The following is a 144179-nucleotide window of genomic DNA, read 5'->3' as shown; positions in this document are numbered from 1 at the left end:
CACAGAGACAGACAACCATTCACACTCACATTCACACCCAACTTACCAATTTAGAATCGTCAATTAGCCTAAGAGGCACATCTTTTGGGTTTTCTTCAGGTGCTCTAGCCACCTCCTACAGTCCAAAGACATACAGGTTAGTCTGATTGGTGATTCTAATTTGCCCATAGGTGTGAATGTGAGTGTGAGTGGTTATCTGTCTCTGTGTCAGCCCTGTGATAGAAGAAACTTAAACTGGATATGCTTTTACAGGGACTTCAAAGAAAAAGAAAAAACCTCTTCAACCTGAGATGTAGGCAGCTAATAATACTTACAAAAGTTTACAAAAGCTTAAAAATTACTTTTCCTGACTCCAAGGTACTACAAAATTAGTGCCACCTTCCTTCTCCTGTATCTTTTATAACTCATATTGCCCCTGTCCTTAGTCTTTTCTATTGCATGATTATCTTCAGGGCTTTTTCTAAGTCATCTATGCTCTAGTGCAAGCAGTTAAAGCTCTGATCTTTTCCACCATTTCTCCAGACGGCCTAAATCCTCCCACAATATATTTGATATTGCATAGAAGAACTGATTTTAAATATTTTCTGTCCAGTGATTATGCTTTGTCTGTAATTTAATGACTAGTACAGTATATGTTTATCTAAAAGGTACTGGATTTTTTATGCCCCCCACTGCAGCATGCAGTATATTGAGAACTCCATGACCAGTACACATCACCGTGGTGACACTTTGGTCTGAATGTTTTTTGCAATTACAAGAGAGTGAAAAAAATTCAACCACTGCAGTTTTTCTAAGCTCTGCAGAGTTTTATGGTCTTTTAGCTTTCTGTTTGGGCATTACCAAAGCTTCACTGCCTATTTTATTGTCAGTAATCAAGTAGGGTTATTAAACTACTGTATCATTAAACACTACCTGTCCAGCATTAACCAGCAGACATACATAGTAATTAGCTGATGAGCATTTAATGGTTAAATGGCCATGAAGAGTTACAAAAGGGATCAAAAGCAGAGCTAAAAGGGCAGAGAACAATGACTTCAGCTTTCCTCTATGAGGAATATTACTTTATGCTACTTTATAAATCCATGTTATCTTTTGTGATTTGGAAGCAATATCTGAATGCTCACAAGTGTAAATGTGCCAGCCATTACTTATCAGCTCTAACTTACACAAATCTTTATCAAATAAACAGTAACAATAACAGTATTTAATATTTTCAGCAATGCAAGTAGCATGCAGTATGGAAATTTATAGTTATATACTAAAAGGGTTAACCATGTTATACAACATGACATGTGAAAAGCATAAATACAGCAAGGATGGGAAAGCTAATTACCTTTAATAAAAAGGGAGCTCTAATAGATGCTTTCAAATTTCCTTTTCATGTTTCCTATGATGACACACACTTATACAGGCTCCTGCATAGCATACATAACTTCTGCAAATTTTGCGATATATGTCCTTGGTGAATGCTGTCACAGATGCAGCATTTGCAAGATTGAGATCTAACAAAAAGTATTTGCTGAACAGCTGGGTGCGGTATTTAAGCACAGCACCAGTGAGCTACAATTTGTAAAACACAGACATCTATTCCCAGAGTGAGAACAATTACAAATGTGTTTACAGGGGAAGTACTGTAGCCATTCCAATTAATCCAATGTACCAGAAAATAACTTCTATTAAATAACTGCTCTGTCTTACTTGCATGGGTGCCTCTGGGTCTAAATTTCCCCCCTTTTGTTCAGTGGAGGATTGTTCTTCCTCTTGGAAACATAGAAGTCACAGTGTGAATGAGGTACAAAAGACTAAAAGAATAATGTGTTCAGTCTAAAGGTATCATGTTTAAAAACAGAAACATACTGTAAACTCCACGGAATCTTAAACCTGAAAGCTTTTAATACTATTCATCCGTCCATTCATCCATCCATCCTCTTAAACCCTTTGGGCTTCAATCACACAGGCCTAAAAATCGCTCAGCCACCATGGCAAGCTCCCACCTGGCAACCTGCCTCCACCAGGGAAAAATATTTTTTCCCCCAACTGGTTGGCAAGTCATTTGAGATTGGAGGAAGGCGGGTGAAACCGAAGAGGGTGCTACAAAAAAACAATTGCTTACAATAAATAAGCAAAAATAATCATGATTAATGGTCACTAGCAGAATGATGTAGTTGCCCGAAAGATGCATGAAAGACTTGTCTGCAAAGTTACTCTCTGAGCTGCAGTGAAACTCGAAAAAGGTTGAAGCAAAACACAAAGTAAAAGTTGTGCCCTACTGCTATAACCAGCACCCTTCAACATTCTCCATTTCCAGTTTGCTTCAAACTACTTCCTGGTGAGGACTTTGAGTGTTTGCTGACGAGTCTGTGTCTTTCATGCAAATTACTTGTGACCATGGCAACCTGTTAGAAATTTCCCGTGTAGAACTATATACCTCTTTGCAATTAATTTCACTTTGGAAACTTCCAGCAACTAATCAGCACCAACTTGCCAGCTGGTCATGTAATACACATTCAATAACTGGTCTCTAAGTGATCAGGGTTTAGCAATTTTCACAGCATCTGCCAGTAACTTCCACCAAACAATTGATGGTTTCAAGATAGTCACTGACTAGATGTGACCAGAGCCTTATACAATTCAGGGTTGTGAAATTCTGGATAGGGCACCAACCTATCACAGAGCTAACACGGAGACAAAGATAACCATATTCGCTATGGGAGGTGTAATATTGTCACGCTTAAATGTTTCAGATCAATCAAATCAATAAAATTTAAATATTATACAGAGATGACACACGTGAATACAAAATTGAGCTTCTAAATGATGGTGTGAAAAAAATCCAAACTTACATGGCCCTGTGTGAAAAAGCGATAAGTGGCAATAAGTCTTTTACAGCACTGTGGAGGAATTTGTGCTTACTCATCTTTGCAGAATTGCAGCCACATTGGAGAGTGTTTGAGCATTAACCGCCTTTTTAAGTTCATGCCACAGCATCTCAATGGGAGTCAGGGCAGGACTTTGACTAGGCCACTCCAAACTCTTCATTTTGTTTCTCTTAAGCCAGTCAGAGGTGGACTTGCTGGTGTGTTTCAGATCATCGTCCTGCTGCAGAACCCAAGTGTCCTTCAGCTTGAGGTCACAAACAGATGGCCAGACATCTGGTTCCATGGTTCCATTTACCACAGGACATTTTTCAGGTCCTGAGGAAGCAAAACAGCCCCAGATCATCAAACTACCACCATTATGTTTTACTGTTGGTTTGATGTTACTTTCCGAAAATGCTGTGTTACTTTTACATCAGATGTAATGGGACACGCACATTCAGCTTTTGATTTCTCAGTCCACCAAGTGTTTTCTCAAAATTCTTGGGGATCATCAAGATGTTTTCTGGTAAAACTGAGACGAGCCTTTATGTTCCTTTTGCTCAGCAATGGTTTTCATCTTGAAACTTTGCCATGCAGGCCATTTTTGCCCAGTCTCGTTCTTATGGTGGAGACATGAACACTGACCTTAACTGAGGCGAGTGAGACCTGGAGGTCTTTGGACGTTGTTCTGGGGTTTTTGTGACATCTTGGATGAGCCATCACTGCGCTCTTGGGGTATATTTGGTCGACCGGACACTCCCCAGAAGGTTTGCCATGGTTCCATGTTTTCGCCATTTGTGGATAACAGTTCTCACTGCGGTTTGCTGGAGTCCCACAACTTTAGTAATTAATTTATAACCTTTTCAAGACTAAGAGATCTCAATTACTTTGTTTCTTATTGCTCCTAAACTTCCTTTGATCCCAGCATGATGCCTGACTTTGGAGGATCTTTTGGTTTACTCAGGTCCTGTTTAAGTGATTTCTTGATTGAGAAAAGGTATGGCAGTAATCAGACCTGGGTTTGGCTAGAGAAATTGAACTCAGGTTTCCAAAGATGTGATGGAGGAATCACTTTTTCACATAGGGCCATGTAGGTTTGGATTTTCTTTCCACTTAATTAATAAAAACTGTCATTTAGAAACTGCATTTTGCGTTTACTTGTGTTATCTTTGTCTAATATTTAAATTTGTTTGATGATCTGAAACATTTAAGTGTGACAAACATATAAAAAATACAAAATCAGAAAGGAGCAAACACTTTTTCACACGATTGTACTTGTAATACATTTGTATATTTACTTTAAATTAATAGGGTCAGTTTAACTCAGGGACATGAACATAATTTCTCAGTAATTGTGTTGTCTATCAGTTATCTTTGTCCTCTTAGGGATTGGGAGAAGCTGGACTTTGGACTTGTTGCCAGTACATTCTGAGGTAACGACACACACACAGGCAATTTAGAATTACTAATTAAACATGAATGTTGTTGCATTGTTGAGACACACCTGAAGTAGTTGGAGAAAACATAGCAGAAACTCCCCACCGAAAGGCTAGTAAATCTGAACATAGAGCCATCTTGTTGTAGTAAACTTATAGTACCAGCTTCTTTACAATATTAAAAGCAATATTATTAATCTTTTTACCGTTTTACCGTTTACATACATATTTTAACAAATATAATTTATTTTTGCATGTCACAATGAATGTTATTTTAAGATAAAAAAACCTAATTTTATTGTACAAACTGTTATGCTTCTGTGTAGCACACAGTAAAATCATACCACTATCATCTTCATAACCATCAGCTCACTCCCCAAGACTCTCCATTCTGTGTAAGGTTTATCTCTTAAAGCGCTCTGAGAAAAAATACTGTTTAATCAATGTCCCAAAAGAACTTTGGTCATATCAGCTCATCCACCTCAACCTCATCTCCCCTTGACAGTATCTAGGTGACTGTTTGTCCCATTATTTTATTTCTGATACCTCTTCCCGTGTCAGTTTGGTCCACAGCAACATACACAATTTCACCTTTGTTACGACCCTGCATTAGGTTGGGAATTCATGTGGGCTGAGAGAGATTGACAAGTGAAGGAGAAAAGAATCTAAGGTCATGAGATGAGATAACATGACAAAAGGTTAGCTAGAAGCAAGCATCCTGTAAACACACACTCGGGGATAACATCATTTCTTATATAAGAGCTTAAATTCAAATGGAAAGTAGCTGATGGAAATAGATATGACAGGTCACTGCACAGTTACATGAGATGGACAGAAGAATCGCTAGCTGGATATTTTTATAGCTTGTTCATTTCCATGGGCCAGCTGCTGTGCACTGTGCACACCTGCACATTCATAAATATATTCTCTCTTCCTTGCAAAACTATTATCATGCAGCTACCTATGATGCAACGTTAAGCTAGGATGGAAATTTACTTCCCATCTCCCTTTAACCCCTCCATGGCAGATGGTTTATAGTATTGTTTGTGTCACACTTCTTGTTTTTCCCTTGGTAACCTTTACAATTAGCATCTATAGATTACAATGGGTCTCATCAATAGCTACAGCATAAGCAAGGCAGCACAAGACTGAAACTGAGAGATGTGAAAAATGTGATTCTGGAAATACTCGTTTATAAATTGCGGAGACTTAAATTTTGGAAATGCCCTGCTTGTGCTTCTTCACCCTGCCAAGGCAATTTCCTGAGGAAAAGAGTGGTAGTAAATATAGTTAATGTGCTGAGGCGGCAGTGTTACACCAACATGCCATTAAACAAGACATGAGATATTGGTGTGATTCTTCACACAATTGGGACATGAAATCCTGAATTGTAAAACTAGGCTTGGATAGGATTACCCACAAGAGGACCACCCGGGGATATAAGTGCTGAATCCCTCCCCAGAAAAAATAAATAAGGGCATCAAACCTGAAATTAAGAAAAATAAGACATGTCCGTACATCATTTTAAAATGCCTTGTAATTCTATCAAACACTATAACACATTAAAAAATGTTCACAATATCTGAACATCACCAAATCTTGCTTTCTGAGGAAGGGGAGCGGCTACGCTTTGATGACTTTTTGAGTTTTCAATTGCTTTTTGACTAATTTAGGTCATTTAAGGCATCTTGATTTGCTGCACACTTCTTTGCTGCATTCACTTCTTCCCAATGAGAATTTGGCTTTATCATCAAGACTTGTTCTCTATGACTTGCTATTTGGTGAGAAGGGTGGTGTTTCAATATTAACGACTCAACATGTTGTGTTGAGAGTTGAGCACGAAGTAATGAGGAACATAACAGTCCCAGAATATGAAAAGCATGTCTATATGTACACACTAAAATTGTTTTGACACAGATATTCTGTGTAATCTGTTGCGGTGGCTGTAGAAGCTCAGAAGGTGGAGCAGGTTGTCTACAAGATCCAAGATGCTGTCCGACTAATCCATTAGAGTGTGAATGTCTGTAAGTTAGTTTTAGAAAGCACTGCTTGTATGGATCGATGTGAAAGGGTGAGTGAGATATGTTGTAAAAAGCTCTTTCAGTAGTCAGGTAGAGTAGAAAAGCACTATATAAGAACCAGTCCATTTACCATTTTTGCAGTTTGTTGGGTGTGGTTGTTCTGCATCAGTGTTTGCGTGGATAGTACATTTCCAAACGACATTCACATGAACACCCAAGATTTCCCAGCGGAACATTATACTGAGATAATCGTGATTTTATGATTTTAATGTAGCTGATCTGTATGTACTTTCATAGAGTGCTATGCAAATGGTAAATGGACTGATTCTTATACAGTATAGCGCTCTCTATTCTCCTGGAGTACCCAAAGCGCTCTAAACAACATGCCACATTCACTCATTTACACAAGCACTGTTTCTATCTTTTGAAGTGCTTTCTAGCTACCACTCACGCACATTCATACTCCAATGGATGTATCAGAGAACAACTTGGGGTTAGTATCTTGCCCAAGGATGCATGCAGACTACCCCTATGCAAGACGTTCCTAATTTAACATTTACCATGCTGAGCAAGAAGGACGCTATAGAGTTTGACATAATTTAGATGGATTTCTCTTTATCTGACATATTTGATTTACATGCACACTGCGCTGGCTGAATAGAGCAACTCACCCATGAACTCTATCAATATCTAATAATATAATACTGTTCTGCAGAATTTTCCATAACTGCCTTGAGACCGCCACAATTATTTTAGATGATCAAGGACCACAATAATAGTATTCTGAGCTGAGAACATCTCTCCTACAGCAGCTGTTTTTCCAACTGCTCTCTCTGGAGAGGAAAAAGGGTGAACTGCAGAAGACTGAGGATTCCAGTATTTTAGGGTTGAAAACTTGGTCCCCTTTATCCTAACTATCTATAGTCTGAAATACACCCCTACATGACAAAGACGGTCAATAATTCAGAAACTTCAACTTTTTTCTGCAAACCCAATTCTGACAAAGTTGGAACGCTGTCTGAAGTGTGAATTAAAAGTGAATACAATCATTTACAAACCTTGCAAACCAATACTTTATTTACAAAAGAACAAAGACTGAGAAAATGTACCAAATGCTTTCAGTTGATGAACAGTCTGGACTGCACCCTTCTACTGTGAAGTAATGCTGTTGTCATTGATGCAGTATGGACTTTTGACTGAGATCTTCCCTGAAAAGAAATCATCTGGATGAGCACATATGTTGTTCTAAAACCGGTGCATACCTTTGAGTGTTGATGGTGCCTTTCCAGATGTGCAGGCTGTCAAATTCTATGCCATCCAAGCTGCAGGCTTTTAAACTGAGCGCTGATGTTCCCTCTCCTCCTTAGTTCACAGGATACAGCATTCATAGTTATCAAAAAGAATTTCCACAGAACAGATTTCCACTGCACCTCAGTCCATTTTAATTGAGCTTCGGCCCAGACAATCTGGATGATGTTCACATATCACTTCTCCTAGAGCTTCAAAATGCATTTGTGGCACAGCAAACTGTGTTAATAGACAATGACTTCTTAAAGTATTCCTGACCTTATGGAATGATTTCCATGACAGAATCTTGAATCATAAATATTTCTAATGCATTGCCGAGGGCCCAAAGATTACAGGGCATCTAAGATTAATTTTGAGCCTTGTGTTTTACACACAGAGATTTCTTCATGTTTCTTGAAGCTTTTGATGGGATTATGCTCTCTCTTGACACCTGATGTTACTTGTTGCCAGTCCCAGTGCCAAAATGTAACCAAAACCACTGAGCTGAAACTGAACGGCCCTTTTTTCATGCATATTACAATATTTTGCATGAAAAATGATCTTAAACCTTATTTTTAGGTAAAACCATGAAACGTTTAAGCTTTTCATCACATTTGACTAATTTATTACAATCAGTCAAATATGATTCTATGACTGAGCCTGTGAATATGATTATGTATATACTGTTTTTACCAAACTAGAGCAGGCTTTAGTTTTATATTTATTAGTTCAGCTGCCGTTATACAATCTGCCTTAATATGGCAGTCATATTAAAGAAGTTTGCACACATCAAGGCTTCAACTTACAATAATCACAAGCCCAAGACATGCCTTTAATGTATTTCAGTGCCAGTATTAATGGTATCGTTAAGGCGCTTATGAGTAATGACCTTTTAAGTTTAATTTCAGACTTTATTTATTTACATTTTACACAGTGTCACAACGTTTTGTCAGAATTTGTGTGTTTGTAAAACCATCACATGAAAATAAAATGAACCTCACAGCTTTCCTGTTTGAGACACTGTGAGAATTTTTGAGACACGACCTAAATGATAAATGAAATAAATAAATGATACTTGATATGCCACAATATCAGAATACCTAACCAAGTCCGTGACATTCAATTGAAATCAAGTCGTAAAATGAATCTAAAGCAACTTTAAGACCAGACAGTACAAAAACTGATGTTTGACCACTGCTGGCTTGAAGAAGAATTTCATTAGGAAGAACTGCTGTCTCAGTGCTATTGCCTTTTCTATAACTGGACAGAAATCTATCAGATAGTGTTGCTGTTCGTCTAATTATATGAACTGCTCAGTGACTTTTTTTTTTTTTCCAAGACTGTAGCCAAGAAGAGAAGTTTGGAGTCATTTAAAACCAGTGGATGAAGTGGCTTTTAGAAAAGTCGTCCAACTCCAAATAATATTCATGTCCAGGTACTTGAACAGATGTGCTATGTGTGAAGAACTGATAATAGCTATAATAAATGGACAAATTGAATGAAATACATTTTTGAAGACGTGAGCTAAAACATTGACCAGTGAACAGGAAAAGGATTAACTAATTATAGCAATTATTGGTTCGATGGCTGATTTGAATTCTACCATGGAAAAGAATAATATTGAAGGGATGTCTGTAATTCTGTTTATAAGATCAAAGAAATACTAACAATGTGCAGTCCCCTCCATTATTTGCTACTTTGTACTTTTCCACTTTTCTTTGAGCAGATGTCCTCATTAAGCCAGGCCTTATAAGTCTATAAGGAGCAATATTTTCTAAAATATATTTCTACAACAACAATTTTCAGAAGTTCAAAGATTGCTGTTGTACAGTATTTTTGGTTTTTACTGAATATATAACTATGGGCTCATTCTACGTATATGGATTAAAGCTTCAGCTATCCTGGATATTTCAGTTCTTCAAAGCCGCATAGCCGTGAAGTTGAACCATGGAGCTGGTTTAATTAATGTAAATAAGATAACATCATTACTTAAGTGTTGTCCTGCCATGGCTGATGGTTTCTTGTTGGAGCAACCGGTTGCATTTGGTGAATTTATGAGATGTAATTACAGCATTTCAGGTGGAGAGGAAACTGTAGGAATATCATGGACCTGTAGTATATCGTAACCTTACTTTCATAGAGATATCAGGAGTAAATCATTTAGATATTAGATAGACAGTACTGTCTAAAAGTCTTAGCACTCATTTTTATATTTTTTCTGGAAAAGTGAGAAATAGATGCAGTGATTTATTGAAACATATGCAACATATACAAGGCCTTGTACAATTTTAGCTTTCTTCAGGAATATATTTTTTGAGGCTTCTTAAAAGCTCTGGGGAGGCCAATCCATGGCTGGTAGTTTTCCAGTGTGTGTTTTTCTATCAGTATGTTTTACTGCATTGATAGTGTGTTTGGAATCATTGCTGAAGGCAAAATGAAGGCATTGCCATTACGATTATTTTCAAGATGGCATTTTGTGGTGTATTAAAATTAGATCATGCTTTTCTACATTAAATATTTCCATCAGATATAACAAGCAACAACCAACATGCAGCACCATACCATGACAGTCTTCAATGTGTTTTACAGATAGCAGCAGACACTCACTGTTGTAGCTCTCTCCTGACCTTGTCCATGACAAATATGTCAAATTTGGATCACCCATAAGTCCTGTTGCCACAGAGTTTCAGTCCAGTTCATGTGTATCTTGGTCTACCACAGCCTTTTCTTGATGTTTCTTGCTGTTCCCCTTCCTTAAGAATGATTTCTTGACAGCCACCCTTCCACTGAGACCATTTCTAATGAGGCTTCAGTGAACAGTAGATGGATCAACCAAAGGGCCAGATGCATCTCTCAGGTGATTATAGTAACACATTAGGATGGAACACATTACATCCAACAGTGCTGATAAATCCGCTTAAATTTAGCTTAAAAAAAACAAAAACTATTCATCTAAAAGTGATCAGGTAGAAAAACTTGTGTACAAATTTTAAAAAATGCAAGAAAATCTGACTCCTTAGCACTTTACAACACCTTATAACAATTGCGCCAAAACTTAAAATAAAGAAATGACACCACAAGATCTGTGATATGACAGGTGGGAATGCTGCCTGAGTTAACTTTACCCGACAAGAAGTCACCTCTGCCACAAGAGCTCTCTTCTTTCACACCCTCTAAAAGCAGCTAATTAATATTTTCATTGCACATAAAGTAATAGGTTAGTAGTTTTTTCCCCAAAATTTGTCCTCTTTCTATTTGCTTTTAAATGGCAGACAACATTAATTGCTTTGGAGCCTATTAAATAGGTCTAATAGAAAAATCCTACCTAGCCATTTGACAACTATTTGTGTATTTTCCCTTTTTTGTTCTGATGTCCTTGGTGTGCTGCTACTCGGTTTGAATATTAAAGAATACATGATAAGACTGTATAAATAATAAGATCATTATTGCAGTGGACAAACAAAGGGTACTAGAGCTAACTTAAAAGGGACACACATTTATCTAGCTTTCTGCTTTTGAGATTTTATTCTCCTACGCTGTTTGTCTTGTCTTCTTCAGTGCGTATTGACCTTCACTTTGATTTTTTGACTAACTATAATAAAGTATTGGGCTATGTTATCTGAGAGTTGATAAAATAGAGTTTTTGATTCGCTTTTCCGTTTTAATTATAGTTAATTAATTAATAGTCCAAAGAAAAATTAGAAATTAGAAAATTGTTTTAGAAGTGTGTGCAGAGGATTGCATGTTTTTATTTTGTTACCACTTTTTGTTCTTACTGCCTTTGTGATTTGACCTTTAGTGCACAGCCCTCAAATAGAATCTCTTGTTCCAGTAAAACAAGAAATCTCCCATTCGTCATTCCTCTTATTAGAGTTGCTAATCATGGTATCCGGTAATTATGGGATTTGCCAAGTCAGTGATCACAAGAGCACACAATCATCTCGATTGATGAATGCAGCTTAGATAATCCAATTCTCTTGCGGCTTTAAAGAACTAAATAAACAGGATTAGATGATGTTTGATGACCCGGTAGATCTCATAAGTGGCATAGAGAGAAAGGGCCCCCGGTGTCACAAGTGTGAGAGTGTTAAAAGAAATGCCTCATCTTTATTTATTTTCCTGACATTCAAATTGTCATTATTTCTTTCATTTCTGTGTAAAGTAACTTGCCTTTTATAGAAGAATTTACTGTAATTCCATAAGCATAAACAAACTCATGTTAAGTAATACATAATAAAAACATCTGGCTGTCTCAGTCACTTCATTTAGCTTTTAAATGTTACGCAGTTGTTACTACAATTAACTATTTTATACTAAAAAGTAAAACTGTGCGCTTGAAAGAAATGTTGAAAAAAAGGACATAAATGCGAAAAACAAGAAATGGAAAATGATGCTGCTCATACCAACCTAACTGAAATTAAATCAAAACATGCAAGACATGTCTTTAGTTTTACTCTTTCAGTGTCAAAGTTTATTACAATCTTTATTAAGACTTGGGATGTCTACACAGCTGTTAGTCAGATGTCTTAAAAAGTGAAAAATAGCACTGGGTTTGTTTTTTAATATGTATTCTAATATCATGAAACTATAATAAGGAAAACTAGAAGTTAGATACTAAGAAACTAAGATAAACTGAACTGGAATTGAAGTTTTAGGTTTTGAAAACTAATCATCAATATGAATATGAATAACAATAAATTAGAAAAAAAAAACATTGATATTTCTGGTGTTTAGGGTAGAGGAGATTGGAAGATTGCAGTATTTCTGGAGTATTTGAAATCTCAGCAGCCTAGAAAAAGAGACGTGGGATGACTGGCATTGATCAGCAAAGCTGGAAAGCTCTTTTGGGGTTATTGAGGTTATTTTGTGCTGGTGTCTGGTGAAATATTACTGAAGAGACCATTAAATGAACACTGTGGTACAGTTAAAGGATAAATCCAGTTTATTTCAAGCTGGCATATTTCCCTTTAATGTGGCTATTATACCTCTGTGGATCATTCTCAATTTCCACTCACCCACTGTCATCTAAAGATTCAGTAAAAGAAGGACACTCGCAAAAAACGGTACACAACTATCCGACTTTCCATCTGTCATTTTTAATATTTCTGATTAAGTCTCACTAAAAGTAAACACTGAAAAACGCTACCTGAAAATAACCACTTTGCCAACTGCGTCAGGGATCTCCATCAGGGGCAACTAAGGCGATCTGATCAGCTGTTTGTTTATGAGCAGTCTTATTCTTGCTGGCAAATTCTCAAAGAAAAGCACAATGTGTTCTTTGGGATTGGTTTATGGAAACAACGAGATGGATCTAGATTTCCTAACTCATCACATTTGGACTTCTTCAGGACCCCCTTGGCGTTGTGAAGAGCCCAGGGTTGACTGGGGGTTTTGATCTTTTTACGTTGAATTTTTTGTTTGATGTTCATAGTTTTGTTTACTCATCTTTATGTTTTCTTGATTATTTTGGAGTCTTTAGTTACTGTTAGAATTATCAATTTCTTTAATTATCTTCACCTGTGTGTCATTTCCCAGCTGTGTCCTTCTAATGACCCTCGTGTGTGACATATTTATATATATAGTGCCGTCTTCCCTTCAGCCTTTGTTCCAGCATCTGTTACTTTCCCTGTATGTCTCTCTGAACATTTCTGTGGACTTTGTGATTTTGGATAGTTACCCAAATCATTATATTTTCCTAAAAATCCCAACACTGTTTAGTGCCTAAACCAGAGAAGTAGTTTTTGGTATCGAAAGTAAACCAGTGTGTGAAAGCAAAAAGCAGGTACAAATGAGCTAATCAGCCAGCAAAAGCAAAATGATAAAAAGCTCCTAAAACACAAAGCTAACAAATAAGACACAAACTGAATTTTCCTAGCTGAAAAATGTTTAATCACTCCACCACAAATGTTCTAACCTCCAAATGTTTACTATGTCGCTCATTAAAAGGGGAACGTTATCTCTCAGCATCCAATTTTGCGTAAAAGGATGGACACCAAAGTCCTGTCCTATCTCTGAAAAGCCTACAGTATCTGACAACAATGTGCTGGCGCCTGTTTTTTAACTTCTCTGTGTGTGTGTGTGTGTGTGTGTGTGTGTGTGTGTGTGTGTGTGTGTGTGTGTGTGTGTGTGTGTGTCAGTACCATTCTCAAAATGCAACAACTAATTACAACTGCTCAGCTGGAGAGTACAAAGTTAGTATTACAAAAAAACACATTTATGAAAAATACGTCAAGTTGAAATAAACTAGAATGATCTTTTCATGTTTGTTCTTGTGGTACTGTCATAATTTTTAATTTAATTTTTTAAGGTGCCAGTAAAATTATAAATCAGTCCTGGAGCTTGGACATGGCTTCAAATAAGACTGTGCAGGGAGAAGGCTAAGCTAACCCTAGCTGTGCTCACTATGGTGCGACTCCATCGACTTCTGGTCAAATGAGTTCTCTGTAACAAGGACCCATGCTGCTCTGTGACAAGAGACAGAGGGCATTTGACATAGGTCACCCATGCTGCACAAGTATGAATTCTCTCCGGCACTTGCAGCTCTCAACTTGTCCAGCTTTTCATTATTCATAAATAACTCATTGGAAAGAGTGCAATTGCACAAATTACAGCCTAGTGAAGCTTAAAGATGATGCAATTTAAGTTCTGAGACATTGTATTAATGGCTCATCAAACTAAGGAAATGCAAGCTGGCATATGCCTAATGTAGATTCAGTGAGTCCATTAAACTATTGTCATTTCACACTGTTTCATCATAAAAGCCACGGTCTGGTTTCAAACATTTTCTCCCAGATACAAGAAGCTAAATGCAATTTTAAATGTTTTCTGTGACAGAGCTATGCAAGATGTTGAAAGACATGAGGTGACATGAGTGAAATGAGGCATTTCAACCACACTTGAAAATATGGAAAGCTGGAGAAAGCTGTGCAGAAGAATTTTGAATAACTTCTAAAGACAATGACCCTGACTGCAAACTGAAAACTCATGTTCAAGGTTTTCTCGTGTATATTAGAGTAAGAAGAAAGTGCAGATAATCTATGGTGGACATCGTTTTAAACTAGCCTTTGTCTCTGAAAGATTGCTGCTTTGTGATGCCTGCATCCATTTTCTCATGAGCATTTCTTTACAAAGTACACTGCTTGGTTAACGTTAGCTGACCGAGGGCAAGTGCTTTTACTTGCCTGTCTGACAGGCAAGTAAAAGAACCTCTCAACAATAAATAAGCAATCTTCAGTTACTGGGCTTTTCAAATGGTTTGGAAACAATGAGTCAATTCTCATTTTCACAGTAACCTTACAGCACCTCCCAGCATTAGGAGACATTTGCAATTGTGCCTAGTAAGCGTTTCAACACTAACTTTGCTCATGTTTTTTCAATAAAGGGAAATGAAAACAGCTGAATCTGATAATAGCCCATGCAGCTGCTAAAGGGGGTAAATGAGTGAATGGAAGATAACAGCCTATAGCCACCAGAAGAGCTATTTAAGAGTTGTGGCAAGATACAAGGGGACCGTGACAATGGCAGGCCTTTTGTTCTCAACCTTCAGTGCAGTGAGGGCTCCATTCTCTCTGTCTGAGGTTCTTTCCCTCCATCAACAGCACAGATAAGTGCAGGTCCCACAGAGAATTGAGGGAAGAAACAGATTAGAGAGAAAATCTGATGCAGAGAAACACCAGCCTTTCCCCTAGGACAGAGAAGGACTGGTTTAATGTCAGCCCTGCACCTCATCACTTTGACAAAGACACAGTGTCCACCATCACAATGAAACAGGATTCACTCAGCCTAGTAAGACTTCAAATTCAGAGAGTTTGGGTGTAGAGCTGTATTTATTCTGAAGCTTTTGCAAGAAAAACAAAGCCCTCAATACATGTGGAAAATATGCATCAAGAGGAAAGAAACACTTTTTTAGCTAAATCATAGCACAATCTTTTTTAATCACACTTGTCTGTGAATTCAAACCAATAGAAAAAAAGAACAAGAAAAAGATTTAATCTGAAGTCCTCGGTTCTCTGAGCAGAGCCCTGTACGCTATTGTTACAGAAATAGATTTCAATGGCACCTGTAAATTTATACGTTCCAGGTGGGAAATGTTCAGGGCAAAATGATGAATTTACGGACAAATGAACTGATTATTCATGCAGTCTTTTTCAACATATTGCTTGCAGTATATGTGGCTCTTGATTTGTATGACTTTATATCCTGTCAGCCAAAATATTTCTTGTTCAGAAATAGACTGGCACAGATTCTGAGAGGTGATATTGGATTTAAATGTGTAAAGGTATTATATTTGATTCCTAGGAGAGAGAAAAAAAACAGAAAAACTATTTTAATGTGACTAATTGAAAATAAATAAATAAATAAAACCCCACAATAACAGTAGACATCATTCGAATTGCACTTTTTTTATTGGTGACATTTATGTATTTCTAAGCACAGATTTTTGAAAAAAGTAATGAATCTTTTTGAACAAAAGACAAGAAAAATAGTTTTCCTCATTACAGTCAGTACTGTTGTTTGCTGTTTACACTTCAGTTATTAGTGTCTGGTATACTGATATGTATCCCTGCACGCAGCTTCAAAACAGAAAATATTTCATTATAGGTTAAATGTGGGATTTGGCGGATGAATGAATCCTAAGATTGGGTGTAGCAAAACACTATGATGAAAGAAATCACTTACAAGTAAGTCATGTAAAAAAATTATTGTATGTTCCAGTATTGCTCTGAGATTCAGTTTTCTTAACCAGCTGAATACCATAAGATATAAGCAGATGTAAGTATATAAAGATAGAATTCCAGGAGTGAATCTATGTAACCCAACTGTGGTGGAGTACAAACCGATGGGAGTCAGACTCAAATGCCATTTTACTGCTATCTTAAAAATGGCAGCTGACTGCTGCTAGTCTCAGACCTGGTCCCCATCTTCGAAGTAACCATTTCAAATTCAACAAAACTGCACATTCATTGCACACAGTCGTGATAATTTTGGTCGTGCCATTCTGCTTTTCCTAGTGTGACAACAGCATTTCAGACTGCTGATGAATTACAGGTTTTACATGATTACCTATTAATCCAAAGCAGGTGACACATCTTAATATTTTAATTATTTACAATTTAACAACCGTTAACAATTTCTATTTAATAAACTGAATCAAAACAAAATAAATTGTGAGCTCTCTTTTTTAAACCACACTTAACAGAACATTATCATAAATACTGGAATGTATAGAAATGTGTGTAACAACATCCACAAGAAAAAGAGGAAGGACCTGCAGTGTCAAATATACTTAATGTTTAGCAGTCATTAGCAAATGTTAGTATACAACCAGATGTCCCTCCGATGGTATCGAAGGGACATCTAGTTGATATTAAACAGGATCTGATATTAAATACTGGTATATTACCAATATCAATATCAATACGCTATATTGCCAAAAGTATTCGCTATCCAAATCACTGGATCATCCCTGTGGCCCCAGGTGTGTAAAATCAAGAACCTTGGTATGTAGACTGGTTCTACAAATGTTCGCTTTCAGGAGCCCACTGAATTCCAGCATGGTACCGTGATAGGATTCTACCTGTGCAAAAAGTCGAGTTCAGAAATTTCCTTGCTACCAAATGTTCTACAGTCAACTTTTAGTGGCATTATAATAGGCCACGGATAATCCGCAGAGGTTACCAACTTTCTGCAGAGTCAGTTACTAAAGACCTCCAAACTTTATGTAGCCTTCAAATTAGAACACCTTTGGAATGAATTAGACAGGAAACTGTGAGCCAGGCCTTCTTGTCCAGCATCAGTGTCTGACCTCACAAATGCGCTTCTGGAAAAATTGTCAAAAATTCCCATAAATCCAGTCATAAACCTTGTGGAAAGCCTTCCCAGAAGAGTTGAAGCTGTTATAGCTGCAAATGATGTGCCGACCTCATTATCCCCCTGTATGAAGAAAGGGATATCACTGAAATTCATATGCATGTGAAGACAGATCAGCACACAGTGTGGGCGATATAGTGTATCTGAACATGGCAACAGTATCATTTATCTAATTGTAGTTCCTCGCTGAACTTTAAGTACCTGGTCTTTCCTTGAAATGTTGTTGTGCTACTGGCTATCAGGGAAAATTATGTGACCTTCATCGACAAAAGTACTATCGTAACTACTGTAACAGAAAATGATTAAAGGTGCATTCATAATGAATATTAGCAACCTACATTCAGTACCGCATTCACAACAGATGGCAAAGCGTACACTTCACTGCAGCCCTGATTTTCGGCCCTTTGAAGGAACAGCGAGTCATCACTTTGCACTCTTTTGCTCCCACCACTTCCCTACTGTCATCTCCCACAGCACGTTAAATGTATTAACCTGAAAAGAGGACTGCATCATAGAGAATGCATTTCCTGCATCAGCACACACCTGTTTCACTTGACATTCATCTAAGTAAGAGAGAAAAAGGGACGAAAATAACTTTGAAGTATAATAGAGCTCATTTCACCACTTAACCTCCATCCGTTTTTTTCCCTTTTCATGTGCAGATGTGAAACTTGAAACTAAATAGATCAATAGATATTGATCTATTTAGTGCAGCACTCATATGTAGAATTAACAGTTGTTACTGATTGCAAATGTTCAACTCTACAGTAAGTGAAGTGAAGGAAGTGATAAAGTGATAATTGAATAGTCTATTTAACACTGCAGAGTGTGAAGAGGATGTTTTAGCATTGCAATTAGAAATTTTGCATGATGTTGATTGTATTGTAAAGGTGTCCATTTTTTCATCAGCCTTTCATGGCAGAGTTGGAAAAAAATAAGGAAGGGAATTAATGCAGCTAACAAGCACAGTTCTTAGAGCAACAATGTTTTGTCCGCAGCTTGGCAGTACAAATGCCATTTCATTAGATGGAGAAGGTCAATTGTATCCATCACCCTTGTGGAGATAAATGAACAATTCTGTGGCAGCTAAAAGATCATCAATTGATGAAAGACTAACATTGATCTAAAGGAAAAAAGGCCAGCTTGTAACTGCCTCAAAACCAGTTGTTTCTTTAACAAAATTAGCCTCTAAGGCACAGCTGTAAATTCTAAGCCTTTAATTAGCATAATAAATGAATGCGATTCTAAACTATTACACGTAATTACCAGGTGTCTGTGATTATTAAATGCAGAATCTTCATTCATTTATCTATATTAATTAACTTAGGGGTGACCCACGTATTTATAATATTGTTGCAACTGTAGACAAGTGCTTGAAACTTTATGATAGTTTCTTTGAATACTGCAGACTACTTTTTTACTGAATATATGCAGCTTTTGTTCCCATTACTAGATTCTGATACATGGTTTATTCTGAGTGGTAACACCCAATAAATATGTAAAAGATAAATATAGTGTATTTTCCTTCCAGGTATGCTCTTTAACCTAAACAAAGATGACATAGACACAGGCTAGTGTGAAATCTCTGAGGGAAGTCTAGTTGGGGAAAGTCGTCCCCCCAGTCGATGTTTGAATAATGTATGAAGGATCTGGAGACATCACTTAGAGATGCTGCCAATATCAGCTGGGGCTCTGCCCACCCCTGTGGCTGCTGCCCTTTACCACAACCTTTAAAAGGTGGATTCCCTAATGCGAACGCAGTTGTTTTCTAAAATACCCAAATGATAAGGATACAAATAATCTATTCAGTTGTCACGTTGTGTGGTGCATTTTGTGTGAGGGACACAAGGACATTCCCTTATTGAGATAAAAAAGATGGAGCGATAAGCTAATCTTTTTATCCCCACCTGTGTTTACGTGGTATGACATTTTGAATATCGCTCTGTAGACCTGTAATCTTTTTCAACCCACTAATGCAATTATTGCTCCTCCTGCTTTCTGTTTACTGTTAATGCTTTTGTTAAAAGAGCAAACCCTTTTTTTGTTCTTTATGTTGCACCATGTTAACAGGTCTGGTCTGTGTCCCATATAAGGTAAAGGAGTTGCATGGCTGAAGAATATGAATCATAAATTGACAGTTTATTAGGATTATTAGGATTCAGTTGCCTAGATCTGGGTTCTCATGCCAGAAGGCAGGTCCCCAGGGTAACTATGTTGATCCCTAAAAGAGAAATTCATTTTGCTCATGTTTCTCAATACAAAGAACTGTGCAAGGCTTCAGCCAACCCTTCATTTCTTTATATTTGAGTCCTGATGACCCAGACTTTATTTTCTATTTTTTTCTAAGTGGACTGAGGCATAGATCACCAGGCTTTCTGAAGGTATTTCAAAAAATTTCTTTGACTGCTTTTCGACTCATTTACAGTCCACTGTTTGCACCTGACATATTTTTGTTGCTGTTAACACTGATCTATTTATGTCATAGAAAGGACCCAAATGTAGAACTCAAAACACGGGGATTAACTGAAGGAGGCTGCTTTATTGCAGTGGCAAAACCTGCATAAAAAACACTTACAAAACCAAACAAAAACCTAGAAACTGGTAATTAAAACAAAACAATGGGACACTAGATGTGGCAATCTCAGGGAGCACAACAGGAGAAACCCGGCATGAGGAGACAACATGACGCTGATAGAGAGAAACACAGGGCTAAAATTCACTGAGGGATAACGAGGGAATCGGACACAGGAGGAGAGCACAGCTGCAACTGATCACACTTGACGAGACTAAGGGGAGACAAGGCTAGAGACACACAGACATGAAACAAGAGACCGTCAAAGTAAAATAACATGAACACTAGGGGAGCACAGAGAACGCCTAAACACTGGAAAAATAAAAACAAAAAACAAGAAAAATTCAAAAAATTGATAAACACAAAACATTAACATGGAGTCACCAGACTCTGAAAAATGACAATTAATCATTCAAGAATAAAAAGGCATAAAATAGACATTTATTCAAGCATGAAAAAGTCCAGCAAAGAGTTGATACATGACCTGAGAGATGCATCTGGACCAGGGTCGACGCAAGTGCGTTAGGAATGGACACGCATTCATACTCCAATGGATGGATCGGAGAGTAAGTTGGGGTTAGTATCTTGAACAGGTGGATTAATGAACTCACCATCAGAAGAGATGGAGATTCTGGGTGCAGCTGCTAAATCTCCTCAACATAACATCCTTCTACTCATTTCACAGTTTTCATGTTAGATCTTGTTTAAACGCTAACTGCACAAGCTGAACTTAAAAAACGTCCACTAGCTGCTTAATCCCAGCAGCACTCGTGTAATCCTGGATGCTAATGCTACCTCCATTGCTACAGTTTAGCTGGGTTTCTGGGTCAGGTGTTGTAATTGCGGGGTTATAGTTAGGCGAACCATTAACCCAGGCTTGGCGGTCACTGCTGTGACATATTCCTGATGTGGATGCTCCAAACCGCTTTCTGATATCCTTTTTTATTTACCGAGTGATGCACTTTGTGCACATAGCTTCTGGCATATAGCATCTGAGCTAACCTTCCTTACCGCAAAGAAAATCTCCACATTAGTACCGCACACTTGACACTTCTACCTACAAGGTGATGATCAAACAACGTGAATATGGTAGTTGATTTTAATTGGCTAAAGAAGTGTTAGCTCTATAGCTGTAAATGTATTTCACTTTTCTTTTGTCAGAGGACATACTAATATATTGCACAGGCCTGCCCCCCTATGGCCCTCCATAGCACCAATGCGGATCTTGACCTCCATCAAAAATTTCTCAGTGGAAGTTTGATGTCAAGAAACCAGTCTAAAAAAAGGGAAGCAGGGAGAAAGGGCTAACGCATTCCAAGTTACTCAAACTCTGAATTGAAAACAGGTCTAATGGAGCGATGAATCTAAATTTGTCCTCACTCATGAGAGAGATACAAGAGTGTGTGTCTTCTGCCAACTGTAAAACACAGCCGCGGCTTTGTCATGGTTTGGGGCTGCATTACCAAAACTGATGGAATTACAAAAAAGTACCATCAGACTTTAATATACCATGTAATGCTATCAGCAGAGCATCTGATTGGCAATGGCTTAATTTTCACTGATCCCAAAGACACTGCCAGTAAAAGCACATCTGAATAGAAAAACATACATTTGAACACTGTTGGTCATAGTTAGTCTGGATTAGGCTGTGTTGATGAATAAAGGTGGTAATATCAAATATTAACTTTAATGCTTGTAAAACTGTAAAAACTCAGTTTTCAACTGAACTTCTAGGAGAAGTGGTTGGATTCTTTATTTGCTGAATTATTTCAAAGTAAAAAGTGTATTTAAAAACTGTTAAAGCTAATTGCAATCTATTGTTCCTTCAGTATTTCTCTTTATGTAAAATTTTAAATTTGCAAATGGATATCCATTCTTCATTTGTTCACTAACAACCTCAAACTCAAGGGAACTCCTAAATGTTAAGAGGGGAAAAAAAGGTAAGTTTCAAATAAATGATAACATTTTACACCTCAGTTGTATCTAATTCTGCTCCTTTGTGAAATGCTGAAAAATGTGGTTTTGACAAACCTTGTGTTGGCAAGCTGAAATAAATCGAAGATTTACTCAGACCAATCTCAGACCAACAGCAGGGATACCTAGTTTTGACAAAGTCTAATGATGAATACAGAGCCTATCTACACATAGAGCAATGTTAAGTAGATTCAGAACAATCCTGGCTGCTTTTCAAATATTCAGCTTGAAGTCAAATTATTTGCATAACTTTATTACTTTGCTTTCCTATTACGATTTTCACTCACATATGGCACACACAGCAGCATTTTGAAGAAGGAGCGTCAAAAGTCGTTGTGGAATAATAATTTTGCCAAACGGTGTGCAAATAAGTTCAAACAAAGCTTTGCACTCTGTATATAATATAATTGGTCAATGAAATCTGTGTGCAGCTTTCTCCATTGGTTAGCAATGGATCCCGTATCAGGAAGGTCACAGTATCCATCACCTCTTTAAAGTTGTTGTATCTGTCTCTCTGTGAGTGCCTGATGAAAACCCTAAACTGCATGAGGTCTATCAAAAAGTCCACCATGAACTCTGGCTTCTGCAGTAAAGTGTAGCGATATTGCATTTTTAGACTCACAGCAACACTAGTGAAGGCTCAAAATTCATGCTGTATTTGTGCACATTCTGAGTTTTGACTACCTCATTAAGCAGTCTTTCTTATAGTCATTAATGAGACTTTCAAATTTGGCAATAAGAACAGCTTCTGTTTAATAGCATATTAATAGTTATGACTCTAAATCTAAGCTATATAATTTCTAAGAGAAAAGACATCCTTTAAGCCACTGGCAGATGTGAACGTCTGGTGTTCGTTGCATAACAATCTGCTTGTTAATCAGTACTGTGAGGTGTGACTGCATTAATGAGGATTCAGATATACCCTTTGTCACTTGTCAACCACTGTTTCCTTGACAGCTTGTTAAAATAAATAGAATCTAAATACTCTTTAATGCGGTTTTAATCTGGATCCACTTTTGCAACACAACAAATACTGGAGTTCCCGTGTCTAGGAGGCGTCTCGTAGACAGACAAATGACAAAACTACAAATGTTAAGAATCAAATATTCACAGTGTGCTTAAATCATCCCCGGGCTGTACAAAGAAACAGGTGAATTTCATGCAGAATTTTTTTTAAAAACCCAGAATGCCTTTAAGCACCGCCCTTTACTTTCCTTGACAGGTGCATGTTTGTTTTATTTCAAAGGACTGTTTCTGTTTATGAAGCTCCTTTGAAAAATAAATATATCCCAAACGCCACTTCCTGCCATATGCTCCATTAATGGGGACCATCTTCTGATACCCTTTTATACCGATATCACCATATTGCTTGTCATCATCTCAGTGGAAAGTTTCCTTATGGTTATTCTGGAAGCTGAGCAGAGTTAGGGTTAAACACAAACTGTGTCTAAATTGGGCCGGCACTGTCTTTACTGAGCAGATGAATTCTGTGACAGCTGCTGTACTTGTTGTATGCCTTAAATATTTCCTTGAGCCTTCAAGCCTCACATTCAACCCACAGCTGTGCCTGCACCAAATTCTGAAACCAAACAGCAGAGTGCAACATGGCAGAAGCGATAAGAAGCACTGCTTTCAGTTGTTTCTTTCAAATCTCCCTAGATAATACAAAACTAATTAATCATTTATCATTAAAGGCAATAAGAAACAGCATAATATTTCATTTTTATGGTTGTTTGCTTAGATTTCATTGAGGTTTAATTTTGCAAGCGGTGAGCAAATAATAAAGCATTTTCTTCTTTAAGCAAATGCTGAGAAGAAGACATGTTGACAAGTTTGAAGTTGTAGCTGAGGGAAGCGGTGCGGAGGATCTATCGGAATCACATTTGACAGTTCAACAGAGGCAGATGATTCCAGAGCTGAGGGGGGTGGGGGTTCATTATCTCCTAATTACATGAGATAGAGCGGAGGCTTACTGAGCTGGTGCAGGAAAACACCTGCAGACTCGAGTGTGTCTCCCCAGATTCCAGCGCCAAGCCTGTTAAAATGCTGCATACAATCCGAACAGAGCAATTATGCCAGGCAGCTTTGGAGACAAGTAAATGAGACACTTAAACAGGAAGAGAATGGGAAGGTGGTGATGAATGTCATCAGCTGGGAACTGGAAAAATACATCCAGCGAGTCAGCTCTGTGTCTGAATAAACATCTGCTTTTTTCTCTTATTTTTTATTTTATTTTTTATATTTTGTCATTTTCATTGTTCCGCAGCCAAAATCTGATTGTCCACCAAATGGATCGAGGCACTGCAGTCATCAGTGCTACCATCTGCTCTACCGTCATTGTCTTTGAGAGAGTGTTAAACACATCTGGTACAGAAATAGCTACCAGAAATGTGCAGAAACAATACACAGCTTGACTAGAGGCCAAGTTGCATTTTAAAGTAGTGTAAAAACTTCCAACACCTGCATGCATCGGGATCAGTTTAATGCTTTTGTGAGTGTCTGACGCAGTGATAAGGGACAAGGATGATATCGTTTGTTAAAGCTTGAAAGTCAGGGGGGAAAGGCAATAAAGAGGCAGTCTCTTGCAGATGTTATTCTGTTAGTGCACCCAACCCTGAACAGAGGGTAGAGTGTATCAGAAATGGCTTTCTGTGTGAAATGCCTGACTTTACCTGCATTATTCCTGCAGGGTGCTCTATGGCTTCATAAGCAACAGCTGTGACACTCTCTTCCCCTTTCTGCTACATGCTCGAAGTCTTCAAGAAAAGGAGCACAAAAGCAGAGCATCGCAATCTGTGACTGACATGAAATAACTGACTCATCAGTTGTCCATTGCAATAGAGGCCACTAAGATTTATCTTTTTAAAAAGGAGATCTAGTTATGATAGAGTCCACACAGTGACAGAATGATTCATCATCCACAAGTAAGATTGGAAGAACTAAGTTACCTGTACACAAAAGGTTTAAAATTGGATTGCAGTGTCTCGTGTGGATATAAGCTCCTGTCACCAAATTGAGAGCAGCCTCTCTGCTATTGCAGCATAATGGAAACTATATGATAGTGGGCCATCTAGTGGGCGGCTGGGGCACAACACTATTTTTCTTCACGTTGCCATAATGAGGTAAACAAGTAGCTGTGCGCTCAACCAAGCTTTGCATTTTCTTATCAGGTACTTCTCTAAAGCAAGGATGTCTTTCCAAACATGAACAAATGATACAGCTGACTGATGCGAGGATGCAGAAGATAATTGCACAAGCAAAAAGTAGAACATGCAATTGTCCCGCTTAAATCAAATTAATTTAAGCATTCACTTGCACCTGTCTGTCTTTGCTAAGCTTAAAAGAAAAAAAGAAGAAAGAACTGGACTGGTCTCCAAGAAATAGCTTTATTCATCACAAAGAAATACTTGATTGGGTATCAACAGTCCATCACTTTGAGCCACTTCACAGCCAACTGACCCCCAACTGGTACTGTTTATAAAGCTGGGTAGGAGACTATACTTCAGTCTTTTTTCTGTTCTGCAAACCAATTATATGTATATATGAAATCAAATCATATCACATGAAATCAAACTCCTACACATCAGTTGTAAAGGCAATTTGTTTAGTTCACAGAGTTCATAGAGTGAAATTACATATCATGCCAGCACTGTAGAGAAACGTATTCTCGCTTACTAAATGGAACGCTCTTTGCTAAGTTACAGAAGCACAGAAACCTAAGTAAAGCAGTGGGAGATATTGACTGCCGAGCACCATAATAGAGCACACTTTCTGTCTGATCTTTCTTCAATACACATATCCGCAGCAGATTTCATCCCATGAGACATTAATGGGAAATAGCAGACAGACCTGGGTCACAGGAACAGACAGAGGACCCAGCCTGCCCAGTGCATCCAATTAGCAATCATGGCAAAGCCCTGGCCTGGGGCTAATGGAAATGTAGATAAGAGCCTATAGAGACAAATTGGAGGTAGGATATAATAAGGGACAGGCAGATGGAGACCAGGAGACTTAAGATGCTATCTTAGACACATGCTGGCTGGTCTTTCTTTTGCTGAGCAAGCATTAACAGCAGCCTTCACCCACAGAGCAAGAAGAGAGATAATTATGTCACATAATAATAAATTACACTGGCCCGATTTCAGAGGATTGTAGATAGCGTTTGTCAGCACACCACTTGCTTTGTATGGCTTCCAATTTGGTTGAATCAAATAAAAACCCTGGCAGTGCAGAAGCTATTCACATGCGCGTCCCTTTTTGCTTCACAGGAGAAAGAAGAGTAATCAAAGAGGGGGCAGGCTCTCGGTGCCAACTCTTTTCCATTACAATGCGTGAATACAAGGCACTTTGGCTCTCAAGTAAAGACCAAACTTTGCACCGTGTGTCCTGTAGGACACCGTGTTTATGCCGTGTTAATTCTGTGCTAATTACATGAGTGAGCAGAAATTGGAGTAGTGCATGTGGCGGCTTTGACTACAGGGCGGGAGGTAAAGCATGCGGCGTCCTGCTCGGCAGAGTTGATCACTGAGACTGATTCCCTGAGTGCAATAACGCTGTGGGCAACTCAGTGGGGGAGGGAGGGTGATTCAGTCTGCATGAAGCTGTAGGTGATTTGTCAGTGTGGTTGAGAATGCGGGAATGTAAGTGAGTGGGTGGAGCAGCCACTGTGTGTGTCTGGATGTGAAGATGATTTTCTCTGTATTTCATCATCTCGAATTATCCTTTGGATTTTTTTTTATTTTTTTTTGCTTGTAAGCAAAGGATCGGTTTCATTTTTATTGTAGGATGAAAGTTTCTTGGGTGGTTGCTTAGTCTGTATAAGAGTAAAATCTGTATTGATCCTTAAAAAAAAATATGTCATTCAGGTTGCTGTACATAAAAGATAACTACTGTGACATCTTCCACTGATTTTAGCCATGTTATTGGTTTTTATTTTTGGAGCAAAAAGTGACCACATTTAAATAACAGACTGGAATGTTAATTATCAGCCAATTGCAAGCCTTGATGGCCCATTGGTATGACGAACTGCCCAACAGTTCAGTCAGATAAATGCATTAAAATGCTCCAAAAGGCACCAACACAGCAGTCACAGCCATAAGGTCGTGTTCTATGACTTCATTTTGCAAAGGTGAAACCTAGCAGAGAGCCAGCTGCTACCACCTGTCAATCAAAGCGACCACACCTCTAACTTGAATATCTTTAAGCCTGAATATAATAAAACTCAGCAAGCGCCCTTGCATATGACTTGCATATGACAGTTTGACCCGTTTTGACATTTAAGTAGTAAAAATAGCCACCCTAAACGTCATTTCTTCAGTATGCAAAATTTGATGATTTTCCCTAAAGTTACCAAAAATACAATGAATATATTAAAAACTGTATGCTTTTGTACATGTGGTACAATCTAATACATACATTGGTGGCTGTTCTTGGCCATTTGAACTGTATCTTTTTAAAAGGGGGTCAAATGAAGGGAAATCTTCCAGGGAATCTTGAAACTGTGAAACTGCATGTCTGTGTGTATTTTTTATGAGACAGCGGTGACAGAGTTCAGGGGGACCTTGACATTGTCATGAGAATTGTTTGTGTTCCCACCACATTTACTCAGTTTCCCACAGAGACAGACACCTGCTGGTCTTTGAATGGTTATACAGGGAATCTCCAAAGCGTTTCCTAGTAAACAGCACAGGAGTGATCATATCTGGAGCACAAAAGGAACAGGGGCCATACAGAGGTCAGAGTGGTTAGCACTGTTGCCTCACAGCGAGAAGGTTCCTGGTTAAAATCCCTTTTTGGGTTGTTTGCATCGTCTTTCAGTGCCTGCATGGGTTTCCTACAGATATTCTGGCAGTACAAAGAAATGCATGTCAGGTTGAAGTGGCCAGATAAAGTGTGAAGTTTATACAAAAAAAGCTTTGGGTGCTACATAAATGCAAGTACATTGCATTAGGTTTGCAACCTGCAATCTAGCAAAATCTAAAAACAATTATTATCGATCTATTCTGAGTGTACTGAAATTAAACTGAGAGCTAACGAATATTAAAGCAGAACCTTTTCATCTGGCAGTCATGAAAGTATAAAGTTGCCAATTCAGTGGGAAATACACAAACAAGCCCCACAAACACAATGTTTCTTAGGTGTTTTGAATGCACAGACCGGTTTGCAACCAGCCGGTCAGCAACCAGAAAAGTTAACCATTTGTTAATTAGCTAGTTAACTAGTCTATTTACACTATAAATAAATCTATGGTTCATCCTTTGGTATAGATTCTTATTATGAGAAAATTAGTGGCCCAGCTCAAACTGAAAAAAACAGCCACATACCATCTTTTATATCTATACTGTACTCTACGCACAGGATTTAAAGAATATACCATCTTTCAGTTCTTTCTCCAGCTCTATAAAACAGTGTTTATTGTTTAGTCAAATATACTGTAGTAATATGAAAGAGCCAGTGTAAGATTTTTTTTTAATGTTTTTTTGTTTGTTTCACATCCTATATGGGTATTTTGGCCCACGCCCACGGAAAAGAACACACCTGATGCCCATCAAGGCGAACGGCATTTAAGCCAGGAGGTGACTGCTGGTCTTCGCTGGATCGTTGTCTACCACGCGTCAGTGAGAGTCAAGCGACAGCTCAAGATAAGTCAAGTGTCTTTTGTGAATATCGTACTCATTCCTGTTTCCTCATCTACAGACCCCGTGGATAACCTTTCCCGTGTGAATCTGTGTGTCAAGTGTGAAGAAAGGAACTGCAGTCGTGTATGTGGAGAGTTGGAGAGCGAGTGATTCCCCCCCCCTTGGATTTCCCTGGAGCCCCGTCCCTCACATTGTTGTATATAGCACTGCCCGGCACTCTCTGTATGTGAACTCTGTAAATAAATCCTTGTGTTCAGCTGATTCAGGAGTCCCGCGTTTGAGTCCCCTGCATTGAACCTTAACACTTAAGTCTATTAATATGCATAGTCTATATTAAATAAATATGCAGATTTCCACTGTGGATTTTTCCATTTTAACATCAAAATCTACAGGGACTACTTTGCTTTAGGAGCCAGGAGGTTGTTGCTTGACCTAAATGCAACGTTTGTTTAGCGATCAATCCTTTACAGACTGCACCTACTCTTCATTTCTGTGCACAGTGAAAAACGTTTCCGGTAAATGTTATAAACTGCAAAGCAAGTGTGCCAAATTTGTTAATGAAAGTGGAGTGTTTCATCTGATGAGGGTAATTAAACAATACTAATTAAGCTCCCTACATAAACAGCTAATTACCTTAACTCCAGCCTCTGAGATAAAGCAAAGTTGCCACACCACGAACAGCTGAGGTGAGGTGGAAAGATTAGCCAAGTTTTCTGGTTTGATGCAGCCTGCATATTCCAAACTCAGCAGCCCCGGCTGCCTTATAATTAGAGAACATCACAGAGAAGACGCAGCTAAGGCAGATATTTACCTCAAGCAGCTTTTCATTTAGTCGTGTCTGAGCTGCATTCAAATCTTCTCCGAGACTCTTTGTTGCCAAGCAACATGAACCTGAGGTACTTTATGGCATTCTGGTTATAGAGTTTTCCCTTCAGGCTTTGACAATTCATATCTGAGATATACACTGACATGTCTATCTTTTGACCTCAACAAAGTCAATCTTCAAAATTAGAATCCTGCTCGAGATGTGCCTCTGCTAGTGTGGCACGACTAAGAGGGATTTGCTGGGATTCTCATATGGAATGTAATTTTTTCCTTTATTCCCTTTAACAAGATATATAGGAAGAAGGAAAGGGGATATGAAATTATGTTCGACAGAAGGTGAGAGCCAATGAAACCAGAGTAGGAAAATATATCGAAACATTCCTACTTGTTGTATCCAGTAAACACTCCTAAAGAGAAAAAAGAAAAAAAGATTCTGATGTGCTGAACATCTTGTTGCTTTCTGCTGGCATAAGGTTTGCCGCTAAACTTTAACTTTGAGAGTGTGGCAGTGTGCCGAGCTGACATGGATGAGGTTAAATTGTGTGACTGTCTTCACAGAGAATTGTGCTGAAAAGTGACAGTTTGGCCAACACTCACTCTCGCTCTCGCAGGGTGAAAGATGAACCAGTGCGGGACTCTCACGTCGTTGGAAGCTGTCCAGATTAATTAGGAGACATCTGAGATTACAGAAAGCTGAGTTTGGCAGCCAGCTTCTCTTTCCCCCTCGTCTGACAGGGATGCCATCGTGAGTAGATATCTGTCTGGGGATCGCAGGGAGCAGGCGGACTGCATGATTTATCAGGGAAAATTTTTGCAGCCTACCTGCTGAATTTGTAAACAACATTGATCATTTTGACTTAGCTTTTACAAATGGCAGCGGTTTCCAAAAATGACAGATCGTTACAATAAAGGTGCAGGAGCAGGAGGTTGCTAATATGTACTATGGCCTGGAGATAAACTCATATAGATTCTGAACAGCATCATTGATTTCCCATGCATCAAGAGGACCAAAACAGTTAGATGAACAATACAGAACCTTACAATGGAGAAATACTGGGGAACAAAGTGTTGAAAAAGACATACTGGAACAAACCACAGCCACTGGGACAAAGACAGCACATAAACCTTTTGTGATTAAATAGAAACAGCTTCACTCTTTGTGGTTTATAGCACCGGCTTCATGACAAGCGTCTAGCCCACTGTGCTTCTGCTGAATTCTCTTCTCTGCATATCAACTCCTTCATCTTTGAATGTGGCATTTTAATGCTGCATGGTGTTGAAGCACAAACTCATAACACAGTGTGCAAAGACATAAAGGCTGATATTTTTGGTGTCTCTTTTGTGCTTCAGTGAGATTATTTGCTGAAGAAATACATTTTTTTCAGGTTTTGATTCGGCATAGAAAACGTGAATAGACTTGGACACAGTCATATGGAATAGAATGGAATAAAAAGGAATAAATAGACCCTTTTTAAGTACAGTGTGCCTACCCTTTAACAAAGCTGTAGAGCCTGAGAAGTAGAGCAATGCTGTTTCCCTTGCATGCAACCAAATGAACTGTAATTGCCTGGGGACCTGAAAATCAAACTCGAGGGTGCAGACAGGAAGGAAAAGCTCATTCAGTGCTCTGATCAGCAGTGATGACTGGCAGGTCATTGTTAACATTCAGAAAACAAACAACTCTTGCATAAAGAGCCTCAGTGCTCAGACGGGCCAACAAACACTGAGATGGGAGACACCAGGGACCAATGATATCACCGTGTAGGAGCAGTTAGCAGCAGATTTAAGATCAATTTAACGCTCTGGTTTGATGCTACAAAACAGAGAATGATCATATTAAAACTGTAGTAGTGTGTGGAAGTAGGTCATATCGTGGTAGAAGGATTAATTCATGGTTTGTCAGTTTCCCATTTGCTTTGTTCACCTTTTTTGCTATTTAGATCTTATATCATGCAATATCCCGATGGACGCAGTGGGTCTGTCCCAAATTCCAAAATGACAAACGGGCACAGTCACATGGAAAAAATCCCCAAAAACAAGTTTTCCAGTATTCTTGGAATAACCTGCCAAGTATCTTGTCAAATGTGTTTTTCTCTGTTCGCTGCACTTTGGATGTAGTGACCTAATGAACTATTAATGAGAGGATTCTTAAAGCATTTGTACTGGTTCTCCATGTTTCCTGTTTTATTTTGAAGGGGTCTTGTGTTCTTTGTTCGTTGTATTTAGTTTCACTTCCCCTGTCCTGTTGCTAGGTTCATGTCAGTCAGCTGTTTCCCCATGTGTTCCCACTTCCCCTGATCACTCCTGTGTGTATTTAAGTCCTCTGTTTTCTGTATGTCATCGTCAGGTTGTCTGTTATCTCCACTTTAGTCACAGCCATAGTGTGGCTTAGTGGTTTGTCATAGAAATAGTGTTTTCACAGTGTTTCTTAGTTTATTTAGTCGTTCATGTTTAAACTTGTGCCATCATAAGATAAGATAAGACAAGACAGTGGTTCCCAAACTTTTTTTGCTAGGCCCCCCTTTGTTTTAAAAAGGGGGGCACAAACACATCCTCCAACCACACACACCCATATTTTGCTCCATTGCGTTTTTTTTCACACCTCAAACATTTAGTAAACAATTAAGCAAATACAAGTAATCTGCAATAAATTACAGGTAGTAAGAAAATAAACTACTAACTCTTTTACACTCCGTCCACACCTACACGGGTATTTTTGAAAACGCAATTGTTTCGTCCACACGTAAACGGCGTTTCGAATCCCCGAAAACTGAGATTTTTTAAAACTCCTTTTTTGCGTTTACTTGTGGACGAGGAATACAGAGTTCGTCACGCAACGTCAAAGGTATGTGCCTTTTTTCACGTCATGCTGTGCGTCACGTTATTGTTTACATGAGATGAATTGCAGAATGGCAGATAGAGACAAAATACTGTTTCTGTTAATCTTACTATCTTCAGATTTTAAACGCTTACATACACACACGCAGTTACTGTCCCTCCATTTAGAAAGGCAGAGGTGTCACGGTGTGATTATTTTACATGTAGTTTTCTTTCCTGTGTAATAATATTCAACATTGCTATCAATACATTTTTCAAAAAATGCCTGTCTGTGCAAAATGGGTTTAAAAACATAAACAGCTGTGGGATACCGTTTGTCCGTGATTTAGACAGGGGAACAAATCGTGGCAGGATCAGCCTGATATTATTTGTATCCCACTGTAACTTTACTGTATAAAGAGCAAACATCTCCAAAATGTCAGGAGTAGTTAGTCATTACAACAAATGTTTGTGAACTAAAAATCAAGAATGTGGGATACTGTTTGTCCGTGATTTGGAGAGCCCAGCGTGTGCTCCCGACGCAGGGAAAACCAATTCTGGAGGGGAGACCTACCTTGGCACTTGTGCAGGTGAAACCAAAGGGAAGATATGCTTCACCATATTTTCTAGTCTTTGGCTTAGAATGAAGTTGGTTTGGAAACATATTCAGCTATGCTTCATCTCCTGCTTTGCGTTTGTGTGGGAGCCCCGTGCTAGCAGTGTCCAAGCATTTTTTCCCCCTTTTCATACCTGGCTTTTGCCTGTATGACAGGAAACATTGTATGACTGGACCTGTGGCTCTTTTGCCTTTTTTAACTTAGATGATACTCTGACTGAATGTTATTTGGCTTTTTTGCTTTTTCAAGCAGCGGCTTCCAGGGATGGAGATATTGGTCAGTCAGCAGCTTAATTTGTGTTGTAGTCCATTTCTCCATCCATCTAATAGATTTGATCACAGAGACTCCATTGACTTTTCCTTTTTCTTTTCAGTTCCTAGCTAAAATGTTATATGTGTGCCACTTTCAGACTCTTAACAGGCCAATCAATTACATTTAAGCCAAAACACTGCTGACATTAAAGGCGTCGATTTACCTCTCCATTTTCTGCAATGCTTTCACACAAATAAAGAGAAATATTTTATCCTGAAGGAACTTTTTTTTTCCTGAGCACTGCATCTTCCTACCTCTTCTGGAAATTGTTTAAACATGTCACATTTGTTTCACTTAGCAAGGTGTTGTGTATGCGGTGCACATTTGGCAAAGGTAATGAGGCTCACTATGTTTGAGTTCATTTAGCTGCACTGGAGTTTCTACATAAATTTTAGATGTGACTAAAAAGTTACATGGACCAGAAGGAGTCCCCGGTTGCCAGATATTTATAAGTGCTGGAAAAGAAAAGCAAAGAAAAAAAAAACCCAACAGAAACAAAAGAGTCATTTTTAAGAATCATCCATCAGTGAGTCTGCAGTGCTTCATTCTGCCTACAGTGAGTTCATCCTCTAACTCCAAGTCCCACAGCAGCTCTTTTCAGCTACCTTCCTTCTATTCAGACAAGCAAGTATAGCTCTCTCTGTCGCTCTCTCTCTCTGTTAGTGCAGAGACAAATGGCTCCTGTAAATTACCTAAACACACACTGCCAATAATGGCAGTGTAAGCATTGCAAGAATGATTCACTGTGAGCTAAATCAATCTACACAACGCTGTTAGTGTGGAAAACTTTCCTGCAGTAAGCAGCATAATTTCTGAAATCTATTGTTCCCTCAGTGCTTGTCATTCACTCCTGGATTTGACACACAGCAGCAGCACTAAGAGGCAAAAACATATCACAATCTAGTAATTTTTGTATTTCAATTTGCAAATCTACATATCCTGTGTTCAGATTTCTAGCAGTTACGTTCCACTAAATGTCAACAAATATTTTGTCTTGCATAAAAAGCAACATAAAAACTATAATTTAGTTGTCAGAAGCAGATACTGTAATTAAAGAATGCTATAAAAAAGGAAAAATCAAGCATCCCCTGCCTAACAAAATGTAGCATGCTATTTTATTTGCGTGTATTAAACTGTAATTTATAGGATACCGAGTCACAAAATGAACGATGGTGAACGGTAAAGGTAAAGCCATGAAAAAAAAGGGAAGGTTCTCTCATTACATCTCAGGATGTCCTCTGGAGTCGTTTCAACAGGAACCTCCCTCACACTCTCATCTTCTCCGAGATAAATTGGCTGCCAGCCAGCTGGTCTGGATCATTCTGGCCTAAATGAAGAGTGAGACAGAATAGACGGCCTTGTCAATTTGTTCAAAATATCCTGCCTCACAGTGCTCCCCGACCTGCCCACTTCAATCCTCAACGCGATCAAGAGAATCTCAATCCATGCAGAAAGGAGAGGAGCTATTAAAGCGATGTCCTGTCCCGACGTCCAGCTTTAATTATTAGCATATAAAAATTAAAACCCTCATATCTTGTACCAGTGATGTCAGGTAAGAGTCATTTATTAGATGCGAGAGAGTGACTTTATTATACAGCAAACGTTCATGCGTGGTTTACTACACAGTCGCATACCTGTCACTTTTCCATTTCATTCAAATAAATGCTGCTGGGGCTCCTCCAACACCGTGTCTTCATTGCTTTACGCTCCTTTAGGAGACTTTATGGGGGTTTAGCAAATAGTGGCAGTGCCCAGACAGCGTTTAGAGCAGAAGAAATGAGTGCTATTTCACCACCAACAGCTGTTATAAATGCTGACAATGTAATTTAAAGGCTTGTGTAACCTTTGACAAACCAGTTTGGTAAGACAACATCTTCCCCAATAGCTTTGCTGACATTAGGGGGAAAAAACTATCTGCATTTACCTTGATTTGTGTAAAGCCATTTTTTGGACAAACTGCCTGTACCAAAAGATTAATGAGCTAATGCAAGCTGTTCTCTTGTCCTCTCAGTGAATAAAGCAAGTAAATAATCATGAATGTGGGGGTCATTATGTTCTTAGCGTCTTCAGTCCCGTAGACGCTGAGTTAAATGAGAGAATTTTATCTCAATTGCAGCTGATAAACATGAAGCTATTTGGGGAAACAGGAAAAAATACCTAAATGAATCAAAACAGAAAACCGTCTGGGATTACAGCAAGCATCAGCGCCATTTACAGTAGCCGCTTAGGGTTTGTTGATGTTTCCAGAGGAGTTGTGTAATGCTTCATCATCATGTGTTGTAAAGCTTGTCTGCTTTTATACCTTAGAAGGATTTCCCCTCACTGCCTTCATTGTCCAAGTGACAGATGTGATCTGCAGGACGAGTAATCTAAAAATGAAGATCAACAATTGCATTTTGTTTTCATGTGCCCGCTAAGTGATATCTCATTATATAAAATGAAAACCATTTTCCCGTCATCGTTAATACAACCCAGCCAACAATATACCTCAATATTTTAGTTTATCATCCTAATTGCACGTTAGTGTGATGAAAAGGAAATAGGAATTAAAATAGTCTGTTAACATCTGATTTGAATGCTCTTTGTTTCATAAGCTATTCAATAATCTAATTCAGCCTAATTTACATGATTACTTTTGCATGGCTTTCATCTTCCCAGCCAAAATTCAAATACAAAGAAACTCTTCCTTTGCATTTCCATTTTTAAACAGGCTTGTCAATCAAACTGTGTAGGCGGGGATGGTAAGAGACTCAGCGTTCAGTTCTTCTTTAAGCTGGTTAACTGAGCCTGGTAAGTAAGTGTTTTGATGCTGGATGCCAAAAAAAACCCGAAAGATCAGCCTGAGGGGAAAATACAAAAAAAAAGACGAGAACAGAGAGTAACAAGCGGTGTTAATTTTGGGATTTAAGGGTTTTTCTGCAACAAAGATGAAAAGACAAAATCTCTCATCACTGTTGTTTAGTCAGCGTATTTAGCCACAGCTTAAGTCCTCTCATAATTCACTGCACATTCACTAAACACACTGTACAGTTTGATGAACTAATCCTGCCGAGTGAAACAATTCAAAGACGAAACGAGAACTAAATCAGAAATTCACACTTCAACAATATGCTGTTATTTTGCAACAGTCAATGGCAAAAGAAAGAGTTTGATAATACAGTGCAGGGCATTGTGGGCTTGAGACAGTTGGTTACAGCTAACAGCTCGAAGGCTCTTGCTTCAAATCGCCCGTTCTGCGTGGACTTTGCATGTTGTTCATGCGCCTGCAGAGGTTTCCACTGGGGGCTCTGGCTTCCTCGCACAGCTCAGAGACATGCGATGTAGCTTCATTGATAATTCAAAAATGGAGATCAGTGTTCATGCAAGTTAGATAAAGTGCTTAAGTGCTGTATGAGTATGTGTGAAAAAGGCTTGTAGCGGTAAAGTGACTTGACTGGCCAGTCAGACTAGATAAAATGCTATGCAAATCAAAGTCCATCCCAGGTGATAAAGCAGCTATTATCTGTGATGTTATCTGCTTTCCAAAACGACTTTGCTATGTGAAAAATTGCAGCCAGTGTTGCTAGGAGATGTAGAACATCTGGCAATTTAAGCTAATGGTAATCACAGGAGGGCAATATGTTCCCTGAGCTCAGATTTATATGCTGAATTTTTCAGCATTTGGGGTTAGCGCTCCGACATTGGCGCTCACAGGTTTCCTCCATGAATCACTTCTGGTTTTAAAGAAGTGAGTTTCATTTAGCGCTGCGTTCGTCCTTCATGAATTTCTATCAATACAACTTAATGATAAAAACATTATTAATTTTTCAGAAAAGCAATGAATTAAAATGATTTCCTAATAATGCAAAAATGAACTCATTGTCATTCTCATAAACCAGCTGTAGACCGCAGGAGAGAGCTGTAGCTCGCAGAGAAGAATATTTTGATGCAGCTAGCATCGAGCCTGAGATCATCTCTTGTTAAAACCCACTTGTACTCTGATCTTTTATGCTAAAGGCTAATTTCAGCCATACTAAAATAAAAAATATATGAACTTTCCCTCCTGCTATCCAGCTATGAATATGATTCTGCTCAGGTTCTAAGATATTACTCTCGGAGATTTGTTTTTACCCTACGGCAATAGAGGTAAATGAAATTTAATTTGTGGTGTTCCTGAATAATTCAACGGTTACTTTTCTTTGCAGAACCAGCATCCCGGTAAGGTTGGAGAATTCACAGAACACACAGTCAACAATTTTCATGGTAGAGTCTGTTTTGTGAATAATTTGGAGGAAACCATTAGAATATGCTTACTGCGTTTTTGTACAGCCCAACATTGAAGAAACAGTATTTCACTATAACTGCATAAACTTGGAATTGGCAATAGAGTTTCTGAACCTGAGCTGGAAATAAAGGTGAAAAATGCTTCTCAAAGTGAAATGATGGAAAATTAAAATACACTGTGTCTTGGATGAGTGACTCATTTGCTGAATCTTTTTTAAAACTGAACTTCACTGCATCATTTATAGTGAATTCATTTCATTTTAAAATACCTCCATCCACAAGCAGTCCAAACAATGAACACTTTTGTATTATTGAAAGGCAGTTTCTCCATCGGATACAATTCTCCATGCAGCCTGCACAGCACGTCACCGAGGTGTTTTTAGGTCTTTAGACGTTTTAGCCTTTCTAAAAAGAATCACAGCTCCTAAAAGTGGCACATATCCTTAACTGCACTGTGATTGTGTGTTTTAGACTGCGATCCCTTGTCCAACTGTGCGTTACAGTCAAACTGATTCATCCAAGAACAGCCAGATTTCCTCATTTACTTGCTTGCACTAGTTTCCCAAATTTTATTACTAACAGTTTGACATCATTTCTGTCTCCTAGTTCATGAGTCGCCTTCCTACAAAGGAGTGGAAATTATTGAACCCAACAGAAAACAGTGGACTCTATCACGATCCTCGGTGATAGTGACAGATGATCATAATAACTGCTTTACAAATGGCGTGCCATAATAAATGACTACATTTGAATGCTATCCACGTGGATCTGTGCATATAAATTTGAAACGCTTTGACTGTGATCAGTAATATGTGGGACAATCCATCTGTGTAATGGCATACATGTTTCCACTAGATGGCCCTTGCACCCAGCTGTGCTGCCTCTTTAGGATTCCTGTTCATTAGCGCTTGATCTCATTACTGCTCAATTCTTGCCTCAGTGAAGGAAAGCAACAGCCACTAACATGCAATGTTTCTACAGAGTTCATATTTGAACTCAAAGGCTGATGGCCAATTAGAAAATTAATTAGAAAATTAATTAGAAACCCCAGAACTTAGAGCCCAATTGTTAGTTTTGTTAAAAAATTAATTTATTGGATTTTTTTTCTTCTGCAGTGTTTTTTCATGACTTGTGTGCACTGTAATGTACTCATTGGATTGTCCCTTCAAAGGCATTGATTAATTATTCAGTTTAAATTATTTAATTTATGTAAAATTATCCACGAGTAAAATGTTTGGAGGGGAAAAAAAGTTCAAAATGTGCCCCCATAAACACCACAAAGACGTAGTAAGTCAAAAATAGCCTCCCTCATTGAAAACAACAAGTGATATGCAGAGTACAGTGTGTTCTCCTCATTTGAGGAAGTGGTTTGCTCACCAGACTGTGTCACACGCAATTCTATATTGAAATCATTTTGCTTAGCAACGTGAAGCAAAACAAACTGCTGTAGTTTTCTGCCCGAATGACCGTTGGCTTGTGCAGTGGACGACGAATTTGACGCACCAAAATCTAAGAAGAACTATGCGTGATGGGAGATGTCAGTCCCTTTCTTGTGCTGGATAGAAACTGTTCTCTCTGCAATGATGGATTCCCCTCCCAAGGCCTTTCATAAACATCTCAGAGCTAAATGCCTTTTTTTCCACCTCGCATGACACCCCAGCTCCTGCTCACAATATTACAAGGTTTCTTTCCTTTCTTCTGGAAGCATGGTACTCTGAGATTCTTCCACACTGGCCCACAAGGGGATACTGGGTGTCAGAGGACTGCTCAGCCTTGACATGGCTTCAAGGCACAAGCTAAGCAGCACTGGTAGAGCTGGTACCATTTCTCTTAGTGATTTATGGTCCAGAAACAATGAAAAACATAACAAAAAAATAAGATAAAGGCTGAATGCTCTTCAAAAGGAAACAGTAGACAGCTCAGTGACTGAGAGGAGGAGGATAGTTGGGTGGGGGTAATTTGTCCAAAGCCAAAAAGTCACTGACCAGAGGGCAGGGTGGGAACGGGAGTGTCTGCAGGTGGTATGTGTAGGCTGTCCGGCCTTCATCTTTGCTGGGTCAGTTTACCTCTCAGTCCCCACACGCTGACCCTTTAATATGGGCTGTATCTCCTCTCCTTTCACCCTGGCTTTTATGGCCCCATGTAAATCTCTCTGCGGTAACACAAGCTTGTCAGGCCTCCTCTAGCCCCTTTCTTTTCAACACATTTATCCTCATGGAGAATTCAAAGAGGCACTGCAGCAGGGAGCTGGTATGTGGGCCTATTTGACTTGAAATAGATTGAAAAAGACTGGGGGATGATCAAAAAGGAGAAAGTCCGAAGCGAAACCTTAGACATGGGAACGGCTGGACACTCAAGTGGGCAAGAAAGCCCCACTCAGATGAAAGGCAGTCGTCCATCAATAAGTCATTAAAGCAGACATGTACACCCATAAAAAAAGAACACTGACAATCACAGTCGTCTCCGACTCGAGTGCGAGTGCACACGGATGGGGATTGGAAGGTGAGCCTGATGTTTGCATTAAAATTCATAAAGGATTAGATGAAAATTGAGGAAAAAGTCAAATGAGGAAGTAGTGAGCACCATCTGGTGGATTTTGTTTTGATGGCCCTGGCTGCTCTTAATTCACTCTGCGTGTGATGAGGAAAACACCTAACAACTTGTGGACTTTCTATTTGTAATAAGGCTCTGTTGCAGCAGGGGAAAGTAGGTGCACAGAGGTCACTAACTGCTGAGGCAGGATTCTCTTTTACAACATAATGTTTGGCTGTAAAGTACCACCCAAGGCGGTCTGTCGACTTTATGTCTTTAGAGCTGTTTATGCTCTATTTATAGAAAAAAAGAAGAACATGGATGAATTAACAAACAAAACTCACTGAAATTGTGACATTTTTCTCCAGCTGCTCTATGTGTGTGTCTTTGAGCATGACCCTCTGAGGGAAAAGTGAGGCAGCCACCTTTAAAGGCCTATAATTTTATCACTTGTGGTCCAAACAGGCGTCTGTGACCGTGATCTGTCTTAGTTAACCAATAAGAGATATAATAGCCTGACAGGGGTCACACCAGCACTCACTCATGTTGCTAATGTCACACGTTGAAACCAGCAAGCTTCTGGGGGCGAAGCATATAACAAAATTTACTGGGCAATAAATTCTGCTGCTTTGGAGAGTATAGTGGCAGCACCGTGTTACGTTTTATGTCATAAAATCTGTGCGCTGGGAGAGTAAAACCCGCTGCAAAGGTTAGGAGGTTGCAACCATAAAAACACATTTCCCGATGTTTAATAGCTGATATAATTGCATTTTTGCAGCTATTTCAGTAATAATGTGCGATATCAACCTCGGGACGCCTTAATAATTTAAATAGGGCTGTAGCTGCGGAGCTGTTGTTCGTATCACCTTTCCAAATTGCTTTGTATTTTCCCAGTGCAACTGCCACAAGGTGTTATGCATCACCTCAAAATTACAGAGGAATAAGTGTACTCAATAAGTCTGTGGATTGAATCCTAATCATCTAGACTTTAGCTCTAAGCCAAGTAACGATTTGGAAATAGCTTTGTTGCAATTATTGTGTGAAATACTCAGCCCCAAACAAAGTCATTTACAAAGGCTTTCCCCTTTAAGCCATTAGGTGCGGGTCACTTTAACTGCATACTCTGAGGTCTTCGTGGATCTGTGCTTGTTAGGGCTTTGATTAGTTGGAATTCCCTGAACAAACACTGGGAAGAGCTCTCCTTTCCGTCTTTCACCGCGGGGTCAGTTTTCTTTGTTTGTTTGAAGGGTCCTTAACACAAAATTTGACACAGCAGCCTAATTCTAATTTAGGGGTCTCAATTAACCCAAAGGCCCCAAAATGTATTGCTATTACTTTTAAAGCTTCGAAAGTCTCTATTGTCAACTGTGTTTTGGAAAAAAGTGGAACAGTTAATACAAAAACCAGCTTACAGAATGTGATCAATAACAGTGTGACTGTGCAAAACTATATGAATGTATTGCTTTTAACACTAATCTGTTCATTAAAGGTGTTTTAACTTAGTTTGAGGGTTATGCATCTTACTGAAAGTGCATTCAAATTTATTCGACATATAGTCAGTGTTTGCAAATGCACCAGCTAGCCAAATGTGCAGCATCTTTGATTCGAGACAACGTGACTCTGTTCAGTATTATCGAATGTGGTGTACTGGAAGGACACTAATGAAAGTATCTGAAGTGAGGCAGGGAGACATTAGAGTTGGTTGCAGTCTGGATGGTAAAAGAAGCATTTTGTTGTTGTTGTTGTTGTTGAATTTGGGCTGCATATCACTCTTCTCTGCTCTCTGGGGTTGTGATTATCTAATTACAGTTTCTGTTTAGGCGATAACTGTTTCACGTGACTGCCTCAGCTCGAGCTTCTGTACGCATGCACAATTTGATCTCTGATCTCAGGGTTTTTGGTCTAAATAAAACTGAACTAAAATAGAAGTGCTCTTGAAGAACAGGTGGAACATGCAGCTCCTTCAGGAGGCAGAGTGGGAATTTCTGTGGTTTTGACATTTTCACTGCTATCAGCTGCGAGAATGAAATGCTAACTCTGGATACATGAATGCAGAAGGATGGGCACAGCTCTAGTGTGAGCATGGGATGAGTGTGTTAAGTGAATGCATCGTGGATGAGTGACAGTAGTAGAGCACATGTAGCTGGTCTTTTCCTGCCTTGCGAGCATCTAATGGTGCGGAGAGCATATCCCGGTGGGGGAGACAAACACTATGGCTCTGCTGCCAGGTGTGCTGTCAGGTCTGTATTGTCAGCAGCAACAAAGCACACACCAGGCTCAATGGTCGTAGGGTATTCACATTCAGAGTGAGATGTGCTACCATTTACATTTATGCTGCTTGCGCCTGCCTGCCCACGCTGAGCAATATAACAGGGCCGTTTGTTCTCATATTCAGTATTTAAGATGTATTTTTCTCAAAACAAGAAAGCTTTTTCTCGTACACTTCCCCTCATTTGAGAAATTTATAAGAAAATGGTATAACAGCCTCGATAGAATTCAGCAAAAGGCTGCATGAGAAGCTAGAAAATTACTTTTAATTTTCTCAGATAAGTTAATTTGTACATGAACTGGTAGAAAGAGCCCTCTACACTGGTTTCATTTTTGCTGTGAAATGCAATTACCCACCCAGAAATAACAAGAATGAATTGAGACGTGTTCTACAACATACAGCCAGAGAAACGTGAACACACCATATACACACAGACATGACACGCCCAAGGGCACGTTCATAGACAGGCACACAAAGAAACATAAATACTAACACACACACACTCTGCCCCATTACTGCAGAAGGATCGGCCATCTGCCCCCAGCAGCAGCAACACAATGACCAGATCAGTGGAGTCCACTAATGAGCAAGCCTTTTCTGCTGTTAAAAATTCATTCACTGCCTCTTGCTGTCAAACAGCCAACAGGCTCTACAACCAGAAGCCAGAGTTCATCTGAGGAGGCTGCTCTGCCTGTTTCCAAAGCAGCAGCTCAGTTGCTATAGTGCTGATGACTTAATCACCTGTGGTGGGGTTTTTTTTTTTTTTTGTTGTTGTTTTTGAGCAACACATCCAAAAGTTTGACTTTTCTCTGACTAAGATATAAAACCGTTTATTGCGTAAAGATTCATGGCACAATGCTCTGCACCCGTGTCAACAAGACGGAGCTGGTGTTTTGACACAGTCTGACGCCAGAATAGCAGAGCGAAGAGGCGAAAACAAGACTCACTCATATTTTCAAACCTCTCACGCAATCTGAGATGAGGGAAGTGCGACTCTAGCAGACTGGGGCTACTGCAGTGTCTCGTGATCTGTGGCGGTGTAGGGGTGGGAGGTGCGGGGAGGTTATTGATCTCTCTGTGGACATCTGTGGCATCTATCAGGAGAACTGTCAGTGTGAGAGAGAGGAAGTGAGGGCACAGTGGAGTGGTTTTATGTGTGTACGTGTGATACAGCGGGCAGGCAAACAATAGCAAGACAAACAGGTTCACTAAAAGTTCACCCTGTTTCTCTGCATGTCTCACATAAGCAACTTGTTTTTGTTTCGCTTGGTCCTCTTTCTGTTTATTTCTCTTTCTCTCCCTATGGAGCCCTGCCTTGCTTCCTCCCACTCGCTGCACAGAACACTGAAAGTTAAAGGGTTTACTTACGCACGAGGTGCTCTGAAAAAAAGAAAAAGAAAAAGCAGCAAAAGAGATAAGCTGTGCATCTGTAGCTATCATTTAATTATCAAGGCAGTGAAAAATGGCCATGCACTGGCCACAAATAATAAATGATGCTGAGAAAACTAGCTTCAAATTCTTTTGCAAGCTAAGCTGCTGGCTGGCAAAAACATTTTATCCAGACGTTTGCTTGAAGCTTCAAGATAATCTGTTGCAGGAGAAAAAGCAACATGAGTAAACTGCGATACTGACTTTCTCACCACACATCAGTTCGATAAGTTTCCTCTGTGGATGAGTTTGGGTTGGATATACAATTTCACAGGACAGAAGAGAGACAAGTCGAAGATGGATCAGAGGAGCCGTGAGAATTATGCATTACATAAGCAAACATAAAATAGATTCTTTAAAAAACTTGATTTATGACATCTTGTTGCCTGAAGTGTTACAAAGCTGATGTACTATCATTATCTATGTAGGAGAAATAGAAAAGCCCGGCAGAGGATTTAGAAGCCTGATGATGGAAAAAAAGAAAAGAAAAGATCTTTCTTAGTGTATTATGAAAGTCTGCCGCCGGGCTTTAAAACGCAGTAAATGTTATGAATCATGGGGAATGAGAAATAAGAAAAAGTTGGTGTGCTCGGCATGCCAGGAAGGGAAAAAAGGTTAAAAAAAAATAAAAAATAAAAAACAGTAGGTGTTGCATGAGTCACCATTACTGGAGCGCTGTTGGAGGCCTCATACATGGTGAGTAAGACTAATAATAAGTCTGAAGAAGGGAAAGATGAGTAAGATCAACTTACAGGTGCAAGAGAAAGTCTGATTACCTTTGCATTTCACACCATCAGAGGCAGGGATTATAACACAACATAAGCCCCTTTAAGAGATCAATGGGTTACATGTTAACGTTGGATTAAATTCCAATGCTGACCTGAATAAAGCCAGCTAATAATCCTCAGATGTAACCAAAACACCAGCTTAATAACAGTGAAATAGCAAATATATCAGCGTTATATATTGGGGACACCCTAACTCCACAAAAAGAGGGTTCGAACCCTCTGTGTGGTGTTTGCATCTTCTCCCTTTACCTGCATGGGTTGTAGCGTCCTCCCTTGTCTTGTGCATGTCTGTGGACAGGCTGGGTCTGTCCACAAACATGCATGTTAGGTTTACTGGGGTGGATATGATTTTGTGATGGTCTGTCTGTCAGTCTAGGTTGGCCCTGCGACAGCCGGTGACCCACACAATGACAGCTAGAACGAGCTCCATCACTACTTCCACCATGAACTTGATAAGCGATTAAGGAACTAAATGGATGGCTGGGTTGACACATGGTAGAACGACAGGACGGACAGACGAATGTTAAGGTTGTTTCCACATATGATAGCAGTAAAGACGGAACTACTGATACGATTACTACAAGAAATGAAGAAGTCATTTGGTTACCAAACAGCCGTAAATAGACATCCACACAACACCCACTCCGAATTCACAGATCAGAGTAATATCAGTCTGGTTTTCTTAATATCAACAACACTTTGAAGTTGTGTCAGTCTAAGTGTAAATTCTGTGTCATTTGCTGCATGAAACCTGTGATGTGAGCTCTTTATTGTGTTGTCAGATAACTCAGCAGTGTCAGTTAACACATGTCCGATGTCGGCACAACTTACTACCTTTCAGGCAGCTTTTTCAGGCAGCTGACGGTTATTCAACCTGAAAATGTTTGCTGGGTTAATTACATAGCTGCACCTAAAGGGCAATTAGCTTAGGTTAGCCTGACTACTGGAGGCAATGGGAAAAGTCTAGCCAGGCTCTGTGCAGTGATTAGAATAAATAAAAACCTACCACTACAATTAAAGCTGAATCACTGACACATCAAACACCGTTAGAGTGAAACAACTGTGGGGCAGGCAACTCGTTATAAAGGTCAGTTAGCTGAGGGGGGCTGAAGATTGAGGTGATTATTCTCTATAGGTCACTAAGAGCAATCCTTTTCACATGGATTCCATTCAGTTCTTACTTCCAGCTGTATATTTAAAATGCGTGCACCAATACTTGACGCTTCAGGGATTTGTCAAGATTTTGCTTTTGCTCTGCGAACAAATTTAAAGCTGTCATGTCGGTGGTTTAACCCCATTTCTTGGCAGTTTGGTATAAAAGAGCAGCTCCCTGTCCCCCCACCTGCTTTTGTATTTGTCTTTTACTCTGTAATCGCTTCTGTTAGTGTGTTTGTTTTGCGTCATTTTAATGTGATACTTTTATCTTGAACCACAGGACATAAAACTCACTGTCTTGTTTATTAAAAGCCAAGCTTTATTACACTTTTATGCCATCGCCATGGAAGGAAGCACTTCAGAAAAACGTGATTCTGGCTTCCAAATCAGACACGTTTATGAACTTCAACTTTTAGGGTTTGGTCCACAAAGCAAAAAAATATTATTAAAAAAGTCCCATTGTCGTCACGCTGTCATATGTACCCGTTTGACACATGGTTGCCACAAAAAACAATATCTATTTTAACCACTTGAGTATGTGAAAGCAGACAGAAAATATTTCTGTCTGCTTTGTGACTGGGTGATTGTCAGTCGTGTGAGCTGTGCGGCTAGTCAAAAGGAGAAGTCCCAAATAAACACGCCCTCTCTTTCTATCTCCTTTAACCAGACAACATAAAACATCCTTTAAGGTGAGAAATGGAAGGATATTGCCCTCCCAAAATTTGATGGTACATCATCAGCTTTGTCAAACGAGTTTTGTGTCACTCTCATGTGTAAACCTATAAATTGTTTAAACAAAATGTGTTTCTTTAAAATTTCCATGTCTTGTGTGGTAGGTTTAAAAATCCAAAATACATTATCTTTATGGTTCTTGATAGAACGTCTTTCATATTTTTTTGTAATGACTGTCACATGTAATCTTATCTTGTGACATTTTCCGAAATTGGACATGGAAAAGTTTTTTTTAAAGAAAAAGGAAGTGATGTTTTTGTTTATCCACATCAAATGCTTGAGACTTGGGTGAAATTGAAATGTCACTTCTGCAGTTTTGTTTTTTGTTTTTTCCCAATAAATTTAAGCCGAAAACCCAGAGTCATATACATGAGGCATATTTCAAATAAATGATATACTCATCTCTGGTTTAGAAGTAACTCCTCAGTGTGAAACCTCACAGCTATACTCAAAAGCACCTTCTTTTCTCCAGCACGCTGTCTCAACATCTGCTAATATATGTGTCAAAGTCACCTAATTTTGTCAGATAACATATAGAACCAGATGGAAGGCTCCCTAGAGGGAGAGGGGCCCTCATTAATTCTATTTTGCTGTGTACACACACACACACATGCATCAGCCTAAGACATAAGCAGCTTGTTGATACCACAGAGAGTAGTTCTTACAGATCCAAAGCTGCCCTGAAGGAAAGAGGCCCATGATGGATCACGCATTGATTTGATTTAAAGTGAGGGTGAAAGCCGACGTCCATGCCCTCTGCCAGAGAGGTGAACCGTGATTGAGCAATGGCTGTCCAGAGGGTTCACTCAGGAAACTGTAAGTGGACAGGCTGGACCTGCTGCTAACAATCACCTTTTGTACAAATCAGCTGGAAATGAATTGTTGATTCACAGAGTGGAACAATAAGAGAATTCCAGCTGCAAGCTATTTCACCACACCATGTCTGAGCTGTCGCGTCTTGGAGACAAACACAGAAATTATTTGATTTTTTTCAATTGGCAGTCATTAAATATTCAATGTTTCGCATGCAATGAACGTGCCCAAGCCTTACCTGAGATTCTTCTGTTTACACATAATAATATTTCTGGTGCCGGCTGGGTTACTTGTCTCACGTCTTCCCCACCTACACACAGCGGTGAATCATGGTTTTGAAATCCAAATCGGAGTCCTTATCAGCACCGAGGAGCAAAAAGAAAGTGCCCGCCACACAGAGAGATGTTTTTTTGTTCTTTTTTTATTATTATTTTTTTCATAAAATAGATAAGATGTATTGTTTACACTGTTGGAAGAAGAATTCAAATAATTCACTTAAACACTTAACATATTATTTGATATTAATACACTGGTTATAACAGTGTGCCAAATTAACAAATGCTGTAAATATGGGAAGGTTTGCAGAGTTTGTGCATGCATTAGGTGTTTATGTGACTGTAAAATGAGCAATTTAATGCTTTAATGCTATAGGGACAATACATGTTGGTGTTTCAGTACGAGTAGCTATAACTCATGAGTACTACAGGTACAGATACGCTTGCCAGCCTTGACTACAGTTCTGTTTGCATAACAGAATTTAAAATCCTAAAAGTAAAGAAATGTGGTGGCTACAAAGCACAAAAATTCCCCCTCTCTTTGTAGTGACGTAGACGTATACAGCAAAACATCAGTAAATGGAAATGATGTAGTTCCTTAGAAATGTATGAGACATTATCGTAGCTGAGCATATTTTCATTTTACCGCTGGCTGTTTGTATGCGTTTCATTTCTGAAAATCACTATGTTGCTACTCTCGTTTCTACCGCTTGTAAAAGCCTTTACTGTGTGATACACGTCAGGAAAACCCCTGTGATACACAGGAACTGATGTGATTTGCAGCTGCAACGTGTCTAAAACAAACAGAAAATAAAACAAGCGCTAGAAGAAAACAAAACAAAAAAATTGTCAGTACTTTCCATACAGTTTGACTGAAAGATGAGCCACTAAAGGGTTCTTTAGCAGTCTAATCTAATAGACTAGCACATGGTCCAGTGTGAAGGTTGCCAGTAGTGTCCAATAAACACTTCAAAACACACAAGGTTTATCTAAGATACAAGACCAAAGTAAACAGTGAATCACAGCAAGACATGATACCAACCGAAACACACATCCTGCTCTTACTGTCATACAGATGTTATTGATGATAACCCAGAAGCTTTGTTGACACTCCTGATAATGACACATTCTGCCACCTGCCTAGGGGCAGTCCTTTCTGGCCACCACAGCTCAAAGCAAATATCTAAGTGTCTCGCTGCTTGACAGATAATAATCAGTCTAAACAATATGAGTTCAGAGGAACTTGCTTCCACCTGGGGCCTGAAAAACCTCTGTCTGTCTCCAGAAAAGCAGCATTTTATCACACCCTGCTCTTCAAACTCATGTGCGGTGTTGACCTGCTGCTAATAATTCATGGTTTGTCAGAAGGGAATGTACTTTGAGCAAATGGACCCTCAAATGCTGAGGGGATACCGGATTATCATTTTCAGAAGAACAAAGAGAACAAGCGCTAAAACAAACAGCATCTGTCGTATCCTGATCAATGCCCTTCCTGTGGGAATGCCGTGCTATTGGTATGCTGATAGAGTGACCAGTGCCCATCCTATATCCTGTCATAAACAAGTCTGAAGCATGCTCCAGCTAAATAATCAAAATCCGAAGACCGGATGCTGATCTAGGCACAGCAAACCCACATGTATTATTTACTCCTTACTTTTGTTTACACAAAAACACAATAATCCTCATAGATTTGGGGCACTAGGGGGTAGGGAAGGCCCAGTATCAGCGGCGGGATCTATGGTCTTTGCAGTTTTTAGAAAAGAAAAGAATTCAATTGTGCTGAGAAAATAAACCCAAAGGCAGCTGAGTACAAAGGGCCTTGACTCCCAAGCGAGCACCTTCAGGAATCAACCAAAGAGTTGGTTTGAGGGGGAAACTCTATCATAAGGCCGAGGGAGTACTGACGGTCAGTTTGTTTAGCTCTAAATCCTCCTATTTTTTATTCACAAGGGGCGCTCCTGGTCTGCCTTGATACAAACATGAGTAGAAACAGTGTTGTGACTCCCTCCAGTAGCATTAGGATGCTTCTTTCTTAAATAATGCACATTTCAGTATAAGTGCTTCCTTTGTTTCCGTATCAGAAGCTTTGACATTGCCAGAGCGAAGAAAACACTCAGCAAGTTCACCTGTGTTTATTCCAGGTGAAATAGAAAATTGGCACATGGTTGGAATTGCTTCACAAGAGGCTCCAGTGTAATCGGTAGACGATGATTAACTCATGTGACTCATAAAGTGAGAACCATAGCAGAAAAACAAAAATTTTGTTGTTTTACAACCTGCTGCCCTTTCCTGGAGACAGTAGGAAAAAGAACATAAAACAATTATTTGCTTTGTGTTCGCTTCAGGCAGCTAGTGTAGACAGTGTCATTTTTAAGACAGGGCGGCACCACGTGGGCGGTGAAGCATCCCTCTGGCCGAGGCTGATATATATATATTCCTCCTGTGGTGCTTTGTTCTGGTCTGGTGCTGGACACTCGCTCTGGATCGGAGAGTAATGTCACTCATCACAGGAACCTCTGTCCATCGATACACAAATCCACCTTGTCAGTTTTCCATCAGTGGGTTTAAATAATGAATGAAGCCTGTCTCCTTGTGCTGAGTGGAGCTATAAATCAGCACTAAAAGCAAACTGCCCAAGGCAATACAATAGCTTTTACAAAGACACGCACACTCCCTCTATGGAAAGCTTAAAATGCTATGTTTTTGCAGAATAATCTGACGCTTGGTAATGCTTATACCTCGCTATGTTTGGTCTGGTGCTGACCGGCAAAATAAAATAACATCACTTACGCTTCATTTTGCAAATGCACTTTTTGTGCTCCAGTTTTTTTCTGAAATATTTCAGCATGTTGACTAAAAGCCAGCAATTCCCAGAAAAATATGCCATCAAGTATTTGTTTGTTTTTTACAGCTACAAATTTGGTTTAAAACTATAAATTAGAAAATTTGTTATGTTGTGTGGCCTAATTAGTTGCAAATTGAAATAAACAGTTTAAAAATGCATTTGTGTGCTGGTTAGTTTTTTCTGAGAAAAACTGCTGCTAAAAAAAATCCTGCAAAACTTTTGAAGTTAGGAGCAGCGGTTGAAAAGACAGCATGGCATCAGGTTTATTCCCTCTGTCCCTTCTGTGGTTACTCGACCCTGGAAAGCTTATCTACTGTCATCTGGTCTATTGTTTCTGCTATCTGAGGTGATCAGTGCTGAGCTGAGCCTCTGTTCACATTTGAGTCCCCCCCTCCTCCACATCCACACGGGCCAGATGGAGGACCTTCACCTGCGGGGACCCTGAAAGAACACTCGCTGTGATCTTCTGTCGTATACAAATGCAGGAGAGGGATCTCCCTCAGTGTCTGTAAAAAAAGTAACTCAGGGAACTCTTTCAGAAAATGATTTACATTCCTTCTACGGCAGGTCTCTGATGTGCAGAGGCAGTGGAAGTTATATAACCTTGTTTCTTTGAGAAAACTTGAAAAGAAAAGATTTTCAAATAAACATCTAAACTGCCATGCAAATGAACCTGGTTTAATCATCCACACAAGCAAATGTGTGCTTGTTTTTTGGGGGGTTTTCCATAACGTACTTCCACTCATGACTGATAAACTCCACTAGGCACTGGAGGCTGTTTTGATAGTATTTTAACACTGTTGCAAGGCAAAACCACAGTGGAGACGTTGCTGAAAAAGGAAAAGGAACCCTGGTTGCATTTATCATGGACTCATAGAAAACACCCTTCCTATGTAAAAACTGGCTGCATTTCTCAAGCGGCTGTAACTTGCCTTGGATCTGCGCCATGTGTGGATAAATTTCTCTCCTAACTGCTTGAGGGCAGTGTCAACCATTTCACTTTTTATTAGTTCATGCCCTTGTGTCTAATTCTGCAGGGACTCCATGTCAGGACAGGCAGCAGCAGGATTCGGGGTAATCAGCGTGAAAATGTGCTGGAGTAAAAATTGCCTGCTTCCAGTTGTCGCCCACCAACGTTGTCAGACCAGTGGCTGAGGAGTAAGCTTGTTAGTATCATGTAGGAAATACGAAAATAAATCACTTGGGCCTCATGTTGAAGGCATAACGCGTGTGTGTTGCTGTCCTACTGTGACCCCAAATTGACTTCATCGCTGCAGTCAGAATGATTAACATATTTTAAACTCACTTTAACCCCTCAGAAACGGATACTTAAAGGTTCATTTCAAACCCACTGGGCTAAATGTTGCAAACTCTTTCTCTAATTGCACACAGACACTCAAACACATCATTGTGCAGATAAGATTTGGGGGCACAAAGCGATGAAAAAGACAGAAGTCAAAAGACCGCAGATTAGAAGTTAATTTCTCTCCAGAGTATCAAACTCACGCTTCCTTCCAATTAATCAACATGGACATGAATTTGCAGTGTAAAGACTCCCTGCACAGCCTTGCATTTAACACTGATTTCACCAAGTTATCGTGACCTTGACTGAGGTCGAGTTCTTTAAAAGGGTCGGCAACACATGCAACCCAAGAGCAAAGTAGGAAGTTTAAGAGGGTGCTTTCCAAAGATAAGGAGCAAGCTTTGTCTTTAAAGTGGCTCTATTGTTCAAACTCGATCCCTTTCCTCAAATACAAACACAGATACCAAGCAAGCCGGATACTTTTACAACATTTTTGAGGAAATATAATCATTAATAAGTCTTTGTGCCAACCAAACTATATTCCTCTGACAATGACAGCCACTGCGTACCATTCAAATAACGGAGAAAAAAAGGAGTGGGGTTATGGTCGTTTCTGTAAAATACCCGCTTTTATAATTAAAGTCATGTGATAAGTTTTAAGAGTATCAGTTCCCCGCTGTCATGTTTTACACACTGAGGCTTGATGCGTCTTGTCTCGACACAAGACAAAACCCAAACAAAGGCGCAGAGAGAAAGAAGGATGAGTCTCTGGCGTTGGACGAGAGCCTCCAACCACCCAACCCCCACAAGCAACCTTGTCCCTTGTACAAACCTTCACGATTAAGAAAACAAAGCGTACCCTTACGGAGCACTGACTGATAGACAGATAAAGACGTTTTGCATTCCAGGGTACATAATGCATTGAAATATGTGCAAACATGAGGGAATGAATTCAGATGATATTAAGTCATTTAAAAACACAAAGCTTCAGTCCTTGTACATTACAGAGCCCCCCATGACCTGCTTTCCACAAAACAGATGTAATACTTACTATACATGATTCATATGGCTCTGACAGTGTGAATAAGGTCAGGGTAAAAATATTTGATCCAGCAAAAGCACTGTAATAACTCAAGGATGTTTCTGAAGCACCAAATTCAACTGCCAGTGAAACCCTGCTAGTACATTTGTAAGCACACACAGTTCTTTGCATGTACAGGGAGACTCTACACACACACCACATTTAATTCCTCAGACAAGAGATTAAAGGTATTTGAGTTACCAAAACCTTTGGTATATTTACAGGCAACACCCAAAGTCAGCTTCAATAACAAAGGGTGGATGTTATTTTCTATGTGGTGATTTTAAAAAACGTGCGGGAGATATTTGAGCAGAGCTATCATTATGAAAAATTATCCCATGTCGACTTGCCGAGGGGGGCCGGGATGAGTTGGAACTGGAGGGCTGGCGTTGACTGAATCGCACCGCTCATTCTTTTCTTTATCTCACTGGCATTCTTCTGCCTCATTTCAATAGCCATTCTTTACTGAAGAGCCCCCTTTGCTGCTGTTCACACTTCTAGTGATTTGTATTCTAAGTAGCTCAGAGATCTTTTGTATTCTGGGCCGATAGCAATCTGAATCCTCATGCTGACATGGGAGGCTGGAGATATCCTCCTGGAGCCAGAAAGGGTCTTATTTATTTTGAGTAGTGAAATCTGTTTTGTTTAAATCCTAAAAAAAAAAAAAAGCACTGTGTGCACACATTCTAAAAATTATGAGAAGGGTGAGCTCTAAAACAGGATAGATTGCTCTGAATGGTTAATGCCTAGGAATTTAATTTTCTTATTTACATTTTATAAAAGAGATATGAATAAAATTAATTAAAAACCCAAAAGCACCCAACTAAATGCCAACTAACAAAGAAGACAAGCAAAAAGTTTTGTGTCGTCCACCGAATATAAAAGATGGATGAGGACGAGGAGGTAAGCCAGCATCAGCTCGCATTACCTTCTCAGCTTAGCTAGAAGACGCATCTGTTATTAACTGTGACGTTGGTCATATTAACTGGGAAGCTAATAGAAAATAGGTGCCTGCTCCACAGACCTGTGCAGATGTTTTGAGCCACCACTTATTTCTTTATATTTTCCTAGGTAAATGAGAAATAGGTGCAAATACTCGATATAAGCCAAAGTTTGGACTATTTTAACATGCTTGAAAATTAACATTTGGTGAGACCCTTTTCTTCCTGTTTCCCTTGCTTAAAAATGGCTTCTTCACAGCCACCAGGTGGTAACCTCATGCATCTCTCAGGTTCTGTGTCAGGTCCTTGCTGGATTTTCTTTATATTTCTTAAGAACACAACTTCCACATACTGTTTATCTGCTGGAGATATTTTTTAGGCCTTTGACTTCTTCATTTATTTTCTACAGTGCTTTTTCAGTTTCCTCTATTTGTAAAGGACTGCCAAGTTAATACATTTTCGGGAATCACCTACTGCTGCATAAACACTTTTTAAAGTCAAACTGAGTCATCTTTGGCATTTTCACAGATAATACAAAAGAAATACGCACAGATTACATGTTTTGTGACAGGCTGCTAGCAACAAAGTACCTGAAGATACAATAATGTTTGGGGTTTTTTATTTTTCTTCTTGTTAAGTTGATGATTACATGTAGAAATAACACTGGTTCATGTCTTGATTTAGGTTCTTTTTCTTTTGCGTGAATGATTTATAGGTCACTGTTGGGTGGCTAGACTAAAAAAATTCCTCTGAAGATGGTCAGTCAAAAGGACTCGACTGAAAATGAGCGAAAAGGCAACTAATTCCTATAGAAAAGGGCCGTGGCTCAAGACTTGATGCAGAATATTCGGCAGTTAAGAAAATGAATGGAACTGATGAATGAAAGTTTAAAGCAAACTTTGCTTAACACTTATCTTTTATTTTGACAGGGCCACACTGTTTAATTGAGCTAAGAGGATTTGAAAGTAGAAACTGAGACGTAAACCTTTTAATGAGGTCACAGATCAAGGGAATATTTTCTATTCCCTTCTAAACAATGTGACTTATTTTTGGAATTCAAGGAGTCACACTTCCCACATTGGTCATTAGAAAAAAAAATGTATGCATTTCCACAAGCCTCACTTTTTCAGCAAGATTTTCAAAACGTGAGAGTTATGAGAGAAGCTACGTCACCTGGCTTCCCTCATGACCACACCACAATGGTTTATGCCAGTCAGCACTCATCACCCATTTCATCATTGAATGGTTGTTATCAGTTGAAAGAACTCCTGTAGATGTCATTAGTACCTGCCTATTGAGCCACCTAGCAGGCTCAATAGGCAGGTATCACCTAATTTGATGGTGGTTGTTCTGCCTTGCTGCACAACAATAACGGGTTGGGTATTGCCACTTTCAAGCAGTATAGTGCTTAAAACTAAACTCTTCATGAGGGTGGAGGAGGGGTGGGTGTGCCATAATTAATGACACTTACATGCGAGACTTCAGTTTGAGACAACAGATATAAAACACAGGGATTTTGACTGTGGTGTTGCTCATTGTTTTTAGGCTCCACATTTTGAAGCCTCATTCTTAGCATCTTGGCCTCCATCGCATTTGGTTTGTACTAGTCAGATAAATCTACAAAAATGCAAAGACCACAAACATGATAAAGTCGGACAGTTCAATGTGTCAAATTAGCAGAAGTGAGGGCAAACAGAAAGCTATCTGCTACACTCCTTGTGTAAGGACATTTTGCAATCAAAGCAACTATGTCTTTAACTTCAATGTCAAGTTTGAAATCCACCCACTGTATAGTTGTTTTTGAAAAGGTACTAGGCTGTAAACTTGGGCTTTAATGCTGCTAATTGGGTATTTTAACATAGTCGTCTATAGGGTGGTTGGAGAAAACCTCACATGGCCGTTAGAGGAACTGCAGTTCTTTGTTTTTCTGCTTTGGCTTAATTTTTCAGCACCAAAAAAGAAGATTAAGACTCATTATTTGATTATATTTAGGCACCAAAAACTACTCAGTGGTGAGAGTTTACAAGGAATGCCACTCTAGGTCTCCTACATGATCTGGGTTGTTTTCTGCTTATCACCTATTAGAACATAATAAGGCACTTTCTGGACTACAAGGCCAAGCCTATAAGAGTGATTACCATTTATAAAGACCTTTCAAGTGTGGGGTGACATTTGAAACCAGCATGGGCAAGACTTACATCAGACGCTGTATGAGCTACTACAACACAAGTATTTCTTAATTTTTGCTCCACTTTCAGCTGGTTTCATTAATAATCGGATTTGCCAACTTGCTCCCTCCACTGACCTGACTGAAAATAGCCCGTAACAGATTATAATAGCTTGATGCTTTATCCAATAGCCTGCTAAGTCTTTTTTTTAAGTGTCCCTCAAAAAGCATAGTTTAGACTGCTGCAGCTGTATGTTTCTCAGCTGTGTAATTTCAAAAACCTTTAAATCCACAACACAAAACCTTGGAATTGAAAACAGGCCTTGGGAATATAAGCAAAATGTTTGGTTTTCAACCTACAAAAGCTTGAGAAAGAAAAATAGTTCTGAAAATATCTTCAAAAAGTGAGTCATTAGAATTCCCCTCTGTGGCCAAAATGATTTATGGAATGTAGAAAATTAAATGCTCTGTGTTATTCAGCACTGAGATGAAATCCAGCAGTTCTGCTCGTGGACTGATAACAGAACAACTGTCTCCGTCTGAACGGCATTGATAACAGCATCATACCAATACAGTGGCCTTTCTCTGAGCTGCAGGTTCCCCTTGTTTCCTCCCCTCAGGAGTCCAGCTGCATGGGGATCTGAGAACAACAAACAGGATTAATCTACAGCAGAGTTTCAACGCGTAACCGTTTCAATCGCTTTAATTCATATCCAGTGATGCGTGATTAATATCTCTGAGAATATTGATCTGTGCTATTTACTACAGTTGTTTCATTTTTACTTTTACACGTACAGCAAGCTGCACACGCCACAACTACAGAAAGTGAAAACGTAAAATGCACATCTCTGTCTCAGCCGCACTGCCGGGGATTTTACAAATACATCAAGGACAGAAAGATGCACACGCCTTGACTGAACGGCTAATATCAATTCATTACATCAGTTTGAGTGACAAGCAGGACTGACTCTCCTTAGGTCACCTATATTCGTTTTTTACATTGGACATTTTATTGTAGTAGAAACATAATGCCACAGCCACAAAACAAATAAATGGCAGTTTCGGTCCATCTTCTTATATTAGCAGGAATTTCATGAGTAAGGCATGACTATGGTATTTTCCAAAAAAAACTTCCTCATTTTGAGCACCAGGATGTTCTCTTAAACCTTTGTTAGATCTCACTGCCAATTTTATTTAATTAAATTGTGAACTGTGGAGACTTTTTCAAGGCTGTTAATGTTTTTAAACGGTATGTGTCTCTAACAGAGTGCTTTCAGCTTTTAAACTTTAATGATGCCTACTTTTGATATACCGCTTTATAAATGTGCTCAGAGTTGATATAGACAAGGGGGGGAAACACGTGTCTCCCATAATTCAAAACGAATGCGTCTAGAAAGCCAAGATCAGCCCTTATCATAAGGAGGAGATCAGTGATGAAGATGGGACTCACAAAATCTATCACTGCTCTCATATATCAAAGACAAGAAGTGGTATTTGCGTGCCACATGGAGCATATTTAGTTTCAAACTACCGTCAGTTCCGTCTCAGAGGAGGGCGGGGAGTTTTGTGTGGCCCGGTCGCGTTGTCATTACCCAACTGAAATCAGAGTGGTTTGGTGGAGCCGTGGGAGAATGAATGCTTTGCACACTGAGGCTTGAAAGCCGTTTGGAAAAAAAAAAAGTTATAGGGTGTGTGGTTCTTTTTTAGATCCGCTGGGGGTCATTTAGCACTTAAGAGCGCAGACATAACAGCGCTTAAAAAGTGACAGGTTGTGTATAAAGGTGAGGAGAAACTCAGTCCTCTACTGATGAAATCTGTCATCGGAAACGGTTATTAAGTGATTTGTTAGGAGAAATATAAGACAGCGAGGGTGTGGGGGCTTAATGACCAGCTTAAATGTCAGACCTCACTTTACGCAGCCTGAGGAGTGAAGCGCTAAATGTGAGCCAGATTACGTGTAACGTCAAAAAACCCGTGTAATCCTAAAATTGCCCTAATTTCCATATAACTCAACTGTTGGGACTTTTGTAGGGACCCTTTTTCCTCTTTTAGTGTCTGTAATCGCGTGTGATGGTATTTATATGTTCTCCAAAACGTCATTGAGTGAGCACATTTCACTGCAGCGCTCTTAACTTTTTACATTTAAAAAACACAAATCTATCGAGATTTAATGAAAAGGGGACAAAACATCAAGAAAAATGTTTATTCTTGAACCTAATCCGAGATTTCATTAATTTCACATTTTTCACAGTTGCCAAATTGGTTTTATACACCGTTTCCAGACGCGTACTTCAGCTCCTCGCTTTTTTTTAAATGTAGCAGGTAAAACCAAACGTTTTTCAAACACATACTTTCACAAACGCCCTTACCACAAGTACAGAAGTTTGATTTATAGCGAACCTTTTTGGAGACTTTGCGTGCATCCTGCTGCTGCCCCCCCCCCCTCCCTTTCGGGGGAGGAGTTAATGGCACGGAATAGTATTTATTGGCAGGCGCTGAAACAAACAACTATCGTCGTGCGTCTCATGCCAACCTTTACTCACTAGTCCCAAAGTTGGATTGTTATCACCATGGATGAAAGCGTGGAGGTGAGTGTTTTTCTGTTGTTCCCCCAACCTGTGTGTGGGATTGTTTTTTCTTGTTGTATGCGTGACTTTTTTCTTTCTTTTTTGCGTGAATAAAGTTTATATTTTTCCACGTGTTTGCAGTCGAGTAATTCACTGGTCTTAAACTTAGTGTCTCCTTCCATATAAAAGTAATTTGAAGATAGAAAGTAATTTGAAGAAGAGGACTTTCTCATTGTCACTTCCAACTTAAGACAAAAGTTATCATAAAATATTATAATGTATTTATAGGAGATGTATAATAAATTTTTAGGTAATCTGCCGCTCTTAAGTAATTAAATGATCCTCTTAGATCTCTTCTGTTTTCTAACTTTTGAATCTTTTTTTCTCTTTTCCAGTTCAACTATGATTATAGTTTTACCAGCAACACTTCTGACAACATATCAGAAGGGTCTGGATTTGATTTTACAGACCTGAATATACCGGAGATCTGTGGCCAGACATTCAGCAATGACTTCAACAAAATCTTCCTACCTACAGTGTACGGAATAATATCCATTCTTGGGATAGTTGGTAATGGATTAGTTGTACTAGTCATGGGTTACCAGAAAAAGGTCAAAACAATGACAGACAAGTACCGGCTCCATCTGTCTGTCGCTGACCTCCTGTTTGTCCTCACTCTGCCCTTTTGGGCTGTGGATGTAGCCAAAAACTGGTACTTTGGAGGTTTCCTCTGCGTGTCTGTGCACATGATCTACACCATCAACCTGTACAGTAGCGTGCTGATTCTGGCCTTCATCAGTCTGGACAGATACTTGGCAGTTGTACGGGCTACCAACAGCCAAGCCACGAGGAAGCTTCTTGCAAATAAAGTGATCTACGTGGGTGTGTGGCTGCCGGCAACCATTCTGACCATACCTGACATGGTCTTTGCAAGAGTGCAGAGCGTGAGCTCTTCAAATATCAACTTGAAAGAAGAAAGCAAGGAAACGGCAGACTCCAGGACTATCTGCCAGCGCATGTATCCAGTGGAAAGTGACGTCATATGGATAGTTGTTTTCCGCTTCCAGCACATCCTGGTGGGCTTCATTCTGCCAGGCTTGGTTATCCTCATCTGCTACTGCATTATCATAACAAAGCTGGCACAAGGCGCAAAGGGCCAGACACTGAAGAAAAAGGCATTGAAGACCACAGTCATTCTTATCTTTTGCTTTTTTTGTTGCTGGCTCCCCTACTGTGTTGGCATCTTTTTGGACAACCTCGTGATGCTGAATGTGCTCACCCCCTCATGTGAACTGCAGCAAGCGCTGGGCAAGTGGATTTCTGTCACTGAGGCGCTAGCCTATTTTCACTGCTGCCTAAACCCCATCCTCTATGCTTTCTTGGGAGTTAAGTTTAAGAAATCAGCTAAGAGTGCACTGACAGCGAGTAGCAGATCAAGTCAGAAAGTGACTCTCATGACAAAAAAGCGAGGGCCAATTTCATCTGTGTCAACCGAGTCGGAGTCCTCGAGTGTTTTGTCAAGTTAACTGTCAGCCTCGGAGTCTGTGACTTGATACTCTCAGGAGTGAAAAAGCTAAGCTGTAATTTCAAAGAACTACAATCTGTACAATTGTAAATGAAAGAGTTTTTATACGTGAAAATTTTTTGTGTGTGTGTGTGCCTTTGTACTTCAGTCGTGTGGCTTTTGTGGTTCTTATTTTCTGTATTTTATTTTCTGTTCCTCAAAGCAGATCGTGTCCTCAGGCAGTGCCTCATTTCCATTCATTCAGTTTTACAATCAATACCCATTGTCCTAGTTTTTATCCTATAGTCTTTGATGCTGTATCAAAGCTCGGACACACAATGTCCTTTCTGGGGGTTTTTAGGACTGGTAGCTGCTTTTTGAAACATGTACATAGTTTGTAGCATATCTATGTTCGCACCTAAGCTGTGCGATTATCTGAAAGCTATAATTTATTGCTGTCATCCACACTGGAGTTTTGTAAAATAACTTTTGTAAAAGTCCTTCAAAATGATTTTTTGTACTGTTTTTTATGTGTTTGTATTGAAAATAAAAGAAACTCAAACATATTTTGTGGTGCGCCTTTTCACTGGCTTCTACTCCCGTGTGTGCATGTGTATTATCAAGGGGGTTGGGGGAGTGTCACACAAATGTCACCACCTGAACTGGCTGAAAAGCAGGAGGAATGAACAGACAGGCCCTTTAATTGCAAGAACATCTGTGCACTTTTACATCTTAAGCAGCTGTGACACAAAAGCTAAAGTCTTCAATTTTAATTAGTGACCATATGGGTCTTAAGAAAGATTAAGGTCCCCTTTGACTTATTGACTTTTATCATTCCCTGTCATTCAGAAGTTCAATGACTCAACTTGGTCATTCTTTGACTCACAGAATGGAAATAATCATTCAGAACTGAAGCAAAATAAGAAGGATTAAATCTGATATTATACAGTGATAACATAAAATATATTTCTTTGAACAGACGCACCAGTCTTTCTGTTCTGAATCTTCTATCTTCTTTCATCACTTTAAACATTTAATGTGCAAAGAACAAAGACAGACAGATGCTCGGGCTAGGAAGGACAACAATAGCTTTCAAGTAGAATAAAGCCATCAAATGGCTGCAGTACAATGCAGCCCTGGCATTTATTCAGTGGATTTCCATGTCTACATGTAGAAGAGGTGAGAAGTCCTTGCATCAAGCTGCTGTGCCATGTAGTGCAGTCATTCATTCATTCAAAGCTCCAACTGAGATACATTTCCATGTCTTTACATATAGAAAAGGTGAGAAGTGCTTCCATTCACCCACAAAGTTAGTGGGTATTTTCCTCTCACAGTAAAGCAGAATTAAACATGAGGCGCTTTTTGGATTTGGAAATGGACCCAAACGATCCAAAATTAGCATAACAGTTTGCTTTCATCACAAAGTGCAGGAAAATACCCTTTACTGTACTCACATAACTCACATAACTGTTCTTGATCTGCATTCCTTTTTGCTGGATGGTGATCATCACAACTATCGTGTGCAAGATTGCACTCAGATTACACATATCAGGGTTATGCACTACTCGAATGAATTGATATCAGGTATTGAACACAGAAATATCTGTATCATCTGTTAATGGACTTGACAGATTATATGTTTTGATAATTTCCTTTTCAGAAACACAGAGCATCGGTATAATAAATTGGATACGCAGATGCCGTTTTCCTTGAGACTGACTAAAGTGCCCATTTAAGTGCATAAATTTTAAGTGGTCAGCCCCCCGAGGGAATCCATCCTTGGCTGCAAGAAGGTGCCCTTTCATCCATTATTAAAGCCATTATTCTCTCTGTTTGGTCAAAATATACCGTTGAACAACTCAAGTCTACACTGCTGCCCTACTGCACTGTCAGTGTTGTGTTTTTTGTTGCAAAACATCAATATCCTCTCTTGCAAAAATGCAAACTTTCTGACATGTGATGTAGCAGGCAAAACAAACCCGTGCAGAGAAGTGTTTCTTGTTTGGCTTTCTGGGTTAAAGGCCAAAGCTGTTGAAGTAGGGAGGAAATTGTTTCAATTGGTCATTCATTATCTCTATGGATTCTGGTGCAAAGTTTCAGACTGGGACTTCAGCCTATTGTTCAGTGTGCGCAGGGGCTCATTTAACTGTTCCTGTCGAGAGATGTATATTAAAATTATGAGTGACATGTCCGGTAAGCGCAGAGATGATTTTAAAGGACTAATGCGAGCTAAGCAGGAAAGAAACACAAATGCCACAGGGCGGTTACATGCTCCACTAAAGGTTATGTTGTTTTGGTTGAAAAGTGAGCAGCAGGAAGGCTGCTTCCTCTATCAGGAGCTCCTGTGGGTAAGAGCCTGAGAAAAGCTTTGATGACACCCCCACTGTATTCAAACCACCATCACTCGCTGTGCACGTCATTCCTCCAAAGGTCACTGGATACCTGGATGCACTTAGTGCACTCAACCAAAGGCGTGAAAGTAATTTCATGGAGTGTCACTTTTAGTGTTCATGTGGATGTGTAAAACAGCCCACACATGTGGTCACTTTTGTTGTTTTCCTTGTGTGTATGTTGCCATTGGTGGGCTGAGTTCATTAGTTCAGATGTTACTTTCTTAAATGTAATTGTTTTGTAACCCATCAGTGAAATAAGAGTGATGAGCATACAATACATTTTTTTTCTGGAAATAAAGTGCCATCAGTGGAAGTCACTTAAGACCACAGTCTGCAAATAGTCAGTTTTTTGCCACCAAAAATCATTTCTGTTATTAATAATAGTAACTCTTTAAAAAAAACAAAAAAAACAAACAAAAACAAACCATTAATATGTTCTGTTTAATCTGCAGAGTCCCACTTTAATTCATGATAACAAAGAAAAGTATGTGCATTGTAACTGCTTACTGGAAAATTCTTTGAACTTGGTATTTTAAATCAGCTGCCAATATTAAGTTTTATATTGGGGAACATACATTTTCTTTAATTTCTATTGTATAATATTATAAGAGACTTTGGGCTTAGACATGATGTCGTTTTGGATCTAGGACTTACATCTGTTATCTCAACCTGTTTTTAGAGAATACTCTTTTATCGTCTTAGTCTGAACATTGATTTAAAAAAAACAGGAGAAAAACAAAGGGCTTGAACGTGCTTCCTTGATTGTTTTGCACCTTTTCAACAGATTACTCTTGATTTCTATAAATTTCCTTCATTTGTTTGCAATAGGGCTGATTTGTCTGCTCTGTCAACCTGCCGGATAAACCTCAGTCAGTCGGAACTGCGTAGTGCAATTTAGTTTCTAGCCGGGATCTCGAACATCCGGTATTCTGTGCGCCGTCAAAACAGGTCCCTTGTTCCCGTGCCCGTGCATGCTGCGAACAGCTGATGTCGTGCTCCTCACTGTCACACAGTCGTGAAACATTTTCTCCCAAGTTTTTACAAGCGAATAAGTCGACATGACGAAAGAAGAATTGCAGGGGTAAGAATATGAATAAAGTGTTAAGCTGTGCCTCAGATCTCAGAGCGCAAAATGATCTTACTGCGGTATGCTAACTCGGAGAGCAGGCGGCTAGCATTGCCTTAGTATGACAGATGATTGCATCAGACACTTTAAAGTTCTGCTGCTGCAAAATTAAAAGCTTAAAGGTGTAAGAAGTGTGAGACAAAAAACAAAACGAAGCCATGACTAGCTTAACCTGCTCACATTGCTGTAAAATTTGACTTCATACTGGCTTCACTCGATTTTCTGGTGAGAAGTTTTAAGAAGATAATACGACCTCTTAGAAGTGGTACAGGTGTTCTGATGGTTTTATAAGTGGGTTCAAATTGTTTTAAAATATTATACTTTACTTGTGTGTCTTTGCAGCTGAGTCAAACCTGGAATCTGAATTAAATAATGTCACATTTAAGCAGATCTTTCACACATTAGCTGCACTATATATACTCTCAATGCGTCATGTACAGCTGTGATCAGAAGTTTGCATAGTCTCATTACAGGCATGAATGTTATGGTAATTTTTAATTGGAATGATTTCTTTGAACTGTTTTTTTAATTCCAGGGTGGAATGATTGTACAGTATAAATCTTTAATGAATTAACAAAGAAAACGGGACAAAGGGGGAAAAATAGCTGTGCTTTTCTTTAGTCTAATGTTTAAATCCAAGGTATACATACAGGTTTAACTGTATACATACACTCACTAATTTTAATAGTGCTAAATGTTCTAGGTCTTTTTTTCTTCTTCTTGAAAGCCCCATTGTTAAGTCCTCAGTAGTGATCACGATTGGCAACAACTGGTAGTTTCTCTTTCGAGCACGTAGCTGATCAAAATGCCAAGATTGTCAGCTCTAACAATTGTACACAAATAGTGTTCAGATGTGTCACCACTTCGCCAAAGTTTGGAAGATGTTCATAAACAAAACAGGAACCACCAGTGCTCAAGCCTGTCATGAACTGGAAACTACTGTATCACCATCGTCACTGTCCACTGCAGAGTTTTATATCCGGTCTTTAAGTGATGACGTGATGAACCCTGCTTCCAGGCCCAAACCACTCTGCGCTTATTAAGGCTGCTGTGTTTTTAATGTGTTTTAATGCTTTGTATCTTGTTCTGTTTATTCTCAACAAGCCCCTAAAAACAGTCAGTGACCACTGTCGGCCTCTCTCGGCTTTTATTACCACTATTCATTTTAAAGTTCAGTTTTTAAAACCTTACGATGTAACTACAGCCCAGCCGATGCAGCAGTATAGTAATGACTAACCTCATATTGCAGTTGTTCTCCTGACTGAAGTTCGGTCCATTTACAGCATCCTGCCATGTGATTGCATTTTTCCCTAACCATTGGGAATCCTCACATTAACACATTGGGGGAAAAAAAGTTAGCACTCATCCTCCAGCTTCACTGTGTTTATATTATGCTAACATAACTGTGTTGCTAGCGATCACGTAGCACATCATTATGTACCAGCGAGCCAAACCTGAGTAACCCTACAAAACATCACTGCTGTTTACTTTCCTGTCTTCATTTATGTCGGAAATGATAGCAGAGCTGTAGGTCTTAATTTGTTTCAGAACTCTCTCAGTCTGAACCTGGTATATTTTATTTAGCTGGAAACTAACGAGCTAACTCCCGGCTAACTTCTAACTCCGTTAAATTTCATAAATTCTGTTTTCATGGATGCCTGCATGTTAAACTGGTCCAGCAGCCACACTGATCATTTTATTACAGATGAAAGAATTTAGACAGTTTTTCAACTCTGAATGATGCCGCAGTGATAGTTTGACTTAGGGACCTGCAGCAGAGTTTGGGCCCAGGCATGGCTAATGACATCAGACTTAAAGAGCAGATTGCCATGGACTAAGAGGCTGCTCACCAAGAAAGAATCCCATGCTCTAAAGTCAATGCTTCCAACTTTGACTGTAATTTGCAGTTGCCCACATTTACAAGCCAAATGCCTTCTAGAGAAAAGCTTTGAGGTCAAATGAGGCAGAGATTGCTAATAGGAGGAGTAAAAGTCAGGCTTTTAGACTTAAGACCACTGGGGCATCTGTCAAGCATGGTGGTGGTAGCATCATGTTCTGGGGCTTAGTTGCTGCCAGTGATACTGGTATAGTGCACAGAGTGAACTGAATAAGTAAGGAGGACTACATTTAAATTCTTCACTGCACCTAAAATCAATAGACAGTTGAATTCAATTAAACTTTGATTTAATTGAATGTTCAAACAGGAAAAAGATGTCAAACACAAATCAAAACTGGTTTTGGAATGGATAAAACAGGCTAACATTAAACTACTGGAGTGGCCAGGTCTTCAGAAACTTGTTGAAGGCTACGAAAAATGTCTGGTCGAGGTGTGACTTACTGAGGGACATTAAACCAAATGCTAGTGTATACTTTTGACCACAAGTGTAATTGCGAGAGGTCAGCTATTCCAATTATCCTTTCACTTTAAAATATGATAAACTGATTCTATTACTTGCAAAGTTGAAAATAACTTTTACTATCATCTGTTCTCCTTTAAATGATAGCTGTGGTTATCTTGGGTTTTTGGAGGTCTGTATTCATTTTAAAGAAAATAATCTGGTGAGCAGAATGTTTGTCCTTTTCATACATGATTAATAACTTAAGAAGGCTAACAGCCCAGAGGATTTTAAAGAATAACTTTACTGGACAAAGGTAGTTTAAAAGTCACGTTTGCAGATGTCAGACTTGATGGTTTTTGTTCATGCTCATTCTAGAGTCTGCTTTACTCGTGCCATTTCCATTTATGGGCCACATCAAAACTTTAAAGTGGATGGTTAAGTCATTCAAAACTACAATAGACCGTGAGTGAGTCACCATAAAAATAAAAAATCAGCACGTGTAAAGCAGAAAAAAAGTCCAAAGTAAATATCACGGTACTTACAATGTTTGTGTTGAGACTGCCAGCTTAGTTATTTGCAGACAAGCTGCTGTAAAGCTTTAGATTAACATCTCACCAGCCAGTTTGAATGAGTGGAGTCACCAGCTTGGTAGCATGAAATAGAAGATTAATAACACATCAGTTCCCTTGTGTGTGTGCTGTCATTTTGCGTAGTGTTTCTCTCATTTCATGTTATTTGATATCAGCCACTGACATTATAGCTATAATCCTTAATCCCTACAGCTCCATGAGTCTATTATTGCCATTAAATGACTTTTGAAAGTTGATAGGTGCAAACGCAAAACATGTTTGAAGTGGCATGCGTTTTATTGGCTATTCTGGTAAGAGTCAGTAGTTTATGACTGCTTGGAAGGAGTCATAAAGGAGGAGGAGGAAGAAACAGGGAAACTGGGAGAGCCAGTGAAGTCAATGACTTTTAGCAACTTTAGGCAACTACAGGGGAAGAAACTGCTGAAGACACCAAGGAGAATGTCCCTAGATAGCCTAATGTATTTGTTGCTAGGTCAAGTCAGTCAACGCTATCCCAACCTCTATTTGTTGCTAGTATTTTTTTAGCCTGCAGTGTCATGAAGTTGCTCAATATCGCTGATGTTCAGTAGTCTCTGGTTGGTGTGACATAGCTAGACACATCTCGTGTAGACAGTAGAAATGGCACAATACCACTTTTTTATATCCGATATCATAAATTTAGATTTCTGCCGATACCGATATGAATCCGATATAATCTATTTTATAATCAGTAAAACTGTTTTTTAATGCATATATATCTTGCTGCATTTTGTATAAGTTCATACTCAAATTTAAAAAGACAAAACACTAAAGCTATTCTATTATACCTGTATGCAAAATTACACTGCACCCAAAATATTTTGCAGTTCAGTAATACTGATCTTTTCATTTAAACTTCTAGCAGAACTTTAAATCTAAGTATTTAAAGTAATATTTCAAAAAGTAATTTAAAATTAAATTTGATGCAGATTTCAAAAACTCTTTCTTTCTGAAAAAAAGAAGCACATCAGCACAAAATAATGTTTATGTTGAACAACTAAAAACATCAGGTTGTAGAATGGACCCCTTTATACTTAAAGCTTAACATAAATAGACATCCAGAGTGGAAAGCAGTGCAAATAAATGCAAACACGGCTTCATGCCACTCACCTTTTGTCAAGATGGATGTAAGTGTAAGCTGTTTCTATCACATTTAACCTGAGAGTGGATTTTGTGTAATTTCTGTGCAAAACTTAACACAAGTATGAATAAAAGTGTCTTTCATAGGGTTTTTCTGAACCACAGAACTGTTTAGGCTGCAACACAGTTTTTTTTTTGTTTTTTTTTTTTTTTTCCAAAGTAAAACTTGAGTCCATCCATTGTACAGTCAGACTTAGCTATGACAACGCACAAACATCTGAGCTCCATGTATCGGTTGTTAAGCTTAACGTAGGAATGCTTTACAAACGTTCAGAGATGAACTTACACACTTGCTTTACTTCTCTGGGAATGCTTGCTTGGAGATGAAATGCCGGTTTGGCAGCACGTAGCGAGGCTCCAGATGCTTTCGGTGTGAAGTAACTCCAGACCACTAACGGGTCTCGCACGCAACAGCCGCTCTGTCACGTGATGCACACTGCTCCAACGTGCTAAGGTCACTACCTGGGTTAGTTTTGTGAGGTGCTTTTGTGAAATGTAATAGATGGAGTTAAATTTTTATTTCTCCCCGATATCCATTCCAGTAATTTAGGTCTGAATCGGACTGATACTGTATATCGGATCGGTCCATCCCTAGTACGCAGGGCTATTATGTGAGTATAAGAGCTTTCTGCTGCTCTGGTGACATCCTTTACACTGCTGAGTCTCAGCCAATGACTGAGACAATGACTGGTACCACTTTGTTTCATATTAAACTATTATTAACTGTTTGTCTTTTATGATATGGTAATATTAGAAATGTTGTTACAATAATATGTTGTGTTAGGACTTTGTAACTGTTGGGCACACGCCCATGTGATCTATACTATGCATGTGTTAACTGACAACTGCAAAAAAAAAAGCTGACTGTGCAACATATGGCAGTATGTCTGTCATTAAATGATGTGTTTTTTAACAAATACAAAGGCTTAGAGTTTGTTGACTATAAATGCATGTGGACATCTGCACCACAGGGTGATCTCACTCGCCTGGGGGGGAAGGCTGTTGATCCAGTTTAACGAATTCAGCCGGTTGGCAGAACACATGAATAATACAACCTGAGTGCATTTTAATTGGTCTGCTTCGTGCCGTTTTCATCCAGGTTCCAAACACGCTTATAGCACAAGGTAGCAACAGACCAACCAATAGGCTGCCTCAAACTGTCTTTTAAAACAGGATAATGTGACAAAGAGTTTTAGGTGTAGGTGAGAAACATTTGACTTTCATGTGTGCTGAATTAGAATGAGGCAGCACGGTGGCACGGTGGTTAGCACTGTTGCCGCACAGCAAGAAGGTCCTGAGTTCAATTCCACCATCAGGGCGGGGTCTTTCTATGTGGAGTTTTCATGTTCTCCCTGTGTTTGCGTGGGTGTGAATGTGAGTGCGAATGGTTGTCTGTCCCTGTGTGTTGGCCCTGCGACAGACTGGCGACCTGTCCAGGGTGTACCCCGCCTCTCGCCCTATGACAGCTGGGATAGGCTCCAGCACCCCCCGCGACCCTGAAAAGGAGAAGCGGGAGCGAATGGATGGATGGATGAATTAGAATGAGCCTCACCACCTGAATCGTGGTGTATTTTTTTTCATTTCAATGGGAAAATATATGGTGTGGTTCTTTTTTTTTTTTTTTTTTTTTTTTTTTTTTTCTCGTTTTTCCTAAATGACATCAGAAACAGCAGTATGCGACATTACGTGATGGCAGAGCTTCAGTTCATCCTTTGTCATTTTTTTTTTTTTTTTAATAAATAGGACAGGGGGAATGAATGAGAGAGAGAGGGGGAGAGAAAGAAAGAAAACCAAAGGGGAGAAGAGACGGTGAGAAGGGGGGGGAAGAGAGAGAAAAAAAAAACTCCTGGGTCACCTGTATGGAGGAAAAAAAAAAAAAAACAAACAAACAAAAACAAACAGAGGAGACAGCAAACAACAAAGAGCAACATAATAATAGAGAAAACAAAGCACCATCACAATAAACTAGCTAGTCATAGATATCAGTATTTACTAAGTAATAAACGATATTGTGCAGCACGCAAGATAGACAGCGCACAGTGTGCTTTGAGGCAGCAGCCAAGAAAGCTTTAGTCCGCGTCTGTGAATACCCATGTGTGCATACCTGTGTGGATCAGCATGCTTGCATTCCAAAGGTTTCTCCATGTAATGATCTGCTAGGGAGTGTGGGGGGGCCACAGCCCCGTCCTCCAGGGTGTGAAGCGGGTATGGAGGAGATCAAAACTCCAGACATCCAGAGGCCCCCAGAACACAAGAGACCATGGAAGACCAACAGAGGGGCAGCCGCGCCACTGTCCCAGTAAGAGCTGAGGAGAGTCCCAGATGAGGGCTCACCCAGCAGCCGCGGAGCAGAAGTCAGGGGGAGTTGCAGTGACGCGCCCGTGAGCTCCGCCGGCCCCCAGCTGCGCCTGAGTGACCGAGCCCTAGGCCGAGAGGCCGGGGGCACCCCACCTCCAAAGGGGCCCGAGCGAGCCCCAGGCCCCAGGCCCCGACAAGCGGCCGCCAAGGAGTGAGCCGGTGTGTACCCGGACGCCCACCCCCAGACACAAAGAACCACCAACACACCGACACCTGAGGGAGTCCGCCACCATATGGTGTGGTTCTAAATCATAAAAGATCTCAGTGGTGGTTGTTGGGACAGTGGTGTCACTATTAAATTTGGATCCTTGGGGGAAGTACGAGTTTGGTCTGAAGTCAAAATATGTTGTGATTTCTGTGTCTTGTTTAGGTTTTATTGCTATTCATAGTCGGCCTTTGATCCGTGTTATTTCCTGTGACTAAATAGGAGCGGGTCCTTTATAGCTTGCGTGCTTCCTTCAGGATTAGACACCTGGTCTCATTCATACACCTGTCATCTTAGCACACGTTTACAACAGCTGACGGAAAAGCAAAAAGTCCCAATATTTTATATGATTGTTTTATCTCTGCTTATCTTTTTTACCGTTATGTTCTTTTATGACTTACATGTTCACCTACATATGAGAGTGTCTGTTGACCTGTTGCTTGCGTAAACCAAATTTTTCTACAAGAAAAAGTTGAATACTTATCAGCTCCTGCGTTATGTTGTGCTGTGTAGTATGGTGGTTGTTGTGCAAATACAGACATCTTTTACTTTCTGATAAGGCACGGTGTTATCACAGTGTTATCATAATTGAATGAGCTCCATTTTTCTATGTTAGATTTTCAGGCTAGCATCTTCTTAAAGCTGCACTGTTTATCCAGGCGATCTTAGTTCAGATTTTTCTCTGTTGCCTCTGTTAACACAGGCTCCAGCAGTTTTTGTTTGGAACAACAATGGGAATAAAAGTAGTGCATACTTAAAGGCTGGAGGTGGTGATGGTTCAGAATTAATTTTCCCAGGCGGTCAATAACTTCCTCGTGGGATGCACAAGAAATAGGAGGTGGAAGTCGAAGGAAATGTTTATGTTGTGCATTTCTTCCTGTTTCAGGGCAACAGAGGAGGAGCAGCAGGCTCAGTCAAAGAAAGCCCTGAAGAAACAGCAGAAGGAAGCGGAGAAAGCTGCAAAGAAGGCTGAGAAACAGGCCAAAATGGTCAGATGTTTTGTTTTCTTCTGTTTTGTTGTTTTGCATCCGCCACCCTTGTACAGCTGGTAAGGGTGTGACGTGCTGTTGTGTGGGCATTTGGGGTTCAGCTGGGTTGGAGACTCCATTGTTTAAGTATTCCTGTCATTTTGGCTGTGTTTATATCCACCCAAACAAAGTGCTATTTTCTTCTACACCAAGTGAAAAGTTCCTTCCTAGTATGCCATTTGAACCATTTTGCCACTTATTGTAATACTGTGCTTTTGCCCACCATAAATGAAGCTGACAGGTGTGCTGTGTTGTGTTGGGTCGCCAACCTTCTGTCCCCTTCACCATGTTTCATTAAAAAAATGGACAGATAAGTCACACCTGATTTGAATTTGGCCAGTCTTCATCCAATTCCAGCAACTCTGTTATGTTTTCTCTTCACCCCCTGAGTCCTGTTCTGATCACTTGTACAGCACACTCCATGTTTCATATTAACAATAATTTAGTCCATTATTTGCTAACATTTTATTCTGTCTTAAATGTTACTAGTACTAGCTGTTGTTGTTATTACTACTAGTGGAAAGCCCACAGGAAGGTGGGTTTCTTCAGGCTGTGCCCAACTGTGCCCTTGGGCTAAAGCCCCGTCACCACAGACTCTTCTTTAAGCACCCTTCTCAGGCTTGGCTCTAGGGTGAGGCCTCAGTAACTTTGGTTCCCAGACAGGGTGAACTGGTGCCTTGAATTCTTTTCTTTGGTTTTCTGAATCACTTTTGTCTGGCCCCTCACGCATTATTGGGATATGCAAACCCCTCCACTACAATAATGTAGAGATGGCCAGGAGGAGATCCTGGTGCAGACTGGATGAGCTAGAGAAAGTGGTTGGAGAGAGGGAGGTCAAGACTTCTCCGTCTACACTGCTGACCCAACGACCCAGACATGAATGAGAGACAGAAAAGTAGGGCTGGATGATAGAAAGATAAAGATAAAGATGGGTCAATATAAAGGCGATAACTGATTCTTTCTGTATTTTATGTTTGAAGATAGTGCCGCATCATACCAATCATGTCGAAACAGAGTTGAAGCCGCATCATGTTGGGCTGACGCACAGAGTGTAGGAGGAGCAGCTGGCAGCAGCACATGTGCTAATCTCTGGGCTGCTGCAGCCTTACACGCTAGTATTTCAGTTTGAGCAAGATAAATGGCAACAACAACAGAACATGTTAATGTCAACTTGAGCAACAGCATTACAAAACACAACAACCCAGCAGACGCAGCCTGAGGCTTAAACACAAGGACATTGTATAAGAGAAGGGTCCAAGGAATTTGGCTCCATGGAGACATTCCTACATGGAGCCGCATGCACTGCAAACTGTGTCGAAAGCATGTTTCTGCACAAGTAAGCACTTACAAATTGCAAAATTAAACGTATATCTTTGTTTAGGAGTAAAAAGGAGCATTTAAGCTTGGCAGAAGTTATTATTTCATCTATATTGTGAAACATGTATGGGTATCGATTGATATAACCTAAACTGAGATATCACCCAGCCCTACACAAAATGAACAATGGATAGATGGGATACTAGATCTTTCAGCTGCAAAGACTTATCTCCCCATCACACCAAGTGAAATGAACACATTTTCCACCAACGTGCAGATTGAGTAATATGTTTCTTGATGTCCAGTGACGCAGATGGATTAGTTGTTAGCGGGCTTCTGTAATGTCACAGTAACTAGTGAAGTCACATATTTATTCATATTACACAAACTTTGACATTTTGCTGAACTTCTGCTGTTGCCCAAACTTAGGCTGATGATCTGATAATAGTGGTGTTTTTTTGTACTAAACACAGCGAACAGCAGCTCCACCCACTAAATGGTGTGCAGATATGATGCTGCACATCCTATCCTGTGTTATCAGAGAACTGAAAGAGAAGCTGTTTGCTTGTTTAAACACGTGATTCAGCAAGCCTGCTAACCACTTAGACTTTTGATGCAATTTTGGCTTCCAGACAAGGTCCTGACAATGTTCAGGTCACATTTGCTAATCGTAGTTTCAGATTAATACGCTTCTTTCCCCTTTGAGCTGTATTTGCTATGAAGGCCATATAGAAACGGAAAAAAAGTAGCAGAAAGTTTGAAAATTGTGAATTGGTAACATTTCTCCAATAATGAAATGCACAGATATTAATACTGATGTGATCTTACATATTTTTCTTTCCCGTAGGCGTACCTTTAGAGCAGAATCTGCAGGATATAAATAAGGGAATCTTTAGAAAATGTGCCATCTAGTTTGACACCCTTTGCATAGTCGTGTCATGACTGAAGTGCCTGTGATAGTGAAAACAGCAAAGAATCCTTTCTTCCAGCTGAATTCATCCAGTCAGCATGTTTCATGGAAGAAGCAGGTGCTGTCACTGTTTAATCCACTGGATATTGCTGCCTCTATCGCGCTGGAATAGCAAGCATTGCCTAGGGGAAGAGCTCAAAGCTGAACCGAATGTTTATTGGGCCTTAGCTGCGTTATTTTCTGCTTTGCGCTTTTTTGCAAGGGTTTTCTGCCAGCACTTGTCGTTTCTGTGGGACCGATGGGGCTCGGCTTGCTTCGTGGCCGTAGCCTGTTTGCATGCACTTGATCACAAGCTGTAATATCATCCATCGACGGGATTCATGTGACGGGATTTTCACAGCAAGAATGGGCGATTCCAATTCACTCAACTGCCACTGTACACCAATGTCAATTTGCATAGAAAATGGAACTGTAACTTTTCCAAGACTCGATCTCATCGCGCTCTGAGAGTTATTTGCCCAGAAGTCAGCGCGGAGATAAAGAATATCTGTTCACTTACACTGTTTCTATTACAAAGCAATATCTCCTGCTGCCATTACTCATTGTCTTTGATGGGCTGGAGCAGTGTGTGGATAAGCTGTGCATTCTAAGCATCTAAGTCTTGGCTCTGGGATTGAATTGCAGTCTATTATTTGTATTTAAATCCCTGGTAGCGTGAGATGAAAAATCGATTTACATGCCTGGTGTAAAAAAAAAACAACAACAACATTTTAAGTTGGATGTTTTAAACTTTTAATTAATTGATAGTCCTCTTGTTGCGATTTCTTAGTTATTTGTCCTTTAAATCCCTTTCTCCTCTTTGTGTTTCAGGCTTCTGAACAACAAAGCGCAGAGGAAGATGTAAGTGCTTCGTAGAGATCACAGCACTCGTCCTCCGATACAAGTTCTCTGCTTTTATGACTGACTTTGATTTTGGCGCCTGTGCATTCACACCGTGGCAACAACTTGTATGCAAATACCTGCACGCAAACCTCTCCCTGCCTGTTTTCTGTTCAGTTTATTTTTTTATGATAAGCCCCATTATCTGTTGTGTCTGTCTAAGATGTAGTAGACAGACAGACGTCAGAAGCTTATGAAGTCAAAGTGGCAGAACTGTCTCGGAGAACAAAAAAGTCCACGTGCATGCGTCAGTACTGTTTTCATTTAATGGTTAAATGAAATGCTGCTAAAGATTTCACCCTTTTGATTTTTAAGGACTTTGCCAAGGACCGATATGGTGTGTCAGCTATGGTCCAGTCCCAACAAAAGCTGGGTTAGTATGGGAGCTACTTTCTTCACTCATCGGCATTTCATATCTGAAAGCGGAAATTGATTTGTATTGAAAAAGAAGACAAAACATCTTTTTATTAGATTTTTATTAGATTTACATTGCCATATAGTCCCATTTTGCTCCTTTATTTGAGTAGTTCCACATGTTGCAGTGTGGAAATACTCAATTATGTTTCTGTGCTTGCCAACTTGATGGATCACTAACATTAGCAGGAATGTTTGGTTGTATCCTAAGTGATGAAAATGATGTAATGAGAGGCTGACGTGATGGTTCATAAGAGTATGAGAGTTTCTGTTGACACAACGATAATATAGGACGGAGGTTTTATTATTGTAAATGTCATCGTCGGCGTGTCTTTATTTTATAATGTTACAGAACAACTTTATGATTTTGATAGCAGAGTCTGCCTGAATTTGAAAGACTGAAAGAAATATCTGAATTTTTGATCATTTGTTCTTATTATTTATGAATGAATGAACTAACAGACGATACCATAGATGCATTATACACACAGACTTGGTTTCTATCTCTGATCCAGTAGCTTGGGAAACTTCAGTAGCATTATTAATAACATGGTGAGGGAATAACATTTTAGGTCTCCATCATAATGTAACAAATATATTTCTGATAATGAAATTAAAAACAAGGACAGACTGAAATGAGTCAACTCAGTGCTGGAAACAGGAACTAGTGTAAGACTACAGTTAAAAGTTAAAAGGTGACAGAAAAACAGGCTCGAGTGCAAAAACAAACAGAAAAAAGGCTAATCAAGATCATTGCCGGTGGCCCGGCTACTAAGCTGCTGTCAAAAACAAAAGATTCCAAGTCGGTTATACAACAGTGACGTAGGTCGGACACTTTTTGTGGAAAACAGGTTGAGCATTGGTGCAGTGGTACAAAGTGTAAACTCTGCTGCATGTTTGTGTACACGATGACTTCCCAATCCAGAACTTCACAGTTGAGCTTTTGTCTGGCTGTCAGTCATACTGATTTAACACGATAACATCACGAAAAATCCTTTTGGTGTCATCTCTGGTCGCCATTTAAGCGATGCTAGTGATAATAGCGGTAACGTATAAAGTTTGATAAACGAGGCAGCAGGCGGACCTGTTGATGTCGTCCATCTGTCTGGATGCACTTTCAGCTCCACTGGCAGCAAACAAAGTGGTGCCTCCCTCACCTGCATAGCAAGCTCAGCCACGAGGATGGAGCTGGAGCAGAGGTGGGGGCTGAAACCCGAGGGCTTTCATGTGGGTTGACAGAGTTCTCAGCCAACAGGGCGGCTCTGTTTTCTCTGGTGTAGCCTCGGTGTCTGCCTTCTCTGCTCACTGATAATGAAGAGTAAGCATGCCTCTGAGTAATACAGGTGAAACTAGAGTCAATTTGTCATAGAGCACAAAGAGAGCAGACGAGTTAGACAGCTTTTGGCAAGTCTCCTAGTGTTTCTTATTTATTAGGCATGCCTGTAATTTGAGCATTTTATTGTCTGCACTTTTACACGTGCACAAGCATGCTCATTGGCTTTTCTTTCTGCCTTTGGGAGTATGTAGGGAAGAGAGGGGAGGGATTCTTTGCACGCAGGTGGGGAAATGGAGGAAGCGAAGTCCTTTGAAGTAATAAAATATTTTGCGTGTGTGTTTGTGTGTGTGCGTGCGTGTGCGAGCCAGACAGGGAGTTGGTCCGGGTCCAAGACCTTACTCCTGAGAAAGCTGACCAGCTGATCTGGCTGCGCGCCCGAGTCCACACCAGCCGAGCCAAAGGTGAGATCACCTCCCCCTTTGTTCACCTTTTGTTTTTCTTTTGTTTTTTTGGTTCTGCAGCTTTCTTTGTGTGAAAGACACAAACGGCCATGATTAGATGCCCCCTGAGCTAATCCGCCGTGAACTATACTGAAAAGTTTATAACATCTGCCCTGGGGTCATTTTTATTCACAGCAGCACTTTCTCTTCAAGATCAAACAGCAGTGCCGTTTGGCTTTCACTTGGTGTTCCATTTCAAATGATGTAAATGACAGACATCGCTGTCTTTAGGTTCAACACTGGAGGCCCTGTGCTAGAAGAGAAGCATAAAGCTTTTATTGCAACTTTATGCACCAAACACTCCCAGAGTAAAATCAGAATTTTAAAAGACTTTTTGCTCCTGTTTGTGAAATAATTTTTTTTAAGATTGTGAGGCGTTACAAAGCCGATTTGTTTTTCCACTCTTTCCTTGTTAAGCAGATTGACAACCTGAAGGTGTTTTTGATATCACCGTCAGGCTAGCTTGTCACTGCCAACTGGAAGATCAGATAACCTGTCCCCCCTCAGTTCCAGTTGCTGGCAGTCACGAAGCTTCACTGTTTGAATACAATAACCCTCTGAGCTTTGCCTGGTTATTGCTCCTCTCCATAAACAGTGAGCCTTTTGCAAATAAACTATAGTCTCTGTGATGTTTTTTTTTTTTTAACCATTTCCTTTAAAGATAACTTCCAGAATCAAGAGTCACTTCCTCTCCACTTGTGTCTTCATTCTCTGCTTGCTGTAGGATGTCTGTGTGAGCAGAATAACATCCTGAATTGTGTGAGATGAGGTACATCTGTTGGTGGGATTTTGGCATCACTATTATTTCCACCACCCGCCCTGTTCTCACAGGCAACAAACATCAAAGTAACTGGGTGGTCTGATTATCTCCTGCCCTCAGTCTTTGTGGCTAACGTGTTTACACTCTTCCTAGGTCCCTGTATATGTTTGATAGGAAGGTAGCAATCAGCCTTTCTCCACACAGTGCTCTTCAAAGACAAGGCTCTGTTTGCAAATGTTTGACACTTCATCTGATCCCTACAGCTGTGAGACACTCATCTCAAGTCACACACACAGCCCTTTTGACTGAACAAACCTACTTAGCTTCAGACAGAGTGCCCAAGGTATTATTCTGACAAGGCTGTTATGCTTGTATTGTAAAAAGCGAGCTCTATCTATTGTTGTTTTGCTTTCAGGGAAGCAATGCTTCTTGGTCTTGCGTCAGCAGCAGTTTAACGTGCAGGCACTGGTCGCAGTGGGGGATCGTGCCAGCAAGCAGATGGTCAAGTTTGCCGCAAAGTAAGTACCGAGACTGTTCTTCCTGTCAGAGAGGGCAGAAACAATGGTGGGAAAAAAAACCTTGGCCATAACGGTCCACTGATCCATTTTCACACGTCTGACCGAGGTGGAGGGCGGGGAAATCAATCATTTTTTCACTTGGCAGTAAAAGCTGGCTTTCAACAGGGCGGAATACAGCAGTGGCCTAATGGGGCAGTTCCTGTCAAGATGGCAGATACAGCTCCTTGGATCAGAGGAGGGAGAAATAATTAAGAGCCAAGAATCATTAGTCATGTTAGCAGCCAAACTATAGCCCATTACTGGTAGTCGATGAATGGACATAACCATCCACGGATGTGCACTTTATTAAAGAAACAAAAGGGGTGTTGCTGATAATGATGTTAGATTAGGCTCGCGTTAGAGGTTTGCAGCAGGGCTTATTTGTTTAAAAAGAAACCCTATTGGGGTTTTAAATTGACACAAAAAATGATGCATGATGATTTATGATGCACCTGATGTAATTTACTGAAATATGCAGTTTATTCATTAAAAAACCCAAACAGTTATTTTGAAGTACGCCCAGTATTTAGTGAATTTAAGAGGGAAGAACTTAATTATCACATAATACATCTTCTTAGACATTGCTAAATTAAGCAAAAGGTAACACCCCGACTGTAATCTGCAAGACTGAAATGACAGTTAAGACATGGGATAACACTGATCTTAAGCAATGCAGGGATTGCAGTAATGAATGTGTGTGTGTGTGTGTGTGTTTTTTTTTTTCTTTTAAAGTGTAGCTACTATTTAGTTGCACAAGTGTGATGTTCTGATAGGCTTAAAACATTTTTAAACATTTGAGGCTTATAAGTTGGCATGAGACGATTTGATTGAAAACTGCCAAACATCTTTGGAGTGTCGTCAACCTCCCTAGCGGGACGTTCGAGACGTTGACCTCATTGGCAGCAGGCGCTGCTCACGCTGCATTTCCCCAGAGTTTTTCCTACCTTGATCCTTGATCCACCCTGAATACATTCAAAACAGTCTGTTGTATTAGACTACACAAAACTACACAACTAACCGCTGAACAAATATTAATTTCATGTAATGCTTGTGATAACATTGGCTTTCTTTTGCTACGGTTTGTTGAAAACACGAGACTTGATGAAAGATGTAAGTAATGAACGTTGGTTTTAATGTACACAGCTGTCTGAGCCGTATGTAAACAAGTCGGCGCTGCTAAATGTTTGATGACGGGCAGCATGTGCCTAAATTACCATTTGACACGCACGCATTATGTTCATGTTTTCAGAAATGAGGCCCTGAGATCTCGGTATAAGTTTGTTGCGGTATCATGAGGTTCATGGGAAATTTAACCCAGACACAGGCAAATTTTTCTAATGAGGTCAAGGTCACTGCTGCTCAGACCAGAGTTTTGACCATAACTTTGTAACAAGTATCACCAGCTGCTGACACAGCCATAGTTCCTCTTTATAGTCACTGAGCTGGCCTTTTTCTTGCCGCTGTTGTAATATGGCATCGGGGCTTTCAAAATAGCTCCAAAGACGGGCAGAGAGGGGTCTGCAGCTCCAAACTGTAATTTCCTTTAAGCCTCAACATTTGAACCCCTAACAGATGAAATGAATAACACCAACCATGTATTTAAAATTCGATTGCTGTGGTAATCCCCGGTGTACAACATCCACACCGACACTCCCTGACAGCAGCAGCCTCCTTCATTAGGACGGTGTGCGCTGTCTGTGCACTGAAACTGCCCCAGAACAGCCCGAGCGACACTACGAAAAAGCCAAGGGTTTAGCCTGACCAGGAAAAAAGCTCAACAGGATGCTCTGAAAAATGCTTGAGCTACAGAGTCGCCACAGAACCGAACATCCAGGTCCCAAAAACCACACGAGCTCCTGTGGAGTGTTCATGTTCCTCAGTGGGACTGGGCTGTGTGGGCAGCTTATAGAGGCCCTGCACGATACTTGGCAATTTTTGGGTTTTTTTTTTTTTTATGTTTTGAAAATGAGGGTATGTCAAAAGATGGTGCCTTTTACTATATATAAATTTATATATAAATAGTGTTCTCCTTGCGCTTTAACATATTTTTGTAACCAGTGATTTCTTTTATGTGCAGCACTTCCTCAGTCTTGTTCTGCAATGTTGTGGTCGGACAGTTGGATTGTTTTGCAATCTTATGCCACCTGACAGCCTAACACCACAGCAAGTGAAAGTGATGACATGGTTGTCAAGACAACACCATCTTGCATCAGAACTAAACAACAGCAAAGTCATACCACTTTGCAGTTGCTTACCAAGCAGGTTTCCAAAACAACATTGTTGCTGTGCTTCTGTTTGTAGTTGTATCTCTAAGAACAGGTGGCACTATCACTCCTGTAGCTTTGTGGCGCACATTTAGTGTCAGACAATGTGGTCTGATGATTGACAAGCTGATTGAGACCCTGGATTACAAGTAAATCCCCTCATAACTGCTCTAAGGACGGAGATTGCATTGCTGAGAATCCCCTTACTTGTATTGCATGTCCAAGTGATCATCCGTCCATTCTCACAGTTTAATTAAGTGATCTTCTGCCTGTGCTCAACCTTTACTCTCAAGTACCTCTCAAGTGCTGAATGTAGAGCAGCGAAGAAATTGTGGCTGAGCTCTGAAAAGGAACAACATGTCAGTTGTTTGCTATGGAGTTGGTCGGTTTAATTCAGAGCGCTTTTTAAAACTGTTGGTTGTTTTTTTTTTGTGAACAGCACTACTTTGTGATGCTGTACTGTACCTGGATGTACACAGATTTGGATTTTAAAACTGACAGGAGGCAGAGTAAGGAACAGTTATGTTAAAAACTAGTTATTTTTCATAATTGTTGTGTGGCCGAGGAAGAGTACGTGTCATCACCTGATGGGGGTTATTTATTTATTACTTTATTTAACAAGGAAAAACCCATTGAGATTTAAAATCTCATTTACCTGTAAATGAGATTCACTGTCCTCTGAGGTCATCGACAGGAGGCAAGAATCCTTCTTTTTAATGCTGATATGAGGCCATTTAGAGTGATATGCTGATTTTACTGTTGGTTCTTGGGGTTCAAAGTGGTATTATAAGATGATACATGTTATAACTTCGAAGCTGAAGAAATCTGAAAGCGACTACAGCCAGGAATTTATGTTGTAACACTTGTTCAGTCAGCTAAAGTTAGAGGCAGTTTGGAGTCAGGCTTGCCGAACCAGTCAGCTTGTCCTTCCTGGATCACTGATTCGAGCGCTCGCTCCCTTTTCTCTTTCCTTCTTGTGTTGAATGAATCTGTTTCTGTTGGTGTGCGCTCAGTGTGTTGTCATTAGACTTTTGTCCTGCAGCGGAGGTTATTAATGTGGGGATTTATTTATCTAGCTGATCTCCGACTGGAGGGGATTGGGTCTGGTGGCAGCTGTCGTGGGGCTGAAGGGACGGCGGTACCCCAGCGTTCGGTCCCTCATTACTGCTTTGTAATGAGGACGAGTGGTGGATTACAGCGGGTTTCCCATCTGGCCGTTTGCTGTGAGACAGTGGGCGTTGTACCTCAGATGTTACTTTGGGTTTCAGTGAGGAGCCTGTGCAGGGGGATGCTGCACTGTTGTTTAAAACTGATTATAAGGAAATTAGAAAGGGTTCCCCTGGTATGCTGTGGCTCACAAGAGGGAAATTCTTACCCCAGCTCTCAAAGTCAAAGAGTTTTTGTAGTAGAGCTGGGTACTTTCCAGGAGCTGTAGTATGAGGCAAGTTTTATCAAAGCTTACAAATCCCCCCTCGAGCCCCAGTGCTCGTGTTTGTTTATTTTTCCTTTGTGACTGAAATTACTGTTTCAATAAGAAAGTTAAGATTGTGCACATTGCTATAATTTATCGTTCCAGCTGAGTTAAAAACTGTTGTTGAATTGCTTAGCTGTTTGATATGGCCCGAGTCTCACCCAGGTCTTTAAATAAACACCTTTTGACAAATAATGTGGTGATAGAAATTTCACCACATGGGGCCTAAAATAAATTTTAGTGGGTAAAATGGTTTTGCAGGTGTTTTTTGTTTTGTTTTCTTCCCATGTGAGATAAACAATCACCAACAGACACCCATTTGTTTAAAAAATACATGAAAATGATGAAAATGATAGCATATTCTGCCTTGTTGCAACCTGTTAATTTGAATCTAATGTAGTCTCACGTTCACGATTATTATGAACAGGGCAATGTGGTTTCGTACGCCACAAGCTCTTGCGGTATGTCAATTAGCCCATATGCAAATATCAGTGCTGTTTTTATTTTAAAACACATGAGGGGGAAAAAAACCCTTAAAAAAACCTACCGCCCAGTCAAAAATCACCCACCCATATACCCCGCACTATCCTCTGTGCATAAAAGCATGACAAATGTAAAAACTTGTCTACAAGCATTGTACATACTTTAACGGATATGTGGTTTTCACAGTTGCTCGTCTTTCCAAACAGATAAATCTGTTTTGTAACTAGCGTGCATCACTTACACTTTCCTCCCCCTGAATGTTTCCACCAGCATCACCAAGGAGAGCATCGTCGATGTGGAGGCGACAGTGAGGAAAGTGGAGCAGAAGATCGAGAGCTGTTCCCAGCAGGACGTCGAGCTCCACGTTGAAAGGGTTGGCACTTTCACTGCAGTCCTTAATGGGCACTTCTTAGCAGACAGACATGTAAACATAGAGAAGATAATACAGTTGCTTTTAAAGCCGCAGATGTCTCCTACACATATAAATAAAAATACCAGAGGGTGTATATTTTGCCTCCCAGCATATGCAGTGCGTACGCACCCAGACAATGAAGCATCCATAATTCATGTTATTCAAGCAGGTACCAAAGAGGTTTTCACTGTAGCGCATTGACCATTTAACTCTTCCTTTTAAACTCTTGATTTAACGCAGTATCTGAGCTTTAAGTAACATCCATTTTATTTATATGCCAAGAAAATGAAACAAAAGTCACCTCAAGGCTCCTTTTTACTCTTACGTACTGTACTGCAAAAGAATTTGATGTAGTGAATGCATCAAATTTTGGTGAATGGGATGAGATTTTCTCTGCTATGATGCCCAATGTAAATGAAAAACATAAAAACACAAAGCAGCACGTAGGTGATTTTCTCACACATTGATGAGGTTTTAACAGATGCAGCTTTTAGCCTCTTTCATTTTCACCTTCTTCACCTGTTTCTGGAGTCCCGGGACTTTCCATTGTCTCAGCATCGAATAAAAACATCGGTGGTTTGTCACACTTTTAATTTTTTGTGATTTTTTTTTTTTTTTTTTTTTTTTTTTTTTTTTTAATCGTTTCCCTTCTCAGATTTTTGTCATCAGCCAGGCTGAGCCTCGTCTCCCATTGCAGCTGGAGGACGCTGTCAGGCCTGATGGAGAGGGTGAAGAGGTGAGGATGAATGGGGGGATGGATGAGGGGAGTCAAAGTGCAGTTAGAGTATTAGCTGAGTAATTATTATTCATTTGGACATCATTGGCAGCATTTTAGGTATCTTAAAAACTTCTAAAAGCAGACTCTCAGTGTAAAAAGAACAAGGCCTGATAGTTACTGTGTGTGTGCGAGTCCATTCACTGTCATGGAGTGCACAGATGGGTTTAGTCTGACTACACAATGAATATAAGTCCGTTTTTATCTGAATACTTTATATAAAAAGCAAAATGGAAACGCATTCTGTGCATGCTGAGCTCTAACGGCGCTCTTTCAGTGAGACTGTTTTCAGTGAGGAGAATGGAGATTTGTGTTTTTGGCAGAGTCAAGGATTGGCTGATTAAACCTAATCACCTTGTTTGAATCACCCTCCTCATGCAAATGGTGATTTCATCGCACAGTGTTTATAAGAGCCGGCTGCCAGTGTTGAGGGAGTTCTCTGAATTGCAATTAAGGAATTGTGCAGTGATGCAGAATCATTCAAGAAAATCATGAAGCATTTAAAAAGCCATTCTTTTTCCTAGCTGCAGTATAGGTGGTTAGAAATACATGTAAACCTTTGAGGCTGCTGGTTTAGCAGCACCAAAAAACGATGGCTAAGCGGAATTCCAGCTCAAAGCAGTTGGCTCTGTTTCCTGATTCAAACCAAAAGATGATTATTCTAGTATAGAGGATCAGCTTCAGCTCCCAGATTTGCAAAGTGGAAACATTGAATTTTCCAATAATAACATTCCTGATGTAGCCGTTGAATCGGCTTAACACATAAAACGGCAGGATGTCATTTTTTTCGTAGCTTTAGATCCATCGTATCTGCTGTGGAATTATACATCGCACTGTACATGCGTGCACATTAATATGAGTCTCATCAATACCAAAGACAGCTGAGGGCCCATCATTGTTTATCCAGTAAGCTAATATCTGCAGCTGTAGCAGCGTCTCAGGTGTTTTCTGTTGGGATTCAACATGTCAGTCACAGACTTGTAGCAACACCTGCTTTCCCCAGAGACACTAGCCTCAACAGCCCTGTCTGTCTAACTGTCTGCCCATCTAACAGTTTGTCCCTCTGCGTGTGGCTGTTTGGAGCAGGATGTGGCTACACAGGCTATTAGCTCAAACCCCTGTGGGTCTTCTCAGGAAGCCTGAAATCCACGACCCTGGAAGGAGCGGCTCTTCCTGTGATGAAACATTTACTTTTCAGTTGTTACCTTTTTCCTTTTCTTTATATTCTTTTTGTCCTGTTGTCCCACATTGCAGGTGTCTTTTATTGCACTTGACTCTGTTATACTCACTGAGCTAAGTAGGTAGATGTGGTAAAGCTGCAGGAGAATGGTAGTTTTGCATTGTTCCCAGGAAGGTTTTTGCAGGCTGATTGCATTGTTTTAGGTTTGCAAGCTGCCAATAGCTTTAAAGCTAAAAATGATTTGTATTTCTTTCTTTTTTTTGTTATAGTTTTTCCCTGTGAGTTGTGAAAAGCCCCTAAAATGCTTCCATAACACTGACGGCAAACACTCCTGTGTGAATAGGAGGAGATGAATAGTAATGATTTTTAATATTTCATAGGCTGAGGAGGTTTTGGTAGGATGACTGTGTTTTTGTGTTTGTATTCAGGAAGGCAGAGCCACAGTTAACCAGGACACCCGGCTGGACAACAGAGTGATTGATCTCAGGGTAAGTTTCTATCATCTGTGACCATGTGAGTCTGTGAAAATTTGCATTTGGTTTGATACATGTAATATTTTAGTTGATTAATGATGAATTTTTAGCTGTTTTAAACTAAGGTGTTCATAAAGATTATAAATTTGATGCTTTATGGGTGCTTCCTTTGTGAGGATGTCCTACCCGAAGTCTTGGGGTTGCCTCAATGTCTCCCTGGAAGAGTTGGCTGAAATACATGGATTTGAAAAACAAAAAAATTATTGCCATTATAACAACAATAATTTTACAGCTTACATCCTGTCTCCGAGCACAGAAAACGTCTACCACAAATGTAGGCTGTTGGAGAGTGAATGTAAAATATTTGTGAAGGAATGCAAACAACAAACCAGCGCACCTCTAAAAGTAAAGAGAAAAGGCTGTGATTTAGTGGGCTGGTGATATGAATCTTATACAGTGCTGAGAGATGTGCTAAACTTATGCGAGCAGCAGAAGACACTAAGCCGCAAAGTGTCTCATTGTTTTGATATGTTCCTCCCACATGGAAGATACGACTGGCAGGAAGGCAGCAACACCACAGCACAGAGCCACTTTGTTCACAAGCTTCACAACAACACCTGCTTCTGCAGCACTGTGCACTTTGAGCTCATGGACTTGGGTCTGTCATCAGTTTTGCTCTTAAGAGCCCGCTGAAGCTATAAAGTGCTTCCCACACTGCCAAACTCTTCAGAAGGGAACCATAAAATGCCTTTGATAATTATGTAGTTCACATGAAACTCCATTTCTAACTTGAACATTTTTAAAGTTTAAAAGTTTAGTTTTAAAAGACGGCTGGACTTGCAGACAGTTTCTGGACTGTCATCCGGACGTGCTGGAGTCCAAACAAATCCTCTAACACTAGTGCTCCCATTACCTCAGCCTTCAAGATGTAAGAAATGTGATTGATTATGAGACCTACGTCATGCTATTTTGTGATTAATCATAATATTTGGTCCATAAAAACTGCATCCAGCTTCCTTAGATCAAATAAAAAAGGTGATAAATCTGTGTTACCTATGTCGCTGGCTTTACAAACGCAGACAAGCGCGACACCCAACAACAAATTTTATCATAAACCAGAAGGAAAGAAGAAAACTCTGAGAACTCATTTTCTACAAAGACCGATTCCCCGTCCTGTCATTTTTAAAGAAAGATTCAGATCCACATCAAACACACCATTCTCCCTTTGCTTCATGCTCCGGCTCTTCGTGAAGTTTCACATGTAAGCATCGGAGATGGAAAGTAAAGCCAGTTGCGTTTTATCAGAACAGGTCTAAAAGTTTTGAAGAGAAGAGAGCTGTGATTTCGATACAAGCGCAAAAGCAAAATGTCCTAATGCAGATTTGTGTATTTCAGGTTGCTTTAGGAAGGGTTAGGGTGTATGCTGACTACCACACATACTGTACACATACAGGCTGTATGAACAATGATGCCAGCACTAGACTGTGGTCAACCTCCAAGTACACATATCGACGGCCTCTTGAGTACGATGATGAGCCCGTAATTGGATGCTGGCAAATGTTTAAATTTTTTGAGCTTTGAAACCTCTGTGTGGTATGTGTTCACCGCAGCTGGGTTTCAAGGAGGTATGAACTATTGAGAGGTATACCAGAGTAAGGTATATTTCATGAGGCCCCTCACCATCAGAAGAACTGCCAGTTTCAGGATAGTAACTGCCACCCACCAACCCACTCACTATTACGCCTACTCGCTGCAGACTTGCTGTAAACAGGAAGCGCTTTCGAATTTTTAAATTAGGTCTTACACAGTCTGGTTTTTAGGTCGGTTTCCCCACGTTTAACGCTGGGCACAGCCCCATGTGTGATGTGTGACACAAATGAGTCATAGGTGGTGTGATAGTAGAATGAATGATTTGCTTCAGTGCCTTTTTAAAGAGGTTTGTAAAAGTGTTTTAAGCAGGGACGTTTTATATTTTTCTGCACTTCTACTTTCTGTCAAGCACCCAGATTGTAAATGATGGAAAAGTTTTAGCCAGACAACCCTGAAGCATTGTCTGCAGATTAATGAGCTTTCCAGGATTTAGACACGATCATATTTCGAGTCAGCCGGCTGTTAGTCAGACGAAGACTATTCAGGACCGGACAGGCACTAGAAATGGGATGTGAAGCACTTTAATTAACGCAGAACTGTGCATTTATGTATTGAAAAGACCCAGGTCTGACTTCATGATGATGTACGGTAACTAGACTTGAAAACCAGACAAGATCAGTTGTAGAAATCTTGTGGTCATTTGAAATGAGTCAGTTGATTTCTGGGAGTGTTCACTGGCATTTTGACATGCTCTGTCACCCAACTGTTGACTCTTGGGGGCTTTTGTGCATGAGGTTTTTACAGTAACCTCTTCACAGCAGTTTTATGTCTCACCTTGGTTTCGGTATTTATATTGATAATCTAAATACTGAAACACAATTTTAAAAAAAACAATAAATAAAGGTATTTCTAAGTTTCTGCGGCTCTTCCAGGATTTGAACACGTTGCCGTTGCCAACAAATAATTGTCACACCCTTCACATAGACAGGAGGTCCTTGAAGAAACTGGCAGTCTTGTTTTCACACATTTGTCATGGTTGTGTAATAACGTAGATGAATCACTGCAACCGTCTTGATGGTGTTTATTTTTGTGTATCCTCCTGAAAAGACGACCACCAGCCAGGCCGTGTTCCGCCTGCAGTCAGGTGTGTGCCAGCTCTTCAGGGACACCCTCACCAAAAAGGGCTTTGTGGAGATCCAGACGCCGAAAATTATATCGGGTAAAAACAAAAAAAAAAACACCCTCTGCCACATTGACACGTGGGAAAACTGAGACTAGCATGCATTGAATCATTTTTGATTAGATGTTTCAGTAGAGGCACACTTGTTTTCACGTCACTGCCCACAGGTGTTTCGTGAGTCATTGTGTAACAGTTGTAAGTTGACTTCCTCATCAGGCTGATCTAGGCTCCACTTCAAATCAAGAGCAAAATAAAAAGTTCAGCTAAAGCTTTTGAAACACACACATGCGCAGTCATGCACATCTATGCTAAAGGAGACAACAGACAGTAAGGTATTAGAGAGAATTTCATCGTTTCAGACCTATGAGGGTTTTAATCCAGACCGCTGGGAATTTCGATGCATCGACCAGCTCTCACGTCAGCCTCTCTGCTTTCACATTTCCACACAGCGCCCTTCTAATTTGACAGGAGAGGCTTTCCTTAAGATCAATCCCAAAGGATCTCATCTCACTTTATTGAAGAAAAGGAGGACTGAAAGGGAGAAACTTAGAACTCAGACAAAAATCTTCTCACCAATATTCAGGAGAAAGAGTTATTGGAGCTTTCACCATTTAATGGCATATCTCTTATGCTGGCTTTATTTTTTCCAGCATTAACTCAATTTGGAGGCTCCAGATGCTTTTTGAACCATTCAAACCTTTACTTGGTTAATATGTAATGTACTGTTTGAAGCTTTAATAATCTAAAATAATCCGTTTGGAGTCTTTATGATAAAAAAAGATAAATTCTTAAAAGAAGCAGAAGCACAGTAGTCTTATGTCAATAGTTCGCAGCCCCCACATTCCTCCCATATTTTGAATTAACTGTGGTGAAACCTCCACACTCTCACTTCCTCTTTTCTTAAAGAGCCAATGATGGTGGCTGTGACTCGAACGCTAAATTCAAAAGTGGCGCTCTTTTATTTTGGCGGCACCTGTGAAAAAATACACACAAAACCACATCTTCCTGCGTGGCACCACCCATGGTGCAAGCGTGAACAGTTTGTCCTATATGTACAGCCCCACCCACCTTTTGAGAGTGTGAAAATATCAGTTGATGCCCTCTGATGTTTTTGTCACATAAAAGGTGACACGTGTTATTAGAGTCTGGGACATGATGTCCTGAGAACTGACTTTGTTTTGAAAAATTTGCCCAGTGGTTACATATTCATGTAAAAAAGAAATGGGTTGTTCTGGTGAATAAGTCAAAAAGTTGGGCCATCATTCCTTTATTGACCTCAGCTCTGTATCTGAGGAAGGAAAGTATCGTTTTTGAAGTAGTATATAATGACTGTCTTTTCTGAGCCTTTCCTGGTTGTCCTACTAAAGTTCCTGATGGAGATCAAAGGAATCACTTGAGTTTTTAAGTACAAGTCTTTGTCTGGAATGAGCAGACAATCTGTCAGCATCTCCCCGAACGCACCGTTCTTTGCTAGCGATGGTCATAAAACGCACTCGTCGTGTAATAGCGTCACTAATCTACAAAACCTGTAGATGTTTCAAATTAAAAGCCTGAGTGTTTCAGTGGACAACAGTTATGTCATAAGACTTTTACTTTGAAACTTTTTCCACCACAGTTTTTTTTTACTCTGGACTCTCTCCAACCATTATCAGAGGCCTGGCCTTTAAAAAAAATGATGGTATTTATTTGTGTGTATGCTAGCCAATTATAGTCCCTACTGAAACATCTAATAAATTCACAGTATATATCATTAGGTGGGATGGGTGAGGTTTTGACAGTAATAGCTGTTTTTCCTCATGTTTTTCTCTTTGTCATTAAATTTTCTTTGTCCTTTTTTAGCTGCCAGTGAAGGTGGCGCAAATGTTTTCACAGTGTCGTACTTTAAAACCAGCGCCTTCCTGGCTCAGTCGCCTCAGCTCTACAAGCAGATGTGCATCTGTGCTGACTTTGACAAGGTCTTCTGTGTAGGTCCAGGTAAGCCCCTCCCCCCAGTATGTCACCTTATACACTGGCAAACAGGAAAAAGAGACGCGAGAGGATAATGAAAAATTTAGACCCTATTAAGTGAAAACGGTTTTAAAATGTCACTAAATGCATTTAGACTGTTAAAGTTTAACAGACCTCCCTGTGATGCTTTTACTGTGTCAAAGCTGCTGTAGAGCTGTGTGATAGTGACACAGTGGGACTTGTAAAAGACTTTATAGAGCCGAGTTTAGGGGAAATCCAAGCAAACACTGCCACCATCTGATTATCTAAGCAAACTCTGCCTTCATCTGTGTGCATAAAGTATTTATTCTATACATAGTCGTGAATTTTTTTATGGTTTTTTTAGATTGCTACTCGTATCTGATTTTCATTCGATACAGGATTCTCGCCCAAGATCAAATAAAACATCTGGGACAAGGATCCACATTCGGTATTCCACTGACTGGACTGAAGTTTTTGTTTTGTTGTGTGTAACACCACAGAGAAATCAAAGGGCTTAAGGTCATTACTGCTTCTGAGGCAACAATGTCCTCACCACGGTTGCCTTACTTACAGACTCACTGATTCAGCATGTAAGGAGAAGTGGGATCAACACTCCTCTAAATCCCAGTGGCAAAGTACAACATGTACTTAGTTGTAGGTTCTACAACTATATCGCCACTGTCTGAAATCAACTAAAATAATAATAATAATAATAATAATAATAATAATAATAATAATGGATACTTTATTGATCCCCATGGGGAAATTACTTGTTTTTCTCTGCATTTGACCCATTCACTCAGTGAAGCAGTGGGCAGCCCACTAAGCAGGCGCCCGGGGAGCAGTGTGTAGGGACGGTACCTTGCTCAGGGGTACCTCAGGGTAGCCGTTAAGTGGATTCGAACCGCCGACCTTCCGATCATGGGGCGACCACTTTACCTACTGAGCTATCCCTGCCCCCGAAAAGGTTCACCAGGGAAGAAGCGGAAGTAAACGTGAAGCATATCTTCTTGCGGAGAAGCATACATCTCCATATTTATGCTTGGAATCATTTTAGTTTTCCAGTTTGTTGAAATATATGCAGGGTCAGACGCATAATACTTTCCAGGTTCTAGAAAAACACTGTGTGAATACAAAAGCAGGAATGAACATTTACACTTTGTTTCAGACACAATTGAATAAAACTTTGTATGCATGGTTGTATTTTCTGAATCTCAGTCATTGTGAAACTGTGTGCATGTACACATGCGTGGTTTCCAGGTAATCCAGCCACAGTATGTAGATACAGAAACACATTTAATCAGATGTGTCCGTGCCTTTTTAAGAACACTTTTGACAGTCTGTAAACCTGTAAAAACAGCAATCGAGCAGCCGTCCTCGAGTATGACCGTTAACTCCCACTAAATGAAAGTAGAAGCCATGATGTTATTAATTCACCATACAAGTACTTGTAAAGTACTCTGCTTTAGAATAACACAGTAGTCAGGAATTATTTATTGGCAGCCGCGTTCATACAGAGTTTCTAAAGTACCTCTCAATCAGCCATAGTGCAAGCACCTACATTTCACAGTGCGTTTTGATTATCGTCAACTTTCAATGCCGCTCATCTACACATCATTGTTTCACAAACCTTTACGTGGCGGTGATTCAGAAGCCAGGTTGTAAGCTTGATGATCCTTTATATGGGCTTCTGTTTTGTGAGCCGTCCAAATTTAGGAATTTCGAGTACAATGGAAATGACACTTTATTCCCGGAGATGAGCAGAAACCTTTCGTTGCTTCCACGCCACCGCAGTTTGCTTTGTTTTGGCACTCGTATTAAATCAGCGTCATTTCAGTTTTCAGGGCGGAAGACTCCAACACGCACCGTCACCTGACCGAGTTTGTGGGTCTGGATATTGAGATGGCCTTCAACTACCATTACCACGAAGTGATCGACTCTATCACTGACACCATGGTGCAGATCTTCAAGGGCTTGAGAGACAAGTAAGATACACATTTATTGAGTTAAGGTAAAAGATGAACCTAAAACTGTTGGTGTGTTGCAGACCAACTTCTGCAACACACTCAGCTGAATTATTTAGTTTTACAGCCAGCAAAATGTCAAAGTGTGTACGTCTAAGTAAAACTATGTAACTGCTAAATCTAGATTAATTAAATGTCATCACATATGGCTGTCTGCTTAGATGAATGTCAGCAATTTCCACTCCAACTGTTTAGTGAACTGCCAGCAAGATGACGATAGGATGTGGTTTTATTGCCTCCGTGTGGTGGAACTCGGTACAGTAGGCATTAAGAGCTTCAACATCAAAGGTTAAAATAAAAGAGGAATACTGGGCGAAACTCTTTCTGTGTGGAAACTGTAACGTTTCTGACGACATACGTCTGTGAATGTCAGTGGTTTTTTGGACGTATTTATTACAGTGAAAACTCAGAAGGGGGTTTGCAGTGCTTCATGCTTTATTCTGTGATTACAAGTCTTTTATTATAAAGTAAATCCCCTTAGGAACCATGTTAAATCAGTGGAACACTGAGTAAGGTGTCAACTAGCTTAATTTGAATTCCCTTTTTAATGTCTGTGACGTTAGTTAGTTTCAGGTTGTGACCACTGTTCCTCTTTCTCAGGCCCATTTGACTTTTTGCCCTTTGTTCTCATGACTTTCCAGACTGTTTCTCTTGACGTGTGAAAGTGTTTTGCATGTGTTTTGTACTTCTGTTTTAACACATGAAGCACAGATGACTTTATCCTTTCCATGCTCTGTTTGGCATCTCCTTTTAATTTCACAGTAAATACAAGTGAAATTTGTTAGTTGTTTCTAATTGTGATATAAAAGAATCAGAAATTAGTGAAAGGCATTAGGACAGCTTGGCTAAGAAAATAGAGTCAAATGTGGGTTGTGACCATTATGTGAACAATTAGTCTGGTATTTGTCTCTATCTGGACAGAATTGTGAGTCCTTCGATGGTAGATTGTAGTTTTTGTTTGTGTACCGGTACGTGCAGTACTGTGCAGAAGTCTTGCATCACCCCTCATTTCTTTTTTTGTTTTTAGAAAAAGGGGCATCTCTTGTGACATCCACCATGTGTACTGACAATAATTTGAGCCACGAATTTCAAATTTATGTATTCATCAGTCCATCGGACCTGTAGCCGATGAGTTTCAGTTCATTCCTTGTGTAGTTTGGCCTTTTATCACAAATTCCCCTCCTTTAAAATGGCTTCTTGAGATCTTTTCTGATGAGGCTCCAGAAAAATGCACTTCTCAGGCCCTGTTTCACTTCTTAGCTGAATTGTTTATTAAGGGTATGACTTTCAGATGCTTTTCATGTAGAATTTTAGGCCTGCTACTTCTTCATTTGTCCTCCACTTGTCTATTTTACTGCATTTTTTTTAGGTGCGTACTCCACACCGTGCCAAGTTATGCCAAGTTTTTTGGCTAATAGCCTTTTGGGAATCACCTTTTTAGTGCAAAATTATCCTTTTTATGCCCATCAAACTGTGTTATCATTGTCATTTTTTGTAGATTAAACTAAAGACAGTGGAAAAAATGGGGGGTTGCATCAGGCTAACAAAGTGCACAAAGATACAATTTAGATTGGTTCTTTGCTAAGTTGTCTGTTATGTTTAGACACAACACTGGTTTGCCCTTTGAGTTGGGAGGCTTTTTGTGCATTAATTATTTATGGGTCAGTGTTTTATTCACGGGTCAGTCATTTTAAGTCCAGATACAACCACTGGACATAAAATGAGAGAACAAACCATCAATGTCCACAGAAAAACTTTGAAAGTGGTTCAGAAAACCGGAGAACTATTACCCAATACCACTTTAAAGCTTTTTAAGACAGCATGTCTCCTTGGAAGCAAAATATGAAGAAATCAGGGGCAACATGACCCTTTTTCACAGTAACACGTGTAACAAGTATTTTTACATAGATATAAATCACCATTACATACTCCAATCATGATTGGGAAAACTATTGGTGTTAGTGAAGTTTTATGTTTGGGTTAAAAAAATTAGTGGTTTGGGGAAATTTCCCAGGAAAATGAATTAAAGTCAGCGTCATGTCCTCTCAACACTCTGGAAACTCAATGCATGTGCCTCTGCGTCAGCTTCCAGACAGAGATCCAGACGGTGAATAAGCAGTTCCCAAGTGAGCCTTTCAAATTCCTGGAGCCAACTCTTAGACTGGAGTACACCGAGGCTGTGGCCATGCTGCGTGAGGCCGGGGTCGAAATGGGTGACGAGGATGACCTCAGGTTAGAATACATCACACAGCCTTTCCCCCACAGCCAACTCATCTTGTCAGATGATTTCTTTTGATAAAAGCAGAAGTAAATTGTAACATGTGCTTAAAGTGAGGATGTGAAAGATCACATCAGTAACTCAGCATTTAAGTAATCCTTGTGATCAAAGCTGTAATCTGCAGTACAGTTGGAGCAGTGACGTTAAAAAAACAGTCTGAGAAATAATAACTGTAGATGATTCACTGATTACAATCAGTTTAAGTAATATTTTAACAATGTGAGATGTGTCTGTCTTTATTAAACTCAATGTATTTTTGCTGTTTTGTAGTACACCGAATGAGAAGCTGCTTGGCCGCCTCGTCAAGGAAAAGGTTTGTTTTCAAATGTGATTTACTCATTGAATGTCAAAATTATGAATGTGACATGATCCAACAATGGATCACGTAGCCTTTATGTATGAAGGTCAGATAAAAACACGAGTGATTTTTAAAAGTAGTAAAAAGCCATTTTGGATATTAGAACTCCAGAATTTGTATATATGAGCCGTTAGTCTTCTTCAGACGACCTCCTTCAGTAAAAGCTGCTTTATGCTGTAAGATAAAGACTCTACAGTATCCTGGAGAAGTATTTTAATATTCAAGCTCACAGTTGCATCACATAAATAAAGAAAAGGATACGTGTATGTCTCTATTAATCCTTTTGTATGCAGTTATTGACTCTCACTCCTCTTTTTCCCCCCCCTCTCCACAGTATGATACTGACTTCTATGTGCTTGATAAGTACCCGCTGGCTGTTAGACCGTTTTACACAATGCCTGATCCAAGCAACCCTGTAAGTCTTTCACTCACACATCAAACATACCAAACACACCAGCCTCTCAAATTTGCACTGTGGCTCCTGTGGGCAACGTAATGCTTTTTTTTTTTTTTTTTATTGTCCCGACAAGTCAAGAAAAAACATCAGCATCCATGAGCGATGCCACAAAATTGCCAGTTTACTACATTCTTTATGCTACCTGTGTGAATTTCAATTGCCAGACTGATATTTCTGTTAATATTTGGCTTTAAAAAATGAATACGGTTTCATTTCATTCTCTTCCTGTCATAATCATTGTTGTTACCCAAGTTTTGTGCCAGCGTTACCTTGTCTGGTTGACTTTAATTTTCTTTTCTTTTTTTTTAACCCCCTCCTGTCATCATCACATGTGAGAAAAACCTGATTTCTGAGTTTGTTTTATTTTTGTCTAGAAATACTCCAATTCTTATGACATGTTCATGAGAGGAGAAGAGATTCTCTCCGGAGCTCAGAGAGTCCACGATGCTCAGCTGCTGACAGAAAGAGCCATCCACCATCAGATCGGTAAGAAAAAGAGATGTTTCCATTTCTTTTTGAGGAGCATTGAGTGAAATTCAAATGATTTGTCTCCCTCTGTTGGCAATCAGCGGAACAACACTAGAAAATTTTTGTGCCTCTCCTTTGTTTGTTGTACAGATCTGGAGAAGATCAAGGCATACATCGACTCCTTCCGGTATGGAGCTCCCCCACATGGCGGCGGAGGCATTGGTAAGAAATATGTTTTGTCGGGGGAACTACAGGAATGGTTTTTGTTTTTTTGTAAGAATAAAAAACTGATAAAGATGTCATCCTTCACAGGCCTGGAGAGAGTCTGCATGCTCTACCTGGGTCTCCACAACGTTCGGCAGACCTCCATGTTCCCACGTGACCCCAAGCGCCTGACACCTTAAACCTTCTGGTGTGGACGACACATAAATACTGGTGACGGGAAACAATACTAATCCACAATCAAGGAAGGGAGAACATTTATAGGAGCTAATGCCACCCTAGAACTCTTAACGTGTTACTGTAATTAACCACCGACATGAAGGAAGCAGTTATAACAGTAAGGTATGATTTATTGATCGGTGTGCATCGTTTTCTAACAACAACAAATAACAGAAACATTAAAGAGAACAAAGGAAATGGCCAGTGATTCAAGAAGACAACTCTTTTTTTTTTTTTTTAATCGGTGAGTCAGTGTTCTCTGGGTTTTCTCTTTGGAAAAATGAAAAGTACATAACAAACAGATCTTAGACCGTCTTACTACCAGCACAGATGTTTGACTAATGATTGTGGTGTCCAGCAGTATGCCTCCAACTACACATGTTTTGTAAGTCTAAGCACTGACAATAATAAAAACAAATGTGTTGATCTATAAATGGCTTTGTTCCCTTTTTTGGAGGCAGAAACACTTTGTTAATGAGGAGGTTTGATCGAAGTAATAGTTGAGAGTACTACACTCCTTAACGTGCACATAAATATTAAAATGCAGCTATACAAATGTGCAAAGCTTAAGCAGCTCTCTTCCTTTACACGGGCTAAGTGTAAGCTTTGCGGCTGCAGTCCTGCTACATACAGCCCAACAAACAAAGTGCTCGAGTGTTACTGATGTAGAAAAAATAATAATAATAATAAAGTAATAATCTTTCTGACAGTTTGCTGTGTGTCTGCCAGCAAATACAATATACAAACTCCAACCGCTGGCTCATTCAGTCGCAGCTCCGCTGACTTGAAGGATGAAGAGGAAGATGTGAACAATATCAACATAAAGAGAAAGCGCTCCATAGACGTACTCCTCTGGGCTGATGGCCAACTCCCGATTTCCGATAAGAAGTTGGGTGTTGTACACTAAAAACTAATATAAGGAAGAAAAGGAAAGAGGAAATTGACATAAAAACATGAATACAAGGAAAAATGCTGCAACATTTCTAGCCTTTTGTCATGTTTGTGACCATTAATTAAAACTTTTGGTTTTTGGACTGTTACGTGTCACTCACTATGACCAACAAGAAAATTTACATCCTGTATCATGTGAGGCTACAACTGTACTAATAGCTTTGTGATTCTGTCCTTACCATGTGGTGGTGCGTTTAGTTTAACCCTTTTCGTGTGTTGCTGTGTTAATATTTACTCATTAACACAAAATTTCAACTATAGCTGAGACTGACAGGAATGGTAAGCAAAGGCTAAGGTAAAAAGTTTGGGTAAATTATATTTTGAATATAATGGTACAAAAGCAAAGGTCAGACAATCCCCAGCATTATGGGAAAACCACATTAAACAGTGCTATAACATGTATACAGTGAGATTACCTGTTTAAAAGACCTATTGGGACAATGAATGTGGAAATCATGTTTGTAACAGGAAATGATAAAATGTCCCAAAAAAAAAGCCCAATTCACTTTATACACTGCGCAAAAAATTAAAGGAACACTTGAACATCATAGTTGAAACTTCAGGAATATCCGTCTGTTCGATTAGGGAAAACTGTGATTTTACCTCCTTTACTAAAGAAAGCATGTGACAGGTGAAATGGAGAGGAGACACCGTAATAAATGTTAGCTTCTTGCAACATCATCCGTGAAAAGAACACTGCCAGCTGAGTTACACAATGCTGGTTTCTGACCACAGAACCCACCTAGGAACACTGAGCCTTCATGTCATGCTCAAGGAGTCTCTTGATGACATTTTGGTTGTAAACATGCACAAATAACCTGATTGAGGTCACTTTTTAGGGCTCTGGCAGTGCTGCTCGTGTAACGGGCCTGTCGACATGGCAAATCTGTGCCTTACTGATGGAGCTGAGCAACCTGTGGAGGCTGCAGGTGCTGTCTCATGCTACCAAGTAGCAAAAAGGACCCAGCAAAAAGCAAAACTAGAGAAAAATCCATCAAAAAACCTTCCCTTTCTGGAGGTTGTCTTGTTGTTGCCTTTCCAGTGCAACTGTTATCACTTTTTTATTGGATTCACAATAGTTTATGCTTTCTATCTGGACATCCTGATATCTCTGAAGTTAACAGACTTTGTGTTAAACTGAAGATTGAGTGTTCCCTTCTTGTTTTTTTATTTGATAGACCAATCAAAATCAAGACAAATACGATGATGAATAGTAGATTATCACCACATTATTTAGGGCTCCTAAATAGCTATGTATTGGGGGTGTAAGGACTGCTAATGTCTCGCTTGCTTTTCAACAACAGACTCATAATACCAAGAAGAAATACTCGGTCTAATTTTGTGTGAGTGTGGACTCACCAGAGTGTAAACGATGGCTCCAATTGCAGCGTAGAGCATATGCAGCCAGGGGACCTGTTGAGTGACATAAGAAAGGCTCCTGAATGTGAAATCAGTCACACAGATACACCCTTGGGAGCTGCTGTTCCTCACGCAGAGAAACACGAGTAGACAGAATAAATTAAATGACTTGACCAGAGCAGGCTCACATATTGGAAGGAGAGGACGATGGCTGTAACAATCCCAATGATCATGAGCAGAACGGCCGCAATGCAGAGGAATCCCCCGCAGGAGGTGAAGTCCACCTGTGATGAGAAACAAGTCATTAAGGGGATGAAAGTGAAGCTGATATGCTTCAAGCTACATGAAAGAGCAGTGAGACTATTGTGAAAGAGGATCAGAATAAGGTGAAAGAGAAATATATGTGTGTGCGTGTGTGAAACGTGTCTTGTAGAAGCCAAAAATGTAACTTGTGTATCTCGAGTTGCATCAGACAGAGAAGTTGGATTCGCATCTTATCCCAAAATGTTATAAATATTTAAAGGATTTCAGTGCCCCCATTGTAATGCAAGACAAAGGAGTTCTTTTACACCGACAACAAAGACATCCTCTGACAAGCCACAGGCTACTGAGCTACAGCGAGACAGTTTACATCTCCGTGTACCTTAGTTTGGAAGCAGAAGACTGTCACAGCTATACAGACTAATGCTGTTACTCCCATGGCGATAAACACTGCTTTGGTTCCATAATAGCTGTAAAGGATACATGTAGCAATTAAAACGAAACAAAAAAAAAGGCACATATATACCATCAGGATCAAAATGTGCTGTTTTGAGCTGTTGCCTGAATAAAGCCAATAAACAAACCTTGAAACTGCTCCGGCCATGTAAGACAAGGCAAGAGTCTGCAAGATCAAACATGAATACAATGCGTCTTAAATGTCAGAGTGAGTTTTAGCACTTTTTAGAGATGTCTTTTTTCTACTGACTTTACTTTTTCAGTCTTCAGCACCTCACACTATGTTAGTTCTGCACATATATATCTGCTGTGGCATTACTAGTGTCAATGTCTGACCCTTAGTCTAATAAACAACACTTACAAATACTCCAAGCAGCACAAGATTCCATGGAAAACGCCTCCTAAAAAGTACAGAAACCACAAACATCACTGTTTATGAAAATTTTAATACACCATAATAATAGCAATAATAAAACAACTTAATTTTTCCAACTTATTTGGCCTTGCTTACCTCGGCTCTTTGCAGCAGATGAGAATGCAGTAAACCACAAAGTAAACCACACTACGGAGAGATTCACCACTGTGATTATTATTACATACATCATATTCTTCACATGTGTGTTTTTTTTTTTATCAATTGATGTAATTGCACTAAAACTGTGCGGCTGTTTCTTAAAAGTAACTCACAAAGATGCCCAGTAGATGCCAGGGTAACTGATGACAAACATCCTCACTGGGTCACTGTGAAAGCAGATACATGGCATCACCAAAGGGCAGACTGTGTTTCTTACCCTTCACCAGATACATTCATCAGTGGATGGATGTACAAATGGGGAAACTTACACAAACGTAAAGACAGCAACAACTGAGAAGGTGACAGCAAGCTGTGCTGATAAAATTAAGTAAACCTGTCCAAAAAAAAAGAAAAAAAGAAAGATCAGAGCAGCAGGATTGTCACTGGCACAAAGAGCAAGTTAAGACACACAGTTACAAACTCTTACTTTTCTGATGAAGGCGTGCCGAACAGATGTGCTTTCCCACTGGGTGCTGAGAAAATCCTCCATCTCTCCTGCAGAATTTGGAAGAGCCAAGTGGTAATTTATCCTTGTTACACCTAATCTAAATATATTGCAGGGTGTGATTACTTCAAGACTGTGCCACTCGCTAAGAACCTGGGTTGGAGGCAGGCAGTCCAGCAGACAGAGTCGGTATTGTGGTGGGCATCCCAGATGGAGGAAGGCCAGGGCCTTGACACATGCTGATCGGCGGGTAGACACCCCCTTGGCCCCAGTAGCCAGGACTGGGACTGTAAGATGGAGGTGGGGGAAGAGGAGAGCCATGCTGTGGCTGGTAGGGGAAGTTATCACACTTAGGATGATGCAGTGCTTCCTCGTAGGGGGGAGGACTGTCAATTTTAGATGTCATCATTTTTCTGGACTACCCTAAAGACAGGATGAGTGGTACAAAGCTATGTCAGACTTACATCTTTTCACTATCCACTAGTTATTGCTGACTTTCCATTTTCACAATTACAAAATAAAATCTTCCTACTATATTACATCGTAAATCACAGTATGTTGCATTGCTTAATTCTGTGGTATTATTTCCTGGAAACTATGTGGTCACCCTAGTTTCAGAAAGGGTGATCACAAGTCCCTCCTTGTGCACAACATTATTATCTGTTTTTCTGTGTTTCACATGTGATTCTCAGAAATCAGCACCGAATAACAGAATTCTAAAGTCTGGCTCGTTTCCAGTGGCTGTAAAGAAAATAAGGAAGGCTGTCTCTACAGGACGTCCTGGTGGCCTCGGGGACGTTTTGGCTTGCTGTGAACTTTCAGCTGGTTCAAGCACCACACAGGAACCACGCAAATCTACCACATCAAAGACATGCAAAACTGTGCGCATGTCGCTCTGTCTGTCTCTTTCAGCAAGGCAGGCGACACGAACCAGGTAACGTTAGACACGCTGAACAGATGAAAAGGAACGATGGAGAAAAGAGGGAGGGAATAAAAAAGAGAAGGCAGGTAAATGCTGAAAAATAAGTGGCAGTCAGGAGCAGGAACGTGTGCATATGTGTTATTTTGATACTTTTGCACAGTTCTTGAGTACAAAAGCCTCTCACTGTGCATAAAGCTCACTGTTTTTCCCTCTTTGGTTTAAAAACTGTATTAGATAAAGGTATTATTCCATATTTCTGGCTTTGTACATGTGTATGTGGGGTATGTGTGGAAGATTTTCCCTGCTACAGCGACAGCCATGTCATATTTTTGAAAACTTGGAACTCACAATAATAAATTACATTGAAATTTAACATTAAAAATGTAATTTTGTTATCATGCTGTATATCTGTATGTACTGTAACACCGCAGACACCCTTGGTCTCCTTACACTTGTACTTTAAGTGTCACTTGCTAATTAAAAATTAATTTGACTACTATAAATATTTTAAATTAAAGTGCGCACGTTTGTTCGGGATAATTGGGCCACATGTAATGAAACTGCAATATTTTGAAGGGCTGAAAAAAGGTCTAGCAGTCTGGTGCTGTTGCAATAACAAAGATGAGATAATGTCCCAGCTTGAATTATAGTTTCACTCAGCTCTTGGTTGTAATTCAACATATAGTTTCACAAGACACATTGAAACAACTTAAACATTATTGTGTCTGGAAGGCACAGTCATGCCATGTGTTCACATTTATTGCTTGATAAAATATACGAAGGGTCACGCAAAGTATGAGAGTAGAAACCAATGACTGTAATTCTGTTTAATTTAAGAATGAAGTATATGTGGACACTTGGAGGCCAAGGAAAGTTCCCCCATCTAAAGTTATGATTTTTCTTCTTTCAATATGCAATCCTGAGCTCACCTTCAGTTTCATTTATTCTATTAAAGCACCTGTAAGAGCAGTCGAATCCCTCTACAGCACCTCACCGGTCTGAAAAGGCCAGACTGCATACATTTTTCTTTTTGTATGTAGTCTAGTCAGATTACTTGTGAAAATTAGTACTGTACTTAAGAATTTTTAAGATAGGAAAAGAGAAAAAAGCAAGCATACTGCCGATTGTGAACAGGAAATTAAGCCTGTGTTATTTTTAAAACCCAGCCATACATTATATACAAATTTTAAAACACTACAACACTGCACTCAAGTAATCTCTTTGACCCACTTTTGGTTTGTTATGATCTGATCACCCAGAAAACAAATGAAAACAAAGCAGAAAAGGTTACTTACCTTGTGGCTTGCGCCTGAGTTGGGTTCACTGTCCTTCAGTCCTGCCTTGGAGATTTGCAGCCGTGCACAACAGGAGGATGTCATCCTTTGTAACTGGATATGCTGGCTGAAACTCACACTGTTACTGCTACTCTCAGAAAGATGAGACTGGTTACTCATGTCGCCTCCTGTTAAAAAGTACCAATATTACCAAAACACAAACTACTGGTTGTACCTCCCTCTACAATTAGTTAAATGCCAGTGCTTCCTTGATACCTAGTCAGCTTTGGCATTTTGTCTAAGGGTAATTGTAAGTCATAATTATATGTCAATGTATTTTTTCTTGTACTACAAAAATCATTACAATTAACCTACAATACGGTTATAACAACAGACAGATAATTATTCAACATTTACACCAGAAAGAAATGTGATTCTAAAAACAGAAATTCCCATTTTATGTGTTTCTTGAAGCAAAGTGGATTTGGATATAAAACAGGCAAAATCACACAGTATTTTTGCTAGTTCATATGCATGTTAAAGTTTGCCTGACAGACTGTCAAAACCCTTTTTTAAAATTTCATTTAATTTACTACTACTACTTCCCAAGTGGTTCTGCTGCCTAAACCTAAGCAAAATGTGATGGGAAAAATGTATAATGAAAATATACAGAAAAAATTATAATATACTCTGTTTTAATACATAAAAGAAAACGTAAACATGAGAAATCAGGTGAGCACAACACCGGTAGTGAGCCTAAAAGTCACCAGGGGACTGTTGTGACGTGTCGCTGTATACGTCATTACGTTCCGCTCAGAGGCTATGGCGCTTCCTGACTGGATAATAACACTGGTAGCCACTTCATCCTTCATCTGTTTTTGTTTGTGCCTTCGCTACAGACGGACAGGACAGGTGTTTTGGAGAAAACTGTTCAGCAAGATAATGGCCCGAACGGAGAAGCCCTTGTTCCGAATAGCGTGAGTATGGCGCCACTTTCCTTGGCGACAGAGATTTCTGTCGTTTCCTTGGCGATTCTCTTGGCGTAGCTTAGCAACATCTAGCCATTTTTATGTGCTATAGATTTATCCCACGTAATTTAATTTAGTCAAGACCATTTGAAAAGTACAGCTGTTGGTATTCTGCTGTGAGGCTCTTCTCGCGATAATGCCATTTTTTTCATCAGCAGCTGCAGTGGCTTCAACTTTATTTTAAGAGACGTTTGCATACCAACCATTGAAGTTACGTCAATTGTGCTCATTCAACAAACCAAAGAAATGACAGTAACTGCATGGCGAGGTTAATAATGTTAACAGCTTTTACTATTGGGACATAACATTTCCAATTGTCTCCCAGGTACACACTCTACACTAAGACCAGACTTGGCTACATGTACTACAAACGGCAAATGCGGAAAGCTCGTGAAAATTACCCTGGAGGGCATTCAGCTACAGATCCCGTGGAGTTCAATGGTATATGCAACAATTACTGGTTTAACTTGGTGACACTGGGCCAAACAATGCCTTGCTGTCACACGCTGTACATACCATAGAACCAATTGTTATTACTATCAGTACAAAATTCTAGCATTTGTTTCATTAAAGATGGATATTTTTATTAGTGCATGTTTAATGTTGTCCCGAATAATTATTATGTCATTTCTTTCTCTGCCCACAGGTGTTAAAATAATTCCTATCTCTGTGCTCTCTGACAACTACAGCTACCTTATCATCGACAGAGCCTCGAGCATCGCAGTCGTTGTAGACCCTGCAGACCCTCAGATAGTTCAGGTGAGTGCCTCTGATGTCACTTATGTGTCTTTGAATGGGTTAATAGATTTAGGCTATTGCGCTGAAAACAGCAATCAGTAACTGTGTAGTTAGTTCCAAGGGAAAAGTTGTTTTTTCTTCAGAACATGTTGCTGCAGAGAAGTCAGGACAGATATCGCCTGATATTAGTGAGAAATGATTGCTTTGCTTCTAGTTCAGCTTTATTTTGTATATGTACCACAACTCTGATCCTTAAAGCTATTATATGAAATGTATAATATCTAGTATTAAGATCTTTAAGAAAACGAAATATTTTTTAGGGGAGTTGGAATAATACTATTAAAGTGTGATGATTGTCATTCAGTTCAAAGCCAGTTTAGTAACACATACAGGACATAGATGGGGTTAAAATGTATAAATAGTGTGAGTTACAAACAATATATGAAAGCCTGTATAGAATTATTGCTGTATTTATAAAAGTACGAGGTGTGTAAACAAAAAAATTGAGTTGTATTGAAAGCTTGATTGTAATTGTAGGGCTCATTGACAATGGAGCCTCTCTCTCTTACAGCTGGTATCTCTGCACTGTCATTTTTCCTTACAACCATGTGTTTTACTTCAGCTGCAGCTGTTGACTGTCCGTAGCCAGCTGTTGTGAATGAGTGTGTTTTGTATCCATGGTATCTTGCCTTATTAAATACACAAGTATAATAACGCTGTGATGTGTCATGAATCTGAAGTGTTGACTGAAGGTTTTACCAACACCCGATTTATTTGTATTTTCTTTTATTCATTTCAGGCAGTCCTCGAGGCAGAAGGAGTAATGTTAGAAGCAATACTATGTACACACAAGCACTGGTGAGTTTCATGTAATTTGTATGTATAAAAAAGGAGTAGGGGGGAAAGACAGCATAGTATTGTAATATTTAGCATAGCAATGTTATATTGATACAGGGACACCAATTATCGATATTTTATTTTGGAAATACTGTGAACAAGAGGGCTTATCTCACCTGATAAGAGGCAACCTTTCTGCAAACAGATGCAGTCTGGCTTGGATTGACTGGAATTACTATGAGACAGATTGTAAATGTATAAATGCAGAGAGATTGCCAACATCTTGCCATCAGTCTGAACGAGTCTTTATTAATGATTACAACTTGAAGGGACTTCATGGGCTGCCAGCTCATTGTATTCTGGTTATATTCCTATAAAACAGGAAGGTTGATCAGTGCAAATATAATAGTTTAATGTGGCTATTGAATATTTATAACAGTAAATTGCTGCAATATTAGGAACAGATTGGATGTCATTGCCAACTTGACCCCATTCAATATGACACTGGTAACATTTATAGTAGGTCTTGGTGACAGTTTTGATGTACTTTACCATCTCCTTTTGTAGCTAAAAAAATTCCTGAGGTAACTTTATCTTATTGGATAAGACAGATATTGAAAATGTTTAACTTCGAGGACATAATTTACAGTTGAAGGCAAAAAAAATCTAAAAATATGTTAATGTGATAATCATACAAGACTCAGCATGTCACAAAAGGTTAAAAAATCATATAATAATAGGTATAGTAAAATAAAAATGTGATTCACATCTCTAACACAAGAGGTTAGACTTATTATTGCCGTACTGCAGATTAAAAGAATGCCATGCATTTGTATGTATAGATGTTTTCCCCACATTTTGAAAGTCCTGCGTTCAGGTTGATTAAAATAAGCACAGTGTTTTTTTAAAAAAAATAGGTGTTTTGTATCTGTAATGTGTGGATATTGTCTAAATTGCTGCGTGAACCTTCTTTGTGATCCGTGTACAGGGACCACAGTGGGGGAAACAAAGGGTTGAAACGGCTGCACAGCTCATGCCGAGTTTATGGAAATGCGGCTGATAACATTCCTGGCCTCACGCAGTAAGTCCCAGCTTGCACAGTATAGCACACTGGCTCACTTTGAATCATTCTTACTGTACTTAGTCCTGTTTTGTTCCCATTGTCAGTAGTGGTGGCAGCTGACTTCACACTAAATTATCGTGGCATGAGTGACTATTCTGTTATGTCTGAGGGGATGGAGGGTTATCATAGGACTTCCAAACCACCACACTAAAGATTTTGTTTTTCACATTTTTTTTCTAATAATGTAAAAATAATATGGGAAGGTAGTCGTTTTTGATACCTTTGCTCAACTGGTACATGTCAGAAATGGAAGTCTATTTCAGTTATTTTTAATCTTTTAATTTTCACTAAAAATCAGTAACTCCACACTTCTTGGTTTAGGTTTTTTCATTACTTATTTTTCTTTCCAGCCCTCTCTCACACAATGACTCGGTAACAGTTGGGCGTATGCGCTTTAAGGCCCTCTTTACCCCTGGACACACGGTAGGCCACATGATCTACCTCTTGGATGGTCAAACGGTCGGTGCCCCCTCCAGCCTCTTCTCTGGTGACCTGGTGTTTCTCTCAGGATGTGGTAAGTTATGCAGAAAACCAGATCAAGAGGAATTATTCTAGCTGTTTGCTTCTTTTTGTTTTTTTCAGAGTTACTGAAAATGCAGGATGAAATAGTTTGTTTGATGTGGAATCATTCTACACAGGTTCTCTGGGTTTTACTGGCTCAAAATTGTTCTCTACAGGGAGTGACTATGCATGCAAGCACAATTTGTCTGCACGTAGTTATAGTTGTGTTACCTTAACAGAAGTCTACGCATTGCCCTCTTATTCCTGGCAATTTGATCAAAATATATGTTATGCTTGAGTAAAAGCAACTTAAAAAAAAAAAAACTGGTGTGACGTTTTTAGAGTTTTTGTGGGCTTTTTTTTTTTCTATACTGTAAAACTGCTGAAGTCTGAGAACCTGATGATTGCACAGTCTAAAAGTCAGCTAAAATGCATAAGTGTGATACCAAGGAAGCGTGATTTTGACTTAATTGTACTATGTGATATATACGAGAAACCTATCTGTCATCAGTGTTTCAATCAGTGCAATTTTAAAAAGGATCTTTGACCTGATGCCTTTTCTGCATTCACATCTGTCATTTTTGGTTCACAACCCGATTACCTCATTCAAAAGCAAGTTTAACATTGCTAATGCAAGTCAGCACCATCTTAACTGAATACTGTTGCATGCAAATTACACCTTTTCATATTTCATCGGAAATGCTGATTAGATTTCCTTAGCATAACTTAATGTAACATAGTTTTTTTTATAAGACTTGAAATAATTTAATCAGTTGCGTCAAAAAGCACTTAAAATATATACTTAATTATAGTATTGTATATTTAGTGGCCTGTTTTGGTTACCTTGTAATGCCAATGGCTTTTTTTAACATGTTCTTTAATATACAATAGATTTTATATAGCAATTTAGTGGTTAATACATTTTCATTATGCACAAAATATTGAGATCAGCAGGAGACACAAACCCAGCCTTGGGTAAAATCTATGTGTGGATCCATCTGATGTGATGACCCCTTTGAGAAGTAAGAGAGAAGCTGAAAGTATTATACAGAGTTTGTACAGTAGATAGTGTCTTAATAGCTAGTGGTCATCCGCATGACCTTTGAGAAATTGGACATTTTTATCTTCCAATTAACCAATTTGACAATCTAACTATAGCAGTAATGAAAATATCCTGGTAATACTAAAGATTAGACCATATGAATGCTTCAGGAACCCTGTTTGGAAATTGGAATCTCTTTGTTAACCTGTCTTTATTGTTTCTAGGGAGAATGTTTGAAGGCAGTGCAACAACAATGCTGTCATCTCTGGACACAGTTGGCTCCTTGACTGATGATACTCTATTATGGCCTGGTAGGAGAATCCTTTCAGTTGTCTGATTCAGTGTCAAAAAATTATGTTTGTGTGCTGCGGATGAAGTTGTGGTTTTAATATGTCTTTGCTTTTAAAAAAGTGTTTTATATATATACAGCCAAACCATAAGAACGGGTTGCATAGGGAATTCTTTGGTTTTTTTAGGCTTTTAAGTATGGTTATACATGTGGCTGTGATATTTTTCTTGTGTGTCCACTGGCTGTCCCGCAGGTCATGAGTATGCAGAGGACAACCTGCTGTTTGCTGCTGAGGTTGAGCCGCACAACACAGCCAGGGAAAACAAATATCAGTGGGTGCTGCAGCAGCGAGGCCAGAAGCTGTGCACGGTGAGAATGATGTATCACCATTGTTATGCCTCTCAAGCGAGCCATCCCAGGATTCATGTTGTCCAACACCTGAAATAAGGGCTTATCAGTTGCGTACAGCGTTCGTGCTGACAGCACTCTTGAGTGCATGCCGCCCTCTCGCTTTCCCTTCTTCCAGGCTCAGTCGAGTCCATCTGTGATATAGTCTGCAGCAGAGCAAAGGTTTGCTGTTCAGTGAAGTGCCCATCCTGAATTTAGATTAGTTTTTTATCTGTTATCAATACATGCCTCTAAAGGCAGTTTCACAAGATTGGAGCTTCCAGTTGATGATTTCCACCTCCAAAACTTATTGAATGACCATAACATTTCCTCTGCAGTCTGCATGTTTTCACGTTTCACACGTAGTCTTTTGCTTATTTATATCAGTCACCTGAGTTTGATCTTTGAGTATTATTTATTAAAAAGATCAGATATATAGTACACCAAAAAAACATGTATGAAAACTGTAAAGTTTTCCTTGTAGCAGAGCTGCCTGAAGGTGATGACTTAAACTTCTGAAACACTGCATTTGTATTTGACCAAATGTATCAGAAACTGTAGCACTGCTGTGACTCACTCGGTTAAGCAGGTCCTTTGAATAAAAACTAAATGCCATGCGGCGTGGACACCCAAGATTGCGAATGCGAGAACTTAACAAGTAAAGTAGGATTTTAAAATCGATACCACAGTTGCATCTACTCAAAGTCTCTAACAAGTTTGAACATCATTTACCTCGACTTCAAGGTCAGAGGTCAAGTTTTCTAAAAATCTTGTGAGCGCATTAACTCAAGAAGGAAGTCACCTAGGATTCTCAACTTCATGCCATGCAATTACTAAAACTCTTGGACAGGTTTAAATCCTGGAGACCTTGACCTCAAAGTCAAAGGTGACCTTTCCTGAAAAGCATCTAGGATTTTCAAATTAAGGTTGATGCATTTGCTAATTCTAGATCTCATTGGCGGATTTTAAACTGTTATTGGTAAGGGATAGAAAGTCTGACTTAACAGATTGTTTTCGGCTTGTCACAGTAGGAACAGACCAAGCATTATTAACAATTAACCGAGTTTTATTCAAGCATCCCTTTGTGCTGTGATGCTGGAAAGAGGAAGCAGATGTCTAGGAATCCAGGTTGAGCTTTTCCTGTTGTGATATGTCTCTGTTTTGTTTAGGTTTATTGCCAAATTAACGTCAGTGTATCCTGGTAACAAATTAGCTGCTGTGTTTTCTTAATACTCACGGTGATGCCATCTGCAGAAATGCATTGTCTGTTTTGTGATGGGGAAGGGAGTAACAGAAATCACTTATTTTATCTTCTATGATAGATTTATTTATTTTTAATCTTTCTGCAAATGATTGACACTGTTCAATCAAGAGCCTTTGAGGTGGGCTGCGTTTTGACGTGCTCTTTATTTCCAGTGTCCCTCCACGATTGGAGAAGAGAAGCAGTACAATCCTTTCCTGCGCAGCCACTCTGCAGAGCTCCACCTGGCTCTGGGTGTCCAGCAATTCCAGGAAGAAGACTGGACCCAGTTTAGGGCAAGGGTGCTGGAGGAACTGCGAAAACGCAAAGACCTCTACAACAGGAGATAGTACTACCAAGACGTCCTAAACTTTAGGGAACAGCAGAGCTCAGCTGCACCAGGCACTGGTACAAAAGCAGCTATTTGCAGGTGAAAGCTAATAATAAATTGATCTCTAAAGGTACTGTAGAAACGGTTTGATCTATTATCTCAGTGTTAAGGGGCATTAAGTAGTTTCTGACCTGTAGACCTGTAGCTAGGATGGTAACCACAACTTCGTTATTACATAATACTCATTAATAGTTCTATTACCTCTCCAAATGCTGTAAACTACAGTCATTTTTTGTTCATGAGAAGAGCAGTGCTGATTTTGTTTTTACTTTTTACATAGGATGTAAATATTATTGTTTTGCATTACTAGAGCATAGACATTTTTTTCTTATTGAGGGTTTTTTTGAAACACAGGGTGATAACAATGCACTACACTGAACCGTTAACATGTTAGGTACTGATTTGTTTACTCAACAGTAGTTTTTAGAACAAGTAATAAATTGTATTTAAAAGGTTTCTGAGACAATCTTTGGTACACACGCTGTATTTGTTACCCCGGTTTCAGACTTACAGTGATGCTGAAGGGTAATTATCTTTTCCCCAAAGACTGACAGTTTGGGATTTGAGTATTTGATTGTGAATATTTGATATTGTGATATCAACATATTCACCAAATTAATGCTAGGATTCATTTAATAAATCGCAAAGGCACTTTGCTGTTGGTACCTTGTGTGAAAGTGAGCACAATGTGACAAAAAAAAGTCTGTACATTATTTTTTTTTTTAATAATAAGTCAGTTTATTAATGCAGATTATTATTATTATTATTTTTTTTTTTTTTTTTTTGACTTAAAAAAGTAACACAAACATTCATTCTTTGCAATGGTTGTGTTTGGGCTACTTGTAGGGCTGTGCCATATGACCAAAATCTCATATCCCGATATAAGACATCTATCGTCCGATAACGATATAAATCACAAAAATGTAACATTTTCTGTAAATTCTGTGAATCTCGGGCTGCTCGTCTTGCGTGAAGTGTTTCCAGCTGCGCGTCATGTACCTGGAGTCGAATGTTTTAACCGATGCATAAAACTACACATTTTTAGACATAAGTTGTAATGGCCGCCGTTTTCTTTGTGAATATTTATTACACGGCGTGCTGCGGGGAAAAGCCTGTTCTAACGTTTGAGTCCAAGGTTTATTTTTTAGCACCTGGCGGCTCTTTTTTACTTCTCATCCGTAAATAATCTGCTCTTTCACGTGATTCAGTTTATTTTGAAAAGTCTCAACAGGATTTTGAGCTTTATTGTGAAAGGTTTATGTGGAACATAAACAAGCGGACACGCGATGGTGTTACCGTCGTTGTTGCTAACCACAACGCATAAAAACAGTCGCTTGTCCATCCGTAGTGTGGTTATATTAAATATAAGAGAAAGAGAGAACTTTAATAAATTAATATAGCCACTGCAGTGACCATCAAAACGATGAAAAAATATTGCTGTAAACAGCTTATTTTGCAACACCACGAAACAAACAATAGCGTAAAATGAAACGATAGAGGTTTTTATATCGTCATCTGATATATATCGTTATATCGAACAGCCCTAGCTACTTGTACTGTTAGTTTTTTATTTTTTATTTTTTTTGGTTTGTTTTTCCTTAAGAATTCGTACATTATAGTTCATGTTATAGTTGATGTAAAGAACGTAAACAAGTGGGCCAAACACAAAAATGTATATTTTCTTGAACAGATCTCTTTTGTGCCTGTGAGCAAATAATTTTTTGTGAACTTCTTGTTATCATTTTAAATTTGTTCACTCCCTGAATGTGAACTACAAAATATGTGAAGGATCTAACTGGTACTTAACTGTAGTGAGACATGACTGAATTCATGCTGAAGGGACGATTGAATTAAGACTGCATTTATAATGTGACTGTGGCAAAAGAAATATTTTTCTTTTGTTTTGGTGTATTTGACCAATTAAAACCTTTGGAATGCAAAATTTATCTTTTCTTTTCTTGTTTGTTCGTTCGTTCGTTTTAACTGTATCGGATGATTTTCATGATGTGACTACTCTCAGCTTCTGTTAAATTGTTGCTTTTTTGGATTGCTTCCTGTTCAGAAAACAGACCCAAACTTATTAAGCTTCCACTTTATCGCGTCTCTCTCGTATTCAAACTGTCATCGCTCTGCTATTAGCTCATCTTGCCAATGGACTGTCCTTCCACAAGTCACAATAATTACTACTTCTATAGTATTGATCAGAATTTAATCAAACTTACCCACAATAATCATCTAATGGGTCTTTACCAAAATTGTGCTCAAGGACACTTTTTTGTCATTTTTATAGGCACTTGTCCATGTTCACAGTATAACCTTCATGCATACTTCTTCCAGTCTCATAATATGTTTGCCTCTGATGTCTTGAACAGTAATCAATTTAAATCATATTTATCAATCTTTAACATGTTCATGAACTTCATGAAGTGCCAAATGATGTGAAAGTTTGAAAGTATTGCTTTGCCTTTATATGTTGCATACCACTTGTATCCCATTAGACTGCAATGATCCTTATTGGTCATGATCATGGCAGGAATCGTCCCATTGTTTTACTCCCATATTCATAGATATTTCATGTTAATACTTGAGCAGCTACACCCACAGTCTGGTCACATGCTCACTCCTCACAGTCTTTGGCATTTTAAAGTCTGCCAACGACTGAGTGGAAAGTCACGTGACTGTGCCCATCGATAAAGTGAGTTTTTTCCAGTTCTGCCAGCTCTTCTCCATAGATTCAGTATTTTCATGCCACTGAAGTTCACATTTAAATAGTGAATCGGGTCTAAGACATTAATCATTGCAAGGATTGCAAAGCATCTTTGCAATGCATGCTCATGTTGTTTGTAACAACAAATTAGCCTAAAACTGATGTTAATTCGGACTTATTTTAAAAACGTCTACAAAAACAGACGCGTTACAGCAGCTGAGCTAAAAAGAATCTTTGACGTACAGTTTTTATGATCTAATCTTGCTGGAATTTAACTAGATTAGGATTTTATAAGAACATTTGATAGCATAAAATGTGTGACAATACAGTGGAGAAAAGTCCTCTTTTGCACATTTTGTTTTCCTTCTTTGTGTCTTTTTTTTATACAAAGGAAGTATAACGCTGTTTCTGTCTATGTGCAGAGGGCCAAAATGAAAAAGAAATAAATCTTTAAACTTTTGAGGGGGTTTGAAAGCGCTTCAGATTTCTGTGTTGCTCCTCCAGAAAAGCCTGTACCAGAGCACCTTGTCCCTTGGTGATTGTTGACTAAAATGTTATTCTGTTTGTTTGATGCAGACTCGCACCTTATTTGCATATGTTTGAGTTATGAATACTACCACATGGGAGACTGTTTTACTTCAGGTTATGTTTTAATGAGTAAGTATGAAAGTAAACTCTTCTATTAGAGCTGTGTAAGTGTTGTCTTTGCAAGCATTCAAAACTGACAGCTGAGATATTTTCCCCACTGCTAGAACTTCCCTCAGCTGAAATAAGGGAATAACCTACTTTGTGTGGATGCAAGAGATGTTCTAAAAAAGGAATAGATGATCAGTAAGAATATATTACAGCAAGCTGTAGGATTACAATCCTGTTTTTTGTAATAATCAGATTTTATACCCTGTTTGTTTTTGTTTGTTTGTTTTTTACAAAGGTAGAACTGGATTTATTAGAACTAAAATAAGCGCTATAATACAGTGCAAGTGAGAAATGGCAAACTGTGGCACATTACAGGTTTAGGATTAAGTATAATCAGTTAATATTGTGGTAGTCTAGTCTAGTCTAGATATGCTTGGGCTGTCTACTGCAGTAATCAAAGATATGTCAGACCCAGGTCTTCATACTCTTATTTTCTCACTAAAAAAAAGGTCATTTAGAATGTTTTCACAACACTGTTGCAAAGTCTTTCAAGACTAAATTTTGTATAATGTGGTATGGGGTTTAGCTCAGGACGTAGAACATGTTATCTACTAATCAGGAGGTTGGTAGTTCAATGACTTGATCAAAGGGTGGCTGCTTGAAGGGTGGCTGATCCAGTCTGCATGCCAAAGTATCCATGGGCAAGATACTGAATACCAAGTTGGAATGTGAAAGTTAGATCGAAAGCACTTAGGTGTATATATAAAAAAATTAAAAAATGTTATCATGTTTGGCTTGACAAGAGGTGGAACTGAAGGTGGAACACTTACAGATGCAATGTTTTCACTGGGAGTGACCACAATGAAATACATTAGACATGAACACATCAGAGAGACAGCTTGGGCTGAGTGGTCTGGAGACAAAGTTAAGAGACACAAGACTGAAGTGGTTTGGACATGGGTAGAGGAGGGACAGGGGATATATATTGGACAATGAGTGTTTTAAATTGTGCTGCCAGGCAGGAGGAAAAAAGGAAGACCATAGAAAAGGTTCATGGATGTACTGAAGGACATGCAAAGATTTGGTGTGATAAAACTGAATGCTCGAGATAAAGTGAGATGGAGGAAGATCCACTGTGACTACCTCTAAAGGAAGCACCTAGAAGAAGTATGCTACATAAAATAAATATACAAACAAACAAACAAATAATGCAACAATATTAAAGCACAAAGAAGGAGTTTTAAGGAAAAAAAAAGTTCAGATGTTTAGTTTGATGTATAGGAGACACATAAGGTACACAAGGTTTACTGAGCCTGGATATAATTTATATAAGAGTTTGCAGTGATATTATAATGGATATATTTTTAGTATTTATAATATTTAGCATACTATAAATTAATAACATCATAATTGATGCAGTTAAACATAATCTTGAAATATTGTCGCACGTACACAAAGGCATATTCTGGTGATTTCAAAAAGAGCATTTGTAGTCCAAAGCTTTCAGGCGCTTGACTCCGTTTCACTCCGAACACTCTGGTCCGTGATTTCACGATAATCTCGTTAACGTCACAATCAGGAAGTGAGTGCGGAAATGCTCTCACAGCTGTTGCTTACTGCTGCAGATAGTTTCCAGCCAGGTCTTGCATGTCACCAAGCAGCGTTTCTGTCAAGATGTTGAAGTCGGTCATTTTAATCGGAGGCCCCCAGAAAGGTAACTCTTTTCCTTGGCGTGTTTTCAAAGTCATTAACGTGTGTTTAAAGCAAGGCTAGGCTGCTAATGCTAACAGGCTGGCTGAAGTTGTTTTTATCACTGACGTGTCACAACGTGTCCCACGAACAAGAAGTAAAATCTTACCCATATAGCTTTTATACCCTAATATTTTATCACCACGTCTTGTAAACTATAGTCCAACCTGAGCACAGATTTTTTTTGGAAAACCCCCCAAAACTTTAGCTTGCCTTCCACTACTGATGCATTAATGTCATTCCCTCTCAGCAAGCGTGACAGTTATTTATAGAAAAGTATTTTAGATTACTTATTCTATTTTTTATTTTTTTTTTAAGTAAAGTTTAATAATAAAGTTAATGGGTTTGTAATGAAAGGCTCTATAGCTCGGCAAGATCGTCTGTCTTTTATTTTATACTTAGGAGAAACCAGCTACATACATACAGTACCCTTTACTGTGTCTGCTTTGTATTCTTATCTTTTTAACGACTGAGCCCTCGTGATATGATTTGCTCAGATTTTTCCATTTTCAAACAGAAGATGGCATGCTTTGGAGGAACAGCCCAAAACAAATAATAAAATAAATAAAATAATACATAAAAAAAATAAATCATGAAAGATTGAAAGACAAAATTATAGAAGAGGACTGATATGTAAAGCACACAGAACAGAAGCTCGCAGAAGGCAGGCAAGAACAGAGTGATGATGACAGAATTGAGTGTGAGAGCATGGTGAAGGTGAAAGTGATGTAAAGAATAGACTACCAACCCAAGCACTCAGAACTGTAGGCAGATTAGTAAATGCAGATCTTCTCATGCATAAACTCCTTGTTATATAGTGATGACACAAGTGAGACCCTGAGCATTAAAACAGCAAGTGTCTTTCCGCTGCTGAAAAAATATCCTTAGATCCCACTGTTTCATATAATTACAAGCCAATTTCCAAACTCCTGTTTATTTCTTTTTTTTTTTTTTTTCTTTTTTTTTTTTTGGCCTGTCCCGTTTGGCTCTTTTGCCATCAGAATTGTTGTCTAAAGGCAAAGAAAGATGCCCAACGGATTTACTTTACCAAACTGACCATCCCAGCCTTGCCGTAATGGTCCATTTGATTCACCTTTTATTGTTTATTTTATTTTCACTTACTGAATACGGGACAGACTTGACTGGGGGAAAGAAGGGGAGAAAGAAAGAGGGAAAGAGAAACAGCTGAGAAGAGGGACGGGGGAGAAGGGCAAAAGACAAAAACCAACAGAACGGGCAGAGAAAAAAAAAATGCATATATCAATCACCTGGATCACCTGCTGAGAAAGAAAAAAGAAAGCAAGCAGAAGAGAACAAGAGTAATAGAATAAACAACATCACAATGATATATGGGAATATGACAGTAAATACTAAATGTTAAACATTATTGTGCAGCACATAAGATCAACAGAACACAGTGTGCTTTGAGGTAGGAGCCAAAAAGGGTGTAGTTTGTGGGTGTGATCACCCGTGTGTACACCTGTGAGCATGGACGCGCTTGTTTTTTGTTTTTTTAAAAGGTTCCTTCATGTAATAATCTGCTAGAGGGTGTGGGGGGGCCACAGCCCCGTCCTCCAGGGCATGAAGCAGGTGTGGAGGAGATCAAAACTCCAGACATCCAGAGGCCCCCAGAACACAAGAGACCAAGGAAGACCAACAGAGGGGCAGCTGCGCCACTGTCCCGGAAAGAGCTGAGGAGAGTCCCAGATGAGGGCTCACTCAGCAGCCGCGGAGCAGAAGCCAGGGGGAGTTGCAGTGACGCGCCCGTGAGCTCCGCCGGCAGTCAGCTGCGCCTGAGTGACCGAGCCGCAGGCCGAGGGGCCGGGGGCACCCCACCTCCGAAGTGGCCCGAGCGAGCCCCAGGCTCCAGGCCCCGATAAGCGGCCGCCAAGGAGTGAGCCGGTGTGTACCTGGACGCCCATCCCCGGACACAAAGAACCACCAACGCACCGATGTCTGAGGGGGTCCGCCACTGGCAGGGGAAGTGGTGGTAGGGGGAGATAGGCCTCCATACCTTGGAGGGCCTAAGATGTCCCCAGAGAGGTGGCGCCTGACACCCAACCTGACATATAGACACAGACATACAGGCACACACATATACAAACATCCATTCCCACCCTCATGCTCTCATATGCACTTACTCCACACTCAACCAACGTGGAGACAGACATAAAGAGACGTTGTACACACGATCACACTCCCCAAGCGTACTCTACAAACCGGGTCTAGGTGCCCTTGCCCCTGGAGGGGGGAACTGCACCCAGACCCAGGTGGTGTTTCCCTTTTCCCTGCGGTGGAGGGAGGCAGACCGCCCCGACTCCGCAGCAGCAGGAAGGCTCCACACTCCAGACCGCAGTCGGACGGCCAACTCCTCCTCCTAGCCCCCCTGCTCCAGCAGGTCGCAGAGAACGGGGGTGAGAGAAGACTCCAAACCTCCCTCCACCCGCTCATTGTAATGTTGATGCATGTGTGTTCTAAGGTGCATTTAAAACCCAGGAGGGCATGGAGCTACCTGCCAGAGAGCAGCAGGTAAGCGCATGGTCCCTCCTGCTAGCCCTCAATGTCTACGTGTATTTAAAATTGAGAGGTGGGCAACGATGCCAGGGGTGGGGTGTACACCCTGATGGTACTTTGGACTCCGTGTATCGTGCCCACCCCCAAGATCCTATATGTATGTGTAATGAGAGTGTGAGTAATGTGAATGTCTAAGTTGTGGGATAAAATTGAGGCAGAGGCAGCCAGAAGGGGACAGAGGGGGGGGGGGGGGGGGGGGGGTAGCCTCCTCTGCACCCTGGTGACATACCCCTACTCCAAGGCCCTGCATGTGTGGGTGGTTGTGGTGGAGCGGGAAGAGGGAGGCAGCTGGAGATGGGGAGGGAAGGAAGGGAGGGGCAAGTGACCCCTCCCTGGGGCCAGCTCCCCCGCTGACCCCAGTAGGCACCCCCATACTCCGCGACCCGCCAGGGAAAGGGGGCCCAGGCCCATCCAGACCGGGCCCAGTGCAGCAGCGCCGCCCGGCCCCACAGAGCCCGGGACAGTCCACCCAACCCCACCACAGAGAAAACTGCACCCACCCCACCATCCACTCATCTTCCAGACTACATAAGACAATAAACACCCAGGCTGAGATCTTCCTCCACCTCTCCTGTATCTCCCCCTCCTGCAGAGGGAGCTCCTGAGGAGAGGAAAGCTCCTGCAAGATGTGACAATCTCCCCCACCAGTTGAAGAGCCCCCCAGGTGGCTCGACGCACCGGCGGCACCCTGCTCCAGGGCTGGGCCCCCATGCACCCACCCGCCCACAACCCCGGCAACACACCAACCAGGACCCAAGCCCCCGAGGCCCAGTCCGGGTCCCAGCCCAGAGACAGAGCGCCCCCAGAACCTCACGCCCATCCCGGACCCACCCAGGGCCAGCCAGGCTACCAGGTCAGTAACCCACGTCCGTCAGCACAGACCCTCCCCTAGCCCCGCTGCACGCAGCCGCGAGGAAACAGTCACCGGAGAGCCAACAGAGCCCCTAACCGGACATGACCGCTACCCCGGGTTGAGCCCCCCAAGGAAGATGCCTCCGGGGAACCCCCCGACGCCCTAAGCCTGTCCCTACCCCCACACCAATCACAACAGTGAAGGCGGGACCAAACTATGACCCCCCATCCCCACTAGGTGATGGAGCTGATCAAAGGAGCCCAGAGCAATTGATCTGATGTGGTGGCAGAGGCTGTATCAAAAGTAATGTAATCTAATAGATAATTTCTATATTGGTTAGAATTAAGATTATTTTTATTTTTCCAGTTCATGAGGACTGTTTTCTTGGCTATGCATAGGGCAGTGAAGATCATATGGGCGATATTCTTTTCTGAAGTGACATTATCTAAGCTGCCCAACAAACACACTAAGGGGGAAGTTGGAATGTTACATTTCAGACACTTCGATAAGTCTTCACATATCTCGCGCCAAAACTTCTGAACTGGTGGACAGAACCAAAGAGCGTGGATATAATTGTCCGGTGAATTGGTTTGGCAGTGTGAGCAGTTGTTGGTAGACGTAAAGCCCATCTTGAACATCCGATGACCTGTATAGTGTACTCTATGTAATATTTTGTATTGAATTAATTGAAGACTGGGATTTCTAATTAGATGAAAGGTTTTTAAGCAAATCTGAGACCAGAAGTTTAGGTCTAAGTTAACTGATAAATCCGCTTCCCATTTTGCAATAGGAAGTGATATTGATTCATCTGTTTTAGAAAGCATTCTGTATATTTTGGATAGTAATTTGGGGGGTTTAAGAGTAAGAAATTGAACCACACTTGGTGGTGTTTGTAGTTCAACTTGACCCGGTTTAAATTTCTTTTTTACTATGGATTTAATTTGTTGATATTCTAAAAATCTTTTCTTGTTGATCCCATATTGTGTAACTAGTCCGTCAAATGAAATAAATTCTGTTCCTTCTAGTATATGTTCTAAATATTTGATTCCTTTATCACTCCAATCTGAAAAGTTTATCATATTATTGTTTTGTAATATGTCAGGGTTGTTCCAGATAGGTGTACGTCTTGTTTATTTCTAAAAGCCTTGAGGAAGTTCTTGCTCGTTAGTGTCTTTAGATTGTTGAAGGAAGAACATCTTAAAATAAGTTAAATAAATTCCAGTCGGGTTACCAACAAAACCACAGCTCTGAAACAGCTTTATTGGAGATTGCCAATGGCATTCTTATGCACTAAGAGAAGGGTGAACATTCTATTTTAGTCTTGCTTGACTTATCTGCAGCCTTTGTTCGTGCTACTCTTATTAATAGACTACAAAACAGGCTGGCATCACTGGTACTGCTTTCAAATGGTTTTCTTCATACTTATTGAACAGATACCTCAGAATTCATATTAGTCAATGTATGTCCACCTCTGAACCCCTCAGGGCTCAGTTCTTGGACAATTTCTGTTTTCTTTCTATATGTTACATGTGCTTCTGCTTAATAGTTTAAATGGATTCTCCTATCATTTTTTATGCAGATGACACATAATTGTACTTTTCTGTCAAGCCCAACAACCTCAAGAGCCCCTCCTACCTCAGTGAATGCTTGCATCTCAAAAGACACTTGTTTGTCTTTTTAATTCACTTCAGAACTGGTACAAAAATGAAACCTGCTATTCAGTCGGAGTTAGAAAACCTGTCCGCCACTCTGACTTTAAAACTAGAGGTGACTGTGCTTTTGAGGTTGTTTTGCCTAAACTGTGCAACTGCCTTCCTCAGTCAATCAGGTTTGCTGACTCTATGACTCTAAAATTAGCTTAAAAGTAATTTTTAAAGGTTACCTTTCCCTTAATCTTTTCCTCTTTATTTTCAACTATAGTAAAATTGTGTGTATGTGTGTATGTTTGAATGAATGTCTAATCATGTTAGGTTGATTGTGTCTGTTTGTCTTAATGTTAACTTGTATATCTATCTGCTATGTGCGAGTTTAATTTGAACTGTTACGCACATGTAATCCTTTGTTTTGAAAAGTGCTATACAAATAAAGTTGTTATTATTATTTTTCTTAAAATATTCAAACACTGTTTTTCAGGCACAAGATTCAGGCCACTGTCATTTGAAGTGCCCAAACCCCTGTTTCCAGTAGCTGGTGTTCCCATGCTTCAGCACCACATTGAAGCATGTGCCAAGGTAAGTTTCATTTTAAAGTATCGGATTGTCACTAGTTTTGAAATGTTGGCTCTTGTTTGTTTTTTTTCTTTTTTGTAAGAGCTTAGTAATTCTTAAAATACTAAAGCAACTGTCGCCTCATTAGTAGTTGGTGTTGGGAATTTCTTGGCCTGTGTTTTGTGACAGACAGCACCCACAATCACTCTAATGCTGATCCTTTTTGTTTTCTTTTTTTATATATAGGTTCCAAACATGAAGGAGATTTTGCTCATTGGTTTTTATCAGCCAAATGAAGAACTGAATAGATTTCTGTTAAATGCACAGCAGGAGTTCAAAATTTCAATCAGGTAAACAGTGGAGCTGTTGGCTTTGCTTTTTTATAGAAAAATGTTTACATTTCCTGGGTATATCGATAGCAGCGACACGAGCTTGTGAGAATTAGGAGGATGTGATAGTTCAGTGTCAAGATTTAGAAATACATTTTGTATACGACACAAACCAGAACACCATTTTGATTCTGTTTGTCTTTAGTTATTCTTTTTTGTGGCAAATGTAATGCTTTACTTGCTACTGTGCACGCCCATTGCTAAATACCTGTAGATATTTCACTCTTCTTAACTCCTCACCACAGGTACTTGCAGGAGTATGCAGCCCTGGGCACTGGAGGGGGCATCTATCACTTCAGAGATCAGATTGTCTCTGGCAGTCCAGAGGCTTTCTTTGTACTGAATGCTGATGTTTGTTCAGCATTTCCTCTTACAGAGATGCTCAGCTTTCAGAAAGAACACGGAGAACCAAACAGCTTTGTTATCCTTGGGACAACGGTAAAACATTATAATTAGTTTCTGGAACGTGAACTGTCGTGAAAGTAAAACTAGATTTACTTGGTTGGTTTTTCTTTGACTTTTTGACTACAATTAAAATGGTTATATTAGATCTTTTCTCTTTATAGAATTTGAGATTATGCTAAATTATATTGACATTTTCTCTAATTAGGCAAACAGAAAGCAATCCATGAATTATGGCTGTATTGTGGAAAACGAAGAATCGAACGAGGTATTTAACCATTTGGTCTTCCTAGACAGTTACTCTGTACTGCTGAAACTTAAAATTATGATTAATCTTTCTTTTTTGATATGTAGGTCTTGCATTATGTGGAAAAGCCAAGCACATTTGTGAGTGACATCATCAACTGTGGTATATACCTCTTTAACCCAGACATCTTCCAACATATTGGCGCAGTCTTCCAGAAGAACCAGCAGGACATGTTACTGTGAGTTGTAGCTGTCCCACTTGTTGGTATGTGCGTGGGAATGTGTGTGAATACCATTTACTCCATTTCTTTGTTTCTCTTCATTTGTCTTTTTTCCTTCCTTTCTCCTCCCTGCCATGTTTTCTGTCTCTTCATACAATCATCAGATATCCCTATGATGGGTAAGTGGGTATGATTAGGTTGCATGGTGTGGTTTTAGAGCACTTAGTGTATGGGGTGAGAATTCCTTGTGAATGCTACTTGTATCACTTTTCTGTGCACAGTGACATGGAAACAATATTTTTTTGTTTCTTAGATTTCATGGTCTGACATTTTGAGCACTGTTTACATTCAGTTCAGTTTTGTTTAGCTTAACACAAAGACTGGAAACTGGTAAAACAGCTCTTTGGATTTCTAGGTGAAAAAATGTCACTTAGTACTTTTCAGTCTGTACACAAGCCATAATTTAAACTCAGTTTACCATTGTTCTGTTGGTGTACCCAGGTTTTACTAATGACATCCTAGCTGGACTGTTTTAAGAAATAAATAAAATTATGCTTTGTGAAACAGCTCAAGATGTTGAAAATTAACTAAACGTATCAACAGCTATAATGTTATGTCAAAGATGTCTCTGCATTGTATTTAAAAGACATCTAGTAATGTTAGAATGCCAACCAGATTATTGTTTGCTTATCGTCGTTGCAGTCGTTTTGTCACATGACAACTGTAACGTCACCACAGCGCCATCCCCACCTTGAGTATACTTTCCACTTCTGCAAGTCTGCTAGGGCATGCTCAGGTCAGAGTCGTGCAGATTTTGTCATTAGACAGTGAGCACGATGGGTCTGTGCGGCCTTCTGTGTGTCTGCCTGTTGTTCACGACCATGCCAAGTCATCCACGGAGATTTTACATTATAGTACGCCAACTACTCATGCGCTGCAGGCTTCAAAGAGATATAACAGGAATCACTGCTCAGCTGTCAGATCTCCTGCTGTCCATGTCGGTGTCTGCAGCGGAGTATAAACGAGCCTTTATACTGACACTGAGCGCATGCCAGACTTGCTGCATTCTTCTGCTGAAATATGCGTGTCACCACTCAGATAAAACCTCTGCATCAGCACTGCTATAAGAGTAGAAAAAATTGAAACCAGAAAAAAAAGCAACACAAAGTTTTCTTCATAAAGTCTTATCTCCTTTTGCAGCATCTCCCCTTGTATAATCTGGGAATCCCTGAGCACCTGATATATACTGATACATCACTGATCGAACACTGGTGTCTTCAATCCAACTGTGCCAGAGTTACAAAAAGTCAAAAGGGGCACAAAAAACTTAAATGACTCAGGCCGGCAGTTGTGATGTCGCTTTTCAGGATGGTGACAAGGGCAGGTATAAATAGGCTTTTAGTCTGGCCTGTGTAATACCACATTTCGCCTCTAGATAGGATAGTAAATTCATCTAGCTTCTGTTCTGCCCATATTTTTCCCTACTGTCTTTGACCTCTAGTCAGTCATGTTGAAGGACTAGCAGGCAGTGAATGAACCAGTAAACACAGTAAACTGAAGCTCTTGGCAAGAGCAAGATTAACAGGAGCCAAGATTTTGCTGCTGCTGACTTCAGTATGTCCTAGAGATTAAAGAAGCTTAACTAGCCTCAGATCAAGAGGTACCATTGCCTGCTTTTATGAAACATCGCTAACCCCTCTAGTGTAGAGCACTACATAAAGCATCTGTAATGGAGGATAATGTTCATATTTAATAAGAATGGTTATTCAGTCCTCTTACCTTTTCCAGGAGTAGTTGCAAATTTATAGAGTATAGACAAAATGCAATTCACATCCATATGCGTAGGTTTAAAGAAACATCTACGCTATTGTAACCTGCTCTTCTGAGGAACTGCATTTTGAAATGATCGGTTTATTTATTTATTTTTTTAAAGAGGCTCAACACATTTAGTTGTCTCTATAGTTTCTGCTGAATAAGCTAGAAAAAAACTATAATCGAGATAGTGAAGCTTCATGTCAAACTGATACAGATGTCTCGCTTTGCTCATCGCTTCACTAGAAGACTTGCTTTTTATAATATAATAATATGCATGTGGACTGAGTGTACCCTGCTATTTCACAGAAGCTACAATAAAACATGGGATCAATATATGTTTTTTTTTTTTTTAATACAATCTTTGATACTTTTTCAGTTTGTTTTCACTGTACAGTAGCTGACCTAACAAATACCACACCAAGGACACTTGAAATATATTACAACAGGTCAAACCGCGCTTTGCATAATTCACCTGCTAACATCAATAGCACTTAAATCAAGCTGGGCACTGAATCAGCAAAATTGTTGAACACATCAGAGATACTTGATAGAAATAAGAAGGCTTTTACTGCAGTCTCTTGGGGACCGCTTCGCCTCTAACCACACCCCCTCCTTCTTGGTAAAACTTCAATTATGGGTGCAATCCTTTAAAATATTCTTTTCATCAATATTTAACACTCTGTTTCATCTCAGGGCTCTCACAATACACTATGCCAGAGACCCTGATTAGTATGGAACACATAGTCTCTTCTACTTAAGTTTTGGATCACAACTAGGTAATCAGCTTTGGTTTCAGCCCAGCACTGACACCATCAAAGATAACAGTGATGCATTTTAACTCGGTGTTCTCATTTGACTCTGCAGGCTGGATAGTAGGGCAATAAATTCATGTTTTCTTAAGAGACTTTAGAGGTAATGGGAACCGCTGGGTTGTTGTTGTTTTTTTCTTTGGTTTTTTTTGTACACAACTAAATATTTGAAGAATCTCAATAGCTACTCAAGAACAGGAGGAGTGAAAGGGGAAAACGGGATGTAATTCTCATTTCTTTATTCACCTTTGGCAAGAAAAAGGAACGTGATAAAACTTCACATTTTGTATATGTGAATTGTTTATTTGATGTTTGGAGAGAAAGCTGAACCTGATCATTAACGACCAACTCTGGTTATAAATAGGTGTGCTTGGTCTGCGCTGCAACATTGGCATGCAAGTCATCAGTTTTCGTCTTGGTGAGCAGGCAAGGCTTGGCCACAGCTTTAGGTTATGAATTCTGGAAAACTTGTCACCTCATTTTTTCCAAAATTCAGAAAATATACGGTTTCAGCTGACACTCGAAAAATAAAGTTTCGTTCAGTTGAGGGTAGTTTATGCCGATTCTGTCTTGAATTTAATTCCAGCCTCAAGCTTTGTGCACAATATTTTAAAAAATGGGATTTGTAACTCTGTGCGACTGATGATCTATTTCTGGCAGAGAGGAGCCAACCAACGGCTGGCACCGAGCTGAGGCCATCAGGCTGGAGCAGGACATTTTCACTGCCCTGGCAGGACAGGGAAAACTCTACGTATATAAAACCCTCAGCTTCTGGAGCCAGATTAAATCTGCAGGGTGAGTGAATGTGTCATAAATGGTGTCGCATTCAAGAGAGCATAAATTTGATACTGCAACCCTGAATGTCAAAGAATATGGGAGACACTGGACTTGCATGCATATAGGCTCCAAACCTTGTTGAAGTACAACTTATTTCTTTGACACAGAGAGTGAGTTTTTATAGTTGTTTATACAGTCCATGTAGACTCACCAAGGAAGTCTTTGTGCAGTGTGATTATGCTATAAGCTGTACAAAAATGTAAATTACCACCTTAAATGAAGAGACTCTTGATTTATACTCATTTATTTATTTTATTTCTTTGACTTTTTTCCCCCCTCAGGTCTGCAATTTATGCCAGTCGATTGTACCTCAACCAGTATCACACAACTCATCCTGAAAGACTGGCGTCAAATAAGGAGGGAGGCCCCAAAATAACTGGTACAATTTATTAACTTCCTGTATCTTTTTTTTCCTTCCTCATAATAACACAAACAAATCTATTTAGACTTGCTTTCTTTTCCTTTCTCCAGGTAATGTCTATATTCATCCTACAGCTAATATTGATCCCACAGCTGTGGTAAGGGTTTTCCTTATACGCTTTAAATAGAAATGGCATGTCCTGTTAACAGCAGAGCCTCATATTAAAAATTTTGTACTGCATTTAACTCTAAAAAAGAGAAGAATGTGCTTTTAGATGGTCTGATAAGTTAATTTGGTGTTACTAGTTGAAATGGTACAGATATTATCTCACGCAGTAATTTATTTTCTCTTTGCAGTTGGGTCCCAACGTTTCCATCGGCACTGGAGTGACTATCGGCGCTGGTGTCAGAGTTCGAGAATCTATCATCCTCCATGGTGCAAATTTACAGGTGACTGCCTCTGAATATAAAGTACACTGTTAGAAAAAAATCATGCGTGATATCGATACTGATATGGACTGGGTAACGTGTTAGGAATGAAAGGATGACAGGTTGGAAATGAAAGTGATCAACTTACAGAGGGTTGTATTCAAAGACACCTGAAAGTCAGAAGTGGAAAAAAATGACGTGACAGTCTATTTTGCCAAAATTTAATTGCAACTCAAAATGGTACTCAGTAGTTTATGTGGCCCCTGCGTGCTTGTATGCATGTCTGGCAATATGGGCGCATGTTCCTGATGATGAGGCAGATGGTGTCCAGGGGGATATCCTCCCACATCTGGACCTCAGCGTCACTGAGCTCCGGGACAGTCTGAGGTGCAATGCGGCATCGAATGGACCGAAACATGATTGGATTTAGGTTGGGCGATCATGGGGGCCAGTTGGTGGTATGACCTCCTTCATTCTTTAGGAATTGCCTGCATACAAACTGCCACATGAGGCCATGCATTGTTGTGCACCTTCTCCTCTTTGCACAAAGGAGCAGATGCCGGTGCTGCTGATGGATTAGGAAGCTTCTACGACCCTGTTCAGCTCTCCTAGAGTAACTGTCTATCTCCTCCATGCTCTTGAGGCCCTGCTCATAGACAAAGCAAACCTTTTAGTAATTGCATGTCTTCATGTGACTTCCTGGGGGAGTTGGACTACCTATGCAGCCCCTGTAGGGTCCAGGTATCGCCTCATGCTACCAGTGGTGACACTGACCCTACCTGAATACAAAACTACAGTGAAAAAATAGGAAGTAAGGATGTTGTTTCATCACTGCTTCTTTTCTAGTGCACCTGTTGTTAATTTCATTAAGACGAAAGCACCTGAAACTGATTAACAACCCTCTCTGCTACTTAACTGACCAGATCAATATTCCAGAAGTTTAACTGACTTGATACTCTGATTTAAAAGCGTTCCTTTAAAGTTGAGCAATGTAATTTCCAATTCCCTGCTCAACTTGCTTCACTTCATCAGACATGTCTTGCTTGGCATTATACTAAACATCAAACTAATTGACATGGAGGTGAATTTATCTGAAGTGATCAGCTTTACATTTTATCCACACTTCAGCTGTGACCTCTCTGAAATTTATCTTTACTCATCTGTCACACTAGAAATATCGTCGCATGCACCTCACACAAAGATGTCATTTTTAACGATTTTGAGGCCGGAATAATTGAATCCCACACCTCCAGCGATGACTGGCAGCCTTTTAAAATGAATTTATACTGCTGGTGACTTATTGGTTTTCATTGTGCATTGCCTAGAAGAACAATTTGTAATTTAAGCAATACTTACAAATCATCACTACCTGTTGTAATACTCACTGCTTTTTTCCTCTCTTCATGTTTGAACAATCTCTAATGGAGGAGTGATGCTTAAAGTGGAGTTTCAGGGCTTCCAGGGACTAATGACCTATAGCCAAGGGTTCCGCAAAATAATCAAGTGTAAGATGGGGACCACATAGGAAAAGAAAAAGAGCATATTTCACCCTCTATTCTTATCTATATTATCTCTGAGAGCCAATAGAATCACTGAATTGATTGTTACACACTATGGTCAGGTATCCTTGGAATACGTGACCTCATATCCCCCCGTCTCCCCCAGAATTTGGAACACCTGTATTAAAGCAGATGTGGAGACTTGAAACACAACAATTACCTGCTGAAGGCTTCCCGATTTTTCACTAACTTCCGTTCCCCCTCTTCCACAAGGATCACTGCTGTGTTTTGAACAGCATTGTGGGATGGGATAGTACCATTGGCAAGTGGGCAAGAGTAGAGGGAACCCCAAGTGACCCAAATCCAAATGATCCCTATGCAAAGATCGACAGCGAGACACTCTTCAGAGAAGGAAAACTCACCCCCTCAATTACAATTCTAGGTAAGCCTGCTCTGACTTGAAATTATATATCTGTTCAAATATTGTGTTCTGTATATTGTTCTGAGAAATGAAGTTATTGGAAAGAAAGCAATACCTAAGGCCCAGTTCCTGCATGTATTTGAATAGTTATTTAAGATATTTGTGAATAAGCTTGTAAATCACAGGTAAGGCACTTTGAATGAGGTGGTATGCAAATTAAAATTCTCTAATTGTCACACTTGTTTTTACATTTCAGTAAACTGTGGCTAAAAAGAGCTACACAAATGATGTTAGGGAGTGATGTGAGAGTCAGCACAGCAATAAACTGTCTTTGTCCTTTGCAGAGACTTAATACTGCCTTGCTTTGTCTCCTCAGGTTGTAACGTGACGATCCCCTCTGAGGTGATTATACTGAACTCAATTGTCCTCCCACATAAAGACCTCAACCGCGGCTTCAAAAACCAAATTATTCTCTAGTTAATCTTCCTCACGCTTCTGTCCACTTATTGTCACTGATGAAGGATGCTGCTGCCCAACTGCTGGCTCTGTCTCTGAGTTACTGTATATAAGATGTCAGAAATGAATATATGGAAGATTCATTTCATAGTTTTGAAAGATAGATTTTTTTTTTTATATATATATTTGTCCTCGAGCCTTTATGCAACATTGAGTGTCAGCAACATTAGAGAGAGGCTAATCATGCATGTTGATTCACCTTGAAAGGTTCCGTCATGCCAGAGGTTTTATATTGTTTTTACTTATTAAATTTACCGAACTGTAAAATTACCGCAGACACTAATGTAATGTATGTAGTTGGATTTAATATGATGTAAAAAATTAAATAATAAAAAAAAGAGTTTATAGATAACACATATTCTGTTTCTCAAGGGCATCCTTGACAAACGTGAACTGTTACTTCAACATGAGACGGGGAATTATTGGAAAATAAAAATCACTGGCTACCAACTGTGGTTAATTTTAAGAAGTGATTATTTTTCCGGAGCGCTGATTAAAACCTTTTAGCAGCTTCATTGTTAGTCTAAAGAATTGTCTGCCATCAAAATAAATCAGCAGACTTGAGATTTACATTGCAATCAAGCAATGTTGCCTTTGGAAATGTGAATTTTGTGGGAGTGGGGTGCTTTTCCCAGCAACACGAGATACTTAAATTGTGCAATCACTGAAGACACTCTTCCAGTTTATGTATACAGCACATTAACATTTACTTATTAGGCACCCATGATCACTTCGGTACTTTTGCTTTAATTATTACAATGAGAGTGTCTATCGAGAAAGTCTAAACTCTGATACTGGAAGTTCTTTATAATATATTTTAATCAAATCTGTTTTGCACATTTGAGCATACTTTTTTTTTTTTTAGTCATGGTGGGTTGGTGTCAGGTTTTACATGCTTTTCACTGTTAATTCAGGTGCCTTAGAGCTTCAAAAGACTCAGCCCAGTTGATGATTATCCCACCAAGAGGATAAAAACACTATAATGAGGCCCTGTAGCCTGGGATGAGGCAAATCTCCATGTTCCCCAGATGAAAGGCAGTCCTAAAATTCATTAGATCAAATAGGTTTTCCACTCCCATAACAGTAAAAATTTACAATTTATTTATGCAGAGAAGTACTAGCAGTTATAGAAGTAGTAGAACTTGTATGGCTAAACTGCAGTATTACTTACCAAACATCTAACAGCATGCTTGTCCAGCTTTTCTTTTCTTTTTTCATTCTGCCTTTGGGGAGAAATGGTTTGTGTGTGAGCAGGGAAACCGTGTTAAAACATGTCTAAAATATACAGGACAGAGTGACAGAAACCATCAGGTGGGAAAGGCAGCAGAGGTGACATGTGACAAATCCTCCCTGCTCGGGCTAAATGAAGAGCATTTCAGTGTGGTGAGTCAGAGAGCATAGTGTGTGTGCTCACCTTTTTCAGTCAACATAGATTTTTAGAAGTGGGTATTTAAACTCCTCTGCTCTTATGTCTTTGTTCCCTGTATGTTATAATTATTGTCATCACCACTGTAACCTCCACTTGGAAATGAATACTGATTCAAAGACTGTCCTTCTATCAATATAAATAGATAGAGATAGATAAATATATAGATAGATAGATGAATATTTCATTATCAGGAGAACAATAATGTTTGCTGAGGAGCTGCTGTATATACCGTACTTGGTCATCCTCTTCATTTTCATGCCAGCCCTTGTTACTAGCTGCTTCCACAATCTGACCAGCCACTCTCGTGCTACATGTTGTGGTTAACAGTTGGGTAGTACAGTGTGTCTTTAGTAAATAAAGCATGAGGAAAGCTTAAGTGTCTCTATTAGCCTTTAGAAAGTCTCCACTGGATGGATCCAATCTGTATTGTACTGGTGGGTTAAAATGCAGAATTTGATTCATGAATCACGACTTGTGTCTATTACAGACATGTGAGGTATTCATATAAGGTGATACTCTGATCTAAACAGATGACACTAAGTAGATCAATTACAATTAACTAGATGCTTACACATCAATTTTAAACAAATAGATTTTTTTTTAAAAATAATACATTCTTGGAGCTAATGACTTTGAGTGTACAACTTCCACAGTTCTGACTGTTTCTATTAGAGGCCAGGTTAGTGAAGTGCTTGTCTCCTTGTCAAGATCCATTGAGCAGCCATTGATCTGCTGGCTGGTGACATCCAATTCCAGTGCCTCACTTCCTGCCAGTTTGAGACTAGACTCGCATGTGTCCTGCGTGTGCTTCAGTGCTTACGATGCTGAATGTTTCTCGCTGCTGAGCTCTTTGAACCATATTTAATTTCCAGTGACCCCTTCAAAAAGTGAGAGTCGAATCTTCGAGTTTTTCAGGGCAGCCCTTCCTTGAAAGACCATGATCTGCTGTATTCAGTAAAGGTTTGCAGGAATTTAATTATTATAATATGACTTAAATTAACTTGGGTGAGTGATGAAACGTTTCTCCCACTGAAAATGCTACGTCCAGATGAACAGAATCAACCTTTTGGGACTTAAATTAATGTTTATTTGTGTCTTAAGCAAACTCTTTGCAGCTTTAGATCAGGACTCACTGAAATTGCTCATACATGTCTTTGTGGACCTTACTTTGTGCACTGATATGCAGACATGTTGGAACAGCAAGTGGTCATCTCCAAACTTCAACAAAGTTGGGAGCATGAAATTGTCTAAACAACAACAAACACCTTGATGTGCTGAAGCATTAAAGAGTTTCCTTTTAGTGGAACTAGAGGGCCCAGGGATGCAAAATGTAGCTCAGCCTCTATTAATGTAACAAGCCCAAGTTTCAGATGCAATTAAAATGGATAGCATAAGCCCCAGGTTTTAATAATATCTAATATGTGATGATGTATGACAGTAATAATAGCCAAAATAATAAAAAGATAATTCCCACAAGCTGTAGTATTTTTCCAATCTTGGTAGCAAGGAGGCATGCAAAGACAATGGCAACGATGCATGTCAAATTCTGCACGTTTCTTCACGTACACATCAATATTAACATCAACATACACATTACAAAGGTTTGATTTTGAAAAAACAAAACTACCAACTGAGATGATGGCCCGTAACCTTAGTGGACAAACTTAATGTCCACTGATATGAAAGAATAAACAATGAAATCAGCTTCACTGGTCATTGTTTGCTTTCAGATACTCTGAATGTGTGTAGGGGGTCTAACAGTGGGAGCTAGACCAACTTTGGGCAAAGGTCCAGGGATGTTTCCACTTGAGAGGACAGGTGAAGGGTTTGCATGTCAGTACACTGAAAGGAAGATGCCTAACAGAAGCCTAAAGGATTGACAAATGAGCTGTCAAATAGAAACTGACATCTCACGGTGCTCAAATTCATACGGTAAAGAAAAACAGGATTTGGCTGTCATGCATCGCCGGTGAATGCTAATGTTTTGCTAAACTGTGCTCTGAGAACATCCAAGCCCACCAGTTCCCCGAAGAGGTGTAAAGAGGGCATTTTTGTTCTTACTCAGCAGACGTGCTGTGTTGTAGAAATCTTTCGTTTTTGACTTTGAAAAATGCATTGTAAAACAAACCAAAACATAACAGAAAGTCAGACAATAAACTTGTCTCAAACCTCAAGATTTAAAGTTACATTTGTTACAAATTTTACAGCATTTGTTTTCAACCCCTTGCGGAAACTGATTTGATATCTTTTTTTCCCGCTTATAAATAAAATGCTGCTTCTCCTGTTGAACAACCAGACATATACTATAAATCCTCTCTTATCTTTTATGTGTTAGGCATATTTTCCCTTTTGCACTTTAGGAGGACAGCTTGTTTAATGCAGAAAAACTAATAAAATACCTTACACTGCAAAAACAAAAATGAATGTGGACATGAAAATATAAAAATATTATACCATATGCATGACATCCAACTTACAGAGTCTTGAACAAGTGAAATGATCATTTCATATTCTTACTTTATTTTTTCAGAATGATTTTTCAAGATGTGTCCTTGAAGGTGCCTTAACAAATACACACAAGCTGCTCATTTCAGCCTCTGCAGGGCACACTGAGTCAGGATTTAGCAAGATAAATACAGCCTCTATAGATTTTTGCTCAAATGTTGACAGTCTGACTAATACGGCTGTGATTCATACCTTTGTGGCACCACATAACAGTATTTTTCTTTTAAAATCTGCCTGGTTGTCACAGTGATTCCACTCCACCAGTTGACAGCTTTAACTGGACTTTAAATGTAGCTTTTAGATACTGCTCTGAAAACATAAATTCAGCAAAGTTGCTCTGCAGTTCGATGATGTTTATAGTTCCATTTGTGTGTTTCTTTTCTCTGTATGCTTTGTGAAGTTTAATACAGAGAGGTTGAGCCAAGTCTGAATCCCTACATTGAAACAGTCTTAGTTCCACTTCTCTCACCAGGCTGAACTTTCATAAACTTGGCTGCTGTCTCTCCAGCAAAGGATTTACCACAATGTCTATTCCACAATATTCTAATTTTTGCCTCATAACTTTTGCACTGTCCACTTCCTGCTGTGACAAAACAAATTTCCCACGTGTGGGACTAATAAAGGTTATCTTATCTTATCTTATCTTATCTTATCTTATGAAATTAAATTGCAATTGCATAAACTCCCCACCCCCTTTTTTTTTTAAACTTGTAGAGTACAGTTTTGTGAAACGCTTTTATTGCAATGCACAGACACTGCATTAGTTAACCTTTCTTCAAAGTACTGTTGAGGATCTCTTTATAATTGAATAAAAGAAATTCTGAGATATTGACAACAGCAAATCAAATGCAAAACCACAATGATACTCATTTGACAAGTGGAAGTAGACAATAGACTGTACATAAAAGATGGACATAGCTTCTGGTTGTCAAGCAACTTAAATTAAACAATCCTTTCATTGGCCGACAGAGGGCAAGAGCTGTGGTTGATTAAACATGTCTAGTTGTGGAAAATAAACAGTGATTGCTCCCCTGCTGTTAATACCGACTTTCAGGTTTCAGCCATTATGTTAATTATAGAGTGAAAAAGAAGGATAAAGTATGGTATTCATTACTTTGTGATTAAGAAGTTGACAGTCTATGAACATGCATTATATATATATATATATCAGCCTTGAGACGGCTGCTTTTATGCAGGGTGACATTAATATTGCCCAAATGAGCTGTTGGAGTCGGTTGTAGACCTGCATTTAGAGCTGCTGGGACAACCAGAAGGGTACTAATGTCCTGGAATAGCACTAAAGTAACAAATACTGATCAGGTTTGCAGACCACAGATAGTAAAAAAACAATGTTTACTTTTAAGAGAATAGTGTATTTAGTGTATATAATTATTTTGTTTTCTTTGTTCTTTTTAAATGCACTGTTTGCTTTTTGTCAATTTTTACCAGTGAATCATTAAGATGACCTTCAAGAATGTGGTGGATGTAAGCCACATTTTAATCGTGTTTACAGACAAAATGATACACAAACACACATGCAAGCAAACACTATCATAACCACAACTTCCCAAGCATTCAAATGTTTCAAAATACATGAACTGAATAGAAAATAATAAGGTAGAATAACAGAGAAGGAACAAAGAAGTACAATTTGTATTTAAGGAATCTTACCAGTACCTTGCTGAAACTATACCACGAAGATTTCTCAAGACAAAAGGGGGTCCAACCTCGTTCTAGTAAGACACACCTAACAAACTGGCTGCTGAGTACAGCTACTGATCACATGACTAAGTTGCAACACACATAAACTAAACTAAACAGGTAAAAAGATTGAGCCCTCTGGGACCCCCGAATGCCATGATAGCAGCTAATGAAGTAAAATTGTTAATAGTAACTGTAAATACTCTGTTTGATATGTAGGATGAGAACAATTTCAGCACCTTTCCACTAACATCAGCCTCATTTCTAAGTCTTTTGAGGAGAATTGTATGGTCAGCTGTGTCAGATGCTGCAGTCAGCTCTAGTAAAATAAGAACAGTAAAACTACCTGAGTCTGCACTCTTTAAAATGCCACAACCCTAAGTAAAAAGGGGTGTTTTTTTCTAAAGTGTCCACGTCGTTGGCTTCGATTATCTCTAAAAGGTAAAAGAGATAATTGGTAAAAAAAAGAATTTTTGAAAGTAGAGGTAATTTGGAGATTGGACAGTAGTTATGAGAAAGAGTTGGGTCTAAATCTGTTTCCTTTCAAAGAAGCTGAATACTGTTTAAAATAGTCTGGAACATACCTGTATAAAATAGACTCCTTTATAATGTTGTGATGCCCAATTTGCATGTTGTTAATTATGCTGGACTGAGTGTCCTTCAGTAGGGATAGAAATGAGCCATTGGGACCCAGTGATACCTTAAAGCTTTCCAGCAAAACCTTTCCGAGTCTGCAGTGAAGGTGCCACAGACAGCAGGACTGAAAATAAGAAGACCCTCATATAAAGTCAGTGGACTCTCTCCACCTCCACTTGCTCTTACATTCTCCATGATGACAGCTGCTGCAACCCTTTTGCCCAAATCTTGTTTAAATTCACTTACTCTCAAGAAAAAACCAACATCTTTCCCTTTTTTCTCTATTTTTACTCATGTTCTCTTATCCGTTTGATAGAAAATAATAAACTGTAATATAATGTCACAGAATTTGTGTGTATACCACAACTTCCAGCTATTTTGGCAGCGTACCTATAACAGGCTGCCTGCCTCAGTTCTGAAGGAATATCCACATCTACATGTGGCCAAGTTTCAGTTTCAACTTTACAACAGCTTTGGCAGTGACTGATTTCATCAGCAGCCATTTGTGCTTCCTGAGCTCCAGCTCAGCATTAAGCTTCTGGGTTTCTTTAAAAAAAGAAACCCAAACAAACCCACACCTCTGAGCTCTTAGCAGAGAGAAAAAAGTCACTAAATACAGTAAAGGTAAAATGGATGAGTTCAGTGAAATAGTTGTTTTTCTTAGAAGCAGTGAAGTAAGTGAGGCACCTTGTCCCACAGCAGTGGTCTTCTGTTTGACTTTGCTGGAAGGTGTACTGTTAATTAGTCCACCCCAAGTCCGCCCTCCCTTATTTTGTTCCTTTAAGCAGAAGTTTGCTAATATTACATCATTTAATTACTGGAAAAGGTTTCTGGTAGAATGTCCTTATGTGTCCCTATGAACTGTGTTGCCCTATATCAATGGATTTCTAATACACTGAGCTGTTCTTACTGATGTTGTGAATTTTCCCTTAACATAAATTTTAGGTCAGCCAAGCTTGGACTAATATATTTCAAGCAAGGCGGCAACAAAATCATTATCTAGTCATGCTATCTATTCATGCTCAAAAAATATCTTGAATTTTTATTATTTTTTCTATTTATTATCTATTTTATGTAGCATACTGATGTGATGTGGCGTCAAACAAACATAAAAACAATCCTGCAAATAGCGTATGCAGTAGATCTACATACAGACAAAGGCCAAAGCCTCTTCCTGAAGATATTTTCTCTCACTTTATAAGTTCTGTAGAGGTAACAATCACTAACACATTTTCCTCTTGTTTGATATTATGGCCCTAGCAGACCTGCAGTGGTTTCACTTGTGTGGGTGTGTGGTTTTGCTCTCTCCTTCTTGTCACAGACACCAGCCTCTTTCTTGTGGAGCTGAAATGTGCACACCTGAAGCTTCACTCAGCAATCAGCTCTTGTAGCTAAGCAGAGGAAGAGGAGACGGTAAAAAAGTCTTTTCTCTGTCTGTGTTGAGTGCTCTTTTTTCCCTCCCTCTTCTTTAAACTTATTGACTTGTTCCCAGCTTCTGAGTTTTATTGTACCATTTCTTTCTGTTCTTGGTTGTAATATTGACTTGGCTTTCATTATTAATGATAATCCTCTGTTTTGTTCCCAGTTCTAGCTCCCTGCCTCTTTCTCCTGGACACTTATACTGTTACTTCCCCACAACCCCTAGACTGAGGAAGGTAACACTACACTATAGCAGGAAAGAAGGAAGGAAGAAGAACGTTTGACCACAAAAAAGTGACTGACTGACTTTTCTTTAATCCAAGTGTAAAATCCCATTCCCTAACATTGGAATGTTTATATCCCACCAGCCGGCTAGCTGCAGTGTTCCTGATTCAGTCTCTGCTTTGCTTCGTTATGTTTGCACTTATATACAAATCTGCATTACTGCACACTAAGGACTTTTCAAAAGCCACGGTCACACGAGGTAATGTGCTCGCCCACTCGTCATGTTCACTGAAGACAAATAAATGGCTACTTGAGTATCAGCTGGAAGGCTCCCAAACACCAGCCTTTCTGTTTATGCCCTTTAAAAAAAATTTTGCAGCATAATGTACACTATAAAATTTAATAATTAACAGTATAAAATGACATTTTCTTCCAATTGTGAACTCAAAGTCACAAAAGGACTTTGAGGGTAAAGATGATAAATCTGGGTTGTCATCTTAAAAAGTGGAATTTTGGTACCTCAGAGATGTGCCTGAGGATGTGGATTAGTGGCACACAAGCTGCAAATCTCACAGGACCCTGACCTGCCATATCCCTAAAACCTTCGCCCTTTCTCACTGAAAGTGATTTCAATACCTGCTGTCGTTGCTTCCCATATTAAAAAGCTGCCAAACCAGCCCAGTTTTTCTAAGAAACAGGGCGTAGTAAACCTTTATCCCACACTGATAAATGAAGGTCTTACCTGGCAGGTGGTATTTGGTATAAACTGCTAGCCCCGTTCTACTCAGCTCAGTACTAATTAACTGTACACGGTTTATGTGAAGTTAAAGGACTACATGTGTAGTCTTGCTGAGAAACTAATCCAAGTGCAGGCAAACATGAAAGCATAGATACATACATGCTTATGAGTAACCACTGACAGTTGCTGGAGAGTAGAAGGGCCAAGCAGCTATGCAGCCAAGAGAAGGCTTTATAATGTGGGGCTGGAAAGCTTCTTGATTTATGCAGTTTGGTAGATGGTCCAAATGTATCCTCCTGCAATATTTATTAGACATGCACACCATCACTCTACATTCTGACTGCAATAGTGGTGGGTGGACAGAACACTATGCATAACATTGCATAATGTAAGGCTGTCACATACTAATGGAGGATGGCAGTGTGATTATTTGCATCATTTCCATAAAATCATAATTTTGCACATTCTGTACATCTAAGATTAAAGCATCTGAGAAACATCCTGTCCTGGGGTTGGGGTATTTGCTTCTGCTGTGCTGGCAGCAGCTGTCAGACAGCTCCTGCATTAAAATAGACTTATGTATATTGATGCCTTGTCAAAGTATAGTTATGTTCAGTAACACATCAGCTTCCCTTCATCTGAGTTAGCTGGTTACCAAACTAGAGCGAAACACATGTTGTGCAGTTGGAATAATGTGTTCCATGCAGTTGTCTACTGGTAGAAGTGAGCGATTAAACAAAAGATGTTATCTTTGATCTTCCATTATGTTCAAAATAAGCTGAAAATGAACCTATAAGTGGTTATAGAATAAGATATGACTACCTCTGAGACTAGAAAGAGATTTGAAAAACATTTTTTGCACTAAAATATGCTAAAACAATGCTATATCTACATTCACTTTTAAGTTGTCTCTGTAGAAATTATACTATTTGAAAACTGTAAAATAGTTTTCCCCCCCCAACAGCTCTCCAAAACTCAAGTTCTTGAAATGTGGCTGAGGCAACGATCAGTGCACACACACAAACACATGTACACACAATAAAAGTAGTAACAAAATGTCCTTCCTGTCATTGATGTGAACACCTGTTCCCTAAACTGGGATTTCTGTTCAAAATTAATCTTCTCAAAGATGAAGTTAAAGGGTGCGTTTCTTTGTCCCCAGTAGAGGGCACTGTGGATATTCATTAAGGCCGGGCATGTCTCTCGTGTGTGTGTCTGTGTGTGACCACCCAATGATTACAGTGTTTGAGCAAAGCTGTGTAGACTTTGGTTGACTTTGTGAGACCAAGTAAGCAAGGTGGAGGGTTGCATTTACTTTTAGTGTTCTCCCTACACCTGTAAGTCCAGGAAAAACATATAAAATAATAAAGATCATATTTTTTTAAAGATCACAAAACCGATCTATGAAACCTTTGTCTCAAATCAAAGCTGCGATCCCACCACTGGATTTAGATACATGAATGAACCTAAAAGTAGGTGTTAATATGGTCCAAATGTCTAAGAATCTCCTGGAACATTTAAATGCATTAATATAAATCTACCTACTGTGATGCAAATGAGAAACGATACCTAAGAGAAGAAGAATGACTTTAAATCTTGCAGGTGAGGCTCCTTGGCCACTTTCATCAACGAGTCTCTATAATGTTATCCTTTTGAATGAAGTAATGGACAGAATTATATTAACGAATGCTTTTATCCTTTGTGTAAAGTCATTTCTCATTCATCTTTCTTTTTACCCATCTTTTCCTGACTCTTTTCTATTGTATATGAACGTAGAAATATAGATTTACTACTGGCCTTCCCTCCAGTCTCTTCATCTGTCTCTTCCTGTTTATGAAATCCTTTTGTTATTATAGAAATAGAGGTTTGCTCACTAAATTAAATGCAGAGGCTTAATGATTTTTTTTAAGTGTCATTCTGATGGGGAGAGTCATGCAGAATCTGTTCTGCTCCTGGCTTTACAAAACATTGTTTATAAAACACTCAAAATTATCAGCAGACAATAATAAGACAGTGGATTAACTTGGCACATTCATTTAAATGAAATGGGGTTTATCTATGGAAGACATTATTTGTGGCAAAGCTGACATTGCTATTAATTGTTCTCTTTACTACAATTACTGTCAGTTTTGAGAGAGAAAAATATTTATGTTGTAGGAGAAAATTGTAAACTGGATATCAGAAAATTGGCAATGGAAGGGCAAATAATGTTGGCATTATATTACTAAGATTAATCTGAATTTGTTTTTCTATTAACTCTTGTATGCAGAATCCTTAAAGTGGAAGAAATATAACCTATCTAATATACACATGGCACAAACTAAATGTATTTGGATTCACTGGATTCCAAACATTACATTATACTGCATTATGTTTAATTGAACTTTTTTCCCTTTTCTGCAACTGGACCTTTTGTGGGTTGTGCTTATAGCTGTCTACTGATGGGGCAGAAGGAGGTCACCATCACGCTTACTGGTGTGATTCTATGGAATGGGTCCACCAGCAAGTCCTGTATAATAAGAACTTAACCTGTTTAACATGTTTAATTAAACATACTCTTTATATATGGGTCCCTAATGAGTAACGCCTCAACCAGAAGATCCTTGGGCAAGGGTTGCCTATAGGTAACTATTCCACTTTTTTTTTTTTTTTACCTGATTTGGTCTTTTAAGTCTCTCGCCCTCAGCACTGGAACTCCTAGCTGGACTTTCTCAGGGTAGTTAACTCTGTAGGTTCTTTAAAATTACCAAACAGCATTTGCTGGATCAGCTATACACAGCCAGGAATCAAACCCTGGATGCATGCTGCCTACATCCCTTCACCACTGCTGTTCTTTAACTTGTAAAACATACTGAAAAATTCTTAGAATTAGAGAATTAGAGAAATCTTTTTCTAATCTAAGTCAGGCTGGCAGCCTTGTAATTATCCATACTGGTAATGTTTTTTCTTTTTAAGAGGTTCATTGATTCAAAAGCACTAAGGGGTAGAGCAGTCAGGACACTGACTGCACACAGCAACATTCAGCTCTGTTAGTATCATAAAGAACAGATTATAAAAGCTGTAAGTAGAAGGTTGTGATAAAATGTTGTTCAGCTTGGCAGCCCAGCAGCCGCTCTGGTGAGTCATTCTTTTACCTGAAAACATTTTCTATTAATTCCCAACTAACACATTGCTGCAGGTGACAGTTGATGACAGCCTACACTTGTAGTATTTGCCATAATTCTAAAAAACAACAAAGGTTTTTTTGGCCTGTCTCTTCCATCATTTATCATCATATATGTAAGGATGGGGAAATAGCTGATAAAACCGATCAGGGTTTTTTGTTTGTTCATGTCTTAAGGTTAATCTAAGCCTGTTATTCCAACAGTGGCTACAATAGATGGCATGTGTAACAAATGAACAGAACTAATTCAAATATTGTGGTGATGCTTGTTAAGCAAATAGTGGGATGTAAAACAATATCGTATGCATTTCTTTGGTATTGCCTGCAGCTGCTCAGGCTTTGACTATTTCTGCTTGTGATCTTTAATATTATGCACAGCCAAAGTGCAGCTATGCACACACTAGCCACTTTTTTAGGTACTTTTTAGGTAGGAACTGTTCAACTACTAGTTAACACAAAGATCCAGTGAAGAGCAGTTCCGTGAATCTGTGTGGTCCTCTCCATCATTCTCCCTTTCACACTTTCATTCATGCAACCCACCTCCTCCCAGTCTCCTTGTCATCAGAGTCACTCAGCGCTCCATCCAAGCCTCACTCTTCATCTTCACCACCACCAGCACTTAGACTCTGGGGGTGTCCCGTCCTAAATCCTATAACCACTTAGTCCTGCCATGATGGGTCATCAGAGTCTAATTGCCAAATAAATTCATTAATTTTTCTATCTCAATAAACCATATGCAGTTCTTCCAAATGTTCTCTGCTTATTGAAATGACACTGCTCATTTTTCATCACATGGTTTATGTATAACATGAACCATGATTGTTTCCTAACCAAGTAGCTGTAAGTGTTTACACCTAACCAGGCCCATGCTAACCGGGTCTTCTGGATGAGGAACTTGCCTCATGCCTCCTTATTTAAACTCTGTATAGAGATATTAACTCTTGGTGGTCAGCATTTTTTCATCTGGACGTTTTTTTCCTTCAGTCAAAAACTATTCTGGAAGTGAAGTCTGTGCAGTTGGACATTTTTAGAAGAAATGATTGTAGTTTATTTTGTCCACTGGCCTCAAAGTTTAAATGGCTCTCTGAGTGGTAATTTGGGGGACATTGTTCATTAAAGGCACAAAACATTCCTTAGTTTGAGACAACATATCTTGATAATACTTTTAGGGGGTTCCTTTCTGGTGTCTTCAGATTATATTGGTACATGTACTAAAATGCTTTTTTCTTTTTTTTGTCCCTGTAACTCATCTCCTCTAATCTAATATAATCTGAAGAGTTGTCCTGCTTATCACGGTTATATGGCTTTTTTGTGCAGTGGGCTTATTTCAGAAAAAGTTGGTTTTTTTTGCAAACTTGAGTTTAAGGTTTGTTAAACTGAACATGATTTACCATGACATAACACCAGAACAGATAAGAGGTTTAATCAGCCATCTTTTAAATGAGAGAAGCAGATTTTTAAAAAGTTGCGAAGAAGAAAAGCCACGGTCCCTTCTTTTAAATATGACACATCACATCCTGTTCAAAACACCTTGTGTCTGGTCATTTATTTCTAACACCTTTAATTAAAAATTCCAATCGCTCCGTTTCATAAAGACCATGCAAAGTTCACCGCAGGCTTCGAAGCACATATGTCCCCAATATTTCTAACTAATCTAAACGAATCAACGGGAGAATCATTTATGTCACGACTAGAGCCCGTTTGGAGATTATCTTCATTATTTCTCCATGGAAATGCAGTTTTATAAATAACTACTCCCACATTTCTCTTCACATTTATTTATTATATGTAACATGTCTGTGTGTTTATGTAATACTTGAGATTAACATCAATTACCAGGCAGATGAAACAGCTGGTCCTCTGTGTCCACTTTAGCCACTGTTAGCTTTGATTAAATATACCTTTACAAGAAAAATAAAGTCATTAACTTTGTATTTCTTTAATAATACAATAGGGCTCTGAACAAAGAGTGGGACTTGGAAGGCATTTCAGACTTCTGCTACAATAGCATGATGAGTCACACAAAACTCAATTTACACTCTATTTAAGTTCACCTAAACTATTCAGCTGCATTGTAGCTGGTATTACATCTTTGAAACAGCTTCAGTGGAATAGAGGATACTGGAAAAAAAAAAACTTGCACTTTAACAAGAACAGAGATTCACTTAGTACTTTGTTAAACACTGCAAGTCCTTGAAACATCGATTTTTGTGTGCTTGTGTGTGTGTGTGTTGAATTTGTTTGCAGCCCTATTATGAAGGCACTTTCTTATAAGCAGAGGAGGTGAAAGTATGGCACTCCAGAATCCTCTGGGAGCCATTACTGGCATCGCTGATGCAGGAAATAGATTCACTGTAGAAAATAATACCCTTGAATAATTAATTAGACGAGTTTTAAATCAACAGCAAACGCACTGACTGCACAAATAAGAGCAGGTAAAATTCCAAGAATGCTGTTAGTTGCTTTCGAAACTTAAAGATGATCAATAATAAGATGAGAGTGTGCAGTTAAACTTAATAATATGCTTTTTAAGTCCATAATTCATGTTTGTTTCACAGTAAAGGCCTTAGTCATATCAAAGAAGTGGAAATGTACTTAGATATTGGTCAGAACTATGAGCTATAAAATTTTATTCAGTTAAAACTTTCTAAATAAGAAACAAAATCAATTGCGCATTTAAGTTTTTGACAACAGAAACAATTATGTCTTCCAGTGGATTGGATTCGGGTCATTGCTAAGGTTATTTTCTAGAGAACTGTGATCGTCTGTTGATGGACGTCGTTTAAGGATAGAATAGAAACGATTTTTTTTCTTTAAAGAATATTGGTGCATAATTATAGCTTCTGTTTAATTCCTTTTGATGAGGAATAGTCACCTTTAGTTTGACTGTTTTTGAGAAGTATAGACATAAATACAGTTTAAATGAAGTGAATTGAATGATGGCATGATTACTGTATCATTAAAAAAGGAACATCTGATAAAGCAAGCTCAGGCAAATACATCAGTTCTGTGAAGAATCATGAAAAACACTCAGCACTGAGTAAACTAAATACATCGCTATATAGCTATACATAGCCATACATTTTGCAATGCCGAGAAACCGCTGCTGGCTTTCAAGGTCAATGAAGAAAATCACCACAGCCTTCTCTTACCACCACAGTTCTGATATTTGCATGATGTCTTTGTTGAATATTGAATAGTGAGTCAGTACTGGCACGTATATTAATGACTTTTGAGAACAGTCAGTTTGACGGTGTCCTGAGGGGCAAACGCATCTACTCAAAAGCTGACAATTAGCACTAAACAATGCTGGGGAAATTGAATACATCTGTCAGTCAGTACAAGTAAAATCTATCCACACAAGTTTGTTTCCAAATGAAAAAAATGTTCTCGCACAACGAAACCACGTTTTTTAATCATGTTTGAATGGAAATGTATTTCCTCTCGGGTTACGATCCTTTGTGACATTTCAGTTACATTTGTAATGAACATCTCTTTGCCATTTGTATTCCTGCCTCCTCCTTTTATGTTTTGCTCACTCTTATTCAGGTAAACAATCACAGCTCATTCAGGACCACTTTATTCAAAGAAATGATTATTTCCAGTTGCAAAAGCTTAATTATATTTGACAGCATGAGTCTGTTTTGAGAACTCCCAATCCTTCCACACGCATGTGTGGAAAGCCTAAAGCAGAGAGATAAGTAGCATGAACCCATCACTAGGGATGGGTATCGTTTAGGTTTTATCCGATACCAGTACCAAACTGGTACTTTTGAAACGGTGCTTAAAGAATGGAGAACACAACCCACCCGCAGTAGATGTGCCCGGTGTGAGGTCTCGCAGCAAGCTATCAAATACGGCGCATTTCTCGACTTTTAACAAAATGCTGTACGTCGCCAGGTGTTTCATCAGATTCGAGGCGTTACCTCCTTTGCACAGTATCACCTTAAAGCACTTGTTGCAGGCTGCTGAGTTTGCATCTTTTGCTGTGAAGTACAGCCAGACTTTGACCGCTTTGCCTTGGGCATTTTCAATCTGTAGCTCTGCTCTAAAAGAACGTACGTACCTGGGCCCGCCTACTATCCTTGCAAAGGTAAAATGATTGGCTAGAATCCAAAGTGTATGACATTTCAGGGAAAAAAAAAAAGCACGGAAATGAGCGCTGCTTTTCGGTCTGGTTACTACTGTTTATGTCAGATACTGGTACCCATCCCTACCCATCACTAGGGAACAGAACAAACCAGACATCAATTACAACAAAAATGACACTGACCCAGCCAGCATAAGATAAG

At 39.5% G+C, this 144179-nt stretch overlaps 5 protein-coding genes across 9 annotated transcripts; 4 read left to right on the top strand and 1 right to left on the bottom strand.

The window, feature by feature from the left end:
• The first annotated feature begins 58330 nt into the window (after nt 1-58330).
• On the top strand, nt 58331-60456 carry cxcr4b (chemokine (C-X-C motif), receptor 4b). The gene is made up of 2 exons (XM_004563122.3): nt 58331-58407; nt 58782-60456. The coding sequence occupies exons 1-2, from the start codon at nt 58390-58392 to the stop codon at nt 59910-59912; spliced, it is 1149 nt and encodes a 382-aa protein (XP_004563179.1). The 5' UTR covers nt 58331-58389; the 3' UTR covers nt 59913-60456.
• A 2750-nt stretch (nt 60457-63206) lies between these two features.
• On the top strand, nt 63207-96016 carry dars1 (aspartyl-tRNA synthetase 1). The gene is made up of 18 exons (XM_024805352.2): nt 63207-63364; nt 70946-71048; nt 74185-74214; nt 74569-74626; nt 76312-76404; nt 77619-77721; nt 82249-82351; nt 83046-83126; nt 84774-84833; nt 87516-87627; nt 89428-89562; nt 91394-91541; nt 93666-93812; nt 94129-94171; nt 94551-94631; nt 95048-95159; nt 95292-95363; nt 95454-96016. The coding sequence occupies exons 1-18, from the start codon at nt 63342-63344 to the stop codon at nt 95543-95545; spliced, it is 1596 nt and encodes a 531-aa protein (XP_024661120.1). The 5' UTR covers nt 63207-63341; the 3' UTR covers nt 95546-96016.
• A 144-nt stretch (nt 96017-96160) lies between these two features.
• LOC101477212 (protein lifeguard 3) lies at nt 96161-102797 on the bottom strand. 3 transcript variants are annotated; one of them, XM_004563124.4, is made up of 13 exons: nt 102592-102794; nt 101846-102012; nt 99782-100051; nt 99611-99678; nt 99453-99517; nt 99297-99350; nt 99121-99171; nt 98971-99010; nt 98738-98775; nt 98536-98623; nt 98081-98176; nt 97893-97946; nt 96161-96492 (listed from the first exon to the last, which is right to left on the bottom strand). In XM_004563124.4, the coding sequence occupies exons 3-13, from the start codon at nt 100035-100037 to the stop codon at nt 96343-96345; spliced, it is 960 nt and encodes a 319-aa protein (XP_004563181.1). In that variant the 5' UTR covers nt 100038-100051; nt 101846-102012; nt 102592-102794; the 3' UTR covers nt 96161-96342. The 3 variants fall into 3 exon arrangements, with proteins under 3 accessions (XP_004563181.1, XP_004563180.1, XP_076731306.1); XM_004563123.4 differs by having other exon boundaries at nt 99611-100051; nt 102592-102797; XM_076875191.1 differs by having other exon boundaries at nt 99611-100051; nt 102631-102763.
• Nucleotides 102647-112794, top strand: pnkd (PNKD metallo-beta-lactamase domain containing). Of its 2 annotated transcripts, none has more exons than XM_004563126.2 (9): nt 102647-102801; nt 103178-103293; nt 103499-103611; nt 104390-104448; nt 105416-105508; nt 105901-106064; nt 107318-107404; nt 107636-107751; nt 109186-112794. In XM_004563126.2, exons 1-9 carry the CDS (start codon nt 102647-102649, stop codon nt 109357-109359), a joined length of 1077 nt encoding a protein of 358 aa, XP_004563183.1. In that variant the 3' UTR covers nt 109360-112794. The 2 variants fall into 2 exon arrangements, with proteins under 2 accessions (XP_004563183.1, XP_004563184.1); XM_004563127.2 differs by lacking the exon at nt 102647-102801 and adding an exon at nt 102810-103062.
• Nucleotides 112795-114300: 1506 nt separating this feature from the next.
• Nucleotides 114301-128521, top strand: gmppaa (GDP-mannose pyrophosphorylase Aa). Of its 2 annotated transcripts, XM_004563128.4 has the most exons (13): nt 114301-114457; nt 120053-120150; nt 120373-120476; nt 120761-120953; nt 121126-121185; nt 121272-121402; nt 121549-121563; nt 124669-124803; nt 125127-125224; nt 125317-125363; nt 125563-125655; nt 127407-127575; nt 127931-128521. In XM_004563128.4, the coding sequence occupies exons 1-13, from the start codon at nt 114391-114393 to the stop codon at nt 128029-128031; spliced, it is 1311 nt and encodes a 436-aa protein (XP_004563185.1). In that variant the 5' UTR covers nt 114301-114390; the 3' UTR covers nt 128032-128521. The 2 variants fall into 2 exon arrangements, with proteins under 2 accessions (XP_004563185.1, XP_004563186.1); XM_004563129.5 differs by lacking the exon at nt 121549-121563.
• Nucleotides 128522-144179: the final 15658 nt, after the last annotated feature.

Source organism: Maylandia zebra, linkage group LG16 (assembly GCF_041146795.1).
Source record: "Maylandia zebra isolate NMK-2024a linkage group LG16, Mzebra_GT3a, whole genome shotgun sequence".
In the NCBI taxonomy this organism is placed as follows: domain Eukaryota; kingdom Metazoa; phylum Chordata; class Actinopteri; order Cichliformes; family Cichlidae; genus Maylandia; species Maylandia zebra.
The sequence above is the reverse complement of the archived record's forward strand: the minus strand, read 5'-3'. Positions and strand labels throughout refer to the sequence as shown.

Coding starts and splice junctions, on each gene's coding strand:
- pnkd (XM_004563126.2), top strand. CDS start 102,647: ATGGCGCTTCCTGACTGGATAATAACACTGGTAGCCACTTCATCCTTC. Junction 104,449..105,415: donor CTATGTACACACAAGCACTG/GTGAGTTTCATG, acceptor ATCCGTGTACAG/GGACCACAGTGGGGGAAACA. Junction 107,752..109,185: donor GAGGCCAGAAGCTGTGCACG/GTGAGAATGATG, acceptor CTTTATTTCCAG/TGTCCCTCCACGATTGGAGA.
- dars1 (XM_024805352.2), top strand. CDS start 63,342: ATGACGAAAGAAGAATTGCAGGG. Junction 84,834..87,515: donor ACAGAGTGATTGATCTCAGG/GTAAGTTTCTAT, acceptor CCTCCTGAAAAG/ACGACCACCAGCCAGGCCGT. Junction 93,813..94,128: donor GGTGACGAGGATGACCTCAG/GTTAGAATACAT, acceptor GCTGTTTTGTAG/TACACCGAATGAGAAGCTGC.
- LOC101477212 (XM_004563123.4), bottom strand. CDS start 99,949: ATGGCTCTCCTCTTCCCCCACCTCCATCTTACAGTCCCAGTCCTGGCT. Junction 99,011..99,120: donor ATCTGCTGCAAAGAGCCGAG/GTAAGCAAGGCC, acceptor TGTACTTTTTAG/GAGGCGTTTTCCATGGAATC. Junction 98,776..98,970: donor TTGTGCTGCTTGGAGTATTT/GTAAGTGTTGTT, acceptor TTGATCTTGCAG/ACTCTTGCCTTGTCTTACAT.
- gmppaa (XM_004563128.4), top strand. CDS start 114,391: ATGTCACCAAGCAGCGTTTCTGTCAAGATGTTGAAGTCGGTCATTTTA. Junction 120,954..121,125: donor TTGTTATCCTTGGGACAACG/GTAAAACATTAT, acceptor TTCTCTAATTAG/GCAAACAGAAAGCAATCCAT. Junction 125,364..125,562: donor ATATTGATCCCACAGCTGTG/GTAAGGGTTTTC, acceptor TTCTCTTTGCAG/TTGGGTCCCAACGTTTCCAT.